This window comes from Miscanthus floridulus, chromosome 19, assembly GCF_019320115.1.
Source record: "Miscanthus floridulus cultivar M001 chromosome 19, ASM1932011v1, whole genome shotgun sequence".
Classification (NCBI taxonomy): domain Eukaryota; kingdom Viridiplantae; phylum Streptophyta; class Magnoliopsida; order Poales; family Poaceae; genus Miscanthus; species Miscanthus floridulus.
In genome coordinates this window covers 770520-890885 of record NC_089598.1, presented here as the reverse complement: position 1 = coordinate 890885, position 120366 = coordinate 770520, and the positions used below count along the sequence as shown (strand labels likewise).

The 120366-nt window shown below is 43.9% G+C and overlaps 3 protein-coding genes, 2 long non-coding RNA genes and 5 pseudogenes across 7 annotated transcripts; 6 read left to right on the top strand and 4 right to left on the bottom strand.

Moving 5' to 3' along the window:
- The first annotated feature begins 9725 nt into the window (after window positions 1-9725).
- Window positions 9726-17454, top strand: LOC136527373 (DExH-box ATP-dependent RNA helicase DExH9-like; annotated as a pseudogene).
- A 1664-nt stretch (window positions 17455-19118) lies between these two features.
- On the top strand, window positions 19119-19513 carry LOC136528682 (pEARLI1-like lipid transfer protein 2; annotated as a pseudogene).
- An 8693-nt stretch (window positions 19514-28206) lies between these two features.
- LOC136528681 (putative lipid-binding protein AIR1) lies at window positions 28207-28637 on the top strand (annotated as a pseudogene).
- A 624-nt stretch (window positions 28638-29261) lies between these two features.
- LOC136528680 (uncharacterized) lies at window positions 29262-44677 on the top strand (annotated as a pseudogene).
- Window positions 44678-44747: 70 nt separating this feature from the next.
- On the top strand, window positions 44748-46905 carry LOC136527023 (uncharacterized; annotated as a pseudogene).
- Window positions 46906-47085: 180 nt separating this feature from the next.
- LOC136528679 (protein FAR1-RELATED SEQUENCE 9-like) lies at window positions 47086-48137 on the bottom strand. Its single transcript, XM_066521646.1, has 2 exons — window positions 47267-48137; window positions 47086-47150 (listed from the first exon to the last, which is right to left on the bottom strand). Exons 1-2 carry the CDS (start codon window positions 48135-48137, stop codon window positions 47086-47088), a joined length of 936 nt encoding a protein of 311 aa, XP_066377743.1.
- A 91-nt stretch (window positions 48138-48228) lies between these two features.
- LOC136528678 (protein FAR1-RELATED SEQUENCE 5-like) lies at window positions 48229-49647 on the bottom strand. The gene has a single exon (XM_066521645.1). It carries the CDS (start codon window positions 49645-49647, stop codon window positions 48229-48231), a length of 1419 nt encoding a protein of 472 aa, XP_066377742.1.
- Window positions 49648-55853: 6206 nt separating this feature from the next.
- LOC136529290 (uncharacterized) lies at window positions 55854-59414 on the bottom strand. Of its 2 annotated transcripts, XR_010777252.1 has the most exons (5): window positions 59025-59409; window positions 58741-58846; window positions 58101-58317; window positions 56772-58003; window positions 55854-56142 (listed from the first exon to the last, which is right to left on the bottom strand). It is a non-coding gene; the product is annotated as an uncharacterized lncRNA (long non-coding RNA). The 2 variants fall into 2 exon arrangements; XR_010777251.1 differs by having other exon boundaries at window positions 58101-58846; window positions 59025-59414.
- A 2359-nt stretch (window positions 59415-61773) lies between these two features.
- LOC136529296 (uncharacterized) lies at window positions 61774-65334 on the bottom strand. Of its 2 annotated transcripts, XR_010777254.1 has the most exons (5): window positions 64945-65328; window positions 64661-64766; window positions 64021-64237; window positions 62692-63923; window positions 61774-62062 (listed from the first exon to the last, which is right to left on the bottom strand). It is a non-coding gene; the product is annotated as an uncharacterized lncRNA (long non-coding RNA). The 2 variants fall into 2 exon arrangements; XR_010777253.1 differs by having other exon boundaries at window positions 64021-64766; window positions 64945-65334.
- Window positions 65335-72662: 7328 nt separating this feature from the next.
- Window positions 72663-77372, top strand: LOC136527844 (monocopper oxidase-like protein SKU5). The gene is made up of 9 exons (XM_066520692.1): window positions 72663-73023; window positions 73813-73922; window positions 74046-74316; window positions 74413-74551; window positions 74858-75224; window positions 75846-76211; window positions 76299-76377; window positions 76576-76778; window positions 76891-77372. Exons 1-9 carry the CDS (start codon window positions 72886-72888, stop codon window positions 76994-76996), a joined length of 1779 nt encoding a protein of 592 aa, XP_066376789.1. The 5' UTR covers window positions 72663-72885; the 3' UTR covers window positions 76997-77372.
- Window positions 77373-120366: the final 42994 nt, after the last annotated feature.

Here is a 120366-nt window from a genome sequence, read left to right as displayed (position 1 = left end):
CCCTAAATTTCCAAGCATTGTATATATCGTTTCTAGAAATACAATTAAAAAGTGTTCTTTAGTTGGTCTAATTTTTCGAGAAACCCCCCAAGCCCATCGTAGGGCTCGGCAATACAGTAACACGACAAGGGAGACTCGGCTCTGCCACGGTAGAACCAAGCCTCCCTTGGGGGCTAGATGGGGGACTCCCCCTAGGTCCCACGCACCATTCTTTAGTTGTTTTTTGCAAAAATTCCTACGCCAAGACTCTAGCGGGCTCTGATGAATCAGTTGTAAAAACCCCTCGGACCAAGGTCTGTTTCCTAAGCAAGAGGCCAGTAGAGTCGCGAGACGGCCTATGCCCCCGAGCTATGGCACTCCCTCACTACCTCTCGCCCAAGGGACGGCTTAGGCCCTAAGGGGGTGTTTTGCAAACGAAATCTGATCAGGAGCAACAGAGGGCAGAGGCTCGAAAACATAAGAAAAACAACTAAGAAACACAAATACTTCAGAAATAAAAGCCTCGATGGCCACAAGCGTTACGATACAAAAATAACTCCTACTCTATTTTTACATAGCCCCCGGGGCCCAGATCAAGGCTCAGGGCCTTCAGCACCGGCAGATGGTAGGAGAGGAACCACCTCCTCTTCGAAGAGCGTCGCCAGCACCGTGCCAGGGCCTTCTGCAGCCTCCATCAGCTTCATGACCGCCGCGTCAGCCTCCTCGTCATCATCAGGCAGGACATACCCATCACTGATGGCCGGGAGGTCGACACCGACATAGTGAGAAGAGATAACGGCCAGCGCGCGCTTGACACCCGTGTGTAGCGCTCCTTGGAGCCGCTCGCGCATCTGGTTGCTCAGTGCGATCAAACGGCTCCCTAGGGAGCTACCTGACTGAACCCCTTCAACCTCTAGGGCCTCGTAGGTGGAAAGGGCAGCACGCTTCAGCGCCTCGTGCTCCCCGATCTCGGTCTCGAGCACCGTCTGCACTGCGCTGGAAGCCTTGGTGGCCTGAGTAACCTTCGCCTCTGACTCTGCACCGCGGAAAATGAAATGAGGTCGAGCGAAGGAAAAAAAACAACCTAAGTTAGGGGTGGAAGCCCATAGAACTCACCCTTGGCCTTCTGCTCCCAGCGTCGGGTCTCGACCTAATAGGCCTCGGCTTTCTCCTTCCAGCGTAGGGCCTCAGCCCGGGAAGCCTCGGCCTCCTCCTTCAAGCACTGGGCCTCGACCCGAGAAGCCTCGGCCGCCCTAGAAGCTTCACTCCCCAGCTCTGCGTCACACAAGGGAGTTAGGGAGCGAACATAAGGAAAAGAAAACAAATTGAGGGGACTAAAACTCACCCTCAACCGTCCCCCTCCAAACCACAGCCTCGGTTCGCGAGGCCTCAGCTGCAGCAAGGGCCTCATCCAAGGCACCTTTCGTTAGCTGGTGCGACCCCTATTCCGCCCCCAGCTACCCCACGAGAGCTGCGGCCAAGGCCGTAGCTTCAACGGCTCAGCCCCTGAAGGCATCCCGATCATAGAATGCGCGGGTGAGCTCCTCCTCCAACTCCTTCACCCACGCCGCCAGAGGGGCGAACTATGTCTAGGCCATGGCCGCCTCGACCTTCGTGTCGGCACAACGAAGGCGAAGGTCCTCTACCTCCATGCTCTGCGCCGACAGGAGCTCGTTAGCGCTGGCAAGAAGGCCCTTCTGCCACTGAAGCTAGTCCCAGACGCCCCTCTCCTGTCGGAGAAAGACCAACTTCCCAAGGGACCGAGTCTCAAGCTTCTGGGGAAGCAGAACAGGGGTCATTGATTGCAACAAAACCAGAAAAGGACAACATCGTGCGAGAAAGGAAAACGCAAACCTGGGCGACTCCGGGCAGTTCGTCGACAACCACGGATAGGGCCATCCATAGCGACCGCTTCGCCAGCTGGCGGTATTGCTCGAAGGTGCCCCAGCGCCCGCCCTCGGCTGCGTCCTCAAGGACGAACAGAGGCTCCCCCTTAGGGTTGTCCCGGCTTTGCCACAGTACTCGCGGGTGATCCCAACCACAAGGCTCGGGTCGCGCCCGCACAAGGGCCGAGCTTCCCTCATCCAAGACCGGCGCCGGCTGTTCCACGGCACCGGCATCCTCGGCGTCGACCACCTCCCGCGCCCGGGAAGTATCGTCGGAGGAGATCGGATAGACCTCCGCCTCCCGGGCACTCTCTCACAACAGCGGCGACCCCTGAACCAAGGGCGCCACCGAGGCCTCCGCCGCCTTCATCTCCACCTCCTGGATAGATGGCCTCGTCGCCATTACAATGGCCTTGGTGGCCTCGGGGGCTCTAGCCTCCGCCATCGTGGCCTCGGAGGATGCAGAAACACCGACCACGGCCACTATGGTCTTGGCGATCTTAAGCGCCCTGTCCTTCGTCGCCTCAGCCTCAAAGACCCCAGGGGCCTCGACAGCCAAGGGCACGCCAGCCCCATCCGACTCGTGAGCCTCGCCCCCATGGGGCAGAAGCGCTCCCTCCCTCGTCTATGTAGGGGTGGCCTTGGTAGTCCCTCCTTGGGTGGCCGGCTCCTTCGGGTCGACCCTCGTCGACGCCGCGCCGCGTTGGATAGCGGCTTGTGCCTCTGCCACCCAGTGGGCGGAGGAGCCGGGGCTCGCCTTGAGCGCCTTAAGGGGCGCCAAGGGGAGCTCGTCCGCAGGCCACTTCTGACTAAGGAAAAATAACCTACAGGGCCAGCGCGAGACCAAAAAAGCGAATGGAAGGCACTATGACCCTGCCAAAAATACACTTACCTTGAACGGGGCGGCAACCGCTTCGCCACAGCAAACCTCATCTGCAACGGCGGAGGCGGCAGCAGAGGCGTTGCCTCCATATCCATCGGTGCCGGTCGGTCCTCAATGGACCCCAGCGCCCCTTCGGTCCTCTATAGGGGTGGTGGTGTCACCTCCACCGCTGCTTGTTCCACCACGGCCACCGAGCCCACTGGGCTGACAGCACATTTGCGCAACACCCGCGCCTCGGGCGTGTCAGCCTCGGCCCCGGAGCGGGCAACCACCGACCCCGGGTCCGCTTCTCCTCCTCCTCCCGGGAGTGCCGGGCTGCTTGCCAATGCCCCGGGCACCACCTCCACTACGTCAGGAAGGTGGTCCAGGGGACCTCGCCCCCGTCATCCCCGTCCGAGGCCTCCGTCAAAAGCGATGTCGATGGGGATTCCTCTAGCAGGAGGCCATCCTTTCTTTGTTGATGGCGGCGCTTATCTAGCTCCTCGCGCATGAGGATTTGCTTCGTGCGCTTTGCCGCCTTAGCGTCTTTCTGCTTTTTCTACGCGTCGGCATGCGCGCGGTTGATCGCCCACCGCCTCGCGTCCTCGAGAACGGGCGGTGGAGAGGAGTGCACGTCCCTCATCCTCTACAGGAACGACGGACGCGCATAAGGAAACAAGGGGTAAGGGGAGATTGAGGAGGCTCGGAGGCTACAGCGGCACACGACTTACCAGCGAGAGGAACCCTCACGACGGCCGCATCGCGATAGGGGTCAAGTTGCCGCCCCTCAGCTTCGCCTCTACCGTCTCCCCTACCCGACGAAGAATTTCCTTGTCGGAAAGGGTGGAGGAGGACATCTGGGTGCCCTCAATGGGCTCACCTGGCTTCATCTCAAATAGCCGCCGCCGCCGAGCCATCAGCGGCAGCACCCTCCGGCGGTGGAAGGTGGCCACAACCATAGCCATGGTGAGACCGTGGCCCCGCAGCCTCGCCAGCCCCTCCAGAAGCGGCTGCAGCTTGGGCTGGTCGTCCTTCAGGACGCCGTACTTCCATCTCTCCGGGCAACTCCCCACAATCTGCCCAGTGTAGGGTGGAAGTCCTCCGTCGTCATTGCGAAGGTAGAACCAACTCGTGTACCACCGGCGATTGGAGGACGCGAGTTGGGCCGGGATGTAGAGGTGCAGGCGGTCCTGGCGCACCTGGAGAGTGCAGCCACCGACCCTCGTCGCCTTCCTCTTACCCAACGTGCCCATTGGCTTGGTAGTGTGCCCCGCCCGGAATAGGTGGAGCCACAACTCCCAATGAGGAGCAATCCCCAAATACCCCTCGCAGACGGCAACAAAGATAGCCGCCTAAGCGATGGAGTTGGGATTGAAGTTGTGGAGCTCCACGTCGTAGTAGTGCAGGAGCGCCCGCATGAATCGATCCACCGAGACATCGAGGCCACGCTCGTGAAAGGAGACGAAGCTCACGACGTAGCCATCGTGAGGCCTCGGCTCTGGCTCGCCGTATAGAGTAATCCACTCTGGCCTGGTGGGGTCTATCACCGGGCGAAGGAGTCCACCGTCGACAAGCGACTCAAGCATCTCCTCAGTGACGTCCGATGGATCCCAGGGGTCCACCTCGACAACGACGATGTCGCCGACCATGGGTGCGACGGAGGAATCGGGTGCGGTGGTGAGTTTTTTCTCTCTCTCCCATGCTCTCGCTTTTTTCTCGCTTTCTTCCTAGGCTCGCTCTTCTCTCCTCTTCTTCTTGGCACCCGCTGCTCTAGCGATGGCTCGGCGGAGGCAGTGCAAATGCAGGCAAGGTAAGACAAGGAGGGGCAAGACTCTTTGGGTATTTATGCAGGGAGGGAGGCGAAACGAACGGGCAACAAAATCGGGGAAGTGCCCCCCCCTGATCTGGCGTAGTTAACCATGAGCCGATTTCGCCGACCCACTCGGACTACCCGATAACAGCTCACCGAAAGTGCCACCGCTCGTGCCCACCGAGGGTAGCGAGGCACATTCCACCCCTCCTTCTGAGCAAAAAGGAAGCATGAGGGTCGCACCCAAAGTCAGGGGGACCCTTGATGAACCTCTCGCTCCGTGTGAAGGCTAGAGGGCTCTTCCTGCAGCCTCGCCAAGACCCCCGCAACCCGAACTTGCGCTTATGGGCTCGGCAAATACGATAAAAACTACTCGCTCAAACGTGAAAATGAAAAAAGCCCCTAGAGGAGTAACTCCACTCCTCCAGGGCCTCAGGGGCTACACCCGGTGGGTGCACTCGCGCGCACCCACTAGAACCTCAAGAAACAAAACCCAATTCCTACGGGAGCGGGTATAAACCAAGCCTCGACAAACCCTCAGGGAGAGTGCACGCACGTGCACTCCCTCGGAGGCTCGGGGGCTACTGTCGGGTACCTTAGAACGGGGTACCCCAAGCGAACATCAAAGGGGTCACTTAAGCCCCATCAAAAAACAAAGCTAGAAGGTAAGTCGTGGGCCCCTCACCCGCCACGTCCGAGCCCGCCAGGCTCTCCGCTTCGCCTCGAACCTCGCGCAGGAGGTCTCGGCGTCCTGATGCAATCTCCGCCTCGTGCGAGTCTCTCGCGCAAGGCCTCGGCAAGAAGTCTAATCTCCGTCTCGCGCGAGGCCTCATTCTCCGTCTCGCGCGAGGCCTCATTCTCCATGTCGCTCGAGGCCGATTCATCCACAGCCCGTCGCCCCCCGCCTCGACCGACCCTCCCGACAGCGCATCATGTCTCATTAATACTTCAACCACTCCCGCAATTTTAGCCGGACGATGGCTCAACGCCACAGAATGGCCGACGGGACCCGAGGTCGCATCAGCGCCATACCGGCTGGGACAGGGCACGGCGGGGATTACCGGCCACTGTGTTCTGACGCTATGCCCATGATCAGCGCCCACACTACACTGTGTCCCACGATCCCTGCCTCAAAAACAACATCGCACGGACAACTTGGCCTGGGTCATCACCGCCTCCAAGCCGACGCACCAGATCAGCCGCCCACTCGGGGCCTCGGCACTGTGCACCAAGGTCTTGGCTATCTCGGGGTTTGTGCCCGCCGAGACCCCCCACTGCGGTGCAGCCTCGGCATCGACCAAGCCTCGGCCTCACGCACAGTCCGTCCACAGCGGCTTGTATGTTCACCGCCGCACCCACTCCGAGGTAGCCCAAGGGCTCCCATGACGCACAGGGTCGGACGTGACCAGCACATCGCCCCAGTGCTCCAAGGACGGACCACTCCGACGACCACGCCACCACAGGAACAGGCCACAGGGCTTGGACACACCGCCCCTATTGGCACAATGCCGTATAGTTAACACATGTACTGTCCTTGTCCTCCCTTCAACTATAAAAGGAGAGGACTTGGGCCACTTAGAGGGGGACTCGAAGAGAAGAACATCTTGTAACACACATACACGCACACATCCCAGCCGCCTGAGAGCAACGTATCAAGCGGCCCACACGACACCTTGCCGAGACCTGGGACTAGCTCCCTCTCTTCCTAGCTTGTAACCCCCTACTACAAGCACTTCGGTGCAAGGAATGCAAGATCGATCTCTCAAACTGGACGTAGGACATCGATTGTCTGAACCAGTATAAACCTTGTGTCTCTTTGTATCATCATCCGGGATTAGAGGCACGCAGTTCAAATTCACTGGTTGGTTGAGGACCCCCCGGTCCAAAACACCGACAGATGTAATTCTAATTATGTATTTAGTTAGACTATCTATGGTTTAAAGAAATTTATAGAGAAGGTGTGTTAATATTCATAGCACCATATAGATATATTATGAAAATATATTAAAAGACAAATAAACCACACTTATTTGATGTCCTAAATATCGATTTTTTTTAATAAATTTGGTTAAACATAAAATGAATCGGCTATGTGCTATGCTAAAATTACATTCTTTTTCTAGATGACGGTAACACATCTGCAAAAGTGCACCAACGATGCCTATATGAGTGCTGCATGCCAAAGGTTGTATTGGATCATACAATGGATATAAACAAGAGCAGTACAATAGACTTAAACAATTGACTCTTTTTTTTAGCATAGCATGCCGACTTTTGCACGTCGTTCAAATACGTCTGACGTCTGTATCATGGTTCTTTTTAAAAAGTTACAAATTACACCCATTTCCTATGTTTTGGACTATGTCCATATAATTCCTACAATCTGTTTTGTTCAATTTATTTACTCCCAACTATTTCTGCTAGTTCGGTTTACCCCTTAACAGACAAGTTGTGTTTTAATTTCAATTCTTGTGAGATGATAGAGACATCATATTTTGTGTTAAAAGATACATCATGAGATTTTAATCATTATGTGTCATAAATTTATATCTAGTGTTAATTTATTATTATATTCCCTAAGAACATACTTGTCGGGTTCATAAATCCGGGGTCCCTCGGGGACCGGCTTCCACGCCAGGGCTCGGCCTAGGAAAACAACATGTAGTTCATGGGCCGGCCCAAGAGTCTAAAACACAACGGGCCGGAAGGGCAGTCCGGTCATCGACCGCAAGGTCTACCCAAAAAAAACAAGCGCCCGCTCGTCAACTTCTTCGGCCCACCTCTCCGACCGAAACACTCGCTTCGGGCACCAGCCCGTCTCCGAGTGGTCTCTCCGATCGGAAGGCCTGGCCCAAAACGCTGCTTCCTACTCCGACCCCACGACTCCGACCGGGGGCCCGTAGTAGGCCTACTTACCGCTCTTCTCCGACTGGCGCGCCAGGGCCGACTGGGGCGATCCGACTGGAGACGTCCACTCGGAAGGGACTAGGGGCGAACGGAGAAGGCAGCGCACAAGTCAAACCATGATACCGGGACCATACCCTGTACGCCTGCGGGAACAGTGCTCCACAACCGCCCTAACACAAACAATATTGTAGGCGCCGACATTTATGTCTACAGTATTGTAGGCGCCATTGAGCTCCCATACGGCAAAAGCCCCCATGCCTCTAGGCATCGATAGTGGGCGCCAGGGTTCACCATACCTGGTACACGTGGTAAGGGCTCCTCACATAACAATAGTATTTTGCAGGTACCGACATCCACCCTTCCTGAAGAAGCCAATGCAACCTCTCATGTGCACCTGACATTCTACAGTGACATCAACAGTATTATGGGCGCCTACCGTCATCGCTACCCTCGTCGGCGTGGACAACAAGGCATAGAAACATCCATACTCTCTTCCTCTCACCTGTAAAGCCATCCCCTTTATCTATAAAAGGGGATGCGCTCCCTCCAACAAAGGAGGTCGACTTCTTCAAGTTCAGACTCACTAGATCGATAGCTCACAACCCCTCAAGCCACACGCTTGGACTTCTAACTCATAGCGGAGTTCCGGTCGCCCTCGGCCCTTTCCGATCGGACCCGACCGAGCCTCTTGAACACCCCTCATTTCTCCTTCTCGTTTATAACCCCATTACAGACTTCGAGCACCTGGACTCAGGAATAAAGTCACCGACCGACCCAAACTGAACGTAGGGCACGTTGCCTGAACCAGTACAAATCTTGTGTCATTGAGTGTTAGGTCAACTCCGATCACAACGTATAGCAAAACTACAAATATTTACTAGTTGGTCACTTTCTGTACCGATAATACTCCTACCATAATAACGATGGAAAAAAAGTTAAGATGTATCTTTTAACATAAAGCATGATATGTACCACCTCACAATTAAAATTAACTCACTTTATATGCGGCAAAAAATACTTGTATAAAAAGTAAATTAGACCAATAGGGGAGTAAATTGAATGAAGCAGTTACTAGGTTTTCTAGAGATATACCAATTAAGGGGAGTAATTTGAACTTTTATTTTTTTCCTAGGCACAGTATGTTTTATTTATTTCTTATTACTCCCTTCATCTTTATATAAATCAATTCCTAGAATTGTTTTAAATGAAGCTTTTTATGTTTGATAAAATTTATAGAAAAGAGTATCATAAATCTTAGCACTTTTTTCTATAGAATTGGTCGAATTTAAAAAATTCTGACTTAAGGTAACTCTAAAATTGATTTACTTAGAGTCAGTACTTAAATCTTGATAGACTTGATGTTGAGTGTTGCCATCGGTCCGTGGCGCCAGTTTCAACAACCTATTGCATGTTGAGTGTTCCGCCTCCATCTCTCTCTCTTGTTTTCTCGTTTCTTACATCTTGTTACATGTTAATCGACTACCATACATACATAGTTTGGTCTATATTCATTAGTTTTGTCAAACTCTTGACCCAAAAACTTGAGGAAGTAATTTTTCCGTGCCGCCTTCTTTACGACGGAAATACGTTTTCTATGGACAGAAGCGACCTCTTTGCTGTATATATGTAAAGCAACCTTAGAGGACTACAGACAGGTGGGTCCAACTTGCAGTCCCACGGGACATCCCCGCTCCTTCTTCTCGCGCGCGACGGCCCCAAATCAGTGTGGGCATTCGGTTCTCGGTTCGGTTCCCTTGGTTATTGATGAAATTTGGTTCCTAGAAAACATGAACTGATCGGTTCCAAAAAAATTTAGGAACCGATCATTTCGGTTCTCGGTTATTTCGGTTCGGTTCTGGTTCTAACCGAACTAACCGAATTTTTTCAGAAGACCTCAAGATAATAATAAATATACTTGTTCTAACGCAAATTTATACAACACTATATTCATTTTTAATAATAATAATATATAAGAAAACAATAGAAATATAGTAACACAAATATATAGCAGTTCAAATATAAAACACTACACATAAACCAAACATAATCCTACAAAATACAAGTAAGTGAAGTATAATTTATGTAATTCGGTTCTTTCGGTTAATTCGGTTAACCGAGAGTAGGAACCGAATTTTCTTTGGTTATTTTGGTTCTTCAATATCAGGAACCGAACTCGGAACCGAAATTTTCAGTTTCGGTTAATACGGTTTCGGTTCCGGTTATTTCGGTTCGTTTCTCGGTTCTCGGTTATTTTTCCCACGGTTAGCCCCGGAGCCGCCGAGCAGGCCTCATTAAACCCTAGAGCTCCCGGTCGCCGCCGCCGCCACCGCATACGGTGTCGCCATGGATACTCTCAAGCGCAAGGCCCAGGACGGCCCCGGAGCCGCCGGGCAGGCCTCTCCTCTGAAAGCGCCGCGCGCCGCCGTCCCCACCTCGGAGCCTCCCGCTCCCACCACCCTCGCGGCCGCGGAACCAGTCGCCTGCGTGCACGACGTCTCCTACCCCGACGGCTACGACGCGTCCGCATCTACGTCCCGCGCCATTGCCGGCGGCGCTGACGCCTCTGAGCCAGCAAAGAAGTTCCCCTTCCAGCTCGACCCCTTCCAGTCCGAGGCCATACGCTGCCTCGACAATGGCGAATCCGTCATGGTACCATATCGGCTCCAATTTTTTCTTCTCTCGGTGCACTTCGTTTGGCCACCCAGCTCGGTGCATGTGTCAAATTAGTAGTATCTTTTTTAGTTCAACTCAAATGACCCCTCTGGATTGGATTAGGTGGCAACCTCCTCAAATTAGGTCCACTAAAGGAAGGCTACCATTTTAGCTTCTCAGGTTTAACTTTTTTAAATACCTATCATTACTACTGCGTAAAAACGTGCCTCTCATTGGGCTTTTATTGATCCGTCTATTGCTGATGGCTAATTAGCATCCATGGTTGCTGAATGCCGATAGTAAATTCTGTAATTCACAGTTCCCCCTATTGTATGAGCTGTATGGTATCAGACCAACTATTTTCTTGCTAAACAATCATGCTTTGTGCTTCTGTATATACGGTCAAACCAGTTCTCCTTTCATCAGCTAAGTTGTTTGTCACTTATAAAAAAAATCTTTCTCTACTTCCCTTTTGGGGATTCCCAGGTCTCAGCTCATACGTCAGCCGGAAAGACAGTGGTCGCGTTGTATGCAATAGCAATGTCTTTGCGCAACCAACAGCGGGTCATCTATACGTCTCCAATCAAGGCACTGAGCAACCAAAAGTACAGGGAGTTCAAAGAAGAGTTCTCTGATGTTGGTCTCATGACTGGGGATGTCACGATTGAGCCGAATGCCTCTTGTCTGGTGTTACCTCCTGTCCTCACTAGTCTTTCAATCACTTGTATATTTATGCTTGCACTTAAAAGCATACCCTGACATTGCAGGTCATGACCACAGAAATTTGGCGGAGCATGCAATACAAGGGATCTGAGGTCATGAGGGAAGTTGCTTGGATTATATTTGATGAGGTGCATTACATGCGGGATAGAGAGAGAGGAGTGGTTTGGGAGGAGAGTATAGTGATGGCTCCCAAGAACTCACGCTTTGTCTTCCTCTCAGCAACTGTACCCAATGCCAAGGAGTTTGCTGATTGGGTAGCTAAGGTCTGTTCCCAAGGTTGCCTATTTGTCTCCATGTTTCTATTGCCATGGTTTTGGCTTTGAACTCATGTACTTGTTACAAGGCGTCTATAGACATGGTCAAGCATCCACATATGCTTTAAGAACATATGCCATTTTGTTAATAATGGAGGTTGTTCTATTTTTCAGGTACATAAGCAACCCTGTCATATAGTTTACACCGACTATAGACCTACGCCTCTTCAGCACTATGTATTTCCTTCTGGAGGGGATGGATTATACCTTGTAGTGGATGAGAAGGGCAAGTTCAGAGAGGACAGTTTTCAGAAAGCATTGAATGCCCTTGTCCCTGCTAGCGACAGTGCCAAGAAGAAGGAAAATGGGAAGTGGCAGAAAGTTATCATGGCAGGGAAATCTAGTGAGGAAAGCGACATATTCAAGATGGTGAAAATGATAATTCAGCGCCAATATGATCCTGTAATACTTTTCAGCTTTAGCAAAAGGGAATGCGAATTTCTTGCTATGCAGGTATGCTCTTTTGTAGATTATTATTAGTCAATTTAGTGAACTGGAAAATTCTGTGGTCTGTAGGAAAAAGAAATTGAGTTAATTCAGTTGATTTTGACTATCTTTCATTGTGATAGATGGCTAAGATGGACTTGAATGAGGATGACGAGAAGGCAAACATCGAAACAATTTTTTGGAGTGCTATGGATATGCTTTCTGATGATGATAAAAAGCTTCCTCAGGCAAGTTCTCATTTATGTATCAGTTTCTGATCTCAAGCAACTAACACAATGGAATTTAGCACTGTAGATATTACTGTGAGATTACAGTTTTATGTTTTTTAAGCTATCTACAGCGGTATACATTTCTATTTGTAATATACGAACCAGTAGCAGTACTGGTAGGCAATGCTATGGGTTGATAATTTATCTTAAAACTGAGCCACTGGAGCTTTCGATACGCAGGTTTCAAACATGCTCCCCTTACTGAAACGCGGCATTGGCGTGCATCATTCTGGTCTGTTGCCCATTTTAAAGGAAGTCATTGAGATACTCTTCCAGGAGGGCCTCATTAAGGTTAGCACATTTTATGAATCTCATGATGCCTCAAGTTCCTGTTATTTCTTAGCCTCATAAGTAGCTTATTGCTAGTGGTATTTGAACACTCATACAGAACTTTTTATTTGGAGCAATGATAGTAAGACATAGATGTTCATAACTTCTTATATACATTTTGCACTTTACATCAAGAAAGAATTTCGTGCATCAAAAGGTTAGGCTGTATTTATTGATTCCTAGTATAGAGTAGATTCTTCTTGTTGCTACTGTATTTTAGTTCCATATGAAGAGACCAATTCGATGTGAAACATGAAATGGATAGATCAGATTTTAGGTGATTCTAGGCTTCTATGTTCAATTGCACTTCAAATTTAAATAGAGAGTGTGGGAGGGAGGGCACGAGGTCTGAAATAACAGATTTAATAAACTATTTTATTTAGTTATTTTTAGATAAGAGTGGTTCTCATCTCTGACTAATGTCATGGACTGTCTTTATACCTTGAGAAATGCGTTCACATGTTCTATTATACATATTCTCCCTAATGATGCTGCGCTTCCACTGAGCATTTTATATATGCTTTCTTTCTATCTTTCTTAAGACTATGCTGTGTGTTGTGCCTTTTTATTTCTTGCTGAGATTAAAACATGGTGTTATAGTGTTTGTTTGCCACAGAAACATTCAGTATTGGTTTGAACATGCCTGCAAAGACTGTTGTGTTTACCAATGTGCGAAAATTTGACGGAGACCGATTCAGATGGTTGTCGAGTGGAGAGTACATCCAAATGAGTGGCCGTGCTGGTCGTCGAGGTATTGATCAGCGTGGTATCTGTATACTGATGGTGGATGAGAAAATGGAACCTTCAACTGCCAAAATGATGCTGAAAGGAAGTGCTGATAGTTTGAACAGGTCAGTATCATGGAATCCTGGATTTTCTGGCACATTTAGAACAAAGAAGCTTTAACAACTTAATCCAGTTTGGTTGAGTGGTATGCATGAAAGAAATCCGGAACACAAGATTAGGACTGAGATGGACAAATCCTCCCAGTGCGATAATGTTCTTGGTTAACATTGTTCTTATATTCTGCAGATAATGCTAGTCATTTGTGTTATGCCTGTTCCTTGCACCCTTAAAATATCGAGTTAGCATACCAATGCTCAAATTCAGATCTGCCCTCTGTTTCATTCTTTTGCATCAATATGTTTATTGTCGCTTTTATGTGTGGAATTATGTTCTGTTCTGCATGCGCTCACACAACTACCTTTCTGTTTGTTAGTGCCTTTCATCTGAGCTACAACATGCTGTTAAATCAAATGCGATCTGAGGATGGGGATCCAGAAAAGCTCCTCCGGCATTCATTTTATCAATTTCAGGCTGATCGTTCTCTCCCTGATCTTGAGGTATTTACTTTTCTTTGAAATGGAGAATTTTACTTATGCTCCTAAGTGTTTTTCGTGGTCATCTGACATACATTACACCTTTATCCTTGACAGCCATGAACCACATAATTCATCCATTCATTAACTAGTTGCCCATTGAAACTTATAATATTACACTGTTTTCCTGTACCTGCGCCACAGTTCACACTTCATATGTTTCTGTGAACTTATTTTAATGGGCCCTTTAGGTTGTACTTTAGCAAGTGTCTTAAGGGAATAATCACTTGGGCAGTAAAGTTGATTGTTATACTTTGTATAAAGGCCAAAAACAGGCCATCCTTTCTCCAAAGTTTAAAATATTCCTTCCCACCCCACTGTGGTTTAGTTTTTCCCTATGTATGATGTTTCATGTTAAAAAAAAGAACATTATTTGATACATTCCAGAGTGCTTCAGAGATGCACCTATGCTCACTAAGATCACTTTTGGACCATTACAAGCCAGATTAATAATTTGTGCTGGTAGCCTGATAGACTGAATGTTGGCACCTATATTATTGCCTTTTGGTCACCATAGGGACTTTTATTAAAAACACACACACAGAAACCCCACCTAAAGCATTTCTTGAAACTTACAATAGCACCCTGTTTGAATTTTGTGCAGAAGCAAATCAAGGAACTGGAATCAGAGAGAAATTCCATGGTCATTGAGGAAGAGGAGAGCTTGAAGGATTATTATGATCTCTTACAGCAGCACAGGAGTTTAAAGAAGGATGTCCATGATATTGTCCTCTCCCCAAAACATGTTCTGCCTTTCTTGCAACCTGGAAGGCTTGTCCGCATTGAATATAGTACAGATGAGCCAGCCAACTTTTCCATTGATGAAAATGTCACATGGGGAGTTATAATAAACTTTGAAAAAGTGAAATCCCATGGTGAAGGTACATAAGTTAAAACGATAATCTCATTTCAATCTATTCCTCTAATATGATTTTCTATTTTGTATATTTGTTTAGAATAAATACAGAATGATTTACCTACAACTTGTTTGGTAATGCATTCCATGACAGGATTCATGTAGTTATACGTTTTGTGGTGGATTGGGAAGGGATTCAGGCTTAAGCAGCAGATATTCCTTCTCACTGTTCACTGCTATGTTTTTCTGATAATCTAGGTTCATTCATGGTTGTCCTATGATCTGCTCATGTCCATGAGTTTTGCCAATTGTGGCATGGGTACCCTTGTCAGTTTGTCTAGGTCTCTAGCTTTGATGATGAATTGACTGGCAGCTGAGCTTCAGAGTTACACATAGGACTGAGAAACCATTCTGATCTCAATTGAGAGGGACTTTACTTATCCTGAAAAATGTACAGATATAGTTTACCTTTCTTGACAATCTGATCTAAATAGGCTTGATTTTGGTTTGTTTCGCACCAACTATTCCTGTAGCATAGCTTCATCAGCTTGAATTGCAGAATGTTTGGTGGTTTTTAGACTGTAACTGTATGTTAGGACCTCTCTTTTATGGAGTGGATTTTGTGCATCTCCAATTGTCAACCACTTGCAGCAAGTACACCTGGTTTTAATTCCTGAAACAGTCAGATTAGTGATGTTATTCATCTATGTCTTTAAAAGTCACTGTTGAAATGGAAAAGTAGCTGTTCACCTTACTTTGGTTTTGCTCTTGCAGATAGGAGACCTGAGGATTCTGATTACACGGTTGATGTCCTTACCAGATGTTCTGTAACTAAGGATAACAATGGTAAGAAAACAATGAAGGTTGTTCCTCTGAAAGCGCATGGAGAACCAGTTGTAGTTTCATTGCCACTTTCACAGGTTATTTACTTTGCACATTTCACCACTTCTGATCATTTTATCTCCTTGCTAAGCTGCCCCTTTGCTAATGATGGGATCCAACTAAATAAAACAGATTGATGGACTAAGCAGCATACGGATGTACATACCTAAGGATCTTTTGCCTGTAGAAGCTCGAGAAAACACCTTGAGGAAAGTTGAAGAAGTCCTTTCAAGGTTTGCTAAAGATGGGGTGCCTCTATTGGATCCAGAAGAAGATATGAAAGTAAGAAAATGCTTAGGCATGCTGTCAGATTTCCTCTGTTTATGTTTTTCTAATAAAACCTATTCTTTTTAGGTACAATCGAAATCATTTCGGAAAGCTTCCAGACGAATAGAAGCTCTGGAGAGCTTGTTTGAGAAGCACGATATCCGTAACTCTCGACATATCCAGCAAAAGCTGAAAGTCTTTCATGCTAAGCAAGAACTATCAGCCAAAATAAAGTCCATAAAGAAAACAATGCGGTCTTCCACAGCTTTAGCTTTCAAGGATGAACTCAAGGCCCGGAAACGTGTTCTTCGCAGGCTGGGGTATTGCATTTTTTTTCTGACATAAAATGATTCTTTTTCAGATTTTGCTGATTTGGTACCTTTAAGATGAAGTGCCCTACTTACATATATAATCCTTGATCTGCTAAAAGTATAATATTTCTGTCAACAAAATTGCTGTTGTGAATGCAATTTTTTTTGTGTGTAGAAGCATATACTACATGGGCATCTGATATTTGGATGTGAAAAGACAGACACAGCACATAACTAGTAGGATATTTTGACCAAATTAGAAGCATCTTGCACTGTCGTGTCAAATTTGGTTTGATTTTAAATAAAATAGGAATTTTTGTCTGTTCTGTATTGAGTTCTAAAAATCTCACTGTCAATTTGAAAGATAATTTTATCATGTGTTCTTGTTTGTGTCCTCATAACCAAATCTTCTGGGTAAAATTTAGGTGCATACGCTTGATGTTGCTTCTGTAAGATACCATGCTGCTGGTTTCCTGTGTGAATGTGGAAAATTTTATTATGTATATCAGATAATCCTACCAAAGCTTCCAATTTCTTAAGAAGAGACATCTTTATTTCAGATATGTTACGAGTGATGATGTTGTGGAAGTGAAGGGCAAAGTGGCCTGTGAGATAAGTTCAGCTGATGAGCTTACATTGACGGAGCTTATGTTTAGTGGTGCTCTGAAGGATGCTACAGTAGAGCAGATGGTGGCACTGCTTTCTTGCTTTGTTTGGCAGGAGAAGCTCCAGGATGCCCCGAAGCCAAGAGAGGAGCTTGATTTGCTCTTCCTACCAGCTGCAGGAGACAGCAAGAAGGGTTGCTAACCTTCAGCTTGAATGCAAGGTAGTTAATGCTACCGAACCATCATATCAAATTGCTACCTCATGTACTGAATGGGATCATGATGCTGAAACCTCGTATTTTTTTTCTCTTGTTGACGATGATAGATCCAAATTGATGTGGAAAGTTTTGTGAATTCTTTCCGACCTGACATAATGGAAGCGGTGTATTCATGGGCCAGAGGGTCAAAGTTCTACCAAATCATGGAGATGACCCAAGTGTTTGAAGGAAGCTTGATCAGGTCCATCAGGAGGCTGGAGGAGGTTCTGCAGCAGCTGATTCTGGCATCCAAGTCCTATTGGGGAAACCGAGTTAGAAGCAAAACTCGAGGAGGCAGTCAACAAGATCAAGAGGGACATAGTGTTTGCAGCATCTTTGTACTTGTAATGTCTTGATGTATGGCTGTGTCAGGGGCTAGGTCAAAAGCTCATAGGGGATTAAAGCACTCTTAATTTGCTGTTCTTGTTGAGTGCAGTTGTGGCATGATGAAGCTGCCTGATTTGCTGTTAGCAGTGATGTGGCAGTGAAAGTTTTGTTAGGGTTAACCGTGTAGGGTCTATTTGAAGGTCAAGAATTTTGTAGGAAGCAATACAATTCTGGCAGAAATTCAACAAACTCACGGTAACTACCTTGGCATGTACGATAAATAGCTAATTATTTGTTAGGAATAGTCCAGGGATGCAAATCTGTATTCAAAATTACAAATGTACCGGATTGCATTATCATGTATTTGTGGAGTATAACAGTGTAAGAGATAGTGCTTGTGTTGTATTGTAAGTGCAATTCAAAGTCGGTCGATGGAGATGTCCCTGGATGGAAACTTAGAATAATAGTTGTCTTACTCGTTTGGATGTTATTGGCCGGCTGAGGGTCACGGGCAACCGTTTGAACGTTCTTGTCAAGATAGCATTTTTGTTTGTATATTTGGCATGGAGATGGAAAACGAACGAGGATCGCTTGGAACTGGTCATCAGCCAGGTCAGGTGATAGATAGCTAGTGTGATATATAACCGGCCGGTTGCCGCATGACCACTTGTTGATACATCCGGGATTACATTTTGACCTGCGATAGTTTGCTGGACGCATGCATTATTCATGATGAACAGATATGCCTAGTCGGCTAGCTAGGCCTACTTCGTTGAGCTCCCTTCTACACTTAAACCAGAGAGGTTACTATTTCATACTCCCTTTGATAGGGTGTCTTAAGTCAATTCCTTTTAAGTTGAACTGTATTTTATATAAAAGATCATCAATATTTACGACACCAAATAAGCACTATAAAAATATATTTCATGGTGTATTTAATGGTACTAATTTAATGTCACGAGTATTGATGTTTTTTTCTTAATAAATTTTGTTACATTTGAAAATGTTTAACTTAAGAGAACTCTAGAAGTTGATTTATTTGGCGACTCAGAGGGAGTAGATGTTTGATCAGAAATATAAAAGAAAATAATAAAATTGTTTGCCACTTTCAAATATTCTCATTTGTAACGTGTGCTTCGCTTGTATTTCCATGATTATAATACTTTTAAATGACGATTTTTTTAAATGTTTAGAAAAGAATGGATGCAATAAATTTGTTAAGGCGCAAACACGTTTTGAGCTTAAGACACATCATGGGCGGCCAATGAAAGAAAATGAATTTCGGCATGGTGTTTTTCCGTTTACGACAAGCTAGGCTAATTAAGCACTAACATTAACGCAAGTGGTGAGCAAATAATTGACAATGGATGTATATTCTACAGTAGGGCAAGTGGGGCAACTGAATGCTCATGCATGTGATCTTATTAACTACTATATATTTACACAATAACTTTGATTTTATCTGTGTCTTATTCTGCGCAATCTATCTGTTCAATTTAATCGATAGCGTAGTCATCTCTTGACCACAAAATCCGCGAAACAGCGGCTGCAAGATGGATGCACACGAGCGATATACGTACGTCTACCTGCCGGCCGGCTGCATACATATTGTAGTATCTTGCTATGTCGTACGTACGCAGTAGACGACACATACATATATGATTAGCTAGCTAGATAGAAATGGTTAGATCAAACGCAAGCCTAGTATATACAGTGCATGCTGTGCACATATCTAAGAAATTTGGCACTACGATGAACAACTTGAGCTAGCACCAGCTAGCAGTTAGGTATTATTGCATTGCATATATACGTATATACGCGTTCTATATATATATATATATATATATATATATATATATATATATATATATATATATATATATATATATAAAGCTTGACAACAAGAAGTAACCTCCAAAAATCCTTGGGTATAAATACCCTCCCAAGTCTCCATGGTGATCATCAATCGCACATCAGCACAACTCGATCGATCGATCAAAAGCCATCGTATCATCATCACTAGCTCGTATCGTAGCAATTAACACAACAGCAACAATGGCGAGGCGGTCCAGTTCTTCCAGCAGCGTGACCACCACCGCGGTACCGCCGGTGGTGCTGTGCGCCTTGCTGCTAATAATTCTGTCGTCGGGCGTGGCGCCGGCGGCGGCGTGCGGCGGTCACCCGTGCCCGATCCCGGACGGCAAGTGCCAGGTGAACGCGGTGAAGCTGGGCGTGTGCGACGACGGGCTGATCCACGCGGTGGTGGCGGCCCGCCCAAGGAGCCCTGCTGCTCCCTCATCTCCGGCCTGGTCGACCTGGACGCCGCCGTCTGCGTCTGCCTCGCCATCAACTCCAACGTCCTCGGCGTCAACCTCGACGTCGCCGTCGACCTCTCCCTCCTCGTCAACTACTGCGGCCGCCGTGTGCCAGCCGGATTCAAATGCGCCTAGTAGTACTAGGCCCGTAGGCCGGCCGCGCGCCTTAATTTGCTGCTGGCCAGCTGGTGCATGCATGCATGCACGTACTTTCAGCTGCCTACCTATCGAACTTTGGTCGGCTGGTTTGTATCATTGCTGGTTTATGAAGAAATGCCGCTGGCTGGTTTATGTGAGAGAAAAATATTATTCTGACTAAAAAATTACGATCGTTTACGACAAGCCACAGCAAAACGAATATGCTGTTAATAATTCATCACTGTGTCTGTGTGTGTACGTGCTGCAAGTCGGTACCTAGTATGTACGTCGTTATATATGTATATGTACACGTCGTCGTCATGAGACGTATTATGTGGTTTGTGTATGCTCTCAGTGTACGTAAGTTTTTATTATTACTAGCAAATATACAGTGCTGTGCAATAGAATGTCGTACAACTTTGCGTGTTTACTTATTTGGAAACCCTATACGTCAACCGCATGATTTACTTGCGATTGTCAACCGAATTTTTCAGCGTTGGATCTTGACTCCGGCCCGAGAGCTGCCGCTCGATACAGCGTCACGCCGCCCCAGCCCTTCGAGCGTTGGATCTGATCGATTGCGTTTCTCATCTCTGGGTGGACTTACTGCTTGCAGATGCCATGGTACGTGCGCAGCCCGGGGTACGGCCCGCGCGCCGGCCTCCCCGCCGCGACCTCGTCGCCGATGATGATGAAGCAGCTGTAGCAACTCATGCCGACGCAGCAGCAACAACAACACATGTGGCAGTACCATGTCTCGGAGTACCAGCCAATTCACTACTGGAAACGCGTGCTTTGCCGAGGGCCTGAGGCTTTGCCGAGGGCCAGCCACAGGAGCCCTCGGCAAAGAACGGCCCTCGGCAAAGAGGCCTTTGCCGAGGGTACGGCCCTCGGCAAAGACAGGCCCACGTCAAATCAAATCTTTGCCGAGGACTGCGGCCCTCGGCAAATTAGGCCCGTTGGGTCACGACAGCCATTTCCCGTCAAGCTTTGCCGAGGGCCACCCGTTAGACCCTCGGCAAAGGTTATTTTTTCTGTGAAACCAGCTTTTTCGGCAATTTTTTTTAAGTCTTTGTCGAGGGCCCTAGACCAGGCCCTCGGCAAAGATTTTTTTAAAACGAGTTTTTCGGCCAAATTTTTTTTATAAATCGCCTTTGCCGAGGGCCCGAGGCTAGGCCCTCGGCAAAGAAGCCCTTTGCCGAGGGCGAGGATAGGCCCTCGGCAAAGATTTTTTATTTTTTATTTTTAAATTCTTTGTCGAGGGCCACGGGCCAGGCCCTCGGCAATTTTTTTTTGGTTTTTTAGCCCAGTTTTTTGTGGTGCTACAATACATTGTTTTGAACTCAATTTTAAAATTTAGGCCAATTTTGATTTTGTTTTGTATATTTCCTTAATTTATTTCGATTCTTTGATTTTTTTCGAATATGTCAAATTTGAACTGCAGGTGCATGGAATATTGCAATGTAGTGTTTCGAAAAATATTATTCATGTTAATTGGTGCATGTTGAGTCCCTATCCACGAACTCGCATCAAATTTCGCGCATCTTGTTCGCGTAACATGACGACCGACTTGCCGGAAAAGTGTTTTAAAATTATATAAAATCCATATGAAGTCCGAAAATCATGAAACTTGGCGAGATGTCATGTTATCGCATGTGTAGGCTGTGGTAAAAAACTGAGAAGGTTTCGAGCGAGTTGCGATGTCGGATGCCTGAAACCTAGACATCTCCACTAATGTTGGAGGAAGAAGAGAAGGAGAAGAGGAGAAGGAGGAAGGGGAAGAAAAGGAGAAGAAGAGGAGAAGGAGGAAGGGGAAGAGAAGGAGAAGAAGAGGAAAAGGAGAGAAGAAAGGGAAGAGGGGGAGAGGAGTACTCCAACGCCGCTCGACCTCGCCGGAGAAGAAAGTGACCCCCGCACCGCGACGCCCGACTCCACCGCAACCCTAGGTAAAACTCTCGTTGTCGGCCTTCGTGCCGTATGTGGTTGTGTGGGCCTTCGTGCCGTTGTGGTTGTCGGCCTTCGTGCCGTTGTGAATGTCGACCATCGTGTCGTTTTTTTGTAGGTTTTGGAAACCTCCCCGTGCAGGGGAGGTGCTGCCGAAATTTTGAACAAAAAATAACCTATTGTCTTTTTATGCAGGAGAAGAGTGCGTCAGAGGGGACCCGGAGGACCCCGATTGTCTTCGTCGACGTCGTGGTTCTGCCTGCACTGCGTCGCCTCGCCACTGCGTTGATTCGCCACTGCCCCGCTAGCCTTACTTCACCGACACCCTAGGTATAAATAACCTCTTTTTGCGCATGTCTGTCGTAGCCCGCACGTAACCCAGTTAGGCGTCTCCCGTCTGAAAGAGATACGGTCATAGGTATATGGATCTTTGCGTATCTGCGACCGTATCTATTTCGGATTGTCCACGTTTTTTGGACAGCCCGTGGATGCGTAGATGGGTTAGTTTCCATGGTCCGCTCCGGTCTGAGAAGGAGTTTCGGCAATACCTCCCTGTTGTTCTCCGGATACACACTCTCCCTTGCAGGACGTGTATCGGGAGAACAGCGGCGAGGTGCTGCCAAAATTCTATCTCGGAGAGGAGCGGAGCATGGAAACTGACCTCATCTACGCATCCGCGGGTGGGATTAGGACCTATCCTCACCTATTAGACAGTAGGAACACCGCGTAGATGCAATTGATGGTCACAATACTCTATGCTATAAATGTTAAAGGATGGAGGACCGTCAGTGGATGTACACGGGCTGAAGAAGTGGGAGTGACTACGACTATGAATAGGTGAAGGGGATAGATGGTTTCTTGAAACATGCATTTGGCCCAGGAGCAGGAGGACATTCTCTAGTTTGGTGTCCCTACAGCAAATGTGACAACAGGAGAAAAGTAGACGAGAAGACCATGGGTAGACATCTTGTGTTCAATGGTTATACGCCTGGCTACCAGCAGTGGATCTGCCATGGTGAAGCAGATCGTATAAGAGCGGAGGTGGTGAGACCACGCCTCGAGGCTTTTGATGATGATGCCGGGGTAGCAGACATGCTAGATGACGCCCACCAAGCTCACTTTGCTGAACGACGTGAGAAGGAGGAGATGGAGGAATCCACAAAGGACTTCTACAAAATGTTGGACTCGGCACAAAAACCCCTTCACGAGCGTACAATGATTTCTCAGCTAGATGCGATTGGACGCGTAATGGGGTTGAAGGCTGAGTTAAACCTAAGTCGAGAAGGCTTCGATAAGATGTTGGCCATGTTTGGCACCATGCTACCGGAGAAGCACACTTTGCCGACAAACTTGTACGAGGCAGAGAAACTCCTTCGTATGCTTAAAATGCTGTATGACAAGATACATGTTTGTCCAAAGGGGTGCGTCCTATTTAGGAAAGAACACAAGGATGCAAATTACTGTCCGAAGTATAAATCCTCCAGGTACCTGGAGGTAGACTCTGGTGATGGTCAGAAGAAGCAGCTTCCGATCCCCGCGAGAGTGCTACGTCACCTTCCTTTCCTACCGAGGATCCAACGGCTATTCATGACTGAGGAATCCACAAAACAGATGACATGGCACAAAGATGGCAAATGGTACAATCCTGGGAAGATGGTACATCCGTATGATGCTGAAGCATGGACGTATTTCAATGACAAACATCGTGACAAAGCAGCTAAGGCCCGTAATGTACGTGTCGTGCTGGCAACAGATGGGTTCAGTCCTTATGGAATGATGGCTGCCCCATACACATGCTGGCCCGTTTTTGTTATCCCCCTCAATCTCCCTCCCAGCATCTCCTTTCAACGGCATAACGTATTCTTGTTGTTGATAATTCCTGGACACCCGGGGAGTAATATGGGTGTGTTCATGGAGCCTGTGATTGATGAATTGATCCACGCTTGGGAGAAGGGGGTATGGACATACGATCGAGCTACAAAGACAAGCTTCAAAATGCACGTTTGGTACCACTACTCCCTGCATGACTTCCTGGCGTATGGGTTATTTGCCGCCTAATGTGTTCACGGGAAGTTCCCATGCCCAGTATGCAAGGAAGCCGTGAGGTTCATTTGGTTGAAGAAGGGTGACAAGTATTCATCGTTCGACCAGCATCGTCAGTTCCTCCCTCTAAACCATGAATTTAGAGAAGACATCAAGAGCTTTACGAAAGGTGTCAAAGTGACAGACCCTAAACCGCACTTGAGGACTGGTGCCGAGGTTCGTGTTCAGATAGATGCTCTCATGCCCAATGAAGAAGGTGGTTTTGTGGGATATGGTGAGGAACATATGTGGACTCATAAATCTGGCTTGACGAGGCTCCCCTATTTCGATGACCTTCTTCTGCCACATAACATTGATGTAATGCACACTGAAAAGAATATCGCCAAGGCACTTTGGGGAACTCTCATGGACACTGACAAGTCTAAGGACAACGTTAAGGCTAGAGTGGACCTAGCGACGTTGTGCGATAGACCGAATCAAGCGATGCAGCCTCCTAGTGGCCGAAACAAGAACTAGAAAAGGCCTAAGGTCAATTTTGTCTTGCAAATCAATCAAAGGAGGGAGGTACTAAAATGGATGCAGATGTTAATGTTTCCAGATGGATATGCAGCGAATCTTAGTAGGGGGGTGAACTTAGGCACTCTGCGAGTCAACGGGATGAAGAGTCATGACTACCACATATGGATTGAGCGGCTTCCTCTAGCGATGGTCCGAGGCTATGTCCCGAGCATGTCTGGCAAGTGCTGGCAGAGTTGAGTTTTTTCTTCCGCCAGCTTTGTGCCAAGGAGATATCTCGGACCGTCGCTCAGGACTTGGAAAAAGCAGCACCTGTGTTGCCCTGTAAGCTGGAGAAGATCTTTCCACCTGGCTTCTTCTTGCCGATGCAACATCTGATTGTGCACCTCCCATCCGAGGCACGTTTGGGGGGGCCCGTGCAGGCCTATTGGTGCTATTCAATCGAGAGATGTCTAAAGACTCTTCGCAAAAAATGTACAAATAAAGCCAGAATTGAGGCTTCCATTGTAGAGGCATGCCTTCGGGAGGAGGTGGCAAACTTCACAATGCTATACTACAAGCCGAACCTTCCTAGCAATCATAATCCACCCCCTCGTTACAATACTGGTGAAAATGAATCGACCCTGAGCCTTTTCCAAGGCCAACTCGGTAGCGCAAGTGGATCAACCCCAAAGCTATTGGGAAATGAAGAGTGGCGCAGTATCATGCTATATGTGTTGAATAACCTTACCGAGGTGTAGCCATTCATCAAGTAAGTTCTCAACGAACTTATTTCAATATGCCGTCACTATTCTGCATCCAACCCCATTGATTCTCGTTCGGACAGGGAATTTGTTCATGAATTCTGGCATCAATCAAGGGATCCTACCTCGCATGAACAAGACACCCTTGTTTCACGGGGTGCGGGAGCGAGGAGGCCTGATTTCATTTCTTGGTTCAAACAAAAGGTAATGTCCAATTTAGCTCGTACGTTCGATCGTCCAAGGTGATCGTACGTTTGATTAATATAATGATCTATCATGATTCACCTTGCAGGCCCAGACCGATTCGTCCATGAGCGACGAGTTGAAACAGGTTGCAAACGGCTGTGATGTTAGGGTGAAGTTATTTACTGGCTATGACGTGAACGGATATCGCTTCCACACAACAAGTTACGAGCAGATTCGGCCCAAACAAAAAACCACAAATAGCAGAGTTTGTACGCCCGGCATTGATGGCCTCGACTATCATGGTAGAGTTGAGGAAATCTATGAACTCTCATTTCATGGAGACGAACCTCTTAAACCTGTCATGTTCAAATGCCACTGGTTTAATCCTCGATCAACGAGACGAACCCCTCATCTTGGGCTAGTGGAGATTCGAGAAGATTCCATCTATCCTGGAAAAGATGTCTACATTGTGGCTCAATAGGCCGTGCAGGTGTATTATACTTGATACACCAACCAAGACAAAGAGGATCTTAAGGGTTGGGCTATTGTGCACCAGGTATCTCCACATGGTAAACTACCTGCCCTAAACGATGATGATTACAACTTCAACACAAACACATATGATGGACAATTCTATCAAGAAGATGGGCTACTAGGCACGTTTGAGATAGTCTTACCCGAAGCAATCGAAATGAAAGTAGACAATGAAACGGTTGATGACGAGGTCGATGGAGATGTGGTGGTAAATGCCAAGGACATAGCAATGCTTGAGTGATTACTTCTAGGCAATGACGATGATTACAACATAGAACCTTCGGATAGTGTTGCCCATTTGGACAATTTTGACAGTGATGATGAGACCTATGATCCCAATCATGAAGATTATTCCTAATACATGTAATACTATGGTTTTTTAATTTGTGTTTTGTTTATATATTTTGAATCTATTTCTAATATATGTACTAATTAGTCTTGTTCATTCTTTGTGATTGCAGGTGATTGGACAAAGATGGTGAGCAGACGTCCACGTCGTGACACGCCCTCGGTTTACGAGAGAGACCACCCTCTCCTTCGAGGTGAGGGGTCATCGTCCGGGGGTAGTGTCCGCAGGAGGGTGACGAGAGGAGGACCAGGGGCAGCCGCCGTAGGAGGCAGCGGTCTCCTCCCTCGACACGTGACGAGGTGCTGGAGGAGGAGCATGTGACGGCCACGGACTCGTCCTCGTCGGAGGACGAGAGGGGTCAGCAGACGGGTGAGGGAGACGAGGCGCTCGAGGGCGAGGGAGGCGAGGCGCTCGAGGGCGAGGGAGGCAAGGCGCTCGAGGGCGAGGGAGAGGGTACCGCTACCCGGACTCTCTACGAGCGAGATCCCGTGAGCCTCCCTCCGGTTCCGCTTCCTCACAACCGCTTAGTGATTCGGCCTATGGCAAAGAGGTAAGTAACTATGGATGTTATCACAACTACTTCATAAGATATGTTGGAAATCTTAAGAGAAACTGATAAATTTTCTTAATCACTTACGCAGGGCCTGGTTGGTTTTGTCGGGTACTCCAGCACGCACCCCCGCGAGCATCCTTGGTGTTTTGTGCAGGAAATGGTACCCCGGCATTGTGCAACTGTCCGAAGAGCCGGTGGTGCGGAAGCCGGCCTCCAACTAGGACAGGTACGCGCTGGTCACGGATGACACTTACCGCAACAAGCAGGAGCGAGTATTGGTGGAGTTTTGGGTAAGTCTCTCTCGCACAACATTGCTTAATACATCGCATTCATTGGTTAAATCTTTTATTGAAATAATGAATGGATACATCGGTTTTGTATGCAGAAATATTTCAAGGCCGAAGAAGGACTTGAGGCCTAGGCGGATCGGGCGGCTGCCACAGCTTGTAGGAAGTACGTCACCGAGATGCACCACCATGGGCGCGTCCAGGCCCACATAGACTACTACAGGTCGGTACTTAGGCAGTCCCTCCCCAAGCCTCAAGCAAGATGGATTACGCTGACCTAGGACCAGTACCTTGAGGTAGGCGAATAACATTCATAATGATTCGTTTTGATATTAAGTAGGTTCAATTTCATCTTCTGATATGTCAAATACTCGATGACTTGTAGGTGATTCCCTGGTGGTGCCGATCATATCCCGAGTGCTGGGCCATGATCGTGGACAAGTGGTTATCACAGAACTTTGTTGACACGCACGAGAGGCAGCGGGAACAGCGTCTAATGAGGTAAGGTCCAACTCACCATCAAGGCAGTCGTAGCCTCCCCGGATACAAAAAAGCATACGTAAGTGATTTCTTTCATTTATTTTGACGCTCAATTCTGCTTGATTTCTCACCATCTTCCCATCTTTCTCGCAGGAGGCTGTGCACCCGACTATAAAATATATTTCATGGTATATTTAATGATACTAATTTATGTCATGAATATTGATGTTTTTTCTCAATAAATTTGGTTAAATTCGAAAATGTTTAGCTTAAGAGAACTCTAGAAGTTGATTTATTTGGCGACCAAGGGAGTAGATGTTTAATCAGAAATATAAAAGAAAATAATAAGATTGTTTGCCACTCAAATACTGTCATTTGTAACGTGCTTCGCTTGTATTTCCATGACTATAATACTTTTGAATGACGATTATTTTTTTTTAAAATAATGCTTAGAAAAGAATGGATCGATGGAATAAATTTGTTAAGGCAAATGGCGCAAACACGTTTTGAGCTTAAGACACACCATGCATGGGCGGCCAATGAAAGAAAATGAATTTGGGCATGACGTTTTTCCGTTTACGACAAGCTAGGCTAAGCACTAACTTAATGCAAGTGGTGAGCATATATATAATTGACAATATAATGGATGTATATTGTATGCATTAGGGCAAGTGGGCAACTGAATACTCATGCATATATGTGATCTTAACTACTACATATTTACACAATAACTTTGACTTTATCTGTGTCTTATTCTGCGCAATCTATCTGTGCAATTTAATCGATAGCGTAGTCATCTCTTGACCACAAAATCGGCAAAACAGCGGCTGCAAGATGCATGGATGCACGAGCGAGATACATACGTCTACCTGCCGGCCGGCCCGGCTGCATATATACATATTGTAGAATTAATCTTGCTATGTCGTAAGTACGCAGTAGACGACACAGACATATATGATTAGCTAGAGATAGAAATGGTTAGATCAAACGCAAGCCTAATATATACAGTCGTACGTGTGCTGTGCACACATCTAAGAAATTTGGCACTACGTACTATGCTACTGGGAACAAACTTGATCGAGCTAGCACCAGTTACGGCCACCAGTTCTTCCAGCAGCAGCGTGGCCGCCACCGCGGTACCGCCGGTGGTGCTGTGCGCCTTGCTGCTAATAATTCTGTCGTCGGGCGTGGCGCCGGCGGCGGCGTGCGGCGGTCACCCGTGCCCGATCCCGGACGGCAAGCGCCAGGTGAACGCGGTGAAGCTGGGCGTGTGCGACGACGGGCTGATCCACGCGGTGGTGGCGGCCCGCCCAAGGAGCCCTGCTGCTCCCTCATCTCCGGCCTGGTCGACCTGGACGCCGCCGTCTGCGTCTGCCTCGCCATCAACTCCAACGTCCTCGGCGTCAACCTCGACGTCGCCGTCGACCTCTCCCTCCTCGTCAACTACTGCGGCCGCCGTGTGCCAGCCGGATTCAAATGCGCCTAGTAGTACTAGGCCCGTAGGCCGGCCGCGCGCCTTAATTTGCTGCTGGCCAGCTGGTGCATGCATGCATGCACGTACTTTCAGCTGCCTACCTATCGAACTTTGGTCGGCTGGTTTGTATCATTGCTGGTTTATGAAGAAATGCCGCTGGCTGGTTTATGTGAGAGAAAAATATTATTCTGACTAAAAAATTACGATCGTTTACGACAAGCCACAGCAAAACGAATATGCTGTTAATAATTCATCACTGTGTCTGTGTGTGTACGTGCTGCAAGTCGGTACCTAGTATGTACGTCGTTATATATGTATATGTACACGTCGTCGTCATGAGACGTATTATGTGGTTTGTGTATGCTCTCAGTGTACGTAAGTTTTTATTATTACTAGCAAATATACAGTGCTGTGCAATAGAATGTCGTACAACTTTGCGTGTTTACTTATTTGGAAACCCTATACGTCAACCGCATGATTTACTTGCGATTGTCAACCGAATTTTTCAGCGTTGGATCTTGACTCCGGCCCGAGAGCTGCCGCTCGATACAGCGTCACGCCGCCCCAGCCCTTCGAGCGTTGGATCTGATCGATTGCGTTTCTCATCTCTGGGTGGACTTACTGCTTGCAGATGCCATGGTACGTGCGCAGCCCGGGGTACGGCCCGCGCGCCGGCCTCCCCGCCGCGACCTCGTCGCCGATGATGATGAAGCAGCTGTAGCAACTCATGCCGACGCAGCAGCAACAACAACACATGTGGCAGTACCATGTCTCGGAGTACCAGCCAATTCACTACTGGAAACGCGTGCTTTGCCGAGGGCCTGAGGCTTTGCCGAGGGCCAGCCACAGGAGCCCTCGGCAAAGAACGGCCCTCGGCAAAGAGGCCTTTGCCGAGGGTACGGCCCTCGGCAAAGACAGGCCCACGTCAAATCAAATCTTTGCCGAGGACTGCGGCCCTCGGCAAATTAGGCCCGTTGGGTCACGACAGCCATTTCCCGTCAAGCTTTGCCGAGGGCCACCCGTTAGACCCTCGGCAAAGGTTATTTTTTCTGTGAAACCAGCTTTTTCGGCAATTTTTTTTAAGTCTTTGTCGAGGGCCCTAGACCAGGCCCTCGGCAAAGATTTTTTTAAAACGAGTTTTTCGGCCAAATTTTTTTTATAAATCGCCTTTGCCGAGGGCCCGAGGCTAGGCCCTCGGCAAAGAAGCCCTTTGCCGAGGGCGAGGATAGGCCCTCGGCAAAGATTTTTTATTTTTTATTTTTAAATTCTTTGTCGAGGGCCACGGGCCAGGCCCTCGGCAATTTTTTTTTGGTTTTTTAGCCCAGTTTTTTGTGGTGCTACAATACATTGTTTTGAACTCAATTTTAAAATTTAGGCCAATTTTGATTTTGTTTTGTATATTTCCTTAATTTATTTCGATTCTTTGATTTTTTTCGAATATGTCAAATTTGAACTGCAGGTGCATGGAATATTGCAATGTAGTGTTTCGAAAAATATTATTCATGTTAATTGGTGCATGTTGAGTCCCTATCCACGAACTCGCATCAAATTTCGCGCATCTTGTTCGCGTAACATGACGACCGACTTGCCGGAAAAGTGTTTTAAAATTATATAAAATCCATATGAAGTCCGAAAATCATGAAACTTGGCGAGATGTCATGTTATCGCATGTGTAGGCTGTGGTAAAAAACTGAGAAGGTTTCGAGCGAGTTGCGATGTCGGATGCCTGAAACCTAGACATCTCCACTAATGTTGGAGGAAGAAGAGAAGGAGAAGAGGAGAAGGAGGAAGGGGAAGAAAAGGAGAAGAAGAGGAGAAGGAGGAAGGGGAAGAGAAGGAGAAGAAGAGGAAAAGGAGAGAAGAAAGGGAAGAGGGGGAGAGGAGTACTCCAACGCCGCTCGACCTCGCCGGAGAAGAAAGTGACCCCCGCACCGCGACGCCCGACTCCACCGCAACCCTAGGTAAAACTCTCGTTGTCGGCCTTCGTGCCGTATGTGGTTGTGTGGGCCTTCGTGCCGTTGTGGTTGTCGGCCTTCGTGCCGTTGTGAATGTCGACCATCGTGTCGTTTTTTTGTAGGTTTTGGAAACCTCCCCGTGCAGGGGAGGTGCTGCCGAAATTTTGAACAAAAAATAACCTATTGTCTTTTTATGCAGGAGAAGAGTGCGTCAGAGGGGACCCGGAGGACCCCGATTGTCTTCGTCGACGTCGTGGTTCTGCCTGCACTGCGTCGCCTCGCCACTGCGTTGATTCGCCACTGCCCCGCTAGCCTTACTTCACCGACACCCTAGGTATAAATAACCTCTTTTTGCGCATGTCTGTCGTAGCCCGCACGTAACCCAGTTAGGCGTCTCCCGTCTGAAAGAGATACGGTCATAGGTATATGGATCTTTGCGTATCTGCGACCGTATCTATTTCGGATTGTCCACGTTTTTTGGACAGCCCGTGGATGCGTAGATGGGTTAGTTTCCATGGTCCGCTCCGGTCTGAGAAGGAGTTTCGGCAATACCTCCCTGTTGTTCTCCGGATACACACTCTCCCTTGCAGGACGTGTATCGGGAGAACAGCGGCGAGGTGCTGCCAAAATTCTATCTCGGAGAGGAGCGGAGCATGGAAACTGACCTCATCTACGCATCCGCGGGTGGGATTAGGACCTATCCTCACCTATTAGACAGTAGGAACACCGCGTAGATGCAATTGATGGTCACAATACTCTATGCTATAAATGTTAAAGGATGGAGGACCGTCAGTGGATGTACACGGGCTGAAGAAGTGGGAGTGACTACGACTATGAATAGGTGAAGGGGATAGATGGTTTCTTGAAACATGCATTTGGCCCAGGAGCAGGAGGACATTCTCTAGTTTGGTGTCCCTACAGCAAATGTGACAACAGGAGAAAAGTAGACGAGAAGACCATGGGTAGACATCTTGTGTTCAATGGTTATACGCCTGGCTACCAGCAGTGGATCTGCCATGGTGAAGCAGATCGTATAAGAGCGGAGGTGGTGAGACCACGCCTCGAGGCTTTTGATGATGATGCCGGGGTAGCAGACATGCTAGATGACGCCCACCAAGCTCACTTTGCTGAACGACGTGAGAAGGAGGAGATGGAGGAATCCACAAAGGACTTCTACAAAATGTTGGACTCGGCACAAAAACCCCTTCACGAGCGTACAATGATTTCTCAGCTAGATGCGATTGGACGCGTAATGGGGTTGAAGGCTGAGTTAAACCTAAGTCGAGAAGGCTTCGATAAGATGTTGGCCATGTTTGGCACCATGCTACCGGAGAAGCACACTTTGCCGACAAACTTGTACGAGGCAGAGAAACTCCTTCGTATGCTTAAAATGCTGTATGACAAGATACATGTTTGTCCAAAGGGGTGCGTCCTATTTAGGAAAGAACACAAGGATGCAAATTACTGTCCGAAGTATAAATCCTCCAGGTACCTGGAGGTAGACTCTGGTGATGGTCAGAAGAAGCAGCTTCCGATCCCCGCGAGAGTGCTACGTCACCTTCCTTTCCTACCGAGGATCCAACGGCTATTCATGACTGAGGAATCCACAAAACAGATGACATGGCACAAAGATGGCAAATGGTACAATCCTGGGAAGATGGTACATCCGTATGATGCTGAAGCATGGACGTATTTCAATGACAAACATCGTGACAAAGCAGCTAAGGCCCGTAATGTACGTGTCGTGCTGGCAACAGATGGGTTCAGTCCTTATGGAATGATGGCTGCCCCATACACATGCTGGCCCGTTTTTGTTATCCCCCTCAATCTCCCTCCCAGCATCTCCTTTCAACGGCATAACGTATTCTTGTTGTTGATAATTCCTGGACACCCGGGGAGTAATATGGGTGTGTTCATGGAGCCTGTGATTGATGAATTGATCCACGCTTGGGAGAAGGGGGTATGGACATACGATCGAGCTACAAAGACAAGCTTCAAAATGCACGTTTGGTACCACTACTCCCTGCATGACTTCCTGGCGTATGGGTTATTTGCCGCCTAATGTGTTCACGGGAAGTTCCCATGCCCAGTATGCAAGGAAGCCGTGAGGTTCATTTGGTTGAAGAAGGGTGACAAGTATTCATCGTTCGACCAGCATCGTCAGTTCCTCCCTCTAAACCATGAATTTAGAGAAGACATCAAGAGCTTTACGAAAGGTGTCAAAGTGACAGACCCTAAACCGCACTTGAGGACTGGTGCCGAGGTTCGTGTTCAGATAGATGCTCTCATGCCCAATGAAGAAGGTGGTTTTGTGGGATATGGTGAGGAACATATGTGGACTCATAAATCTGGCTTGACGAGGCTCCCCTATTTCGATGACCTTCTTCTGCCACATAACATTGATGTAATGCACACTGAAAAGAATATCGCCAAGGCACTTTGGGGAACTCTCATGGACACTGACAAGTCTAAGGACAACGTTAAGGCTAGAGTGGACCTAGCGACGTTGTGCGATAGACCGAATCAAGCGATGCAGCCTCCTAGTGGCCGAAACAAGAACTAGAAAAGGCCTAAGGTCAATTTTGTCTTGCAAATCAATCAAAGGAGGGAGGTACTAAAATGGATGCAGATGTTAATGTTTCCAGATGGATATGCAGCGAATCTTAGTAGGGGGGTGAACTTAGGCACTCTGCGAGTCAACGGGATGAAGAGTCATGACTACCACATATGGATTGAGCGGCTTCCTCTAGCGATGGTCCGAGGCTATGTCCCGAGCATGTCTGGCAAGTGCTGGCAGAGTTGAGTTTTTTCTTCCGCCAGCTTTGTGCCAAGGAGATATCTCGGACCGTCGCTCAGGACTTGGAAAAAGCAGCACCTGTGTTGCCCTGTAAGCTGGAGAAGATCTTTCCACCTGGCTTCTTCTTGCCGATGCAACATCTGATTGTGCACCTCCCATCCGAGGCACGTTTGGGGGGGCCCGTGCAGGCCTATTGGTGCTATTCAATCGAGAGATGTCTAAAGACTCTTCGCAAAAAATGTACAAATAAAGCCAGAATTGAGGCTTCCATTGTAGAGGCATGCCTTCGGGAGGAGGTGGCAAACTTCACAATGCTATACTACAAGCCGAACCTTCCTAGCAATCATAATCCACCCCCTCGTTACAATACTGGTGAAAATGAATCGACCCTGAGCCTTTTCCAAGGCCAACTCGGTAGCGCAAGTGGATCAACCCCAAAGCTATTGGGAAATGAAGAGTGGCGCAGTATCATGCTATATGTGTTGAATAACCTTACCGAGGTGTAGCCATTCATCAAGTAAGTTCTCAACGAACTTATTTCAATATGCCGTCACTATTCTGCATCCAACCCCATTGATTCTCGTTCGGACAGGGAATTTGTTCATGAATTCTGGCATCAATCAAGGGATCCTACCTCGCATGAACAAGACACCCTTGTTTCACGGGGTGCGGGAGCGAGGAGGCCTGATTTCATTTCTTGGTTCAAACAAAAGGTAATGTCCAATTTAGCTCGTACGTTCGATCGTCCAAGGTGATCGTACGTTTGATTAATATAATGATCTATCATGATTCACCTTGCAGGCCCAGACCGATTCGTCCATGAGCGACGAGTTGAAACAGGTTGCAAACGGCTGTGATGTTAGGGTGAAGTTATTTACTGGCTATGACGTGAACGGATATCGCTTCCACACAACAAGTTACGAGCAGATTCGGCCCAAACAAAAAACCACAAATAGCAGAGTTTGTACGCCCGGCATTGATGGCCTCGACTATCATGGTAGAGTTGAGGAAATCTATGAACTCTCATTTCATGGAGACGAACCTCTTAAACCTGTCATGTTCAAATGCCACTGGTTTAATCCTCGATCAACGAGACGAACCCCTCATCTTGGGCTAGTGGAGATTCGAGAAGATTCCATCTATCCTGGAAAAGATGTCTACATTGTGGCTCAATAGGCCGTGCAGGTGTATTATACTTGATACACCAACCAAGACAAAGAGGATCTTAAGGGTTGGGCTATTGTGCACCAGGTATCTCCACATGGTAAACTACCTGCCCTAAACGATGATGATTACAACTTCAACACAAACACATATGATGGACAATTCTATCAAGAAGATGGGCTACTAGGCACGTTTGAGATAGTCTTACCCGAAGCAATCGAAATGAAAGTAGACAATGAAACGGTTGATGACGAGGTCGATGGAGATGTGGTGGTAAATGCCAAGGACATAGCAATGCTTGAGTGATTACTTCTAGGCAATGACGATGATTACAACATAGAACCTTCGGATAGTGTTGCCCATTTGGACAATTTTGACAGTGATGATGAGACCTATGATCCCAATCATGAAGATTATTCCTAATACATGTAATACTATGGTTTTTTAATTTGTGTTTTGTTTATATATTTTGAATCTATTTCTAATATATGTACTAATTAGTCTTGTTCATTCTTTGTGATTGCAGGTGATTGGACAAAGATGGTGAGCAGACGTCCACGTCGTGACACGCCCTCGGTTTACGAGAGAGACCACCCTCTCCTTCGAGGTGAGGGGTCATCGTCCGGGGTAGTGTCCGCAGGAGGTGACGAGAGGAGGACCAGGGGCAGCCGCCGTAGGAGGCAGCGGTCTCCTCCCTCGACACGTGACGAGGTGCTGGAGGAGGAGCATGTGACGGCCACGGACTCGTCCTCGTCGGAGGACGAGAGGGGTCAGCAGACGGGTGAGGGAGACGAGGCGCTCGAGGGCGAGGGAGGCGAGGCGCTCGAGGGCGAGGGAGGCAAGGCGCTCGAGGGCGAGGGAGAGGGTACCGCTACCCGGACTCTCTACGAGCGAGATCCCGTGAGCCTCCCTCCGGTTCCGCTTCCTCACAACCGCTTAGTGATTCGGCCTATGGCAAAGAGGTAAGTAACTATGGATGTTATCACAACTACTTCATAAGATATGTTGGAAATCTTAAGAGAAACTGATAAATTTTCTTAATCACTTACGCAGGGCCTGGTTGGTTTTGTCGGGTACTCCAGCACGCACCCCCGCGAGCATCCTTGGTGTTTTGTGCAGGAAATGGTACCCCGGCATTGTGCAACTGTCCGAAGAGCCGGTGGTGCGGAAGCCGGCCTCCAACTAGGACAGGTACGCGCTGGTCACGGATGACACTTACCGCAACAAGCAGGAGCGAGTATTGGTGGAGTTTTGGGTAAGTCTCTCTCGCACAACATTGCTTAATACATCGCATTCATTGGTTAAATCTTTTATTGAAATAATGAATGGATACATCGGTTTTGTATGCAGAAATATTTCAAGGCCGAAGAAGGACTTGAGGCCTAGGCGGATCGGGCGGCTGCCACAGCTTGTAGGAAGTACGTCACCGAGATGCACCACCATGGGCGCGTCCAGGCCCACATAGACTACTACAGGTCGGTACTTAGGCAGTCCCTCCCCAAGCCTCAAGCAAGATGGATTACGCTGACCTAGGACCAGTACCTTGAGGTAGGCGAATAACATTCATAATGATTCGTTTTGATATTAAGTAGGTTCAATTTCATCTTCTGATATGTCAAATACTCGATGACTTGTAGGTGATTCCCTGGTGGTGCCGATCATATCCCGAGTGCTGGGCCATGATCGTGGACAAGTGGTTATCACAGAACTTTGTTGACACGCACGAGAGGCAGCGGGAACAGCGTCTAATGAGGTAAGGTCCAACTCACCATCAAGGCAGTCGTAGCCTCCCCGGATACAAAAAAGCATACGTAAGTGATTTCTTTCATTTATTTTGACGCTCAATTCTGCTTGATTTCTCACCATCTTCCCATCTTTCTCGCAGGAGGCTGTGCACCCGGGCGAGGAGGTCTCGGAGTTCTCTGCGTGGGCTATGTCCCACATGGGCAGGGCGTCGTCCTCTGTCTCCTTCGACCCGGCTGCCCCGCCCTAGGCGTACTCTGACCCGAACGTGTACACTAAAGTCCAAGAGTACACGTCAACGGTAAGGGAGATCTATGGGGAAGATTACAATATGCGCACTGAGCCCATTGATGCAGAGGCGATCATGAGGCTCGGAGGAGGCAAGAAGCACGGGCGGCTGTGGATTGCAGACGGCGCCATCGACTCCACCACTGTTCCCTCCCTCGACGCTATCCAAGCACGGAGCACGAGGTCCAGCCATCCCATACGTCCACGGCCTTCTCCAGCACTGCAGCAGGTCCAAGCACTCCAGGTAATTTCTGCTTTACTCGTCGTACGTAGATATTTACACACCTAAATTAGATTTGCATTACTGATACATTGGAGTGAAATATTACAGGCCGAGCTGCAAGAAACAAGAAGGCAAAGTCAAGAGCAGAACGCGGAGCTGACTGCACAGCTGCAGGCCCAGAAGGTCGCGTTTGAGGCCGCGCAGAAGCAGATGGCGGAGATGATGGTGATCATGCAAAGTCTTGGGCAAGCATCGGGTGTACCTGTGCAGTTTTCAGCTCCTCCACCTCCTACTCCTGCAGCTACTCCTGTAAGTATGAAAGTTCACTTTTCGCTTGTGCTTTGCATGTATGTCGGCCTTCGTGTCGTTGTGGATGTCGGCGTTCGTGCCGTTGTGGATGTCGGCGTTCGTGCCATTGTGGATGTCGGCGTTCGTGCCATCGTTTCTTGCAGGTTTTGGAAACCTCCCCGTGCAGGGGAGGTACTATCGAAATTTTTAATTGAGTCTAATCTTTTTGTATTCCTAGATTACTAGATGCAATCTCTAAGTTCCAAAATTGTTTTCCCGGATTACTCACACATGCAATCTCTGCTCCTTTGTGCAGCTTCCGTCCGCGGGTTCCAATCAACCCGCTAGTGCGTCATCGGGTGATCCTGCTTTTCCTTCACCATCGTCTCATAGGCTAGCTTGATGAGGACTCGTGCTAGGTGATGTGGTTGGACTTTAGCGTGATTTGTGATTTATGGTTGTGACTTGTGCTTGGATTTCATTAACTTGTCGTAATAAACATGTGAATGATGATGAACATGTGACTAGTTGTAATATATTGTGATTTGTGGTTCACAATTATGGTTGTGATATATTGTGAGAAAATGGGTTCTGTGTGATATATATATGTATATATATGAAATGCTTGTGTCGATGAAATGCAAAAAACAAAAAAAAATTATGTCTCTTTGCCGAGGGCAATGACCAAGGCCCTCGGCAAAGAAGGGTCCTTTGCCGAGGGCCCTAGCAATAGCCCTCGGCAAAGATTTTTTATAAAAAATCCTGAAAATTTCTTTGCCGAGGGCCAGTGAGCAGGCCCTCAGCGCAAAGATTTTTTATAAAAAATCCTGAAAATTTCTTTGCCGAGGGCTAGGGAGCAGGCCCTCGGCAAAGGTTTTAAAAAAAATTTCAAAAAAAAACTATTTCTTTGCCAAGGGCCCTTGCAATAGCCCTCAGCAAAGTTTTTTTGGAAAATCCTGAAAATTTCTTTACCGAGGGCTAGGGAGGAGGCCCTCGGCAAAGATTTAAAAAAAAATTCTTTACCGAGGGCCGGCCCTCGGCAACAAAAATTCAAAAAATAAAACTATTTCTTTGCCGAGGGTCGGCCCTCGGCAAAGAAACCGCCAACGGCGCCGGCGCGTGACGACTTCTTTTCTTTGCCGAGGGCCGTCCTGGCCCTCGGCAAAGGCTTTGCCGAGTGCCCGATAAAGGGCCCTCGGCAAAGACCCCTTCGCCGTCTAAAAATTCCCTGAGGGGTCTTTGCCGAGGGCAGCCCTCGGCAAAGCCTTTGTCGAGGGTTTCTGGTCCTAGCATGCGAGTCCAATAGTGCAAGGCCGGACGCTACGCCTTCCTCGGCGTTGGTGGCGGCAGCGTGGCACGACATTTCGAAATTTTGTGAAGATTTTGTATTTTTTAAAATTTGTGAAGAATTTGTGAACAATTTGACATATATTTCTCTGATATTTGAAATCCTTAGAAATAATTTGTAAATTTTTTTTGAAAAAATTGGTATATATTTGTGTTATTCCCAACTTACATCACTCTGTCCAATAAATTACACTGAAAAAATCATTGTAAATATAGTATTAAGACAATGTAAATATAGCTAGAAGACTCTATAAGTGTAAGGAAAAAATTCAGTTGACAGGAGGAACCGAAACAACTGAATGCCACATAGTTATTAGACGATCTGTGGATTGAAGATTATTCAATGTTCGCGTTATCTGTTTCAATAAGTCTTAGAAGCAGATTTAGGTTCGTACCATCATCGCTGGACGCCCGTTATTTTAATATAAGTTGTGTGAGGATGGGTCATGAGTACATATATAACAGAGAGCACTATGAGGACATTGTGAAAAGTAAAAGAAAAAAGATAGCTGGAAGAATCTCTTATGTCTTTAATATTAGCTACGTACCAAACTACCAAATATGCTCGTCTCTCACAACGAAACTAATTAAGGACAACTTAACTTATTGCACGACCACCTTAATGTTACTAGCTTGCATGCGGCGTGTAGATATATATACAATAGTTGCATCATCTACGTCAATATTTGTTAATTAGAATGGGGACCTCGCGGATCTCCCTCCCGTTTTATTCTCACCACTCAGCCGGCCTCTTTACCTAATGATCGTATCGTCATCGATGAATGCTGAAGAGCAGACATGGGACTGACGGGGAAGTACTCCTTGGCCGACCATGCATGCTGAAGAACAGCCAGGGGCGTTGGAATTGACTAGAGATTTAAGAAAAACATAGACTCCCTCGTCTCAAAATAAATGTACTTTTAGGTATGTAGCGGGCTTTTTTACTTTCTCAACTTTCAAAGTGCAATCATCATATGTTGAGATAGCTTTTGATAGGGACAAATATGTAATTTTTAAGTAAAATTGATCTCCTCCAAGAATCCATGCTCGAACGTGGTGGCCGCCGGTTGATCCTCGGAGCTGGTGTGTTCATGACCATCTGCAGTTCACATATATTGGAGGATGCTCTAAATTAAATAGGGTACAACGCCCGGGCCGTTGTCGCTGGACTATGGCATGGCGGCGACATTGTCATTAGCAGCTAGCCTATGTCTTGGTCCTCGGGCTTTTCTGTCTCGGGCGACGTTGTCATTAGCATGCACCGGTGCCACATGTATCCGATTATATTAATTGTCCCGGGCATATATACTCGCTGAAATGATATATAGTTGTCGTCATTAATAAGTATAGAAAAAGTAGTAGTTTTATGCAATCCCCAAAGCCTGCGCGTGCGCCGTCATCTCCTTATCGAACACCACATTGTTCATATACTAGAAAAGGAAGCTAGCGCCCTACTACCAGGGTCACATTGCGAAGCAATAATATAAAATACATAAAGAGCTCTTCGCGGCGCCCTACCGATCGATGCGATAGTAGAGCATGAAGTTCATATTAAAGAATGAGAAAGTCTATTTGTCAACCGGTTGACTGGGATGTTTGTCTCAACCGGCTTTTTTTGATCGTTCGATTTGGCATGTGCGGTCCGTTATGAGACAGCCTGGTTCTATTTCTTTGTCTTTGTATTCTTTGTCTGCCATGTGGGTCCGATATGTCGGCGCTTTCTTTTAATTTTTTTGTAATCGCGCCCGTTATTGCAGGGGTGTCCCTGTCCGTTTCAGGTGTTCCCCATTCATTTCATTTCTTCTACTTGTCTCCCCCCGCGGCGTAGCCGTTGTCGTCGCTGACGGCGATTCTAGGGTTCTCTAGGTTCGTCAGTTCGTCCCTCTTCTGATTTGTGTGTTCTTCATGTAAATCCATGTTGTTAGGGTTCATCTGATGCTGATGGAGTATTTTGGTTTGTGTTTTTGGTCCTCTGTTCGTCAGGCTCGTGGTGTCCCTGGTGCTTTCGTCGATTGGCGATTCTAGTGTTTCTCAAGATCTGCTCCTCGTCTGCGCTCCTCGTCGAGGTATGTGGTGGTGGATGCGTGTTTGTATCTGTTGTGGTTCGAGATAGAGTGAATTGTGGATTCCGCCTGGGCTGCTGCACCCTGCAAATGTTTGATTTCGTTCGAGTTATAGTGGATCTGGGGATTTTGTGGTGGCTCTGTTGGTGGCTGGGGATGGGGGTTGCTGGTTCATCCCCTATTGTTTCATGTAGAGTGTAATTGTTTGATTTCGTCCGAGTTTTAGTGGATCTGGCGATTTTTGTGGTGGCTCTGTTGGTGGTAGGGGATGGGGGTTCGTGGTTCATCCCCTGTTGTTTCATGTACAGTGGTTTAGGCGATTTTTGTCTTGTTTAATTGCTGTGTGTCATCGTACGTACCTAGTAGTTGCTAGCTCCAGCTTTGTTCTCCTTTGAATACTTTATTACTTTGTGTCGAAGCAGGAGTGGAAGCGTGTAGTACTCTGTACTTGCTATCTAGCAGCTTGTTAAGTGTACTGCTGCGTGGTTGAGTTTGATGCTGCTGCCGTTGTATAGTTGTATGGCAATCCATCCATTTCAGCTTGTTTTGTTAGCCTATCTTCAGTAGCCTAGGGACTCAGACGACAGCGGAGCCTACTGTAGCAGTAGATCAGGATCATTGTCCTGTTAAATGATGTAGTTCAGCAAGTTAACTGATATTTTCTTCTGATTTCTGTTTATTTTTGTTCTCACATTTTGCAAGTGGACCTAGGATTACATCTTCATGATTTTTGTTCTAGGCCTGTTTGTGCGGTAGCAATCCTAGCTGGTTCGTAGGTGTTTTGCCTTGGGTTCATGTTTCGACTTTTGTGGCATGTCTTTTTTTCTCCGCAGAAAGAAATTTAAGGGGTTGAGGAGGCAAGGCAACCATGTATGTACGTTCTAGTTGCTATTTTCTAGCTAGATCCTTGTAACATAGCAACGAAGATCCTACTGCTCGTATACTGCAATGCAGATGGTGTAGCTAGCTAGCTGATCTGTTATTAGTTTCTAGGAGGAGCAAGACAAGGTAGGAGGCAATTTATCTTCGTGTTCAGCATGTGTTGTGGTCATATGGCAGTGCTTCTCTGCATGAAGAGATGCAGATATATGAGGGAGACGCAGGGAAGGGGAAGAGGATAGGATGGTGTGGTATTAAATGGAGATGATGTGGTTTGTGGTGGTGAGTAAGGGAGGGGAAGGTATGTGAGGTTAGCTGATGCAGTTAGCAGTAGTTGTATGCAGATTCAGTTGTGGCCCTTGCTGCATTATTGTTTTTGTTCCCCTTCTAAATTCTGCTAGCTCTGCATTTGCATAGCCCTTAGATTTACCATTTCTTTTTTTTTGATCCCTCATTTCTTGCTTCCTCTCCTGTGTAGTAAATATGTATTGTATTTTTATTTTTTATTACAGTATCTTGTTACTATATTTACACAAATCATTTTAGTGTAAATTCTTAGACAGAGTGGTGTAAGTTAGTAATAACAGTACCTCATGGTGAGACCAAATTTTGATTAGCATTGGAGAAGTATCTGCCATATTTCTTCTTATAAATTCTCTTTGTTTGTTTCTTGTTTTTTAGATGGTTCGTAAAAGACCTGGTGGTGTAATTGATTTGTCAGACTCTGGTGATTCAGACATTGGTGGCTCTGAAGATGTCCAGTGTTCTCAGTTACCTTTTACAGACTATGATTCCTATGCATCATTATTAGAAACCCAGGTTGTTAGACTAACTAGTTATCTTTTTTTACTTTGGTATTTTTTTCTATTGTTTGCTTAATATTAGTTTGAATTTGTAGAATGATTTTTCCAGTGACACCTCAAGTTTTGATCGCCAGCTCTATAAGAAGTGCCTAAAAGATGTATGTTGTTTTTTTTCAAATCTTTTTTCTTTCTTTTCCTTTGTTCTTTTCTCATTTTTTTCATTTTAATTTTCTTCCTTTCAGTATAAGAAGATTAAGGTTTTGAAGAAAAGGTTATAGATGGCTATGAGACATAAGGTTATGTGTCCTTATTTTTCCGCATGTATTTAAGTTGCTCTTTGTTAATGTCTGATGTGATCTTTTCATTTTCTATAGTTTAGTTCTGATTTTCTGGTGACATGATTTTATTAATTAGTGTGGGTTTTCATTCATTCAAAAATATAAAAGATGTAGATGGATTAGTCACATTTTAATAATTTTTTCTTTTGAAGTTTTCTCTAAAATATTGTAAATCATTTCAGTCAAAGAAGAAGAAAATTGAAAAGAAGACTAAGGATGGCTTCACTAGGTTTTCTGCCACAGCTTTTATGAATGTGATATCTGCTCTGTCCCCTGAGAAGAAGGCTATCATTGAGAGTTATGGTTTTGGATCTTTGTTGAAGTTCAACAAGTGTTTCGTGCCGAATAAGTTTGCTAACTGGGTTGCACGTCTAGTTGATTCGAAATCTGGTGACATTATCCGTGATGGAAAGGTTATTTCTCTTACTGAAGAATCTGTTCATTTGGTTCTTGATCTCCCGAAAGGAAGCAGGTGTTTCCCATCTGATTCAAGTGCTGATAGAGATGCTGTCTTATCAAAGTTTGGAAAGGATAGGATACCTCCTGTTTCATTTTTTGCTGACAAGTTAATCAATAAGGATGATTTACCAGATGAGGATATGTTCATTTGCTTCATGATAGTTGCTTTGAGTAGCTTTTTATGTCCGAATACCAATACTGTTCCAAGTCCCAAGTATTTTGGTGTTTTTGAAGATATTGATCAGATCAAGGAATATAATTGGTGCAGTTTTGTGTTGGATTGGTTGCTGGAGCATATAAAGACATTCACTAGAGGGAAGAATGAGAAATCAAAACGTTGTCAAGGTCTTGGTGGTTGCTTATATTACCTTGTGGTTAGTGTTTCTGTTATCTTTTAAAATATGATTCATATTTACTGTTGTTTTTCTTTTGTTGTAATGCATTTGCCTTTGATTTTTTGTTCTAAGGTTGTTTACTTAGATCACATTGATTTCCGCCAGCGTCAAGTTCTAGACTGTATTCCTCGAATTTCAGTTTGGAAAGAAGATATAATTCAGTTTTATGCTAATCTTGATGTGAAATCTCCTGGTGTCTATGGTTATAGACCCTTGCTTGAGTTTGAGAAAACTTGCTACTACAAGGTTAGATAGATATGTTTTCCCTTCATGTCTTTTTTTTAGTTTTCTGTTTCATTTGTGTAAGGTTGAATTTTCTTCTCATTTATATTTTTTCCCTTTGGTAGTGTGTTCGTCTTAGACTAGTAACCTGTGCCGATGACCTTGATGTTGAATTTTGTAATAAGATGGAAAGTGTTTCTGGTTGTCAGCTTCCTTTGAGTTTGAAGCTTGAAATATCAAGGTTGATTGATGAGCATTGCTTTAATTCTGGTATGTCGTTGTTGATGGATGTGACTTCTCTTGGGAATGTTTCAAAGGAATTTCAAGATATGTTTGCAAAGATGATGCGTCACATATGTAGAATTGATGCTAGATCAAAGGATTTGGTTGTTGATATTATGCAAGCTATTTCTAAGACTGTTCCTAATGACAATGATGAAATTGGTTCTGATGTTGATCGAAATGAAGATAATGTATCTCCTGTTTTATCTGAGCGAGAAGAAGCTAATGTTGTTGCTGCTAACGTCATTTCTTGCCCTTTCTATTTCCCCCCTTAATTAATTTCTGTAGTTACATTTTTTATTTTTTCTATCAGGATTCTGTTAATTGTTTTGTTGCTTCCACTTCAAAGTCTACACAAAAGAATGTTGCTCTTCACAGTGCTCAGGTCATAGATGTCGATTTGAAGGATGATGAGCCTGCTGAGAAAAAGAGTAATGGTTCTTATTTCTTTAGTTGTTGGAGTTTTTGTTGTGATCATAGTTTATTGTTCTTTAGATTGAACCTATAAATAATATTAAACATTTTGTTTAGGTTCCCGTGTTGTTCTTCATCCACAATTGAAGTCTAAAAGTGCTGCTGCTCTCGCAAATGTAGTCTCTGATTTGAATGATGGTGTTGCTTCTGTTCGTAATCCTTTGAGTGACATTAGTAATGTTGGTTGCCAATCTGTTGGATGTGATGGTGTTATTGACTTGGAGGGAGATGTGATTCCTATTGACAAGGAGAATGTCGTTGTTCCTGATTCTGTTTCTCCTTCTCCTTTTCATCATCGATCAAGATTGGGTCGTGCTAAGGTTTTTACCTGACTTTTTTGCTGCTTGTCTTTGTTTTCCCTCTCTGGTATTTTTAAATAGTATTTCATGGTTTTTTAGATCTCTCAAAATTCTCAGAATGGTTCGATGAACAATATACATGAGGTCAGTTATTATTTTGGTGCTATCTGTTTTGCAAGTTCATTGTATTTTTTATTAGTTTTGGCTTTATTTTGATTTTGTGTAGGATCATATATTCATGCAAACTCTTCCTTTGACTGATGATGGATCTCCTCGTATTACCCCTCATCTCTCTAGAAAGTCTTCTGTTTTCCCTGTCCTTAGTAATTTTGGCAAGAATGGACATGGCAATAAGCGACATGGTTTTTCTGATAAAGAGAATGTAAGCTTTTGCATTATATAATTTCATTTTCTGTATTTTACTTCTACTGGTATTTGATACTAGTTTTATTTTACTAAGTGTATTCCTTTTTTAGGATACCTCCCCTGTTATTTGTACTGGTTAGAGGCCTTTTCTTGAAACTATTAAGCACTAGACCAAGAAATCAGAGGCTATGTATAATTCTAATTTGGAAAATATGAGGATGAGCACACAAACTCCTTGTTTCTCTCTTGGCAAGACTCATGGTTTTCCTGCTGATTTATCTATTAATCCTGAAAGTTTGGCCAATCGTTCTGATTTTAAAGTCAGGGATTCTTCAATTGGTGGGAAAGTTCCTCTTCATGGCCCTAGAAGAATGGTTTGTCCAAATAGAGTTCTTATTAATGATTTCATTGGCAATGAAGATAAGTTCAAACCTTCTCCGTCTGAATTAGCAAATTACAAAGCTATCTGTGCCTTGGCCAGTTCTTGTTCTAGCAAGTAATTTTTTTTCCTCCTTGTTCTTTTGTTTATCTTATCTATTATTGTTTTTCATAGTATCCATGGCATGTCTGAATTTTATTATCTAAAATTTGTGAGCTTCTTTTGTTTCCCCTGTAATAATCCTGGCCATGTCATGTGTTAATGTTGTCTGTAGTTTGGATGCTTTGTACTTTGGAGGTGTTCGTTGCACCTACTGGTCCTTAGGTGAATCTATGAAGCTTGGTGGTATAGTCAACAATTATGTAGTTGCTGCATTTTGTTATCATTTATTTTGCCGCCCAGATGGTCATCCAGACATATCTAAGCGTCATTACTTCTTTCCGAATATTTTAGTTTCTTGATATATTGAATTTGCTATTTATGTAGCTTCATTTCTGCATGGGTGTTTGTTTATTGCTCTGTATTTTTATATAGGACAACCTGCTAAAAGATCATGATGAAGTTTTTGGGCATGTTATGATGAAAGCTTTTGAGCGTTCTGCGAAGTCAAGGCCCCTTTTTAAGTCTGATGTGGTTGGTTTTTTTATCACAATGATCTCCTTTTCTTATTCCTTCTTCTTTTATTAGGTACATATAATATTATTATTTGTGTATGTAGTTGTATTTTCCAACTTTCTATGAGGATCATTGGTTTGTATTTGTCGTTGATATCAAGGATAATAAGTTTGTTTTTCTTGATTCTTTGTATACTGAGGTCCATGCTTACCATGAATATGTTAGAGGAAAGATGGTATGGTTCTTTTAATTAAGTTGTATTTTTTATTGTTGTTTATGAAATGTTTTGTTCATGTAATTATTGTTTTTGTTCTAGATTCCTGAATTTACATACTGGTGGGACAAGCTTGTGAAGCGTGATATGAAGTTCAAAGACTATGGTGTAAATATCCTGTTGTGCCCAAGCAGTCTCCATATGATAAGTATGTTTCTCTTGTTAAATAATTACAGTGTTTGCACTACCTTTGTTTATGTTCCTGGCTATTTTTGCTTCTTCGTTTAATTAGTTTAAATTTTTTGTACACAGTTTTGATTCAGGAATTTACATTATGATGTTTCTTGAGTATTGGACTTCGCCTCGTTCTTCTCTGTGTTCTTTATTCAGTAGTGACGACATTCCAAATATAAGAGTCAAGTTAGCAAATGAAATGTTTTTCAACCCAAGGAACACTAGGAACAAGAATCCAGTGATCACTTTTGATCATGATGAGGTATATCTGTGCATATTTTTCTCACTTTTATGTTCATTTTTAGTTAAGTTGTTTATTATGTATATATTTTTTTAGGATGGTGGTTATCAGTAGATGGAGCCGATGTGTTTCTATCTTCGTCCCAGCTGTAGTTAGTTTACTATTTTGTATAGCTATAGGTCCAGTCTATGAACTTTTATCTCTGTCTTTTGGTCTGTAATAGGATACCACTTAAGTGACTTACAATATGTTTGTGCTATGTGGCACATCATAAAAATAGAACATTGATTACATATGATAAGTTCGCTAAAGTATTACATAAATTTTGTTGCTCTAAATGTTGATCATATGGCCTTCATCTAAATGTTGATCAAAGTTGCTGAGTTGGTCGCCTATGTATCATTGTTCTTCTTTGCTGATTTCTTCATTCTCTTTGACTTAGGCTTCACCGGTGAAACTGTGTGACACAAATGAAGTAGAGATTAGAGTTGTTCTAATACTTTGATATGTCTATGTATTCAAAATCTATTTTCTTACTAATGAATATCACTTATTGTTATATATGATACTGACCTGAATTTTCATTTGCTGTAATTTGCTTCTTCTTGTTGGTCTCTTTTTTCTTTGCTTTCTCTCTCTCTTGTTCTATTATTGTCTTGAGCCTCTTTGCCTTTTCTGGTCTCCCCTTCTTTTGTGTTACTTGTGGATCTTCTAGTAGCTGAACTGAACTACTCTCTTGATTCTCTGTATTTCCTTCTGTTTGCACTTGTGTTTCTGCTGTTGTTTGATTCTGGGAGTCATCATTAATTGGAGGTGCAAGTAAGTTGTCTAGGTGCTTATCAATCCTTTCCATCTCTGCCATAAGGTAAGCTGTAGCTTCTGCATTTTTTGCTGCTTTTGAATTCATAGTCGTCGACATCCTTGATAGCACATTGAATCTAAGCAATGAACTAGTTTTCACTGTTGTATCTTCAACTCTTTGCTTGATCAATCTCATATCTTTTTTTCTCCATCTGTCTATTATGTACTTATCTGGTATTTTGCTAATTTCCTTCTCTATCATGATTTTCAGGACATGAGAGCAAAGTAGACCGTCTTTGCTGAATTTGGCGCATATGCAACTGAATTCTTCCTTTCCCTCTGTCAGGTCAGTGAGCACTATGTATCTTCTTATCCTATGAACTTTATGTACCTGGTTGCTTCTTTGCCATACCTCAAATGCCTTGTCTTCTTCAATTTCTCTGTATGTTAGTGTTGAAGTAGCTTGCATCTGAACCTGGAATTTGCTGTATATGTTTCTATTGTATAGCTCATGTGCTTGCCTCTCAATTGTGTAGCCAAAAAGTAGTTCCTTTGGTCTCTTCTGGCAGCTATAGTGATCCTCTAGGTTCTCTGCTCTTTCTATGGTGTCTATTATACGTTGGTACTCTGTCACGAAGCTCATGATGCTATAGGTTGGGCCCACATTATCCTTAAATCTTGAATTTGTAGATTCACTTCTTGATGTGGTTTGGATAAAGGGGAAGAAATCATTTTTATAGTAGACTGGTATGAATCTTTTCCTCATTTCCCACATTCTTGTGAAATACTTGTTCTTCTCTAGTTTTTTTATCTTTGATCATCTCCTCCCACAAGTGCTCAAATTCCTGCTCTGTGAGACAGTTGTTGACTATGTCTTCAAATTCCTCATAGAGTCCTTCATTCCCCTTAGCTGCAAAAACCTTTAGATTCTTGTTGTAGCATTTGTTCTTGATATGAAATAGGCAATTTCTGTGTATTGTGTTTGGCATCACTTCTGCAATTGCCCCCTTCATAGCCTTATCTTGATCTGTTATTATAGTTTTAGGTCTTTTTCCTCCCATTGATTCTAGGAATGTTTCAAAGACCCATTTGAATGTCTCCTTTGTCTCATCCTGTATGAAAGCACATGCAAATATACATGTTTGTGCATGGCCTGTGATACCAACAAAAGGAGCAAATGGCAATCTGTACTTGTTTGTCATATATGTTGCATCAAAACTGACACAATATCCATAATCTACATAATACCTCAGTGATGATCCATCTCTCCAAAATATATTGCAAACTCTTTTGTCATCATCTAATTGGAATCTGTAGAAGAATGTAGGATCTTCTACCTTTTTGGTTCTAAAGTATTCTAATACCTTTGTCATATCTGTGCCTCTGACTTGTCTGTTGATTTTTGTTCTATAATTGCTGATATCCTTCTTCTTTACTGGTAATGTTGTTGGCCCGCCTCTCATATGTGATAATATAGATACCATTTGCTTTGTAGGTATGTTATTGTCGTTCAAAGTCCTTATAAGTTCCTTCTCTAATTCTGTCAAATATTTGTGTCCACTTAAGGGTTGTCCTAGACATAGATCATGGTTGTGATCTAAATCCAGTCTGATGATTCTCCAAACACCCTTATCTTCACTAGCAACCATGACACATTGGCAATCTGTTTTGTCTAAGACATTAGTCCTCCTTGGTTTCTTTTTCTTTTTGCCAATCTGTTCATCCACTTGTGCCTCCTTTTGTTCTGTATTCTTTTTGACCGGTGGTTTTTCATACCTGTTACACTTTACTGTTGTTCTGATCATCTCATTGTCTCTTTTCAGGCTTGAAGTCCTAGCGACATGTACAACTACGGTTTTGAATCTTGCGAGAGATGCATAGAAGTTGAAGAAATGCTCAGCAGCATCTTTGCTCTCAAATTCCATTCCTAACTGAGGTGTGTAGATGTTGTTCAAATCTGCATTATTGCCTTCTGATGCTGCTATTTGTTCACTTATGATAAATGCTTCTATCTCTTGTTTAGTCAGTTCCTTGTCTGCATCAGTCTCTGTGCTGTCTTGCTTTTCTAATGGAATCTGGTGAGTATCTGATGACTCTGCATTTGTCCTTGTGACTTCTGATGTTGTATTTGATTGATCCTCTTCCTCGACCATTGTAGGTTCTTGTATTTGTTGGAGTTGCATGTTTTTGAAGATTGCATCGCCCCATTGTCAATCTTCATTCTCTATTAAGTAATCTTCATTCCAGTTTGATATGTGATTATCCTGAAAATACAATTAGTAATCAATATTACTATTTGAATCTAGCTTAATGCTTTTTTGGTAAATTTATATATTTTAGAGGTGGTTGATGTATAAATATATTACCTGACAATCTGAAATTGAGTAACTGTTATCATTGTTCCATTCAGGATGGCTGTTGATATCCCCTAGTGAAATTTGTAAATTTGGTTCATAAGTGAATCAGGCAAGAATCTATTTTAATTTGTGCATATTTCACTATTGTTCTTTAGGTTTACCTCTTTTTCTTGTAATGTACTTGATCTATCATACTCACTCCCTGTGCAATAGTCTGACACTGGTTGATTGGCTTCCACATTTTGCTGCATTTATTTCCATTAAGTAGAATTAGTTAATTAAATTTGATTAATGCAATGTAATATTTCAAATATATGTAATCAATTTTTTGTTGTTCTAACCTGAAAAATCTGTTGACCTAAGAGCATATTTGTATAAGATCCCTGCATGTCCTGAGTTAACTGAGACCCATAGTGTAATTATTACATTAGTACTGTTTAGAAGTTACACATGTAGAATAGGTGTAATTTTTGTATTTTTGAAGTGTAAATATTTTCTTACCGAATATATTTCTTCTTGGGAGTTCCTTATTTGCTCCATTAGTAGTCATGTTAAGCTCTCCTGCAAGCATTGAAGTAAATTTTAAAGTTTTTTTCTTTGATCCATCATGAATGTTTATTTTTTTTGGAGAAGGGTTTCTTGTGGTATTACCTTGCTGGTAGTTTGTATTTGGCAATGGTCTGTATTCTGCCCCCATAGTTCTGCTGAAGGATTGTTTGAACTTGTTCCAGAGATCACAAGAGTAGTTCCTGGATTTGTCAATGTTTGTGTTGTCCAAGGTTGTGTCTGCACAACAGCTATAATGCATCAGTTTATGCATTGTTAGATTTTACCTTTTCTATGTTTAAAAGACATACCTATATGTTGTACATTAGTCCCATGTTTCCTATCCATTGGTTCATTGTAGTACTTGAACTGGACTGAGCAAATGGATTTGATGGTAAATATGGAAACTGTGTACCGATCTGATTGTGGATATGCTTGTCTTGTGTTGATTTATCTGTTTGAATCTACATCTCTGGAGCCCTGCTATGATTCTATAAAACACATGTTTCAATTAGGTGTCAGTAAGTGTAAGAAAAGGATTTGGTAACGTTATGGCACTCTACTAGTTTTTTACTATGGAGATTTGTGTTTCATGATGACCAGTTGTTATTTGTATCCAATCTACATGTAGATTCATGACTTCAACTTTTTCTCTCTGAATTTAGGATCTTACCTGTGTTTTTTCTGCAAGTAGATGCAGGTGAAACTCCCAGTTTTCATCAGGTGGTTGTATTCTCCTCCTTGTGGATGAAGCTTGTAGTCAGATCTAAGTTGGATGCAATTATTTTTCCCCAGTTCAATGGTGGCTGCCCTGGAGATGAAACTCAGGCAAGTGTACGTGTCTTTTCTCTCTGTGTAGATTCATTTCTAAGCTTCTTGGATTGCAAGGCATATTATTTCAATTGTCGCCCTGTGGTTGTTATGTTTTCGTTGTACAGACCAATTTGTAATTTTGGGTCTGTCTAAGTGCTGGATAAATTTCTTATGACCCTATTGGGCCTTGTTTTGTTGGGTCTTATTTGGGCCTGTAGCTTGATCAAGTTATGAAAAATAAACCTGTTGTAGTTTTGGGCCTTGTACTGGATAAATGTCTTATGACCAATCTGCTTCAAGTTTGTAGCCCATTTTCTAAATAAAGAGGCTTTCTCTAAGCAGTTGTTTGATCAGATGACCAAATCAGCTGAGTTTGTATCCTGTACAGATTTAGTTTATTTGGTACAATCAGGGTGTTGTGGCAGTGGGTTTCGTTTCTGAACTTCCTGATTCCATATTATCAATGACCTCCAGTATTCTGCTTATTTACTTCTTGTCTTGTAGTTTAATGTTTTAATGAATTGGGTTTGTTGGATTATAGATCATGTACTTACACCCTCGTCCTTTTATATTTACTTCTAATATTCACTGTAAATTTAATGGCAGGTTGATGTAAGTTGGATTAGAGTGATGTTGTTTTTGCAAGGTTTGTTCTCATTAAGAATTTCTAATTTTGTTAATTTGTTTATTTTTTATTTCTCAATTATTAGCCACCTTTTTATTTGCAATATGGCTACCATAGAAAAAAAATTGGATATTTTTGCCTGTACAATTATCCATTTGATTATTTGAATTATCTCAAAGTCCTTTTTTTGAGTTGGTTTCTGGAGTTTCCTGGTGCTTGTTCTTGCTGGCCATAGCTATACTTGCTAATCTATTTAGCTTCTTTACATTGCTCTGTAATTTATTTTACACTTGAAATGTCCATAATTTATACTGTATTTTCAACTATAATTTGTATAACTGGTTGGTGTAAGTTTTGTACTGCTTTGGTGTAAGTTTCTCTCTGATTGAATGCTGTATTGTTTTATTCAATTTGTCTAATGATTTGGTTGTGAAAGAATATGGAATTCAATTTTTGTATTTTTTTCCTCATTTGATATTGGTTTCTATCGGTATCAGTTGCTTTAATCTGAACTGGCTTTGCTTCCTTGTTATTATATTTGATTTGGCCTAATATAATAGGCCAAGTGAAGTGAATTTGGCCTCTGTTAAATTTCGGTTGATTGAATGAATTAGCTCAACTGGTTGTTTGAGTGGGGCAAATCAACCGGTTGATGGTGTTGTCTCAATCAACCGGGCACAAGGTAGACAGCCCCTAAAGAATTCATAAAGATAGTATCGACAATACTAATTATCGTTTTTACAGTACATACGCTACGGAAACCGGCACTTTGCCGAGTGTCTGCGGCACTCGGCAAAGCCCGAAATACACTCGGCAAAGGCTTTGCCGAGTGCCGCACTCGGCAAAGGGCACTCGGCAAAGAATTAATCGGCAAAGAAGCCTTAGCCGAGTGCTTTTTGTCGGACACTCGGCAAAGACTTTGCCGAGTACCGGAAAAACACTCGGCAAATATTTACACTCGGCAAAATGAAAATGCGAAAAAACCCAAAAATAATAGCAAAAAAAATTCGGGGAAGGCCGCCACCGGACAGCGCCCGTCCGTCCAGCGTCACTGGCCATCGAAGTCGCTGTATTTTTTGCGCAAAATTCGCGGCTAACGCGGCCGGTGGGATTCGAACTCCCGAGTGCTTTTTGTCGGGCACTCGGCAAAGCCTTTGCCGAGTGCCGGAAAAACACTCGGCAAAGATTTACACTCGGCAAAATGAAAATGCGAAAAAACCCAAAAATAATAGCAAAATTTTTTTTTCGGGGAAGGCCGCCACCGGCCAGCGCCCGTCCGTCCAGCGCCACCGACCATCGAAGTCGCTGCATTTTTTGCGCAAAATTCGCGGCTAACGCGGCCGGTGGGATTCGAACTCACGATCTCTCCCTCGCGTGTCTGCTGCTCTACCACTGCACTACACTGTCACTTGTGTCTAAATTCCGTTATCTATCCTCATATATTATACTAAACCGAGAGTAAATTGCTTGTTTGAGGCTCTAAACGAATTCAAATGAAAAAGTGGTCAACTATAAAGTTTCATAACTTTTTGAGATCTACAATTTTCATTTAGGAAGTTTTTCCATCCGAGGTAGTTTGAAAAATTCGAATTTTAAATTTGAGAGATTCAAACGTAGTTTTGCATGATAAGATGATTTCAAATAAAAAAGTTGTCAACTACATAGTTTCATAACTTTTGGAGATCTACAATTTTCGTTTAGGAAGTTTTTCCATCCGAGGTCTTTTGAAAAATTCAAATTTTCAAATTTTCAAATTCAAACGCCGTTTTTGCATGACAAGATGATTTCAAATCAAAATGTTGCCAACTACAAAATTTCATAACTTCTCAAGATCAACAAAGTTTATTTTGGTCATTTGTTCATCCGACATAGTGGTAGTAACATTATTCACAAATCTTATATATCCCTCTTGTACTTTCATGAAACTAATATGAGACATGAGAGATGTAGATTTTATTAACAACGTTATTGTCGTTTTGTCAAATGAAGAAATGACCAAAATAAACTTTGTAGATCTTGAGAGGTTATGCAACTTTGTAGTTGAAATTTTTTTTTCATTTGAATTCATTTCGGGCCTCAAAAATTGCTTTGAAAAAATAATTTGCCGAGGGCTAAAAAAATGCACACGGCAAAATGCCTCTTTGCCGCGTGCGAAAAAAAGACACTCGGCAAAATACCTATTTGCCGAGTGCCAAAAAAAAAGGCACTCGGCAAAGACGCATTTTGCTGAGTGCCGAAAAATGGCACTCGGCAAAATACATCTTTGCCGAGTGCCAAAAAAAAACACTCGGCAAAGCCATCTTTACCGAGTGCCGAAAAAAACACTCGGCAAAGCCGTCTTTGCCGAGTGCCCGATGAAATACACTCGGCAAAGCTTCCAGCACTCGGCAAAGTGTCGGTTTCCGGTAGTGATAGGCTTATCTCTTATCTATTTAGAGATGCCAAGACCAGAGTTCATCACAACTAACTGTAACTGCTTTTGCCGAGAGATTAATGCAGTTCATGATGCTAATACGGATGAGGTAGCAGGCATCTTACATACATGCATGCTCGTGTTCACCCATATGTCCACCTGACTAAAACAGAAACATGTATGTTCCTTCAACACCAAACGTCAAACAGAAGCATGTTCCTTCGACACCAAACGCTTAGCAGCAGCCTAGCTAGCAGGTGATCACCACCCATATACAAAAGAATGGGATAGCTAGACTACTCCTGTCCGGTTATAGGTTTGGTGGCTTTCACCACGACCAGTGTTTAGGAGATCAAGTGTGTCGACTCCTACCACAAGCATAGTATCCAGTGGAAGCCTACGATAAAGGAAGCTATTAACCGATCATAATAGTACATAAAGATAGGAGATAATGTCAAAACTAATGACCAACGCATTAGTCAGTATGTGATTAATCTAAAGGCGTTCATTTAGTTACACTATCATCTCTTTTATTCCATCCTTCCAGAGAAAAGAAAGCACGAATGTGTTCTGAAAGGAAATCGAAAAGACAGCTGTCGTTTTAAGAGGAGAAACATGACAGCCAGATTTTCATCAGCGCCATTCCTTCCATTTCGATCTCATGCCAAATCATTAGGATGAAAAATGAGTAAAATATCATATCTGCTTGAAAAAAAAAAAACTAAAGAAACGTTACTGAGAGACTGGTGTGTTACTGAGAGATGTTGAACAACTACACTAAAGTAAAAATTTGCACCAGAGATATAACCTGAAATTAAAAGAATTGACTCTTTTGCGTTTTGCAATTCGCGTGTAATGCAGTCAACTATAGTTGCCAGAAACCATAACACCGCCATAGGAGCAGGCATATCCATCCCATTTACAGGATAACCAGGCCCTATGTAAAAAAACTAGGACGAAAGGCGCGCTCCGCTGCGCCCGCCAGTCCAGGCCGAAACTAAACATCATCATAGAATTTAGTAGTAGATTAACATAGAAGAGTAAATATGAGGTTGAATCCAATGAAAAATAAACACTTTCTTTGACAAATTGTTTAAAAAACGGTAGTTCAGTCATGCATGTTTGACCAAAAAGCATAAACATTTTGTTTCCAATATTGTTTCATGTGCAGTGGACCAAAAAAAAAAAGGAAATCCACAGAAGAATTAAGAAACCATGTATTCGTATGTAAACAATACACGTCCTATTGAGACATCTAAACATACATGTTAAATCGGTTCATGAAAATAACAACTACAAAGGATCATCTTGAAAAAAACATAGGACGTCCTTAGTAATATATTCTGTATTTATATATCCATGTCCATTAGTAGTCATCTCCTCTCTGTCCATTGTCCTGTAAGGCTGTAAGTAGGCATCGACTCCTAGTTGACTTGCTGGGAAATTCGAAAAGAAAAAAAAGGTGAATACATTACAGGCAAATAATAGGCATATGGTTACTGAATTAGACATGTTGTTGATGTTACATGCTGCAAAAGCAATAAAATCATATTGATCATATAAACCTGAAAAGGGGGGAACTTACAAAAGCAAAGGCAAGCAAAATAAGGACAATAATACTAACAAAGCATGAATGCCTTCACTTAAATTCTTATGATACAGAAAAATCAAGGCAACTGAGAATGGGAAGGTTTTTGGACTGACAGTTGTTTCCTTTTGGTTGACCAAAGGAAGCAAAGGCAAATATGCACACCCCAATCAGAATGGGTGGTTTCCATATTGTGGCTGCGAAGGAACTGAACTCCAAAAAGTGGGAAGGAGTACCATGCGAAGCATTTTTCCAATAATGGTCAGCCAATGTAGGTCCTATGTGAACCTTCACTTGGTGATGAACCTACAAAGAAAGTAGAGTAAACATTAACTCTGAACTGGAGGGAATATAACTCTAGAAATCTGAACCTGTATTGCTATTTAAGGCTGGGCACATACAGGTCTGAAATAATAGACTATAGAGTTACCAAAAGGAAAGTTTATTTTAGGCCTGGCTAATATGTACCACCCAGTAACTGCAAACATAGAATAACTCTTAAACTTTAACACATTGTGTGCATATGTTGACATATTTACTTTGGGATATGGACCTGCAAAGATGGATAGGTGTCCTAATCTTGTTTACAGTGTTTTGTAGCATCTGTAAATTTCCACAGATAAATTGGTTCAGCATATTCGATACTACAAAAGAAAGCTCCTATCGAAAGCAATAAGATCTGAGTAAGGTTATATCCCCAAAGACCAAAGAAAGGAACAACGAATCTTTGCAGTGAGAATTTTCAGTAAGCCTACATCGTTCCCTATTAAGATTTTAGTAAACAGGGGTTCCTTCTTAAGATGTGAACCAGACAGCATCTAACTGAAATTGGTATGGCAGGAATATCTATGCAGTATTTCACCGTGGTCTGAAAATGTAACAACACAGGTAGGGAGCATGAATATTACACCCATTTAGACACTAATAGTCCTCACCGCTGCAGAATGTCTTGTTGAGGTTGTCAATAAGCTTCTGGATCTATTCAGTGGAGCATATTGTACAGATTAGCAGCAGCTGTTACCAAATTAGTTTGGTAGCCTGAAAAATCAAAGACCAAACACAGGATGTAAAACCATGTTAATGGAAGGCAACACACCTGAGCAGAATTGAAATAGCTTGCAATTAATGATGCATTTAGATGCCACATCAGATATGTCGAGAAAGAATAATCCATAAAGGAAGCTTCTTTGTTATTTTGAGAAAGCGCAAAAGCATTTGGGGCTGGTGGTAGAACGACTGGAGCCTCTCCTCGCTGGAACTCTTGATTGATATAGAGGCAGGGTGTTCCCTCCGCCATCGCCCACACAGTGGCGAGTTCCATTTTTACCTCCATGGTCAGATGGCTTTGTTGGAATCTGAAAGTACAAATAAGTAAGGGGGTGTTTGGTTCCTCCAGGAAAATTTTAGTCCCTGTCCCATCGGATGTTTAGACATATGCATGAAGTATTAAATATAGACGAAAAAATAACTAATTGCACAGATTGTGGCTAATTTGCGAGACGAATTTTTTAAGCCTAATTAGTCCATGATTTGACAATGTGGTGCTACAGTAAATATGTGCTAATGGCGGATTAATTAGGCTTAATAAATTCGTCTCGTAAATTAGTCTCCATCTATGTAATTAGTTTTATAATTAACTCATATTTAATTCTCCTAAATAGCATCCGAACGTCCGATGTGACATGGACTAAAATTTAGTCCATGGAACCAAACACCCCCTAAGATAAAGGAAGACAACCTGCGTCGGAAATTGTGTCAAGCGATACCTGCATGAAAAGGTGGCAGCAGCAACGGTCTAAGACAGTTAAACTTGTTAATTCACCTTTACTACCTAATCTCTATGTCTCAGAGTAGACCAACGTCGCAAAGACATGAATCTTTATAGGGGACCCCCAACAAAATAGCATGATATTTAAAAAGAACAACCTGAAATGTCACTTTCCTTTGTCCCTTGGTGATAGCTAAGATCACAAGGTAACATAACAGGGAAGCTGGTTCAAATAAAAAAAATGCAAAAGATTCTATATCACAAGGTAACATAACACATGGTATGCTCGATAGCAAAAAAGAATATTACTCTGGAGATTGGTGAGCCTTACCCCCTGTTGCTCGAAATACCTGTATGAGATCATCAGTCACTGCTACCATATTCATCCTCCTCTAGTACCTTGAAACAGCCAAATAGATGATGTGGTCTATATCAAATAACTGCAAGAAAAAAAGTAACAACCCAAAATAATAAATGAAAAAAATATTGATCATACCGATCCTCTTTCAGTTGCTTCAAATCCACATATGGTCCTGACTGCTCAATGAGATCTCAGCATATATAAGGAGCAGAATGCCCTAGAGAACTAATGTGGTGGTTGCTAAGCTGGGATGAATCAATCCCAATAATGCTCACTGGAATTTCACGGAAAAAAAATTCTCCTCCCAAGTCCCAATAGGTAGCTTACTTGTTTTCATGTCAAAGTCTGTAAACTGTAAACAGTAGGCACTAAATCAACTAAAGCAGGTCCCAATAGTTTTGACATACTAAACATTAGCGGTAGAGGACTAATGTGCAAAAAAAAATGTGGTGGCCTACATGTGCTTATGTAGCAATCTGAATTGAATCTATAATATTCATCAATGGAAGAAACATCGATACGTGTTGAAACCTGATTGTTGATCTCTTAGAATTTCTGGCATCTTAAAACGCAGAACCGAAACAACCATGTCAGGTTTTCAAAATTGTTCAGTAGGACTATGGCCCTACTAAAATCTAAATACTACATTCCTGATGGCACTGACATGGCCCCTGCCGAAACATATGAGATCCTCAAAAAATTAGGGACATCAATGAGAGATTTTGGAAAGGCATTTTAACAAACAGTTGGTGTGCATCATGGGCAAGTCGCTTACTTGTTTAACTGGAGACCACCAGCACTACTGCAGAATTTGTCGCCAGGAATTCGAAGGCCGGCTGGCGGCTACTGTGCAGATGAAGAGAGGCAGCCAATTGCGTCGCCTGCAGTGCACGTGACCGGGTAGAACCAGAAAAGACAAAAAAAATCAGCAGATTGGCTGAGCGCGTCATATGGAATAAATAAAAGAACGGAGCAGATATCAAAGAACCGCTGCCGTAGGCGAATGGAGAAGATGAAGCAAGACGGAGACCAATCCATGGACGTGAGGAAGGCACAGACCTACGCAGCAATCTCCACGGCAATGGCGCCAGCGCGGCAGGAGCAGGAGCAGGCCGACCTGTGGAGCCAGCACCGCGGAGAAGAACGAACAGCGAGAAAAGGAGGCGCAAGTTGACGGATGCGGCGAGGCCGGTGCCAGCGCGGCGCGTGGAGACGATGACGGCTCCGAGGCGGAACAGGCACAAGCACTGACACTGGGCCAGACCAGAGCTGGGCCCTTGAATCATGAGAGAGGGAAAGGAGGCGCGCACACGCACGAGCTCCCGATGCAGCGCGGATGGTGGGCCTGAGGGCATGTCCATCCCGATCGGTAGCAGGAAGCGAGCCCGGCGGAAGGCAGCGGCGAGGAGAGAGGTGGGGAGTGGTCGAGCAGAAGACGTGGAGGATACGGGCTGGATTTACCGTATGTGAACAGTAACAGGATCGCTGTGGGAGCGCGGATGCTAGGAGCTATATGAAGTTTCATATGAACAAACATAAGTCACTTAAATATTGGTCCCCACTATAGTTGCTTCTACCACAAATACTGGAATTTCCCTGTTGTATATGCTCTGCGAGTGACAAAATTAGTTCCAGAGTGTATTGTGCTAACTATGATATGAACAACAGTTTCATCACTGCTCATTACAATTATCAAAAGTACAAGACAGGAAGATGAAGATTAGGAGTGGTTTTCTCCTTAGTAAAGGCTCGTGGAGCTATGACCAAAGTCTTTTAAGATCGATCTCTAGACAGTAAAGATATGTTTTGAAGTCAATTCCTATAGCATATAAAAATATTTGTTATGCTCACGGTGACCGTGTTTACAACCCAAATACAATCCTTATGACAATTTGCTTTTGTTCATTCCAAATAACTAAAAGATGAGTTCACCTCTTTAATGTTTGCTTGCTTCAATTCTAAAATCTCTTGAACTCCTTTGTAATGACAAATTGGAGAATGATTGAACCACTGGCCAAATAACACCGTCAGTTTTAAAAATGCTTAGCCATCCAAGGGTCTAGATATAGAATGGGTAGGAAACTTTTAGGTGACAGCTATTTTACAATTCCTTCACTCTTTTATAGTATTGATATAGATAAATCCAATTCCAACCATTCGGCGCTTTCCAAGGTGGGCCCCTAAACAATCTGTATTAATACTGAGCCCCAACCGGTCGCTCTGGCTATACGAGAAATCCAGAGTTCATCACAACTAACTGTAACTGCTTTTGCCGAGAGATTAATGCAGTTCATGATGCTAATACGGATGAGGTAGCAGGCATCTTACATACATGCATGCTCGTGTTCACCCATATGTCCACCTGACTAAAACAGAAACATGTATGTTCCTTCAACACCAAACGTCAAACAGAAGCATGTTCCTTCGACACCAAACGCTTAGCAGCAGCCTAGCTAGCAGGTGATCACCACCCATATACAAAAGAATGGGATAGCTAGACTACTCCTGTCCGGTTATAGGTTTGGTGGCTTTCACCACGACCAGTGTTTAGGAGATCAAGTGTGTCGACTCCTACCACAAGCATAGTATCCAGTGGAAGCCTACGATAAAGGAAGCTATTAACCGATCATAATAGTACATAAAGATAGGAGATAATGTCAAAACTAATGACCAACGCATTAGTCAGTATGTGATTAATCTAAAGGCGTTCATTTAGTTACACTATCATCTCTTTTATTCCATCCTTCCAGAGAAAAGAAAGCACGAATGTGTTCTGAAAGGAAATCGAAAAGACAGCTGTCGTTTTAAGAGGAGAAACATGACAGCCAGATTTTCATCAGCGCCATTCCTTCCATTTCGATCTCATGCCAAATCATTAGGATGAAAAATGAGTAAAATATCATATCTGCTTGAAAAAAAAAAAACTAAAGAAACGTTACTGAGAGACTGGTGTGTTACTGAGAGATGTTGAACAACTACACTAAAGTAAAAATTTGCACCAGAGATATAACCTGAAATTAAAAGAATTGACTCTTTTGCGTTTTGCAATTCGCGTGTAATGCAGTCAACTATAGTTGCCAGAAACCATAACACCGCCATAGGAGCAGGCATATCCATCCCATTTACAGGATAACCAGGCCCTATGTAAAAAAACTAGGACGAAAGGCGCGCTCCGCTGCGCCCGCCAGTCCAGGCCGAAACTAAACATCATCATAGAATTTAGTAGTAGATTAACATAGAAGAGTAAATATGAGGTTGAATCCAATGAAAAATAAACACTTTCTTTGACAAATTGTTTAAAAAACGGTAGTTCAGTCATGCATGTTTGACCAAAAAGCATAAACATTTTGTTTCCAATATTGTTTCATGTGCAGTGGACCAAAAAAAAAAAGGAAATCCACAGAAGAATTAAGAAACCATGTATTCGTATGTAAACAATACACGTCCTATTGAGACATCTAAACATACATGTTAAATCGGTTCATGAAAATAACAACTACAAAGGATCATCTTGAAAAAAACATAGGACGTCCTTAGTAATATATTCTGTATTTATATATCCATGTCCATTAGTAGTCATCTCCTCTCTGTCCATTGTCCTGTAAGGCTGTAAGTAGGCATCGACTCCTAGTTGACTTGCTGGGAAATTCGAAAAGAAAAAAAAGGTGAATACATTACAGGCAAATAATAGGCATATGGTTACTGAATTAGACATGTTGTTGATGTTACATGCTGCAAAAGCAATAAAATCATATTGATCATATAAACCTGAAAAGGGGGGAACTTACAAAAGCAAAGGCAAGCAAAATAAGGACAATAATACTAACAAAGCATGAATGCCTTCACTTAAATTCTTATGATACAGAAAAATCAAGGCAACTGAGAATGGGAAGGTTTTTGGACTGACAGTTGTTTCCTTTTGGTTGACCAAAGGAAGCAAAGGCAAATATGCACACCCCAATCAGAATGGGTGGTTTCCATATTGTGGCTGCGAAGGAACTGAACTCCAAAAAGTGGGAAGGAGTACCATGCGAAGCATTTTTCCAATAATGGTCAGCCAATGTAGGTCCTATGTGAACCTTCACTTGGTGATGAACCTACAAAGAAAGTAGAGTAAACATTAACTCTGAACTGGAGGGAATATAACTCTAGAAATCTGAACCTGTATTGCTATTTAAGGCTGGGCACATACAGGTCTGAAATAATAGACTATAGAGTTACCAAAAGGAAAGTTTATTTTAGGCCTGGCTAATATGTACCACCCAGTAACTGCAAACATAGAATAACTCTTAAACTTTAACACATTGTGTGCATATGTTGACATATTTACTTTGGGATATGGACCTGCAAAGATGGATAGGTGTCCTAATCTTGTTTACAGTGTTTTGTAGCATCTGTAAATTTCCACAGATAAATTGGTTCAGCATATTCGATACTACAAAAGAAAGCTCCTATCGAAAGCAATAAGATCTGAGTAAGGTTATATCCCCAAAGACCAAAGAAAGGAACAACGAATCTTTGCAGTGAGAATTTTCAGTAAGCCTACATCGTTCCCTATTAAGATTTTAGTAAACAGGGGTTCCTTCTTAAGATGTGAACCAGACAGCATCTAACTGAAATTGGTATGGCAGGAATATCTATGCAGTATTTCACCGTGGTCTGAAAATGTAACAACACAGGTAGGGAGCATGAATATTACACCCATTTAGACACTAATAGTCCTCACCGCTGCAGAATGTCTTGTTGAGGTTGTCAATAAGCTTCTGGATCTATTCAGTGGAGCATATTGTACAGATTAGCAGCAGCTGTTACCAAATTAGTTTGGTAGCCTGAAAAATCAAAGACCAAACACAGGATGTAAAACCATGTTAATGGAAGGCAACACACCTGAGCAGAATTGAAATAGCTTGCAATTAATGATGCATTTAGATGCCACATCAGATATGTCGAGAAAGAATAATCCATAAAGGAAGCTTCTTTGTTATTTTGAGAAAGCGCAAAAGCATTTGGGGCTGGTGGTAGAACGACTGGAGCCTCTCCTCGCTGGAACTCTTGATTGATATAGAGGCAGGGTGTTCCCTCCGCCATCGCCCACACAGTGGCGAGTTCCATTTTTACCTCCATGGTCAGATGGCTTTGTTGGAATCTGAAAGTACAAATAAGTAAGGGGGTGTTTGGTTCCTCCAGGAAAATTTTAGTCCCTGTCCCATCGGATGTTTAGACATATGCATGAAGTATTAAATATAGACGAAAAAATAACTAATTGCACAGATTGTGGCTAATTTGCGAGACGAATTTTTTAAGCCTAATTAGTCCATGATTTGACAATGTGGTGCTACAGTAAATATGTGCTAATGGCGGATTAATTAGGCTTAATAAATTCGTCTCGTAAATTAGTCTCCATCTATGTAATTAGTTTTATAATTAACTCATATTTAATTCTCCTAAATAGCATCCGAACGTCCGATGTGACATGGACTAAAATTTAGTCCATGGAACCAAACACCCCCTAAGATAAAGGAAGACAACCTGCGTCGGAAATTGTGTCAAGCGATACCTGCATGAAAAGGTGGCAGCAGCAACGGTCTAAGACAGTTAAACTTGTTAATTCACCTTTACTACCTAATCTCTATGTCTCAGAGTAGACCAACGTCGCAAAGACATGAATCTTTATAGGGGACCCCCAACAAAATAGCATGATATTTAAAAAGAACAACCTGAAATGTCACTTTCCTTTGTCCCTTGGTGATAGCTAAGATCACAAGGTAACATAACAGGGAAGCTGGTTCAAATAAAAAAAATGCAAAAGATTCTATATCACAAGGTAACATAACACATGGTATGCTCGATAGCAAAAAAGAATATTACTCTGGAGATTGGTGAGCCTTACCCCCTGTTGCTCGAAATACCTGTATGAGATCATCAGTCACTGCTACCATATTCATCCTCCTCTAGTACCTTGAAACAGCCAAATAGATGATGTGGTCTATATCAAATAACTGCAAGAAAAAAAGTAACAACCCAAAATAATAAATGAAAAAAATATTGATCATACCGATCCTCTTTCAGTTGCTTCAAATCCACATATGGTCCTGACTGCTCAATGAGATCTCAGCATATATAAGGAGCAGAATGCCCTAGAGAACTAATGTGGTGGTTGCTAAGCTGGGATGAATCAATCCCAATAATGCTCACTGGAATTTCACGGAAAAAAAATTCTCCTCCCAAGTCCCAATAGGTAGCTTACTTGTTTTCATGTCAAAGTCTGTAAACTGTAAACAGTAGGCACTAAATCAACTAAAGCAGGTCCCAATAGTTTTGACATACTAAACATTAGCGGTAGAGGACTAATGTGCAAAAAAAAATGTGGTGGCCTACATGTGCTTATGTAGCAATCTGAATTGAATCTATAATATTCATCAATGGAAGAAACATCGATACGTGTTGAAACCTGATTGTTGATCTCTTAGAATTTCTGGCATCTTAAAACGCAGAACCGAAACAACCATGTCAGGTTTTCAAAATTGTTCAGTAGGACTATGGCCCTACTAAAATCTAAATACTACATTCCTGATGGCACTGACATGGCCCCTGCCGAAACATATGAGATCCTCAAAAAATTAGGGACATCAATGAGAGATTTTGGAAAGGCATTTTAACAAACAGTTGGTGTGCATCATGGGCAAGTCGCTTACTTGTTTAACTGGAGACCACCAGCACTACTGCAGAATTTGTCGCCAGGAATTCGAAGGCCGGCTGGCGGCTACTGTGCAGATGAAGAGAGGCAGCCAATTGCGTCGCCTGCAGTGCACGTGACCGGGTAGAACCAGAAAAGACAAAAAAAATCAGCAGATTGGCTGAGCGCGTCATATGGAATAAATAAAAGAACGGAGCAGATATCAAAGAACCGCTGCCGTAGGCGAATGGAGAAGATGAAGCAAGACGGAGACCAATCCATGGACGTGAGGAAGGCACAGACCTACGCAGCAATCTCCACGGCAATGGCGCCAGCGCGGCAGGAGCAGGAGCAGGCCGACCTGTGGAGCCAGCACCGCGGAGAAGAACGAACAGCGAGAAAAGGAGGCGCAAGTTGACGGATGCGGCGAGGCCGGTGCCAGCGCGGCGCGTGGAGACGATGACGGCTCCGAGGCGGAACAGGCACAAGCACTGACACTGGGCCAGACCAGAGCTGGGCCCTTGAATCATGAGAGAGGGAAAGGAGGCGCGCACACGCACGAGCTCCCGATGCAGCGCGGATGGTGGGCCTGAGGGCATGTCCATCCCGATCGGTAGCAGGAAGCGAGCCCGGCGGAAGGCAGCGGCGAGGAGAGAGGTGGGGAGTGGTCGAGCAGAAGACGTGGAGGATACGGGCTGGATTTACCGTATGTGAACAGTAACAGGATCGCTGTGGGAGCGCGGATGCTAGGAGCTATATGAAGTTTCATATGAACAAACATAAGTCACTTAAATATTGGTCCCCACTATAGTTGCTTCTACCACAAATACTGGAATTTCCCTGTTGTATATGCTCTGCGAGTGACAAAATTAGTTCCAGAGTGTATTGTGCTAACTATGATATGAACAACAGTTTCATCACTGCTCATTACAATTATCAAAAGTACAAGACAGGAAGATGAAGATTAGGAGTGGTTTTCTCCTTAGTAAAGGCTCGTGGAGCTATGACCAAAGTCTTTTAAGATCGATCTCTAGACAGTAAAGATATGTTTTGAAGTCAATTCCTATAGCATATAAAAATATTTGTTATGCTCACGGTGACCGTGTTTACAACCCAAATACAATCCTTATGACAATTTGCTTTTGTTCATTCCAAATAACTAAAAGATGAGTTCACCTCTTTAATGTTTGCTTGCTTCAATTCTAAAATCTCTTGAACTCCTTTGTAATGACAAATTGGAGAATGATTGAACCACTGGCCAAATAACACCGTCAGTTTTAAAAATGCTTAGCCATCCAAGGGTCTAGATATAGAATGGGTAGGAAACTTTTAGGTGACAGCTATTTTACAATTCCTTCACTCTTTTATAGTATTGATATAGATAAATCCAATTCCAACCATTCGGCGCTTTCCAAGGTGGGCCCCTAAACAATCTGTATTAATACTGAGCCCCAACCGGTCGCTCTGGCTATACGAGAAATCCAGCAAAACTTCCACTTTAATAACCACAGCTAGAGCAAAACCTTGATTTGTTCGTGGACCTCAAGCTCCGTTGGTTGGTTGGACTCTGCCTTCATGAACTCAGCTACAACCCATTCATGTTGCGACGTGGAAGGACAAGCATCGGTTGTGGTGGTGGTTGCTTGTCAGCATGTACAGTTGTATTCACTTCTTTTATTTCCATTATTGAGAAATATGTTGTTGTCGTTGAAAATAGCAATGCGTACTTGAATGCCTCTAGAATAATATATGTTGAGTTCATACTTGAACATATCAATGCATAATTGAGTTCATTGTACCAAATTCACATACAAGTGAATAAATGTTGAATTTTCTTATGTAGATGATCTATCTTCCATTGGTGTCGGTATGTAGGTATCATCGTAGTAGAGTGGATATAGAGTGAACATAGCCCAAGTATATAATACCCCATACCCTTTAGCTATAGTCCATTAAGATTTAGGATTAATGAGAAGATGCTGCGGCCCATCAACAAAAGGAGTCGTCGGCCTCTTTCTTTCTAGGAGGCAAGGAGCCGAGCTGCCAACACCTGCACACTCGCACATAGCGATCGTGAGTCGTGACTTCCGGACTTTTGGTGAGACGGCAAGACGCGAAACTGCGACTCTGCGAGAGATGCAGCGCCGATCACCGGTTCACCATGCGATCACCAGCACAGATCACCGAGACACTGACGTCCGAGTTCCAGTCTTCTAGAATCCAGACGATTTCAGCGACCAGGCAGCTGAGGCAGAGCTCGACGAGGACGATGACATCTGATCTTGGTTATTGCCTTCTGTTCTTTTTGTGATTTGTGAATCTTGTTCTGAATAAGTTCATGTCTAAATTGTCTGCTAGGCCCTAGTTTTTTTTTCCTGGTTCAATTTTTATCTAGTATTTTGTACTCATATAGTCATGTTTTTCTTATAGTTTAGGTCAGGTGTAAGAATTTTAGAATATTACCTAAGAAACAGTCGTCGAGAGGGGCCATCGCAACGAGTTCGTCAGAGGGCCTCAGAATCCTAGACCGGCACTGATCTCTCGTGGTGGGATAAGGGAATCATTTTCTCTCTCCCACTGATCTCGCAAACTCGGTGGCCACCTCCATGAATCTGTCATCCACCTCAGCAAGCTAGACTAGTGTACAACCCCCGGTCTGGTTGATCTTGAGGAGCTACCACCGCTCCCCACACAGGCCGTGCGGTTAGTGTGGTAAGGGCATTGTTCCTTGTATGTGGATCCGATCCCATACTCACTGAATTCATGTGGTTTTGGGTGGAGCACGAGGTGATCTTGTGTCGAGCTGAGTGTGGCCGGGGTGATCGAGAGGAGCGAAGCCAATGGCGGCTGGCCGGCGGCGCAAGAGCAAGGCGGGCGTTGTGAGAGCAGGGTGGATGATGACGGGCATGCGACCAATGCGAGAGAGAACCTGGGAGATAAAACTGAGGAGAGGTACGTGTGGGGAGTTTGATCACATGATCGGGCCGTCCTAGCCGTAGGATTAAGAACTTTTTAGTTCTTATAAGATTTGTGATGAGTGATTTTAAAAATAAAAATAAAAATAAAAAAGGAAACTGTTTGCAGATAGATCGATCGAATGGGTGGTTTGTGGATTGAATTGAATGATGGTTATTAGACATGTACTACATCACAGTTTTAGCGCTGGACCTGGACCTGAGCACATTGGGGTATGTTAGTTGCTAACGGACCGGACCTGTCTGAGAACATCTAGTTTGGGCCCGTTATTGGCCTCGTAAACTGAAAATTTTGTGGCCCACTTCACAGCAGCCGGCCCGCTTTCCGTCCTTGACCATTCACTACTCTGCCGTGGATTATTGACCCTTTTTCTATTGTAAATAAATCCGTACGGCTTAGCCTTTTTTGTTGCTTCATTTTCCTTCTATTTTTGTGTTTCTGCTAGTATCTTTATATTAGGCCATCTGGTATTTTTCATATACTCCATATATATTTCGAGTATACTTGATAAAGAGGGGGCGAAAATGGGGGACAGAGAGGTATATATATATATATATATATATATATATATATATTGAAGACCACAATGATTAACGTTCGAAGATCATTGTTAGTTGCACATGCATGCATGGTACCGGTAGCAGGAGCAGGTGGTGGGAGGCACTGACAAATGCATGCAAGTGACACATTTATTTGCTTGCAGATTGGGACAAGAATGGGAGCTGAGCTAGCTGTGCATCCGAGAAATTAAAGATGAAAGTGTCGTCGTTGGACTTGGCCCTTGTTTAGTTCGCGAAAAGTGCGAAATTTGGCTACTGTAGCAATTTCGTTTTTATTTAGCAATTAGTGTTAAATCATGGACTAATTAGGCTCAAAATGTTCATCTCGCAATTTCCAACCAAACTGTGCAATTAGTTTTTATTTTCATCTACATTTAATGCTCCATGCACGTACCGCAAGATTCGATGTGACAGGTACTGTAGCACTTTTTGGGAAAACTTTTCACGAACTAAACAAGGGCTTGCATTGCACATGGATTACATTGACGTTGCCCGGGTTCTATGCATGTGATGTCGTACGCGCGATATGATCCCAGTCCACAGAGCTCAAGACAACATACCAGCGCTTTTCCAGGGGGTATTAATTATTATCCCTACAAATAATACTATCGAAGAAGCAAAGCTTCCGGTTTCCCGCCGAGCAGGTCTAATCGCCAGCTGGAGAGGGCATAAGTGTTGTTTTTTTTAAGGGACGAAGGAAGCCCCAAATCTTGAGAAATATTTCTCTCTAGAGACAATCTCATCCTTTATGTTCTAGAAAGAAACACAGGGACGAATCATTGTTCTATCCCCGAACCAAGCACAAAATTAACCTTAAAACGTGCTCGACTCGTCCATTTTTGGTGTGTATATATCTGTTTACAGTGTTACGAGATGACGTTGCATCTCGTTTGGTTAGAGTGGCCCGTATACCACGAGAATCATATATTGTTTTCATTTCAGGAGGGATGGAGTTCACATGACACGTAGTATGCAGACACGGGATTGGAAAATCGAAACTTTTAGTAATTACTCCCTACAGTCTTCAAATAAATCAATTTCTATCCGTGTAAGTTAAACTATATATACATATATTAAGTTTGACTAACTTTATAGAAAAGAGTAATAATATTTATGACATAAAATGAGTATATTACGAAAATATATTCCACGGTATATCTAAGAGCAAGGTCAATAATAGAGCCAAGTGTTAGGCTATAAATCAAGTTACAAGAGCCAAGCCATACAATAGTTATCTCCTATTTGTTTATAATTTTTTTATTATTATTATGTGGCACCATGTCTTACTTTCTCTTTCCTACTCATCCTCACATACACTATTGTTTAGGCCCACGGATGCCTATGCTTCCGTGCGTGCTAGAATAAGAGCCGAGCTCTCTTCTCTCTCATCTCTTCTCTCCTCCGCATCAGCAAAAATGCTGACTAGCTTGGCTATAAGCCCATTACTCTACTTGATCTCATGGTACTAATTTTGTGTGACAGATTTTTTTTAATAAAAATTCGAGCAAAGTTTAATACTAATTTATTTGTTCACGGACAGATGTAAAGTTTCAGCGGAGTCAGCGGCGGCGGCCCTGCCGCGAATCCATCCATCCGACTTCGGCCGGCGCGCGCGTTTATCGGGGCGAGGGCAGGGGCAGGGCAACGGTCTCCAGGGCGGCAGGGCCCCACCCTGTCCCATTCGGCCATTCCCGTTGGTCCCGAGGCCCGAGGACCCCAACGGATCTGCCGCCACATTTTCTTTTCCTTTTTATTTATTTATTTATTTACGGAAAATAGTATTAGCAACATTTATGAGTGTACTCTAAATAAGTACTACAAATAATAGATTCTATGATTAATGAACAACAATTATTTACTATTATAAATATTAGTATCTCTTTTAGATTTGATCGAACTTAAAAATTCTTTTGACTTGTCGAAAACTATAATCACATTCTTTTTTGAGATACGATCACCTACATTCATTAGGCCGTATGTATCTGATGGTCCGTCTCCAAGGTAGGTGATATCTGATTGCGTATCTGCATTTGAGCTTCAGCGCTAGTGATGGCTGACCGGCTAAAACGATTTGTGCTTCCGAGCTAATAATAAATAGAGGTGTCGTTGCATGTATGAGTTGGACATACATGTTCTTGCATCAGTTCTGATCAAAGTTAAGGTAACTGAAGAATCAAATAAAACCAACTAACAGAATGTCAGATCAAATTGTAAGATGATGGAAAAGCATTAAACAAAAAGCATTATTTAGACGTTGTATTTCTGAGGGACTGCATAATAATTGTAGATAGTGGGGGCGTCCCGCTATAGTGTCTTGTCCGTATTTCTGAGGGACTGCATAATAATTGTGGACAGTGAGGGCGTCCCGCTATAGTGTCTTGTTCAAAAGAAGTTTGTACTCGTTGTTGTTTGTAAGGGCCCCTTTGGATCACAGGATATGAAGTATATAAGAATAGGAAAACCTCACGAATCTAGATGACCAGGAAAGGAAACATTCCTTAGGAAATCTAATCCTACAAAATTCCTTTGCCCACCCTGTGAACCAAAGGGTCCCTAAGAGGGTGTACTCATGGAGGAACTTCTTGTTGCTAGTGTCATCAACCATCCACCTAGCTCCTTTTTGGCATGCATCTGGTAGCAAGTTTCCTAGCTCTATCACCAACGCGGTCGCTTGCACCGCCATACCTGCCACCTATACACCGCCAACTTATGCTATCACAAAAATAGAAGGCAGGTATCGATTTATTCAAGGGTTGAGTTTCCTAGCTCTATCACCAACGCGGTCGCTTGCACCGCCATACCTGCCACCTATACACCGCCAACTTATGCTATCACAAAAATAAAGGCACTTAACTACGGTCCGTTGAGCTGGTTCCATCCCACCCGAGACCTGGAGATTCGCCCTGGCGCCCCTGCTTAGCGGAGGGTCGACTCTTTCCGCGAGCGCCCATAGCTGTCCGAGCTAGAGTCCACGGTGGAGTAATAGCTAAGGACCTGTTTTGCAGGGATCTTGCTCATCTGAAAATGGCTCCGGCTCTGGTTTCTCTGGAGGAGTTGAAGCCGTTCTGAAAAACGTTTGGCAAAACGGCTCATTCGCACTAGACGACGTGAGCCCACAGCAAGAAGGCGTGCGAAGCTTATTTTTGAGGCTTCTCCTGCGCAGGGAAAAAAATGGCTCCGGCTCTTGACCGACTCCCTATGCGGAACCCTTTCTAAAACAGACGTTTGACACAGCTCGTGCAGAAGCCATAGCTGAAGCCCATAAGCGCCCTGTGTTGTACAGGTCCTTACAGATCGTGTGGCTGATGACATTGAAACCACATGCATGTCCAATGTGCTAAGAAAGTGGTAACTGACCAAACAATCATATTCAAACCATATACTTAGAGCAAGGATAATAATACAGCTGGCTTGCTGGCTGTAAGGTTTCTTGTAGCCTTCTCTCAGCCCACTCATATAGTAGTTAGCTCTTTACAGTTAATACATGGCTCACTTATCTCTCTCACAGACTTTCTTGGTTCTTGTGCCCAAGCCGGCTATAAGCTTACAGCCCGCTTCTCCTCTCTCTCCTCCCCTCTCTCCTCCACCTCAGCATTTAATTGGCTTACAGCCTGCTATTATACTTGCTCTTACGGTGGTCTAACATGGCCACCGATCAAACATATCTATCTTTAAGGGTCTGTTCGGTTATTAACACTATACTATAAATTGGTGAACTGTTCCGACTGGGAACCGAATGAGCCTTAATATGTTCACCGATCAAAAGTATCCGCTTGTTCGATTTACATATGCCACTGGTTCGATTTCACTGAACACTAGAGCTACTCTGAGCTGCTCTGTTTGAATTATACTCCGTATAAAGCTAGGACAAGATACTAGATCTTTATACTATATTTTTAACTAATTTATTTACACGAGGTATTGTATTATATACAATATTAAAAAAAGGAAGCTCCATACGTACCAGTACTAGATACTGATGGAGCAGATTGCTGATACTCATCGGCTGCCGTAGCCTTCCTCGGATCCGTCTCGTATCTTTTCAGTCAGCAGGCAGTCAACACAAGCCGGCCAAGCACGAGGAGGAGCACGTACGTACCCCAGTGCCTGGCTGCGTGTGCCGTTCAGTACAGCTGTACGGGTAGTGGTGGTCTGGGCTGGGCGTGAAGGCCCGTTCGCTTCGCTCGGTCCATTCTGCTTTATGGGGCTGATAATTCTGGCGGCGCTGATTCGGTGCGACAGAAAATAGCGTTGGCTGGCCGATAAATTATGACTGAAATTAATAAGCGAATAGATTGGCTGAAAAAATAAGTTGAAATACTGTTTTGATTGATTTATTACGAGAGAAAAATATTATTAAAAAAAAACAAGCACGAATTATAAGGGAACTGTCCCCGCCACTCCAGTCCAGTCCACCATCCTTTTCTTGCTTCGTTCCCCTCTCTCCGCTCCCCTGTTTCCGCTTCACACTGGTGTCACTAGTCACGCGCTCCCCTCACTCCTCTGCTCTCCACTTCGCCGCTCCCTTCCCACTCACAAGAAGAAACTGAAGTTACTAGTAGAGCAGAAGAAACCCACGCCATTCCATTTCCACTGGACGGAGCCACGGAGGGGAGCAGGAGCGCAAATAAAAAGAGAGAGTTCGGATCTCCGTCTCCCCTCCCCACAAGTAAACAAGCAGCAGCAGACCTTCTTGACCTAGCAAGCAATGGCGGCGCTAGCGCCACTCCTCGCCGCCGCCGCCGTCGCGTTCCTGGCCGCCGTCGCGCAGGCCGCCGACCCCTTCGCCTTCTTCGACTGGGACGTCTCCTACATCACCGCCTCCCCTCTCGGCGTCCCGCAGCAGGTCCGTCCGTAGTGCTCTCTTCTTCTTCCTCTTCCTCTGCTGCTTGTTTGCTGCTGCTGCTACTTGTACTCAACTCTGCGTCTCATTTCTCATCCCCTGCGTGCGACTGCAATACGAAATCGAATCCAATCGAATCCAGTCGGGAGTGCGTCTTCTTCATCCTTAGATGCTGCCCCAAGGCTTGGATTTTGCTTCCTCCTACCGGCTCAAGAACATCATCGTCGAGATTGGATTTCTCGCCCCCCTGAATTCATGTCAGGCGGCCGCCAGCATTTCTGACCGTTGGGGAAAAGATTCAGTTTTCGATGTCTGCATCTCCCTTTTCTGACCGACTGACCCTCGCACACAGCAGCCCATGCTCTCTTTTGCCTCAAGATTCCTTTTTTTTTTCCATAGAAAAATCCTGGGTTGTTTCTTGCGCATTTGCAGGATTTCAGACTTGCTTGTGCGCCTTGTCCGCTCAAAGATTTTCAACTGTAATAAAGTTGAGATTTCCCCCCCTCGTGTATGGAAAGCAATGAGTGAACAGACAGACGGTTGAACAAACCCCCGCTCCCCTGGGCAGTTCGAAGTTCAAACACACTGCTACCCGCAAAGTTTCAGTATTCAGATCTCCTCTAGATCTCCTCCACTACCGGCTGGTTTTCACTGCCAAACTCACTGTTCCCAAATGCTTTAGGACTCCTTTAGCATAGTAGTACATTTATTAGACAGCCTCCCTCGAAGACTTTCTAGTAGCTACTTAATATGCCCGTCTCTAACTCTGTGTTTGCCCGTCTCTTGTTTCAGGTTATTGCAATCAACAAGCAGTTCCCAGGCCCTATCATGAATGTCACCACCAACTACAATGTGGTCGTCAATGTGCTCAACAGCTTGGACGAGCCCCTGCTCATCACTTGGTGAGCACTCTCATAGTCTCATCGTTGCGGCATCTTCTTATGCACTTGTGCTTAGGTGCCCCGCTTTCATTTCATTTACTGACTCACGGTGTTTGGGTCTATGTATGATATCAACCCAACCAGGGATGGGATCCAGCAGCGCAAGAATTGCTGGCAGGATGGGGTTCTCGGCACCACCTGCCCCATACCGCCGGGTTGGAACTGGACTTACAACTTCCAGGTCAAGGACCAGATTGGCAGCTTCTTCTACTTTCCACCCCTCGGTATGCAGCGTGCCGCAGGGGGTTTCGGAGGTATCACTGTCAACAACCGCGCGGTGATCTCAGTCCCATTCGACACGCCCGATGGGGACATCACGCTGTTTATCGGGGACTGGTACAAGATGAACCACACGGTAGGTAGGGGGGAAAACACGGGTTCTATTGCAGGATGCATCACACAGTTTTACAGTGATCATGGGTGCTCATTGTGTTCGTCTTCTCATCTGTAGCACCTGAGGAAGATGCTTGATGATGGGAAGGAGCTGGGGATGCCAGACGGTGTTTTGATGAATGGCAAGGGGCCATATAGGTATAATGACTCACTCGTGCCAGATGGCATTGAGCACGAGACTATCAAAGTTGAGCCAGGTGATTACTTTTCTCACTTTAAGCATCATAGGGCTGTCACATCAAACTGTGATGGCAGGTTTTTGAATTAGTCCCTAGAAGTCCACCTCTTCGATGTTTTTAAATCTCAGAAGTTCATCTGTTTGCTGTTGCTTCACATGAATGTTACCACTGAACTACACAATGTTTTCCCTAGATGTTGGAGGAATGATGGTGATAATTCAATATCACTTCCATGATGGCAACACCTACTAAAGTTTATTTGACTAATGATTGCTTTTGTATGTATTCATAATCTGATAGCTGACAGCTTCCATTCCTCAACAGGAAAAACATACCGGTTCCGTGTCCATAATGTTGGTGTCTCCACAAGCTTGAACTTAAGGATTCAGAATCACAACATGGCCCTTGTTGAAACAGAAGGTTCATATACAATGAAGCAGAATTTCACTAATCTCGACATCCATGTGGGCCAGTCTTACTCATTTTTGGTCACTATGGATCAGAACGCAAGCAGTGATTATTACATTGTGGCCAGTGCTAGGTTTGTGAATGAATCACTCTGGACCAGAGTCACCGGTGTTGCGATTTTGCAATATTCAAATTCAAAGGGCAAAGCATCTGGTCCTCTTCCTGATCCACCAAATGATGAGTATGACAAAACTTTCTCAATGAACCAGGCACGCTCAATCAGGTTTGTAGAAAAGAAAGAAACTTTCTTCCTGGTTATTGACTATCCAAGTGACCGCAGTCTTGACTTTCCTATGCAATCCTACTGAAAGCATTGATTCACCCATCATGTCCTGGCACTTGGTATCTGCTTCTTTTCTTGAAAGGGCGGGTGCTATAGTATTTTTTTTTATAACATCCTTTTTGGCTATATCTAACAACACTTTGTTAGTACCGTTGTGTATACAAGCAATATAGCTAGCTCCTTCTAGTTGTTTTGCCCCATACCTTGCCGTTGCCTTTTGTCTATCTTGTAATATAGTTCATGTGCATTCCAAGAGGGTTGTAGTATTTCAGAATTATTTTCTGCCCAAATATTTGCCCTCTTCCAATTGTACTTATTCCATATAAGTTGCATTAGAAACTTCAATCTGTTATCAACACCAACAGCGATCTCTAAAAGGCTTAATATTCATTAGTTTTGTCTCTACTAGCATCATCAATGAACAGAGTGTTGGGGCGTCTGCTAGTATTTGCTGGCAACAGACAGTACAGACATGTAGCACTGTCTAACCAAGTTTTCATGTGCATACTGGATTATGTATGTATCTACATCTTAGCCTCACATTGCACCTTTTCTTTCCAGGATGAACGTGAGCACTGGTGCTGCTCGTCCGAATCCTCAAGGCTCATTTCACTATGGCTCTATCAATGTGAGCCAGGTTTACAAGCTGAGGAATGAACCACCTGTTATCATCAATGGGAAGAAACGGACTACACTGAGTGGTATCTCTTATTCGCCACCTGATACTCCTCTGAGGTTGGCAGATCTCTATGACAAGAAGGATGTCTACACACTTGACTTCCCTACAATGCCAATTGATGGACCACCAGTGATCAGAACATCTGTCATTAACTCCACATACAAGAACTTTTTGGAAATTGTATTTCAGAACAACGACACAACTGTCCAAACCTACCATATCGATGGATATGCATTCTGGGTTGTAGGGTGAGTAAAGCTTCTATTTCTCATTTCCTTATGCTGCCACATTTTCAAGAATCCTGGATGCTGAATCATTTTTCATGCTGCCAATAGAATGGACTATGGCGAGTGGACTGAGAATAGCCGTGGTACTTACAACAAGTGGGATGGTGTTTCTCGTTGCACGACTCAGGTAACTGTTGTGGGATAAAGTAATATTTTTTCTGTGTTTCTGGGTGCTAATGTTCATACCCTTGTGGATACAATAAATCTATTACTTTTACACTAATAAAGTGACATATCACATATGCACTTGTGTAGATATGATTGCTGAAAGTGTTGGTGCATGCAGCCGAACTCTGATGTTACTACTGTGTTATTGATCCTGCAGGTGTTTCCGGGAGCATGGACCGCTGTGATGCTGTCACTTGACAGCCCAGGGTTTTGGAATGTACGGACGGAAAACCTGGACACATGGTATCTGGGTCAGGAGACTTACATCAGGGTGGTGGATCCAAATGGAGGCTATAATGTTACTGAGATGGTGGCTCCAGACAACATGCTTTACTGCGGCCTCCTCAAGGATAAACAGAAGTACGGTATCTGCTTATCTTATGTGCTCCTCATCTAGTAGATAGTAAAAAACTCCTCCCTCAATTTATGTGCAACTGCCTAACAACGCTTCTGACATTTCCCCCCTTCCCAGGGCTCAGAAGCCTCATGGTTCAAGGTCATCAGCCTCTGCGGCAAAACTGAACTATCATGTGCTTGTGGTTTTGCTCGCTTTGGTAGCCTTGGCGTTGGGCCTTTGACAAGAACTGCCAGCTTGTGGTCGGGCTGCTGCTTGCAGATTAATTAGGCGTTTGACAGAAATACTGTTAAGTAGGTCAGTCGAATTCGTAGGTTCCATTCATGATTTGTCTGGCGATTGAAATACTGCTGTTGCTCATCTTTGTCGATCAGAGCTGATTAACATGCTGAAGAACTGTGCAGTAGCTCGATCAGCATATTGAGATTGAGCACAAATTTAAGGCTGTCGGCAGCTGGCACCCGCAAGCAAGGAGTGTTGTGCTGCCTGAGATGGTCCTTGTGTGTGAGTGTGTTTTCTTGATCAATCAATCTGTGGAGAGTTGGATATTGTTGGTTGTAGCCATGCATCCCATTGCAGTTAGTCTGTTACAGTTTCAATCAGTCTGTGAATTGCAGTAGTTTCAGGCAAACCATGGACAGTTTAAGGCACTGTGCACAACAGTAGGCGTTGCTGTATCGCAATCAGTCTGTTAAACAATGGACAATTCCGGTAGTACTAGAACTGATGACGCGACCGTTTGACTGACTGATGACGCGTTTTCTTTTCACTAATTTTTGCCCGGTTTACCGGCGACGGTGAGTGCTTAAAGCAGTCGATGGAGCGGTGATGATGATTGATGAGTAGGCTTGCCCTTGCATGTGAGATCGCCATAATTAGCGCCACCATAAATCAGATCAAATAACGTTAAGCTGGGATTTTGACAGATGGCCGGGACTAGATGGAATGAAGAAACCGGCTGGTAGGGTAGGTAGCTGAGTAGTGACTATCAGCTAGTATTTCAGTGGTAGAGAGGTCAGGTGCCCATACAAGTTTGACATCTTTTTTTGAATGCTTTTTTTTTTATTGCTACAAGTGTGATATTTGAACTGAAACGATCATCTCATCTACATGCTATATAGAGTAACTAACCGTGCTTATCAAAATTATTGTATGCTTTCTGTTATATGGATACAAACAAACATTGTCAGTGTCGGTTCGTTAAAAAAAATCTACAGGGTGTACGATGCCACTTGCCTGTTTTACCACCACTCATAGTTATCTCGTGAAAACTCTTAATTAAAAAAAATAGTTATCTCGTGCTCCTTCTCGGTTATGAGGCCATCTCCATGTTCGGCGAATTGACACGTAGGGTCACTGGCTCCGTTCGCTTCGCTAAAAAAAAGCCGAAACATTGTTCCAGCTGATTTGTTGTGAGAGAAAAATAATGTTTCAGCTAAAAAAATAAGTTAAAAAAACAGATTATAAGATAAACGAACGGGCCAGTGGCTGCCCTATCTTCGGTACCGTCTTCGGCGTGGCCACCTTGTTCGTGGCCGCCAGCTGGCGTCAGTCTCTGAATTGGCGGGACCATAGAAAGGATCGTTGGCGCCGGCGGCGCGGCGAGCCTAAGATGACCACGGAGAGGTGAGAGAAAGGGAAGACATGGTGAAAAGACAATAGAGACTTGTTTTCCTAAACTTTAGTATTTTTAGACCAAATTAGCTAGGTTTGGAGAGCTAATGGGTAGTTGGGTGGTGGTTAAAAACTAACGCCAATGTTAGCGTCCTGGCGGACACGCGCGGCCGGACGCCTGCACCTGCACTCAGTTTTGTGCACCCACATGGGGCCCTCACCGCCCGAACGTCGCCCGCACTGCCTAACGCCCTGCTCGCGCCTCCTCCGCTTCCCCGCCCGGACGTCTGTGCCTGCTCGGTGGCGCCCCAGCAGCAACACCCGATCTACTTTTGAAATATCCAGAAGAAATATTTGCAACAAGCTTCTAAAGACAGATGAAACAATTGAAACATGTGTCTGAAACACTTGCAAAAAAACACATGAAAACACTTGAAAAAGCCATTGCAAAACATATAAAACATCCAGGTAAAACTTGCAACATATGTATGGAACATATGCAACATCCAAATAAGCATACTTGCAACATACGTCTAAAAAAGCAGATGAAACATTTGGAACGGGCACTTGCAACATACTTGTACAACCATTGCAATATGTGCAACATCCCGATCTATTTTTGCTACATCCATATGAAACACTTGCAACATACCTTTGAAACATCTGAAACAATTAAAAACATACTCTTGCAATATGTGCTTTCAAGCTTTACTAGTTATCAATTTATAGGGAAAAGGGGGGGAATAAGAAATTGGTGCACAACATCTCCTTGCTGCTTGGCAGAATGGAGACTCATCGGTGTGCAGTGTGAAAGCATCTAGGCCCCTAGTTGGGTTTCGGTGATTAATGACAATACAAGATTACTATGACTAACGTGTGTTTTGCAGATGCAATTAAGTTAGGTCATGGTAATGGAGATCAATCGGGCAATCAAAATTGTCATGCCCCTACGATGGAAATCGTTTTGGTTTTCAAAGGATGGACGACAAGGTTAAGGATGACTAGTTCTAAGTGTCGATTGGAGTTGGAGAGACACTTAGAGTAGTTTAGGACTTTGTTTTTCCTTTGGCCGTACTATTAAGGGGGGTACGGACGGGTAGCTTGACCTAGTTGAGCCTAGTGAGTTAGGTGTGGTGCACACTTGTTAAAACTAGCTCTAGGTAGCTCCTACTAAGCCCTTTGATCCCATGGAGCAAACTTCATTCACAAATGATCGAGAGTTGGAAGTGAATGGAGGGTCAAATACTGACCGGACGCTGGCTCCGGTGCGACCGGACGCTGGCCGTAGGGTCCGGTCAGTTCATTTGACCGAGGAGAACAAGTCTGGTGTGACTGGACGCTGGAAGGTCAATGTGACCGGACGCTGAGGGCCAGTGTCCGGTCGACTCCAGTAAGGGTCCAGACTTGAGAAAGTGTGACCGGACGCGTCCGGTCAATACTGACCGGACCCTGAGTATCCAGCGTCCGGTCGAGTCCAGTAAGGTTCCAGTAAGGGTTTTATGCGACCGGACGCGTCCGGTCAGTGCTGACCGGACCCTGCCAGCGTCCGGTCAACTCATTACCACTGGTTCGCGGGTTGAACTGACCGGAGCGTCCGGTCAACACGATCGGAGCGTTCGGTCACCCCGCAGAAGCTCATAACGGTTTGTTTTTCAGGCTGCCTTATAAATAGACAATCCACTCGTGTGTGGAGTCACTTTTGCTCATTTCAACAGTTGAGAAACACGTTTGTGAGTGCCAAGAAGAGCAAGGTCCTAGTGAGGTGTTTGTGATTTGAGAATCCAAGAGTGAAACCTCATTAGTGAATCAAGAGTAGACAAGTGTGCATCCATCTTCTCATTAGGCTTTGCGTGGTCAAGTGAGAGTTCGTGCTTGTTACTCTTGGTGATCGCCATCACCTAGACGGCTTGGTGGTGATTGGGAGCTTGGTGTTCACCCGGCAGAGCTTGTGGGTGACCCAACTCAAGTTGTGAGCGGCTTTGGGTGATTCGCCGCGACGGAGTGTCGAAGAATCAACCCGTAGAGAGCACTTGATCCTTGCGCGGATCAAGGGGGAGCTACACCCTTGCGCGGGTGCTCCAACGAGGACTAGTGGGGAGTGGCGACTCTTCGATACCTCGGCAAAACATCACCGCGTTCCTCTCTCTTTTTACTTTGAGCATTTACTTTAAGTATTTACTTTGAGCAATTCAATACTTGTCTTTACATTCATAGAATTGCCATGCTAGAGTAAGTTTGGAACATAGGTTGTAAGTCTTTTGTGCGTTAATTTGATAGAAACACTTTTCTAGGCACAAGGGGTTAATTGGGCTATCCGTAGGATTTGATTATTGCAAGAAAATTTAGAATTAGCCCAATTCACCCCCCCTCTTGGGCATCTTGATCCTTTCAATTGGTATCGAAGCCTCGTGCTCACGTTTTTAAGCTTAACCGCTTAGAGTAAGATGTCTCACGAGGATGGACCTCCTCCTATCTTTGAGGGGGATGATTTTCCATATTAGAAAATTCGCATGGAGGCTTACCTAGAAGCTCTAGATGTTGGAATACTTAGAGCCGCCTCTCAAGGGTTCCCAACACCTAAGAATGCCGCACAACTTCAAGGCGATGAAGTGAACTATGAAAAATGGAATGCAAAGGCTCGCAACACCATCTTTAGTGGCCTTTGCAAAGATGTGTTCAATCGTGTAAGGAACCACAAAGACGCCCATGCACTATGGTCGGATGTTTGTGCGCTCCATGAGGGAACTAAGAGTGAGCGTGAGGAACACTATCATCTTGTGATTAAAAAGCTAAATTCATTTGAGATGCTTCCCAAAGAATGTGCTAATGAGATGTATTCACGTTTGAATGTTCTTATAGAGGAAGTCAATGTGCTTAGACTTACTCAAATGTCGCCATCCGACGTTGTGAGAAAGATCTTGAGTGTCCTCCCCATTGACAAATATGGCCATATTGTGACCGTGCTACACCAAGGTGATCTTTCCACCGCTACACCAACACAAATCTTGGGAAAGATCAATGCTCATGAGATGTACATGCACATCACCCCACAAGATGGCTCATCCTCTACAAAGAAGAAAGAGAAGGACTTAGCATTCAAAGCTAGCCAAGATAAGGGCAAAGCAAGACTTGAGTATGAGAGCTCAAGTGATGAAGATGATGAAGAAAGCCTTGCTCTCATGGTGAAGAAGACCGCCAAGATGCTAAAAAGGCTAAACAAGAGTGGCATCAAGTTTGACGACAAGAAGAAGAAGTTCTTCACTAGCTCAAGAAGAAAGCCAATCTCCGAGATGGATTGCTACAATTGTGGCGAACTTAGCCATCTAGCTCATCAATGTACAAAGCCCAAGAAAGACAAGTTCAAGAACAAGAACAAGAGCAAGAAAGATGACTCAAGCAATGAAGATGAAGATGAGAAGAAAAAGAACAAGTCATACAAGAAGAGAGATGGCAAAAGGAGGGACTTCTACAAGAAGAAGAAAGGTGGAAAGGCCTACATTGTCGGTGATTGGCTCACGGACATTGATTCATCAAGTGGATCATCCGATGATGATAGTGACAATGAAAAGGTGGCCGCCATTGCTATTGATCTTGCATCTTCACCGCCACCATTGCCATCATCCTCTACACACCTATGCCTTATGGCCAAAGGTGAATGCAAGGTAACTAAGAGTGATGATAGTAGTGATGATGAACATGCTAGTGATGATGATAGCGATAGTGATGATGATGACTCACCTACATATGATGATCTTGTCAAAATATTAAGAAAATACACTAAGATCATTAGAAAGAGTAGAGCTACAAATGAAAAGCTTGATGCTAAAAATGATTCACTCTTAGCTAAGTGTGATACATTGGAAAAGGCTAATGATGAGCTTCGAGAAACTAATGATGCTATATCATCCAAACTCAAGGAGCTCAAATCCTCCAAGAAAGAGCTTAAAGATAAACATGATAAACTTGAGTGGGTGCACAATGAACTCATCACTAGCCACAACAAGCTAAAAGATGAATACACTACTCTTAAGATTAATCATGATACTCTTGTTATTGCTCAAGAATTTTTACCAAATGAGCCACATGATGCTACTAACCATGTTGTCAAGATTGATATAGCTACTTCATGTGATGATTTAATTGATGAAAGCATTGAGCATGGATCTAGTAGCAAAGGCAAGCAAGTGGTTGAGTGCAATGACTATGATGAGTATGTCAAGCTCAAGAGTGACAATGAGAAGCTCATGAAAGATCTTGAAGAGATGAAAAGTCACAACACCATTGTGCTAGAAACTCTTGATCATGACAAAGAGTTGATCCTTGAGAATGAGAAGCTCAAATAAGAAAACAAGAAACTCAAGGAAGAGAAGAACAATGATATTCTCAAGGAAGAGAACAAGAAGCTCAAGATGGAGAAAGAGCATCTCAAGGTGGGATTGAGCAAGTTTGCTAGAGGCAAGCATCTCCAAAGTGAGCTACTCATGAATACCGTCATGAAGATGGATAGAAGTGGCATTGGATATATGGCAAGTGTAGAGAAGATGAAGGCCCAAGCTCAACACCAACAATCAAAGCCAAAGCCAAAGCCAAAGAGATGCTTTGAGTGTGGACAAGAAGGCCACTTTGCTCATGAGTGTCAAACTCCACCACCACAACCCTTGCCCAAGCATGCTAGACCCTTTGCTTTCAATGCTCACTACATGCTTAGAAAAGATTCTAGTGGAAAGATGAAAGTCATGTTCTTAGGACCCCCCAACAAGAGTAGGCCTAAGAAGATTTGGGTGGCTAAGTCACTTGTTGAGAAGGTGAAGGGCCCTCAACAAGTTTGGATCCCTAAAGCTTGAATCTCTTGTGTGTAGGTGAACTACAAGACCGGTGGAAGTCATTGGGTTATTGATAGTGGTTGCACTCAACATATGATCGGTGATCCTCGTATGTTCACCTCACTAGATGAAGAAGTAGATGGACAAGAGAAAATAACATTTGGAGATAATTCAAAGGGCAAGGTTAAAGGATTGGGCAAAGTGGCAATATTAAATGATCATTCCATCTCTAATGTGCTCTATGTTGCTTCATTGAGCTTCAACTTGCTATCCGTTGGGCAATTGTGTGATCTTGGCTTTCAATGCTTATTCACCGAGAAGGAGGTTGTTGTATCCAAGGTAGATGACAATCAAGTGATATTCAATGGATTTAGATACAACAACTTATATCTAGTTGACTTCACCTCCGAAGATGCAAACTTGAAGACTTGCCTATTCACCAAAACAACACTTGGGTGGCTATGGCATAGAAGACTTGCTCATGTTGGGATGAGCTCACTCAAGAAGCTTATGAAGAATGATTTGGTGAGAGGGTTGAAGGATATGAAGTTTGAGAAGGACAAGCTTTGTAGTGCATGTCAAGCCGACAAGCAAGTTGCAAACACTCATCCAACCAAAGCTTTCATGTCAACCACAAGAGTGCTAGAACTCCTACACATGGATTTATTTGGACCAACAACATACAAGAGTTTTGGAGGAAATCTCTATTGTCTTGTGATTGTGGATGACTATTCAAGGTATACATGGGTGTTCTTCCTTCATGACAAATCCGAAGTTGCATCTTGTTTCAAGAAGTTTGCCAAGAGAGCTCAAAATGAATTTGAAGTGAAGCTCAAGAAGATAAGAAGTGATAATGGCAAAGAGTTTGATAACACAAACATAGAAGCTTATTGTGATGAAGTTGGAATCAAACATGAAGTCTCCGCAACCTATACTCCTCAACAAAATGGTGTAGTTGAGAGGAAGAACCGGACTTTGATCAATCTCGCAAGGACAATGCTAGATGAGTACAACACCCCCGAAGCTCTATGGGCGGAAGCAATCAACACCGCATGTTATGCATCCAACCGCCTATTTCTTCAAAAGTTCCTTGTCAAGACACCGTATGAGTTGCTCAATGGGAAGAAGCCGGACGTCTCCTTCTTTAGGGTGTTTGGTTGCAAGTGCTACATCTACAAGAAGCGGCAACACCTAGGGAAGTTTCAAAGACGTTGTGATATAGGTTTTCTTATTGGTTACTCATTGAAGTCCAAAGCATATAGAGTATTTAATCATGCCACCGGCTTGGTTGAAGAAACATATGATGTGGAATTTGATGAATCTAACGGCTCCCAAGGAGCACATGAGAATCTTGATGATGTAGGTGATGAACCATTGAGGGAGGCTATGAAGAATATTCTGGTAGGAGACATCAAGCCAAAAGATGATGAAGATGATGTACAAGTCATTAACCAACCTTCTTCATCAAGTGTGCCACAAGATGGTGAAAAAGATGAGAGAGTAGAAAATGAAGATACTTATATCTCCCATGAGCAAATGGTGGTACAAGCACAAGATGTTGATGCTCCACAACCTCCTCCTCAAGTGGTCAATAGAAGAAATACACCTCTCCTACAAGATCATCCACAAGATCTCATCATAGGGAGTCCATCAAAGGGTGTAATGACTCGATCTCAAAAACTTACTTCATTTATTGCTCATCACTCTTTTGTCTCTTGCTATGAGCCTACCAAAGTAGAAGAAGCTCTTAAAGATCTGGATTGGATCAATGCCATGCATGAAGAGTTGAATAACTTCACTCGCAATGAAGTTTGGACTCTTGAAGAGCGACCAAAAGGTGCAAGAGTCATTGGAACAAAGTGGGTGTTCCGCAACAAGCAAGATGATCAAGGTGTTGTTGTGAGGAACAAGGCAAGACTAGTTGCAAAAGGGTTCTCTCAAGTTGAAGGCTTGGATTTTGGAGAGACCTTTGCACCGGTTGTAAGATTAGAAGCCATTCGTATCCTACTTGCATATACATCACATCATGAAATAAAATTATATCAAATGGATGTGAAAAGTGCATTCTTAAATGGCTTTATTAATGAACTAGTCTATGTTGATCAACCTCCCGGGTTTGAGGACCTTAGATATCCTAATCATGTTTATAGGTTGTCCAAAGCACTATATGGGCTTAAGCAAGCCCCAAGAGCTTGGTATGAGCGCCTTCGGGACTTCCTTATTGAGAAGGGCTTCACCATTGGGAAGGTCGACACTACACTATTCACCAAGAAGCTTGATGGACATATCTTCATTTGTCAAGTATATGTTGATGATATCATCTTTGGATCATCAAATGAAGACTCATGCAAAGAATTTGGTGAATTGATGTCAAAGGAGTTCGAGATGTCCATGATTGATGAGCTTACATTCTTTCTTGGTTTTCAAGTCAAGCAAATGAAAGAAGGCATCTTCATCTCTCAAGAGAAATACACTAAAGATCTTCTCAAAAGATTCAAGATGGATGAATGTAAGCCAATCAAGACACCAATGCCTACAAATGGACATCTCGACCTAGATGAGGGAGGTAACCCGGTTGATCAAACTCTCTACCGTTTTATGATTGGTAGCTTGTTATATTTAACCGCATCTAGGCCCGACATCATGTTTAGTGTGTGTATGTGTGCTAGATTTCAAGCTAGTCCTAAGAAAACACATTTAATTGCCGTAAAAAGAATCCTTAGGTATCTTAAGCACACACCAAGCATTGGCCTTTGGTATCCCAAAGGAGCTTTATTTGAATTAATTGGGTATTCCGATTCGGATTACGCCGGATGCAAAGTTGATAGAAAGAGCACATCCGGAGGGTGCCATTTGCTTGGTAGATCACTTGTGTCTTGGTCCTCCAAGAAGCAAAATAGTGTGGCTTTGTCCACCGCCGAAGCGGAATACATTGCCGCGGGTGCTTGTTGTGCACAAATATTATACATGAAACAAACTTTGCTAGACTATAGAGTAGTCCTAGAGAAAGTACCTCTTTTGTGCGACAACGAAAGTGCGGTAAAACTTGCAAATAATCCGGTTCAACACTCTCGCACCAAGCATATAGATATCCGCCATCACTTTCTAAGAGATTATGTGGCTAAAAATGATATATCACTAGAAGGTGTAAGATCCGAAGATAAATTAGCGGATATCTTCACTAAACCGCTAGATGAGGCTACTTTTTGTAGATTGCGGAATGAGCTCAATGTACTTGATTTTAGTAACTTCGCTAAAAATTGAGCTTGTGTTGTCCCTTGCATTCATTGTAATATACAACATGCTTGATTTGTGGCAATGCATATAGGGCTTGTCTAACATGGTTAAGATAACTGCCGAAAAGCGTGTGAAGAAGCTTAACCTTGGATCAAACTTGACAAGCAACTAGATTTACTTACAAGTATTGCATATGCATGAATGTTGCTTTGTTGTTTTGTTCCATTTGCCCTTTTGTTGCCTACTTTCTTAAAAAGAATTATAGCCTAAGGCAAAATATTTTGAAAAATATGAGGGTTTGAGAGAGGTCACTCACATCAGTCCCAATTGGTGTTTATTTGGATCTTATTTAAGTTGGGACTTGATTGGGAACAGGCAGCGCGAAGGAAGTTTAAAGATTTGCTGGAAAAAGTGCACCGGACGCTGCACCGGACGCTGCTGTCCAGCGTTCGGTCAGTTCACAGGAGGTGAACTGCTGGTGAAGGAGTGACCGGACGCTGCGTTTGAGCATCCGGTTAGGAGGGGATCCACCGTCCGGTCGATCGAAGGAAGAACAAGTTGTACTGACCGGACCCTGCCTGCGTCCGGTCATGGATCACCGGACGCGTCCGGTCCCGATTGCAGAGGAATTGGACCTCTCTGGAATCGACCGGACGCTGGGTGGTAGCGTCCGGTCGCTACCACTGGAGCGTTCGGTCAGTGGATCTCGCGTGGCTTCAGGACTCTTTTCTCCGTTTCCTTCTCTGTCGCGTTTGGGACCCTCATATAACCGCTGTCTTCGATTTGTTTCCCCGTGACCTAGCCCTAGCCCTTGCCGCCGCCTCCTGCGCCTCCACAGCTCTCCAGCCGTGCGCCGCCGTAGCTCGCCATGCCACCGTGCCACCACAGCACCACGCCCTCCCCGCGCTCTCCCTTGCCTGCGCCGCCAGCAGCCGTGCCCGCAGCCGAGCTCCTTGCGCCGGTCACGCACGCCACCTCGCCTCCCTTGCCTGCGCTCGCTCGGCCCTCTCGCCACCGCGCCGCCTAAGCCGAGCCTGCTGCCAAGCCTCACCGCGCGCCTCCAGTCTTCCTGCTGGTCATCAAGCGCCATGTGCCCTAGCCCTACCTCCTCCATCGTTGGTAAGACCTGATCAATGCTCCAAATTCAATTTGCCTGTGAACCTAGATCAACTGCATTATTTTGATTCCAAATCGCATTCAGGGTTTTCAACCTAACCCGAGCCGATTCCGAGGATCCCCCGCGTGACATCTCATCTTTTCTCGGATCGCTGTTCGTCAGGTAGAAAGCCATTTGATTCAAGTTCGTATCTACATTGCTTTCTCTATTAGGGTTTCGCATCTAGTAGACATATGGTATTTATTTGTATATCCATCTATTCTATCGTGCAGCGTGTCGTGCCGCTGAGTTTCGTGTGACAGTTGTCAGATAACTCGGGGGCCAAGCTCACGAGTACGGACCGAGGCCAAGCCTCAAAAGCGGCAGTTTGATAGTTAATCTTGGTCAGTGACAGTTCATCATCTTGTCAGTTCAGATGGCTCGCACCAAGAACGTTGGTGGTGGCCCAGGTGATGATGATCGGAGTCCCCCGCCTCGCCAGCTAGTAGGATCGAAGGGCAAGTCAACCAAGCAGGTGACATCCAAGAAGCGCAAGTACCCCGACGCAGAGACAGCGAGAGCAGCAGCTGTTGCAGAGGCCGCAGAGCGTGCCGAGAGAGGCGGTGCCCGCAGCGGAGTTGTCATTGCAGATCAGCCAGTTTCACCAGCAGTGAGAGCTACGCTTGAGGAGGTTGAGCGTCGTCATGGTAGTCCAGCTGGGACTGCCATGCTTGTAGGACGACGGGTTGCCATTGAGGAGGGTCAGTCAGCAGAGCAAGAGTCAGTTCAGCAGACTCAGGAGGGCGAGTAGGCACAGTAGACCCTGGAGGCCGAGGGGACAGAGCCGGCACCCCAGCTTCGTCGCTCTGGACGGACCCGTGTACTAGTCTCACCGAGGCTGCCGACACAGCGAAGGGGATAACGTCCACCACCTAGACCACAGGGTCCACCTCTAGTGGTGCATCTCGACTTGAGGACCGCCACAGCTAGACAGGTTCAGCAGCTACGATTTGTAGAGTTTGAGGTTTGGTTTCCTCCGAGGAGGGATGAGAGAGCAGCTGAGGGTTTCTACACGCCACTACAGGAAGATTTCTACAATGCTTATCTCAACAGTGGGGTAGTGTTCAGATCTCAGAGAGTCTGTCCCATAGAGTCTATTGTGGTAGCAGCCGGAGAGCACATTCGGCCTTACTTATCATATTTGCCAGGGTTGACAGATTTGATTGGACGGACGGGCATATATGTACCATCTTGGGTTCGTCAGTTTTATGCTTCACTCTTCATCGATCCACATCACAGATTTATTCACTTTGCTTTCAGAGGAAAAGACTACAGAGTGACGAGTGGCAGGGCCAGAGAGATACTGAGGCTACAGGATCAGCCTGTCAAGATGCATGAGGTTTGTTATGGATAGCAGGAGCCTCCCAGGCGTCCTCATGGAGGGTTGGTGCCCCCTACAGATTTAGTGCGACATTGCTTCAAGGAGCCCTTTGGTGAGGGGTCGAGCAGGAACCCCAGTGACTTGACTCCTACAGCAAGAGTGCTCGAGGCCATTATCAGGAGGACCCTGCTTCTCAGGTTGGGATACAGGGAGGGCCTGACTCGCTTACAGCTCTGGCTTCTCAATGCCCTGATGCAGTAGACAGTATTTGATATCTGGGACCCCCTTCTTTCAGAGATGGAGGATACAATAGCTGAGGGATTCAAGGGTCGTAGGTAGCTTCCCTATGCTCACTGGATCACGCTTCTCATCCGTAGAGTAGTGCTTGATAAGCCCCCAGGTATGATGGATGAATATATAGGTGCCACCACAGAGTTCCCAACTTACAACTTGTCACAGAGGATCAGACACAGCACTCCTTAGGCACCCAGACAGCCTAGCCATCGTCCCGACGTGCCAGAGTCCGCAGCTCAGTAGGATGAGATTATTAGAGGGATTGCAGCCACTGAGGAGGAGGAGCTAGAGGCACAGCAGGAGGTGAGCGAGTATAGTGACAGCTCTGACGACGACTACTAGCCTATTCCTCAGATGCCTCCACGCAGACACGATGCAGAGGCCGGTAGCTCCAGTTCTGCTCCACCTGCTCCACAGACAGACCCCGCTCTCATTGCTATTCTTGAGCAGATGCAGCAGACACAGGATAGACAGGCATAGGAGACAGCTGCTACTTTTGCCCAGTTTCAGGCTCGACAGGACGAGTTCCAGAGGCAGCAGTAGGCCATGCAGCAGCAGCAGCAGCAGATGCATCAGCAGCAGATACTCTTGCAGCAGCTGCTTATGGGTTTCATGCAGCATGTAGTGATAGCTCTTGGGGCCCCACAGCCACAGCCTTCGCCCCAGCTTGCTCCGCCTGCCACCACTTCGACGACTCCAGCAGTACAGCCCAGTGGGCTCCAGAGTCAGGGACAGCCTCCAGCTCAGTTTGCTTCACCTCTTGTATAGGTGTCCCAGTGGTTAGCCTCACCCGTGGTAGCCCCGCAGTTCACTCCACTTCAGATGGGCTTCATACCTGAGCAGTCTTCCTCGCTATTCATGCCTGACACGTCAGTCTCCAGAAGTCTTGGAGCATCCTTCAGCGAGTTGACCGGCATGCCTACTCCGCCTCATATGCATACTACCGGTCCCTCCACAGCAGCTCCAGTCGTAGTGACTACTCAGAGGCTCCCCTCGTCTGTCACCTCGTCAGATCCTACGACAGACATACTAGCAGCTTCACAGGCAGCACCAGCCCCAGCTCAGACCCAGACCGCTTCAGCGACACTTCCTGCGACAGAGGGTCAGTCAGTTCAGAGCTCAGGGTTAGATGATGATGGTGCCCAGTTCCAGCTTGCCCCATGTTCTTCAGCGCCCAGCTCGTCCGCTGCAGCCCTGCTGACCGACCCCTAGGTTTTGGTGTTTGATGCCAAAGGGGGAGAGGGTTCGAGTATGTAGACTCAGGGGGAGCGACATTTAGGGGGAGCTAGTTATCTAGTATTAGCTTATCTAGTATTAGCTTATTATATACATTTGGAGTTCTATTTGTGTGATACACTATTACTTTTGCATTCATGTGTTTACTTTCACGCATATTATTCTATCTATGTGATAGTGTTATCTACGTGATTGTGATATATGACATGTGTGCTTTCTACTTTGCATTATTTAAATGTCATATCACTTGTGCTATGCTCATTTGCCTTTGCTTCCGCGTTTATACTTTGAAGCAAATGAGCTTTGTTACTCGTACTCATGCTTAATTCATATTCTTTGAGTACATTGTGTTGGCTTGGGTCATATAAGCTTGACTAACACTTTTGTTCTTATCGACAAAAGCTTATATGAACCAAGCCCATCAAAAACATCACTCTTTCACATACTCGAGGTGGTATTGTCATCAATCACCAAAAAGGGGGAGATTGAAAGCATCTAGGCCCCTAGTTGGGTTTCGGTGATTAATGACAGTACAAGATTACTATGACTAACGTGTGTTTTGCAGATGCAATTAAGTTAGGTCATGGTAATGGAGATCAATCGGGCAATCAAAATTGTCATGCCCCTACGATGGAAATCGTTTCGGTTTTCAAAGGATGGACGACAAGGTTAAGGATGACTAGTTCTAAGTGTCGATTGGAGTTGGAGAGACACTTAGAGTAGTTTAGGACTTTGTTTTTCCTTTGGCCGTACTATTAAGGGGGGTACGGACGGGTAGCTTGACCTAGTTGAGCCTAGTGAGTTAGGTGTGGTGCACACTTGTTAAAACTAGCTCTAGGTAGCTCCTACTAAGCCCTTTGATCTCATGGAGCAAACTTCATTCACAAATGATCGAGAGTTGGAAGTGAATGGAGGGTCAAATACTGACCGGACGCTGGCTCCGGTGCGACCGGACGCAGGGTCCGGTCAGTTCATTTGACCGAGGAGAACAAGTCTGGTGTGACCGGACGCTGGAAGGTCAATGTGACCGGACGCTGAGGGCCAGTGTCCGGTCGACTCCAGTAAGGGTCCAGACTTGAGAAAGTGTGACCGGACGCGTCCGGTCAATACTGACCGGACCCTGAGTATCCAGCGTCCGGTCGAGTCCAGTAAGGTTCCAGTAAGGGTTTTATGCGACCGGACGCGTCCGGTCAGTGCTGACCGGATCCTGCCAGCGTCCGGTCAACTCATTACCACTGGTTCGCGGGTTGAACTGACCGGAGCGTCCGGTCAACACGATCGGAGCGTCCGGTCACCCCGCAGAAGCTCATAACGGTTCGTTTTTCAGGCTGCCTTATAAATAGACGATCCACTCGTGTGTGGAGTCACTTTTGCTCATTTCAACAGCTGAGAAACACGTTTGTGAGTGCCAAGAAGAGCAAGGTCCTAGTGAGGTGTTTGTGATTTGAGAATCCAAGAGTGAAACCTCATTAGTGAATCAAGAGTAGACAAGTGTGCATCCATCTTCTCATTAGGCTTCGCGTGGTCAAGTGAGAGTTCGTGCTTGTTACTCTTGGTGATCGCCATCACCTAGACGGCTTGGTGGTGATTGGGAGCTTGGTGTTCACCCGGCGGAGCTTGTGGGTGACCCAACTCAAGTTGTGAGCGGCTTTGGGTGATTCGCCGCGACGGAGTGTCGAAGAATCAACCCGTAGAGAGCACTTGATCCTTGCGCGGATCAAGGGGGAGCTACACCCTTGCGCGGGTGCTCCAACGAGGACTAGTGGGGAGTGGCGACTCTCCGATACCTCGGCAAAACATCGCCGCGTTCCTCTCTCTTTTTACTTTGAGCATTTACTTTAAGTATTTACTTTGAGCAATTCAATACTTGTCTTTACATTCATAGAATTGCCATGCTAGAGTAAGTTTGGATCATAGGTTGCAAGTCTTTTGTGCGTTAATTTGATAGAAATACTTTTCTAGGCACAAGGGGTTAATTGGGCTATCCGTAGGATTTGATTATTGTTAGAAAATTTAGAATTAGCCCAATTCACCCCCCTCTTGGGCATCTTGATCCTTTCACAGTGTTCACCGGAGGCGGTGGCCGGCGATGCTTGTAGCCGTCGACAGTGGCTGCACGTCGCGGAAGGTAGGCATCGGCCGCACGAGCGGTGGGGAGGCCGTGACCGCACAACTTGGAGAGGGCAGCCGCGTCGCGCCTAGCAGGACCGGCAGCCGAGCACTGCAACTCGGAGGTGGCTGCGTGTCATGTCTAGCAAGGCCAATAGCCGAGCGCTGCGCCTTGGAGGCGGCCGTGCGCTCGAAGGTGGCAGACGAGCGGATAAGAGCGATAGAAAGAAACGAGTGGATAAGAATAAGTGGATGAGCAGTTTTTTTGAGAAACGAAAGAGCGTGGGTTGTTGGGCTGGCATCATGGCCTAGCAATGAAGCATCCTGGCGGACGAACACCCGGTTCAGAGCTTCATTGAAAAACTAACCCACATGTTTAGATCCTCGATCAAGGGCTAAAAATTTGTCAGTTAGCTATTAGTTCAGGCCTCCGGAAGATCCAAGCAGATCTTTTTTTAGAGGAGGATCTAAACCAATGTTTTCCTAAACGGTAAACGGTCTTTACATGGTCGCCCTTTGTTTAGCGTTTAGGCTGTTTATACGGTGTTTAAACAAAGTTAAACGGTCTAAACGGTTTTGTACTTTTAAAAAAATACATATAATTATATATGTGCGTGTAAAAAATCAAGTATTCTAGCATTTATATATATTTATCCGAGTAAAAATCAATTATTTTGGTATGTATATATATTTATGCATGTGAAAAGAACCAAATATAGATATTTATGCATGTAACATAAAGTGTACACATTTATAAATATAATAAACTTAAGTATACAAATTTATCCATACAAAACTGGACTAGATTTACCTCGTGTTCGTCTAAACGGCCGTTTAAATAGTTGTTTAGCTCATTTAATGTTGTTTATCTCCGTTCCGTTTAGGCCGTTTTTTCCGTTTTTGACCGTTTAAACGATCAACCATTTAATTTCCGTTTACCCTCTAAACAAAACAGTTTACCACCGTTTACCGTTTACCGGCTGTTTAATCCGCTTAGGCGAACACTGATCTAAACAGATCCTAGGTACAACTTAAGTCATCCACCTATGAAAATCTCTGCCCTCGTGAAAATTGCCTATTCCATAGGCCTTGTAAAATTCATATTCAGATGCGTCCCAAGAGAGCGCCACTGGTACATCATCGTCGGGTTTCAGAGGTAGAATGCGGATGTACCTTCTCAGGAGGTCTGAAATGGCGACTCCTCTCGGGAAGGAGGGATCCACTCGGGTCTCACTTTATGTGCGAGGACGACACTCTGGGAGACAAGCAAAAGGAAAGAAGTTACCACTAGTCTAGGAAGCCAAATCAAGTTTAAATTCGTATTAGGATTTTATATTAAAGGACTAAAATACCCCCTATAATACAAGGAATATATGCTCGGTATCTAATTCTAGGGTAAGAGCATTATATAGTCCACATAATGTAACTTTGACGCTACAAATAATGTTCCTGGAATGAAGCAGGCATTTTAATTTGCAGTGGGTATCGCACCATTTCCGTGAGCTGTTCGGCTGATAGTTTATGCGGCTGATAAGCCATCTGAAGCTGATTTGTTGTGAGAGAAAAACACTGTACCATGGCTGATAATAGTTCAAGCGATCAAGGACTTTGCGTCACCGCCAACCCGGCATATCAGAGACTCCCCTCTGATGAAGCCCAAGAATCGCTCTTCAGATGTAACAGGCCAATGAAAGGGCACACCAGAGGGCATGGTAGTACACAATTCAAGATAGATGCAACAGAGAGAAGACCCAATGCAATGCAGGAATAAGCAGTCTGGAACAAACAAATAAAAAAATAGAAAGAATCGCAGCCGGCGTGAGGCTAATCATCGGGTGAAGCTCACGCCTGCACCTGCACTACGGCAATGGATGGATCAAGATGGAAGCTACTACCAACTTTCTAGCAAAAGCCAAAACTGTATTCTCCAACACACCTCTCTGCCGGCCTTTAAAGTTTAGCCTTTTCAATGAAAGCTTTCTCCATCTCTCATGATCCAGACCTACCCACACGACAACATTTATATGTATGTAGCTCTGTCTCTGTGTAATCAATCAATGGATCCTGAGTGAGACTCAGTAAACCACTTGAACCTGATTGTAATTAATATGATATATGCATGGTCTAATGAATATATATAGATGATGCAATAATATCACCCTACTTGTAAACTCTCGTCACATATAGTGATTATTGCCCATGCTATGCATGTAGAAATTGTCACTACTACAAAAAGCATTTCTAGGGACGGCTGGTAAGCCTTTCTAGGGCGGTTTGGCCAGCCGTCCCTACCGAACCGTCTCTACAAATCATGCATTTGTAGGGGCGGTTCCCAGGCCGCCCCTACAAATCGATTTGTAGGGGCGGCTGTAGTACAAGCCGCCCCTACAAATAGGTATTTGTAGGGGCGGTTCAATATAGAACCTCCCCTACAGTACGTTTTTCCGCAAAAAAAAAATTAAATTTACAATTCAAAATCGCGTTGCCGAACGTCCTGCGACCAACGTTCCGAACCGCGTTCGCGTTGCCGAACGCCCCGCGACCAACGTTCCGAACCGCGATCGCGTTGCCGAACGCCCCGCGACCAACGTTTCGAGCCGCGTTCGCGTTGCCGAACGCCCCGCGACCGCGACTACAAGCACAAGAGTATTCTATAAACTACAATTACAAGTCCAATTCACAAGAATATATACAATCCATCATTAAATATATAAATTCCATACACATTGTTATCAACGTCCTAGAGCTAGCCCTTCAGTCTCATAAAGGTGTTGGTACTGAGGATTTCTACCTAAGTCAGACTCTCGGTCATGGTAGACGCCTTTGACGTGTACAATCTGGTCTAATATGAAGTTGCAAAGGTCACCGACGAACTCTAAGAGTTGGTCATCCTTGTATGGGTCTCTTTTCATTCCTTTCTCTTCTTTCCACTACAAGAGAACAAGTTTCGGTTTAGTATTTCATACCATGTACGGAGTTTTTATACTACGGGTGAAGAGGTTCAAACTTACCCTTAAGGGGTGTCTCCTGTAGGCACCGGTGTTACTCATCATAGAACATATATAGTATCCACAATGTACACTCCCAAGCTTCTGCTTGGGGCACTGTGTGTTTTGCATATGAAAATGTTAAGTAATGCTTTTGACAGCCATGTAATGGAGTACTGAAGAAGTAAGTTACACTTACCGCACATAGTGTTTTTATAGCCAGCTTTTCCTTCCTTGCTGGATCATGCCTTCCATGATGATTAGTGACATAGAACCTAAATGCCCTGTTCGAATTATTTTAGCAAATACAACTTGTTAGTATCCAAAAGTGAACGCTACAAGTATGTATACAAACATATAAGCTAATGAGGATTGTCGATATGTATACGTCTTGAGAATCGATATGAAGTCTTTGTATGTCACCGGGTCCCTATCTATTGAATCAAAGACACATGCCATGCTCCTCCCGACATCGACGGCTATACAAATCCAGTGGTTGCTGCATGGATTTAATCATAGAACTAGATAAGCTCTTTTGCATCGAATAAAATATATCGAACAAAGCTTTAAGTATAGAATTGAACTTACTCGAAGTTGTATGGTAGCCATATAGTAGAGTGTTGTTGGAGAGATTTGAAAGCCAGGGCAATGTATGCCGCAACCTTAAGGGACTCTTCCCTTAGTTTCACCGTACGGATGCGCTCTTTCTCCCGAAGAGTCTTTGCAGCAGCTAGCTCTTTGGCATCCAGTGTCCACCGTTTAGGGTAATTAAAATTTGTTTGGGCTATAGCTTGAGGGTCTACATACTCGGCTTTCACACTTGGCATTTGTTTGACAATGTGCACTTGCATTCTATAAATCACGGCGTGGGTTAGTTACAACAAAATTCAAAGATTACATTCATATCATATCGGGAGGACAAGGACTTACAGGCACCACATGCGAATTAGATTCATCTCCATTTCTCCCAGGTGAAAGCATGTGTGCATGTCATTGAAGTCAAAGATAATTTTCTCGGCTGGGCTTCCAAATGTGCCGGTGGGGAAGCATGCTTGTATGAGATCTATGCTCGTTGGGAGAACACGCAAGTACCAATCATGGAACCTTCTCATTCCAAGTGGTAGGCGCTGGATGTCCCGGTTTGGTAGGAAGGGCTTGCCTCTTTCATATGTTTTCGGGCAATCCTTTGACCATTTGATGGCATCAACATTTAGATACTGCTTTGTAATTTGGTGGAGTTTGCTAGTGATGGCCTCCTCAGAACCCCATGATGGGACCTTTTTTGACTTGGTTCTCAGGCTTGAACTGGTCATAGGAAAACCACTTGGACACCGACGAGACGTCTTTGATCAGAACATAAACTGGCCTTATGGTGATTGGATGCTTCTTTCGAAGTTCCCATTCAGGCACGTCCTCATCTTCTTGTGCATCACCTTCTTCAGGAGGCACTCGTTGTTCATGTATCGCCTGTGCTTGTTGAGAAGACTGTGGTATCTCATGATGCACTTGCTCGGTACGAGCTGGAGAAGGTTGTGGCATCTCATCAGGCACATGCTCGCTAGGAGGCGGGGAAGAATGTGGCATCTTAGGAATGTGGGGGTCACGAGACGGTAAAAATATCTCCCTGACCTCAACAACTCGCTCCAAATTTGGGAGAGGGGGAGGCGGCGAAGAAGCAGTCAATATAATGTCCCATTTGTGCTAGAGGATGAACTGCCCCATAATGTCTCCGAGTAACACCAGCCCCTCGGGAGTTGCGTAGTCTATCCTCCACTGCATGAACTCGGGCTTCACTATATGCACCTCGACCCTAGTGTAGTCCGGCGGTATCTTATTATTGTGGTGTAAGCCACCGGGAGGATGTGCCACACCTGTTGCCACCTCCATCATAGTGTTCTGTCGGCCGCTGAGAAACACCAAGGTGCAACTAGTTGGTTCCCGTATGCGATCGACGGGGGTTGTGGCTGCAGTGGAACCTTGGCTGCTAGAAACTTTCGGAGGGCTGCCAACTAATGCCAGTTCTCCCGGCGGCGTCACTAATATCCGTGGCTCCGTAGACAGTCCTTGCTCCTCCAGCGCCTTCGCAACTAGAGCCTTCACTTGGAGCTCAAGACTAGTCTCCCGGTCTCTACCATGTTTCTTGTACATGTGCCTGTCCTCTTTGAATCCTTACTTCCAGATCGTCCTTTTCCCTAGCCCCCTGGTGCGGCCTATGTGCTCCTTGTTTCCCAAGCCAAGGCTAAGCTCGTCCCTCTCTCTAGAAGGATTGAATGAGCCCTTCTCCTTGTCTTTAGTATATTTTAGTATCCTTGATACTGGCTCTTGGGTCTCTAGCTTATCAAACTTAAGATTACCGCCGGATGATTCTGTACTCCTCGCATATATCCAGTTCCTTGAGCGTACCTTCAAATTCATCACATCGATATTCCCAGCAGCTGCGGCCTCTTCGTCCATCTTCCTAAACTGCTCTTCCTTGGTATAGTAGCCACCGGGGCCTAGATGATGGTGGTGTTTGTTCCTCTTCGCCAGCTCGGTGTTACGGGCACTGAGCTCCAATGCCTCCGGTGAAGTCTTCTGAGCCACGATCTCCTCCCATTGACTAGGAGTTATTTTGCCGAACTTATTGAAGGGAGTTAACCCCTTTTGGATATACTTCGTGTTGAGCTCCGACCTCCAACGTCGGAATGACTCTCCCATCATTCTAAAAACATTTTTACCAGTTCATGCTTACCCTTCGGAAATCTAAAATTGAGCTTCAGCTGCCTATCCCATAGTTCATTCTTTTTGTTCTCTGGTATCTCTTTCCAGTTAGGGATTGTTGGGTTCAATTTATCTCTTACTAGGGCCCCGATCGCATTACGGAATCGTCCTCTTAATTCCTTTGGCTCAAGGATCTCCCCTGCTGGCCCGACCTCCGTTATCACATAGCATGCCTTATCTGGATATAGATTTCCTTTTCTATCCCCTCATTTCCTCTTAGGCTTGGTAGTCGTGGTTGTGTCTTGAGGTTGTGGAGCAGAGGATCGTGATCTGTCTCTGTGGCCGTTGCCTCTACTCTCCTTTCCTCTACTCCGTCTTGTCCAGCGAGATGTCACGGACGTCGACGTCGTCTTTTCCGAGTTTCAGGAGGGACCTATGTATACGATAGGTCAAAGTGTTAGCAGAGGTAACACACCAAAGCTTTAGCAAAATTTATAAGCTAAGGCTTTTTCCCTACCTCCTCGTTCGGGTCAAAATCCTTGTCCAAATCTTCCTCCGTTGGCCTCCTTCTGGCTTCACATGGGAAAGGATCCCTCTTCTGAGTCATCATCATGATCATCCTCTTCTTCTTCGCCTTCAGCAGCCTCTCCTACTCCCCCTTCCTCCTCGTCACACTGCTCCTAAGTAAGCATCACTTCTAGATCCTTTTCTACCTTGTTATCGAACTGTTCCTGAGTAAGCTGGTCCTCTAGTGCTTGCTCCTCATAGGTTGGCTGCTCATCATGCTCGGGGCATCGGGCTGCACTGTCTGGTGTCTGTGACATTATTTCACGCTTTGTTCTAATAGATGCAAGAAAGTATGCTTTAGGTACGCGAGAAGGTATAAGAAATAAAAAAAGGTCTATAAACCAAAGTAGTAGCAGTAGTAGAGGCCTTAGAAACATATCAATCATCATTTGATCATGAACTTGGAGCATCAAGGCATCATAACAGAGAAGAGAGGAGAAGGTAATGTAGGGGCGGCTGCTAATGATGCCAAGTTCCTCATAAGTTCTTGATCATCAGCTCATATTCCATATAATGTATGGACTTGGACAATTTCATCATCGGCAAAACAAAGGAGAGGAGAGGAGAAGGGAGATTTGGGGAAAAAAACAGGTGCTGCTTCCAAAACATAGAGGATAGGAAAGGTGACAACAAACAGAGGAGAGTGGAGATTTGGCAAAAAAAAGCAGGTGCTGCTTCCTAGAAAAAGCAACAGCTGTCATACTGACTTTGCTCGATCACACATGAACATCATATACTTAATATCTTCTGAACCTGATAAGCAGATCGGACAATCAGAAGTAGTAGACAGTAGTAGTAGGGAAGTAGTAGAAGTAGCAAAAAAAGCAACAGCTGCTTAGGAGAGGAGAGGAGTAGAGTGGAGTAGAGGAGAGTAGTAGTAGAAAAGGAGTACAGAGAAGACAACAAGTACAGAGAAGATTAGTAGCCACCAGCCACAATAGTGTATTTTTAATTTTTACTAAAATGTCAGCTGAACATAAGTAAATCTGACAGTTGCACAAGTTCAAACAAAGCATTAATTGGCACAAACAGTGCAAGCTGATGTTTTTCATCAAACAAAGAAGGCTGCATGCATGGTAGCATACCTCTTCCAAGCATTAAGCTAACAAATGCATACACACGAAGCCAAAGTTCACTACAAAAGAAATTACACAGTATATATGCTAGCTGTGACTTGCCAATTTATTGGAGTGATTATTCTGTCCTGAGCTCTAATGTGTTTGGCCTTGCTGTGTGAAATGCTCTGAATGATGAAATTCTCTAGAGAAATGTTCTGCTGTTAGTGCACTTCAACATCAAGTTTATCACAGGTAAAGTAATCTTTTGTACAGCCTATCGTTTGCTAGGAAGATAACAATGAGTGAAATAATGTGGCTATTTTCTTTGCCTATACTATTCCAATGCTTATTAATACGTGCAAAACATGAACGAAAATTCAGAATTTTTCAGACTCTGCGGTACATAACATCAGTATTTCTTTTGAGCAAGTACATAACATCAGTATGTGATTGGAGGGGAGAGAAAGAAAAGAAAAAAACAGTCAAGAGAGAGGCGGGGCAATTGGGGCTCAGTAGCACCCAGCAGACAGTAGTAGAGGCTCAATTCAACGGCGACCGCCCAAAAATATAAAAACGGTAATTAAGTGGACTTTAGCTAAAATTACACAATATATATGCTAGCTGTACCTCTATGATATAAGTCTATACACCCATAGGGTAATTAAGTGGACTTCCCTCTAGTTTATTCTAGCTTCACCACCAATAGCCCTGATTGCAATAGGTAGAAACACCGTCAGCATCACATGGCAATCGTGAGCCTTGCAGTGTGTTATTGACAAGTCCTTCATCGACACTAGCTTCTTAACATTTACTGAAAACCCAGTCGGGACTTTGATCCCCCTCAGGAAAGTGCATATAGCTCTCTTCTCGTCTGGTGTTAGGTTGAAGCATGCCACGGGCAGAGTGCATTTTCCATTAGCCTTAGGTACCGGGTGAAGCTGTGGCATCACGTTTAGCTGCACCATATCTTTCCGTGCTTTCAGACCATCCTTTGACTTGCCTGTGTCCATCAAGGTAGCAATGAGACTCTCAAAGATATTCTTCTGCACATGCATAGCATCAATGGCATGGGGGACCTCCAAGTCTGGCCAATAAGGCAGATACTGAAAGAAGATCGATTGTTTCTTGAAAGGTACGCCTTCGATAGGAGGTATGCTTCTATCTCTGTTCGTCCCATCCGGATTCTTCTTTCCATAGACGACGCGTATGTTTTTCACCATTCTGTACACGTGTTCTCCGTTATGACGTCTCTCCGAAGGGGGTTCAATCTTCGGGGCGTTGTCATAAAATCTAAAGAATAATTTGCTGCGGTACTTGTGACTTGTCTTTAAGAAGCGTCGGTTACTTAGGTAAAGTATCTTCTTGGATGCATCTAGGTACACCCATGTAGTACCATCCAAGCAAACTAAGCATCCCATCTTTCCTTTGATCTGTCCAGACAAAGCAAACAGCGCGGGCTAATCATTGGTAGTAACAAATATTATTGCTCTACATATGAAGTCCTCCTTTTGGAACGCATTGTACATCTGCTCTCCATGCCTCCATAGCCTCTCCATTTCTTGCATCAATGGCTCGAGGAACACATCTATATCAATGCCTGGTTGTTTACGGCCAGAAATAAGAATAGTGAGGAGAAGGTACTTTCTCTTCTAACACAACCATGTTGGGATGTTGTACATGGTCAAGATCACTGGCCATGTGCTGTGGTCGCTCATCCTCTCAATGAAGGGATTCATTCCATCGGTGCTCAAGCCAAACCGTACATTCCTTGGGTCATCGCTGAATTCTTTGTGCTTCTCATCAAACCTTTGCCACTGACTACAATCAGCCGGGTGTGCAATCTTATCATCATCCACCTTACGCTCATCATCCCACCATGTCATGAGTGCGGCTTCTTTAGGGTTTAGGAAGATACATCTCAAGCGGTCGGTCACTGGTAGGTACCACATTACCAAGGCAGGAATTCTTCTCTGCTTTGCATCGTTGCCTAATGGAGTGTCCTCTAGGGGCTGAGATTCTTGTACCATCTTTTTGTACCCTTCTTATTCCTCTTTTTCCTCATGGAGGCTTCGTCCCCACCGTAAAGGTCATTGTTCTTGTATCGGCTGGCCCCACACCAGGGACATTTATCTAGTGTCTTGAACGTTTCGCCATGAAAAAGTATACAGTGGTTGGGGCATGCATGGATTTTTTCAACCCCCATTGTCAATGGACTTATGACCTTCTTCGCTTGGTATGTGTTGGTGGGAACTGAGTTTGGTTGTGGCAGCACCCATGATAGGAGATGCAATAGATCATTGAAACTACAGTCTGACCAGCCGTACTTAGCCTTCAGGATGTGCAGCTCAAGCACAAAATGTAGCAATGTCCAATGTGTCGGACAACCCTTTTCAACACCATACACAATCTCCTTCGATGCTTTTGTTACTCTTTCCAAATTTTCTAGACCTTTTGGGCTATTTAGTAAAATCTCTAGTCCAAGGGCTCGAATCATGTCCTCCAAATCATCTTCATCCCCAACACGTGCTCCACCATCATTATTGGCACCACCTTCGTCGTTACCATCCCAACCACCAGCATCACCACCTTTTTCATTACCAAACTCAAAATCCATTCGTGCATCAAGCTCTGCTGAATATTGGGACATGGATTCTATGGTTTCGTCGTCGTATTTGTCCTCATCCTCATCGTTAACAATAACCATTTCACCATGATGAATCCACACTGTGTAGTCCTTAACAAATCCTCGCATAATCAAATGTGATCTGATGATAGTCACATCTATCCATGCCATACGGTTCTTGCAATCTTTACATGTGCAAATAATTGTATCCTTATTCTCTTTCAATGTCGTTGCATGTTTCTTTGCGGCTTCAATAAATTTATCCACCTCTTCACAGAAACCTGCCTTGAACCTTAACGAACCATACATCCAAGAGTTCTTGTACTCCATCTTTTACAACAACAACAAAACAAACATTAAAGGACTACTTATTCAGATATATATAAAAATGAAACAAATTAATAATTACTTGAGAATAATTGTATATACTTCAGATATATATATGAATATAAATCTAATATAATTACATGAAGCATACAAACACACCATGGTAGAGGAAAATTAATTAATGGCCCATTTATCCATAAATAATTAAAATACATATTTATTGATTACAATAAACAATTTCAAAGACAACAATTAGCAACAATTGTACTTTACCCAATATCTTTCATACAAACCCTAGTCTAATTTTATCAAACATAAATTTACAAAAAACAAAATTAATAAAAAAACCAAACCCTAGATCTAGATCCACATGCACATAAAACATCCATAAAACTAACTAATTGTTCACTAAAATCAAGAAACATGGACCAAATAAGGGTATGATCTTGTTCCCCTCCCTAATTTACCCTAGTACATTTAAAACTTGGGTCTGATTTGCTTCATAAGTAGCTTAAGCACCATAGAAAAGAGAGAAAAACAAAACTCTAATTACACACTAACCACCATTAAAACTTTAAAAAAAAGTGTGGAATAGCATTTTCTTACCTTCTACAATCTCTCCACCAAAGGATTTGAGACCAAAACCTTCCCCCCTTAGTAGAGCAATTTTTGGGAGGTGCCCAAGGCCTCCCCACCTTTCTTTCATGGGTTGGAGTGAGTGACCCGAGGAGGAAGAAGGTGATGCAGCTGTTTTATATGTGGGTCATTTGTAGGGGCGGCTGGTGATTGAGCCGCCCCTACAAATCGGAGCTATATATACGGGGGCATTTGTAGGGGCGGCTCAATCACCAGCCGCCCCTACAAATAGCAACTCCAGGGGCGGCTGGTGATTGAGCCACCCCTACAAATCAGACACCATTTGTAGGGGCGGCTCGTATCACCAGCCGCCCCTGCTGTTCTATTTGTAGGGGTGGCTGGTGTCTGGGCACCCGAGCACGCCACTGTAGAGGCGGCTCCATCATCAGCCGCCCCTACAAAAAATTTGAACCGTTGCTAAAAAATATTTTTTACGTAGTGTGTTATGTGTACAAAGCCCACTTCTTCATCAATTCTTTTCCTAGTAAGGAGTAGAAAGTGAGGATCAATTGCAAATTTTGTCCAAATTAAATGAAGGGTCCAATATCTAACCTAAGATATATGAGTGGCACCTACTCTATATATATAGCTATGATCTATATTCTTCCTTCATCTCATTATTGTCGATCTATCTCTCTATGTGTGCACATAATACACCACTAATGCATTGCAACGTATGAGTGCCAGGCCAACCCGGCCGGGCGGCCATATGATACACATGAACCCTAATCATATCACATATATTAGGGACAGGAACATTATTATACATTTCTCCATTACTCGTCCCTAAGCTTCACCCCACATCAAGCACAAACACATATATACATTTTATACATACATATAGGCTCTATTCGCTTATCTTATAATCCGTCTTTTCAGCTTGTTTTTCCAGCCAGAACAGTGTTTTTCTCTCACAACAAATCAGCCGGAACAATGTTTTGGCTTGTTTTTTTTTTCAGCGAAGCGCCTCCTAGGCTACTTTGATGCGTGACCAAGGGACGACGATGAACTTAATACACTCTCCATATCATGATTGCACAAAAATCTAATTGCTCGTTCGATCTTGTAGTTACACAGCAATTGTGAACGTCGTAAAGCTATCAATCCGGTACTGTCCGACTTAGGTCCAAACACAAGAGAAATAAAGCAGAAAGATAGCAGGTAGATAACATCATCATTAAACTAGATATAGTAGTATATATGCAGTCGAACCAAAGACAAATCTTAAGAAGAAAACAAAGCTATATACTGTATCATCTAAATGACAACTAAAAGTTGCTAAAGTGGAATACTAACTCACAAATATATAGTAATTAAAACCATCTCTTTCGGCGTTCAGACTACTGGCTTCATTCCCATCATCTATATACATGCCATTTGTTATTATCTTAGTGTAAGGATGGGACCTGCGGGGATAGAAGGTGTTGATGCAGGCATGCAGCCCACGGTTATCAAAATAGATGAAGTAGGCGGGAAAGGGACAATGAAGCTGGTGATGAAGTTGAGCCAGACGAAACAAGAAGGCGTTGTATAATTTGGCGCAAGGTGTGATGATCCAGAGGCGGTGGTCCTCGAATAAGATGGCAAAGAACATGAACAACCCATCGAAGACCATGCACGTGTTTCATGCAACAATGTAGTCGAGGATGTAGCAACGGAGAAGACCATGTGTGTCGATGCTGCGACGTAGCAAGGCAAGTAGCAGTAGCCTCATTGATCAGAGAGAAGGCACATATATAGTACTAGAGTATGAACTTCACGGGATCCCAAACACAAATGGTGATCAAAACGGTCACGCGGTGAGGCGAAGTAGGCAACAGGTCCTAGTTGATTAGACTGATTTCACGGAAAATTGGAGATAACAATGACGATGTTGAGGGTAGACTCAATAATGCTTCACTGACTTGTGCCACCTAGCCCTAGGTCGAGCGCTCAAACCGAAATGACAAGGGCAACAGTTAGAGCACGATCACTCGTACCAGATAGGATTACGTATCTGTATCAATTTCTATCTATATCCCACATGCCTTGTTTGCCAAGTTCCATGGGGCTGTTTCCTCTCTTGATCAGTCGGCTCGGTCCACCCATTGCTTGGGTGTGGGTTTTGGCCTTGATGAGGATACCCGGACTCCATGGAGTCGACAAGTAGCAAACTCTCTTGTCTCACACATGTGAACACAATCTCTAACAATCAGTTCTCTCTTCATGTCGCTCTCAGCCTTCTCCGGTGTACGCACCTACACGCACAGTTATCAGGACGAGCACACATCCAAAACTCTGTCTTGCACTATTGCACAAAGCATTTCTAGAGACGGGCAGGCTGACCATCTCTAGCAAATGGTCTATGTTAATAGGTCATTTATAGAGGGATCTGCTAGCAGACCATTTTTTAAAAATCAGGACCGGCAGTGGTTCGAAGTTTTGTGATTTTTCACGTGAAATACATGCATGTTTGCTTCATTAGATTCAAACCATGAGCTCTAGCCTCGCGCGACATCTCCATACCACTATATTACTGTGGCAGAACCGTCCGAAATAATACGCTTACGGAGGCGCCTGTCTTCCACTAGACACTAAGCGCCCCGAAAGCGGGCTACCTCGGGCAGTTCCGTCGAGCATCCGAAAATTCACATTTTTCAACAGGATCATAAATAGGAGAATAGAACTTACAATATTTTAGCTATTTCTTACATCACTTTTCATGCAACGTCAGAGTATAATATTTATTGTTTATAACAGCGGAATATAACTATGTTATCAGAGTTTCAGCGGAAATAAAATCATTTAATGACAAGTTAAACATTAACATGATGATCAGTTGTATACATAATAACAGGTTATAAGTTTTTCCATTGTAAAAAAACATTTTTGTGGAAACTTTAAATAAACTCTATGTCCGCACGTAAAGGAAACCCTCGCTGAGCCCACCAGGAGGTTTCCACACACAAGTGTCAGCTCCACATGTTTCTGTCACCTGCAACAGGGTAGAACAAACCCTAAGTACTCAATTGTACTCCGCAAGACTTACCCGTCAGGATAAAAGAAAAGACTCCAAGGATATACAAGGCTATCTGACTTATGGGTTATTGCATCTGCAAAGAGCATTACTAAACGTGTGTCCTTATGTTCAAACTTTTATTAGCAGTCAATATCGGTTCATTAGCTAACCATTCTATGTAAGCACCTAAGCTACTTTCAAGCAGGTGGTCAGGAATCAGAACCATTTTATCACCTCTCATGTTTCAGTTCTTACTATGGTGCTAGATCATAGCCAAGTCATACCGTATCACACGGCGATTCGTGAATCAATATATCCCAGCTGGGTACCCTGAAACACACGCCCCGCTTGTACCCCAGGCACAAGCAAGACCAACCCACCACTCTCCTATCATGGGATCTAGGTCCCCATCCAAACTTGGACTCCAAACCCCCATACCTAAGTCCCGGACTCAGTACGGTGCTTGGACCTCCACCCAAAAACCACCTCTAAAAGTTGGTCCGGAAAGAGCCAGAACCCATGATAAAAAAGTGACAAGTCTTTCTGCTCCCATAAGAAAGTATGTGTTCAGGATAATAAGTATGTGACCTGACTACCATCCACAGTAACGGAAGGTCCTCAATCGACACAGGCGGAACAACGCAACCCGAGCCTCGCTCGGCTGCCAAGTCCAAATCCAAATCCAAGTATGGTTCCGCCCAGTCTCCAGTTATTAACCATATATATTTCATATAATAGTAATATGATAACAGCAACAATAATATATTTCCTATCTCTCGCGAGTGATAGGCAATCACTTGACTTCTACCGGAGTCCTATAGCATAGCAATCTACACGATCCTGTTATACTAGTAAGACTCATAGGATAAGGATATATATATGCAGGTGGATTTCATTCAACTCTTGAAAACTTAATGCACAAGCATAAAATGAAGTGCAGAATTAAAGGGGTTATGCACCGGGGCTTGCCTACGTAAGATATAACCAAAGTTAGCATTTCATCATAGTGGCAAGATCCTCCGGGCACCATCTTTTCCGCATTCTCCAGACGACTCCACGATCCATCGTTGTCCCTGTAGGATAATTACGGATGTACGTAGAGACGTAAATAATCAATGATAACCGCAGCTCGTAAAACGATTACGACTCTCACGTTACCGAGCTAGCTCTAACGTGCCAGGCTCCGTATTTCCGTTGTCGAACTAGACGTTATTTTCCTAGCAAGTGTTTTAGTCATGAAACCCCAAGGCATTTATTTATCTATTTCATTGATTTAATATATATCCAAACTAGGGCTCAATAGTTAACCTAGCAAACTAATTATTCTTGAGCTATAAAAATTATAGTGAGTAACTAATATTATTAGGAGTTTACTGTGAAATTTTCAGAGTCAACACTATCATCATTTTACCATAAAAATTCCTACAAGTTTACATTTTAATAATATTAAACATTCTAAATCAATTAGAGCAACCAGGACATATCTTAAAACTAGGTGAATAAATTATACTAACAAATAGATCCTAATTTTAGGAACCTAAAAAAAATAGTTTCCCAATTTTTGGATTTCTATACTATTTTATATTGATTTTACAAGTTAAACTAGAAACCTATATTAGAAAAGCATTTAGAAAATGGAAGGGCCGGCGGCAACCCCTTTCGGCCTAGCAGCCCCTACGGCCCACGAGGAATGGCTGCACGCACAGCGGGCCGGCCCAGCATCGGCCCACAGCGGGTCACCCGCGCGTGCGCCTGTGTTTTTGCAAAAGAGGCCCCGGTCTAACTATTTATTACGCGGCAGGCACTATGCGCACTATTGCAACAGAGACAGACTTCGCACCGAGCACTTCGAAAAATGTCACCTTCGCAAAGACGAAGCCCCCATCGTGCCTGGGCGCAGCGGCGTAGCTCCGACCGACATGGCACACTCGCAACGGCAGATAGCACGGTGCGTCGGGCAAGGGAGCAAGCCGGCTAGCACCGTAGAGCCAATACGAAACCCAAGCGATGATTAGGAGCTAGGTGGTGACTCCTGGTGCGTTGTCCACGTCGGTGAACAACACCCATGGCGGTGCTCCTATTCCGATGGTTCTATGACCTAGAGAGGCAATAGGGGTGGCGGGGAAGGAAAAGGGGCTTACCACGAAGCTAGTCGCGCAACCAGTAGGAACGGAGAAGACCCAAGGAACCCTAGCCACGTACGCCTGCACTGGACGGCGGCGCCCAAGCATGGCAAGACTACGTCAGGTCCCTGCTTGCGCCATTCCTGAGTCATGACCAAACCGAGGTGAGCAACAGCACGAGGGGACCAAGGCGAACGCAAAGGGACGACTAGTTGGACCTCAACCGAGGAATAGGGCCTCATCCCCAATCGTGCTCTGCTCCGGCGGTGAGGTGACCGACGGCGACGGAACTCATAAATTGGCCATCGCTAAAGCATGGCTGAAAGGTCCTAATGGCTAGAGGGGGGGGTGAATAGCCTAATAAAAATTTCTACAACAACACTTAATAAAATGGTTAGACAAAATGGTTAGATATGTCCTGATTGACCAACGCCAGCATCTTCGCTGTTACAACTAACCGGACGCGCCGGTTCCTTAGAGACCAGCGTCCGGTCACCTTGTGACCAGCAAGACTAACTCATTTTCACCTCTAACTTCTTCACCCTTGCTCAAATGTGCCAACCACCAAGTGTATCACCTTGTGCACATGTGTTATCATATTTTCACAAACATTTTCAAGGGTGTTAGCACTTCACTAGATCCTAAATGCATATGCAATGAGTTAGAGCATCTAGTGGCACTTTGATAACCGTATTTCGATACGAGTTTCACCCCTCTTAATAGTATGGCTATCAAACCTAAATGTGATCACACTCTCTAAGTGTCTTGATCACCAAAACAAAATAGCTCCAACAATTTATACCTTTGCCTTGAGCTTTTTGTTTTTCTCTTTCTTCTTTCCAAGTCCAAGCACTTGATCATCACTATGGCGTTGTCATCTTTATGTCATGATCTCCATTTGCTTCACCACTTGGAATGTGCTACCTATCTCATGATCACTTGATAAACTAGGTTAGCACTTTAGGGTTTCATTAATTCACCAAAACCAAACTAGAGCTTTCAATCTCCTCCTTTTTGGTAATTGATGACAACCCTTATACAAAGATATGAATTAAAATTCAATTGAATCCATGTTGCTTGCCCAAGCATATTTACCATGTGTAAAAGGATATGGACAAGTTTCATGAACTCCATATGGTAGCAATTTCTCCCCCTACATATGTGCTAAGAGTTTGGATTGTAGCTTGCACATATGCTTAGATAGGAAATATAGGAGACAATGTCTACCAAATGATGCTAAGGTATAAAAGATGGACCTTTGAAGCGTGATACCAATCGGAGTGCACCATTATACCATCCTTAGCACCATGGTTAGTTCTATACCACTTGTAAACATACTTTGAAAGGATACCACTATTAAAGACTTACATGGAAATGAAAGTTATCTAGTGATTTCATTTCATCATTCAACCTTACAACTATCATACACCATACAAGCATGGAAATTTTGAATTTTAAAACTTATGCCATGCAAGCAAACATATGAAATGCACATTCAAATGCACCATACAAGTTCATGAGCTTGCTCCCCCTACTTGTATGCTCAAGATTTTAATTGATCCGTTTCCTTTGTCATATTTCTCCCCCTTATGTCAAGTTCTCCCCATGTATTAATATTTTTCTCCCCCTTTTTCACTTATCTCTTCTATCTTTGTACTAATTTCTCCCCCTTTGTCATCCATGACCATAAAGGTTCAAAATGTAGATAATACCATTTGTAGGGTCGAGATTATCAATGTCAATCAATGGGGTGAGGATCTATTCCCAAATTTGGTCCAAACTAGAATGTTTGCCAAAGATATTTAACTCGGTTTGATCCAAGGACAAGCTTCTTCACACCTCTAAATAAGGGTTATCTTGTACCATGTTGAGTTAAATATTTAGAGCTCATTTTCTAGATTAATCACTAGGTTTACAAGCCCATAAACATGTCATATGCTACCACTAGATCAAGTCAAGCATAGAAGCAATAGTGATACCATATAGACATCAAAATCATTTGATTTTCATGAATGAGCCTAATAAAATAGAACCACTTGAAAGGTCCTAATGAAATTGAAAATGTGACTAGATGCACTAAACATGTCCTTAGCAAGGATGTATATCATGCCAATCAACTTTTACCTTAGATAGCTCGAAGGAGAGGCATGTCATAGTGAGGGGGTGCATCAACACATATTTGAGAAATCCAATATGTTCAACTCATTCCTTAGCTTGCAAAACCTTTTGTCATCCAATGACTTGGTGAATATATCGGCAAGTTGATCTTCGGTGCCTACACTCTCAATGCAAATGTCCCCTTTTTATTGATCTCTTATGAAATGGTGGCGGACATCTATGTGCTTTGTTCTTGCATGTTGAACCAGATTGTTGGTCAACTTGATTGCACTCTCATTGTCATATAGCAATGGCACTTTCTTGAACTTGATTCCAAAATCACTCAAAGTGGCCTTCATCCAAAGTATTTGTGCACAAGAACTACCGGCGGATATGTATTCGGCTTCGGCGGTTGATAATGTAACACTATTTTGCTTCTTTGATGACCATGAAACAAGTGATCTTCCCAACAATTGACATGTGCCCAAAGTGCTCTTCCTTTCAACCTTGCATCCCGCATAATCCGAGTCGGAGTAACCAACTAGCTCAAACTTTGCTCCTTTGTGATACCACAAACCAACATTTGGTGTATGCTTTAAGTACCTCAATATTCTCTTTGTAGCCTTCAAATGACTTTCTTTTGGTGAGGCTTGAAATCTTGCACACATTCATACACTAAACATGATATCCGGCCTTGATGCGGTCATATAGAGTAGGCTTCCAATCATAGACCAATACAACTTTTGATCCACCATATTTCCACTTGCATCACTATCCAAGTTGCCATTGGTTCTCATAGGTGTACTAATGACTTTACTATCACTCATGCCAAACTTCTTGATCATATCCTTGATATACTTGCCTTGACTCACAAATGTACCATTCTTCAATTGCTTGATTTGAAGACCAAGGAAGTAACTCAACTCTCCAATCATGGACATTTAAAACTCATTAGCCATCATTTTTCCAAATTCTTCACAAAAGTCTTGATTGGTTGATCCAAAAATGATATCATCAACATATATTTGCAACATAAATAGATCTTTTCCAATCTTCTTGATGAAAAGAGTGGTGTCAACCTTGCCCATTGTGAACCCTTTAGAGAGTAGGAAATCCCTCAATCTCTCATACCATGCTCTAGGTGCTTGTTTCAATCCATACAAAGCCTTCTTCAACTTGTATACATGGTTGGGCTTCTTGTCATCTTCAAAACTGGGAGGTTGCTCAATATATACTTCTTCATTGATATAGCCATTTAGAAATACACTCTTAACATCCATTTGATAGAGTTTGATGTTGTGGGCACAAGCATAGGCTAGCAAGATTCTAATTGTTTCCAATCTAGCAACCGGGGCATATGTTTCTCTAAAGTCAAAGTCTTCAACTTATGTATAGCCTTGTGCTACCAATCTTGCTTTATTTCTTACTACTATCCCATCTTGATCTTGCTTGTTTCTAAAGACCCATTTGGTTTCAATCATATTGTGCTACCAATCTTGCTTTGTTCCTTACTACTATCCCATCTTGTGAAGTTATTCAATTCTTCATGCATAGCATTTACCCAATCAACATTCTTCAATGCTTCATCTATCTTCTTTGGTTCAATGGATGACACAAATGAGAAATGCTCACAAAATAAAGCCAATCTTGATCTTGTTTGTACACCTCTAGAAATATCTCCAATGATAGTGTCCAATGGATGATCCCTTGCATATTGGTTGGTTGAAGGTTGGAACTTGATTGCTTGCACTTGCTTGATCATTGGATTGAGATGATATACTAGCCACTTGATCATGTTCATTATCATGAGAGCCACTTGTACTAACTTGATTTGTATCATTTTGCACATTTGAGTTAGAGAGCACTTGCACTTGATCATCTTCATCATCATTCACTTGCCTAGGCCTCAATTCACCAATATCCATGTTCTTCATAGCATTTGAAAGTTGAATGCCTCTAACATCTTCCAAGTTCTTATTCTCTACTTGTGAACCCTTGGTTTCATCAAATTCAACATCATGAACTTCTTCAAGAGTACCACTATCCAAATTCCAAACTCTATATGCTTTGCTTGTAGTGGAATATCCAAGTAGGAATCCTTCATCACATTTCTTGTCAAACTTACACAATCTAGTGCCTTTGTTCAAGATATAGCATTTGCAACCAAAGACCTAAAAATATGCAATATTGGGTTTTCTACCATTTAAGAGCTCATATGGTGTCTTCTCTTTTAATGGGTGATAATAGAGTCGGTTGCTACAATAGCAAGCCGTGTTGATAGCTTTGGCCCAAAAAGATTGACTCATATTGTACTCACTAAGCATAGACCTTGCCATATCAATGAGTGTTCTATTCTTTCTCTTAACAAGGCCATTTGATTGAGGTGTGTACTTGGCCAAGAATTGATGTCTAATTCCAAATTCATCACACAACTCATCAATTCTAGTGTTCTTGAACTCACTACCATTGTCACTTCTAACTCTCTTGATAGTTGTTTCAAACTCATTGTGAATGCCCTTGACAAATGATTTGAATGTTGTAAATACATCACTTTTGTCCACTAGAAAGAATACCCATGTGTATCTAGTGTAGTCATCTACTATCACAAAGCCATATTTGTTATCACTAATGCTAGTGTATTGTGTTGGCCCAAACAAGTCTATGTGCAATAACTCAAATGCTTTACTAGTGCTCATCATGCTTTTCTTAGGATGGGTGTTTCCAACTTGTTTGTCGGCTTGACAAGAACTACAAAGCTTATTCTTTTCAAACACAACATCTTTCAAGCCTTTAACTAAGTCATGCTTAACCAATCTATTCAATTATTTCATTCCAACATGACCAAGCCTTCTATGCCATAACCAACCCATGCTAGACTTAGTGAACAAGCATGTAGATAATTTAGCTTCACTAGCATTGAAATCAACTAAGTATAGATTCTCATATCTAAAGCCTTTAAAGATCAAATTAGAGCCATCTACACTTATGATCTCTACATCATCTACCCTAAATATGCATTTGAATTTAAGATCACATAATTGAGCCACGGATAGCAAATTGAAGTTCAAGCTCTCTACTAGCAACACATTGGATATGCTCATGTCATTGGATATTGCAATCTTACCAAGCCCTTTGACCTTTCCTTTGCCATTATCACTAAATGTGATACTATCATAACCATCATTGCCATTGGTGTTGATTGAGTTGAACATTCTTGCATCACCGGTCATGTGTTGAGTGCACCCACTATCAAGAACCCAATGCCTTCCTTCGGCTTTGTAATTTACCTACAAAAGAAGATCAATTCTTTTTAGATACCCAAACTTGCTTGGGTCCTTAAAGGTTAGTCACTAAGCTCTTTGGTATCCAAATAGCTTTCTTCTTTGAGCCCATCCATGGTTTACCAATGAACTTAGCCTTCACACCATTTGTACCCTTAGTAAGCATATATCATGAATCAAGCTTTATGAAGGATACATTAGCTTGTGATTTCTTGTCCATGCACTTTTGCTCCACATGACCAACTTGCTTGCAACTAGTGCAAAACCGATCATTGTTCTTCACAAAGCTAGTTTTGTGAGGAGCAAAGGCCACCTTGCCTTTCTTGGGGGTGTAGCCCAATCCCTCTTTGTAGAGAGAAGCTCTTTGGCTATCCAAGCACATAAGCAAGCGGTCCTCACCACCATAAGCCTTAGCTAAGGTGTGAGTGAGCTTGTTGACCTCTTTCTTGAGGTTCTCATTCTCAATCACTAGTGAGGCATCACAAGTAAGACCATCACTACTAGATGATGTGGAGGTGGAAGTACTACAAGAAGGGTTAGTAGGAGCAACAATGATAGGCATAGATAATGATTCATCAATTATATTACAAGTTAAGCCTATATTACAAGTTTCAACATGCTTCTTTTTATTTTGCTCATTAAACAAAGAAGAATGAGCTTTTTCAAGCTTCTTGTGAGTCTTGCCTAGTTTCTCATGGGCTTCCTCTAGCCTCTCATGAGTTGCTTTGAGCTCATCAAGGGCTTGCTTAAGGGCTTTTACCTCCTTATTTAAGCTCTTGCATTCTCTTCTCTTAATGTCAAAATGTTCTTTAGCATCTTCTAGCATGTCAAACAATTTATCTTTGGTAGGCTCATCATCATCACTATCACTATCATTTTCATTTTCATGTTCATTTTCATCATCATGTTCTTCATCACTTTCATCATCACAGGATTGTACCTTAGTGGCCTTAGCCATGAAGCATGATGAAGATTCGAAGAGAGAAGGCTTCTCATTGATTGCAATGCTTGCAAGAACCTTCTTTTTGGTGGTCTTGTTATCATCACTATCATCATCATCATCACTTGAGGAAGCATCACTATCCCAAGTGACTACATATGAACTACCCTTCTTCTTCTTGAATGTCATCTTATCCTTCTTCTCTTTCTTTTCCTTCTTGTCCTTCTTCTTGTTCTTCTTGTTGTCATCATCATTGTCGCTATTGTATGGGCATTGAGCAACAAGATGATCTTTGCTTCTACACTTGAAGCACCTTCTTGACTCTTCTTTGTTCTTGGATGAAGACTTCTTTCTCCTAGCACGATAGCCCTTCTTCACCATGAACTTGCCAAATCTCTTGACAAAGAGAGCCATCTTCTCATCATCATCATCATCCCATGAATCATCATCTTCACTTGATGTTTCTTGCTTAGCTTTGCCCTTGGATGATGTGGCTTTGAATGCCATGCTCTTCTTCTTGTCATCCTTCTTCTTATCTTTCTTCTCCTTCTTTTCTTCCTTCTCATCATCATCTCTATATGTATCATCGGTCATTATATCCCCCAATACTTGGTTTGGTGTCATGGTGTCCAAACCGCTTCTAACTAGAATGGTGACCAATGTACCAAATCTTGAAGGCAAACATCTCAAGAACTTATGTGAGAAGTCCTTGTCCTTCACCTCTTCACCAAGTGCTTTAAGATCATTGACAAGCACTTGAATCCTATGGAACATCTCCGGCACACTCTCATCCTACTTCATCTTGAAGCTTGCAAACTTCTCCTTGAGAATGTATGCCTTTACACCCTTCACGGCTTGAGTGCCCTCAAATGATTCTTCCAACTTCTTTCATGCCTCATGAGCCATCTCAATATTCTTGATTTGCTCAAATATTCTTTCATCAATTGCATCATGAATAGCACTTAGAGCAATGTCATTATTTTAGAGAAGCACTTCCATACTCTTCTATTGGTTGACTTGATATGTGTGGTCATCTTTGACTTCCAATATGGATAATTTAATCCATCAAATTAGGGTGGCTTCTTGGTGTTGTTGATTTGAGCCATTTTTACACCGAAGGTTGTTAAGCCTCAAATCACGGTGACCTCAGCTCCGATACCACTTGAAAGGTCCTAATGGCTAGAGGGGGGTGAATAGCCTAATAAAAATTTCTACAACAACACTTAACAAAATGGTTAGACAATTATGGGGCGAAGCAAGTGTTGTGCTAGCCTACTGAAAATGCAAGCCACCTACCACAATTCTAGTTTAGATACTATCTATTCACACAATAGCTATGACACTACCCTATGTTAGTGTGCTCTCAAAGGCTAACTAAAGAGCCACACCAACCAAGCAAGCAAGCTCTCACAACTAGCTACACTAAAGAGCTTGACAACTAGATTGCGGTAATGTAAAGAGAGTGATCAAGAAGGTTATACCGCCGTGTAGATGAAGGAACCAATCAATCACAAGGATGAATAATAATGAAGACCAATCACCTCGGAATCAATGATGAACACAATGATTTTTTACTGAGGTTCACTTGCTTGCCGACAAGCTAGTCCTCGTTGTGGCGATTCACTCACTTGGAGGTTCACACGCTAATTGGCTTCACACGCTAAACCCTCAATAGGGTGCCACACAACCAACACAAGATGAGGATCATACAAGCCACGAGCAATTCACTAGAGTACCTTTTGGCTCTCCACCGAGGAAAGGTCAAGAACCCCTCACAATCACCACGATCGGAGCCGGAGACAATCACCAACCTTCGCTCGACAATCCTCGCTGCTCCAAGCCGTCTAGGTGGCGGCAACCACCAAGAGTAACAAGCAAATCCCGCAGCGAAACACGAACACCAAGTGCCTCTAGATGCAATCACTCAAGCAATGCACTTGGATTCTCTCTCAATCTCATAAAGATGATGAATCAATAATGGAGATGAGTGGGAGGGCTTTGGCTAAGCTCACAAGGTTGCTATGTCAATACAAATGGCCAAGAGTATGAGCTTGAACCGGCCATGGGGCTTAAATAGAAGCCCCCACGAAATAGAGCCGTTGTACCCCTTCACTGGGCACAACATGAGCTGACCGGACGCTGGACCTTAGCGTCTGGTCGCCGACGACAGCCACGTATTCTGATTTCAACGGTCACTTGAGTTGACCGGACGCTGCGCTATAACTAACTGGACGCTCAGCCGCCAGCGTCCGGTCGTTTCCAGTAAGGTTCTAGAAACGTATTTTGCCCACCGGACGTGTCCGGTCATGCACGACCGGACCCTGCCAGTGTCCGGTCAGAGACCCTAGCTTCTGTGCACTGCCCGACAACAGGACCGGACCCTGGACCTCAGCGTCCGGTCAGTCCATGACCCAGCGTCTGGTCGATTGACCGACGCCAGGACCAGACATTGCGCGGTGACCGCGGCCACGGAAACCCAACGGCCGAAACAGCAATGCGCACAATTTTTAAAGCGATGCTAAGGCTGCCAAACAGTGCGGTTAAGGCTCGACCAACCCCACTAACCCAAAGTCCACGCCACCAGCTAGCTAGGGAAGCACTCGGCGCAACCAAAGAGTGACTAGGGAAAAAGATGCGAGAAGGCCAAGATGAATTCGTCGCGCAGCGCGCCGGTTCACGAACAGAGCATCGAACATGGTTCTTCATGTGTTCTAAGGAGTTTCGAGCAATTCTTGGGGTAACCCCGCTACATCAGACCATCCTATGAACCACTCCACGCCAAAGTACTCACCATGATGCAACTAACGGTACAAAAATATAAAGCTAGTGTTTAAGAAATTTAGCTAGAATTTAAATGCTAACACGTCATTGTCTATCGTCATCTAAGGTTTAGGTTATAACTAACAGTCATTAGCACTTTTGTCTTAATTTATAGAAGGTCTAAACCTTGTTAATCTCAACTTAACAAATATCCCATGCAATAATCCATACTTTATACTAACTCATAGAGGCAAAACATTTAAGCACTATTTGATTATTTTGCTCAATATAATTCACCAAAAATGGCATCCTAACTATTACTCAACTTCTTGCCGATTCACGAAATTCTAGTTTAAATTTTCGGATTCGATTTCTGAGCTATCAAATATACTATTGAACAACCTTTACTCACCAAAACAAAAATTGCATTCTCAACTACTAACTTGCACTTTAAATTTTATTTAAGTTCTAAATACAAGTTATATTTTATTTTGTTTATAAAAAATGTTTTCATGCTCAATCCAACAGAACAATCCATTCGTCATTTACTTGCTAGAATCATTATCGGACATTTTTAAATACTTTTACGCACTAAGTGAATTAACTCGGATATTTAGTTTAGTCCATCAAAGTGAACCACATAAGACTCACTCGTCATTCCATGTGTGTTTTAAAACCCGAAAATTTATTGGATGATTTCTCTTAGGTCTAACCTAGGTGCTAAGTGAGCTCGTAACACCAGAGGTGTTACAATTACACACTCATTTGTGAATATAAAGAATGCTATCTTTTTATATTAACATTTAGTAATCTTGTATTGAATATTTTGGACATAAATGATCTAAAATGAAAAAAAAATACTACAAATTTTTAGATCTGCCTAGTACTATACAACTTAAAACGAGCATTTGTGGACTCTAAATGACTTCAAATCAAAATCTTATAAACTACAAAGTTGTAGATCATGTGGACCTCTACAAGTTTAGATCTATTTACCATGTAAACATCCAATTTTTAATTTTGAATTCTAAAATATGATAACTTAAAAACCAAATTTTACTATGTTAACCAGTGAGAACAACGTCACCAATGCCTTCGACCACCTCTGGTTATACTACTGCAACTATTTTAATTGTCTTGTCTACTCCTCTGATCAGTATGTTTAGAATGTCTACTTTTACAAGTAGATCACACACTCGCATAGTTACTGCCATAAATATGTTTACTCTCTATTCCAAAAGGAGTGTTGCTATGAGATTCGTACTGGTCAAAGTTTATTAAGTTTGACTAGATTTACAGAAAATATTAACAATATTTGTATCTCTAAATAAGTTTATCATGAAAATATATTTAATGATTAATAATCTAATGACACTAATTATGCATCATAAATCCGAACATTTTTTATATTATATTGGTCAAAGTAGAAAATATTTGATTTCTTGGGAGGTGAGAATGACACTCTTTGTGGGATGGTGGGAGTATATATTTTTGGATTAAAATATGTGATAGTATATATGTCTAAATTTCTAACACTAATTTGGTTGGGTGGAATTAAGTGATCGGTCCAAGTAAGAGTAAGACATATATATTACATATAAATTGTGTCTATATTATTCCAAGCTAGGGAAAAGAAACTAAAAATGGGAGACTGAAGGAAGAGAGCTTAAAGAAAGGGATGGATGGAAGGGAAGGAATGATGGCGCGAGGCAGTGGACGGGGGATTTGTTTGGTGCTGGTCGGGTGGGGTGGGGCCCACCCTCGCGGGTCCCACACGGTGTGGGCGTGGGGCCGGGACTAGACAAAGTTAAGGAAGGGGTCGCTGTTCTTCTACGTCTCCTCCCCCTCCCCCTCCCTCCTTCCACTGCGAGCGAGAGAGAGCCTGCAGACTGCACCGCCGTACCCTAGCTTCTGCTAGCTAGTTCCTCTTCTTCCTCATCTCCCATCTCTCTTTCACTGTTCCCTTTGCCTGATATTCTCATAGCGGCCGTAGATTGCGATTGAGTTTCTAACTCCAGCTAGCTCACACTCCTCTCCGATCGATCCGGCCACCGCTTGGTTTCCTTTTTCCCATACATCCAAGAGAGATAGATCAATCCCGTCAGTTCACATCATTTATTAGTTGGATCGGATCGATGAGATCAGCAACCCCGTTCCTCCCCGTTCCCGTTTGCACGGCAGTCGTCCTTTGATCTCCCTCATTCTCTCTCTGTCTCCTCCATAGCTTCTTTTTCTCTGTGCTAATACCTAGGTCAGGGGAGAGGCAGCAGAGAGATCGAGGAACAAGTTAGTGCGTGATTAGCCAAGGTCGATCAATCGAGCTTGCATGCACTGATTCATGCAGATCCATGAACTCTCTCTCATGCATGTTAGGCCAGTCTCAATGGAGTTTCATGGGGGGTTTCATGCACAATTAATAAGGTGCCACGTCAGTTTTTGCATGAAACTGGGAGGAGAGAGAAGAGATTCGTTTCATGGCCATGAAACTTATCCGCACTGTTTCCAAAACTTTGGAAACGCCGTGAAACCTGCACTGAGGCCCTTCCTTCGTTTCATCGCGACTTTTCTTCTCCGGGACCACGCGGGGAAGAGAGGGATGATAGGGATAGGTGGGACCTGTGAATAGTAAAATAAGGGATGAAACCGTGCCATGAAACTTTGCACTGTGGGAGAGACCCGTTTCATATCAAAGTTTCACGTGTTGGA

Coding starts and splice junctions, on each gene's coding strand:
- LOC136528679 (XM_066521646.1), bottom strand. CDS start 48,137: ATGAGCTTCGTGACAGAGTACCAACGTATAATAGACACCATAGAAAGA. Junction 47,151..47,266: donor TACAGCAAATGAAAATTCAG/GTCAGTATCATA, acceptor TGTGTCACACAG/TTTCACCGGTGAAGCCTAAG.
- LOC136528678 (XM_066521645.1), bottom strand. CDS start 49,647: ATGGTCGAGGAAGAGGATCAATCAAATACAACATCAGAAGTCACAAGG.
- LOC136527844 (XM_066520692.1), top strand. CDS start 72,886: ATGGCGGCGCTAGCGCCACTCCTCGCCGCCGCCGCCGTCGCGTTCCTG. Junction 76,212..76,298: donor TATGCATTCTGGGTTGTAGG/GTGAGTAAAGCT, acceptor TGCTGCCAATAG/AATGGACTATGGCGAGTGGA. Junction 76,779..76,890: donor CTCCTCAAGGATAAACAGAA/GTACGGTATCTG, acceptor CCCCCTTCCCAG/GGCTCAGAAGCCTCATGGTT.